The 130,318-nt window shown below is 53.2% G+C and overlaps 8 protein-coding genes across 10 annotated transcripts; 4 read left to right on the plus strand and 4 right to left on the minus strand.

The window, feature by feature from the left end:
* Positions 1-225: 225 nt before the first annotated feature.
* USP20 (ubiquitin specific peptidase 20) lies at positions 226-19,211 on the minus strand. The gene is made up of 24 exons (XM_030961411.1): positions 19,066-19,211; positions 15,998-16,108; positions 15,584-15,637; positions 14,881-14,943; positions 14,625-14,753; positions 13,894-13,990; positions 13,639-13,708; positions 12,942-13,055; positions 11,739-11,817; positions 9,996-10,437; positions 8,978-9,115; positions 7,690-7,802; positions 7,093-7,265; positions 6,535-6,629; positions 6,028-6,061; positions 5,772-5,817; positions 5,312-5,492; positions 4,750-4,876; positions 4,496-4,665; positions 3,816-3,897; positions 3,428-3,536; positions 2,991-3,093; positions 2,673-2,744; positions 226-2,021 (listed from the first exon to the last, which is right to left on the minus strand). The coding sequence occupies exons 2-24, from the start codon at positions 16,076-16,078 to the stop codon at positions 1,861-1,863; spliced, it is 2,733 nt and encodes a 910-aa protein (XP_030817271.1). The 5' UTR covers positions 16,079-16,108; positions 19,066-19,211; the 3' UTR covers positions 226-1,860.
* Positions 19,212-19,234: 23 nt separating this feature from the next.
* C17H9orf78 (chromosome 17 C9orf78 homolog) lies at positions 19,235-24,348 on the plus strand. Its single transcript, XM_030961412.1, has 9 exons — positions 19,235-19,877; positions 20,534-20,593; positions 20,854-20,905; positions 21,101-21,171; positions 21,412-21,489; positions 21,915-22,112; positions 22,510-22,646; positions 23,310-23,408; positions 23,801-24,348. The coding sequence occupies exons 1-9, from the start codon at positions 19,795-19,797 to the stop codon at positions 23,890-23,892; spliced, it is 870 nt and encodes a 289-aa protein (XP_030817272.1). The 5' UTR covers positions 19,235-19,794; the 3' UTR covers positions 23,893-24,348.
* Positions 24,349-25,037: 689 nt separating this feature from the next.
* LOC115910841 (torsin-1A-like) lies at positions 25,038-29,868 on the plus strand. The gene is made up of 5 exons (XM_030961325.1): positions 25,038-25,298; positions 25,502-25,767; positions 27,423-27,598; positions 27,709-27,836; positions 28,521-29,868. The coding sequence occupies exons 1-5, from the start codon at positions 25,088-25,090 to the stop codon at positions 28,769-28,771; spliced, it is 1,032 nt and encodes a 343-aa protein (XP_030817185.1). The 5' UTR covers positions 25,038-25,087; the 3' UTR covers positions 28,772-29,868.
* Positions 29,869-31,462: 1,594 nt separating this feature from the next.
* LOC115910998 (torsin-1B-like) lies at positions 31,463-36,455 on the minus strand. The gene is made up of 5 exons (XM_030961627.1): positions 36,257-36,455; positions 35,876-36,141; positions 34,752-34,927; positions 33,671-33,798; positions 31,463-33,518 (listed from the first exon to the last, which is right to left on the minus strand). Exons 1-5 carry the CDS (start codon positions 36,435-36,437, stop codon positions 33,241-33,243), a joined length of 1,029 nt encoding a protein of 342 aa, XP_030817487.1. The 5' UTR covers positions 36,438-36,455; the 3' UTR covers positions 31,463-33,240.
* A 3,983-nt stretch (positions 36,456-40,438) lies between these two features.
* PTGES (prostaglandin E synthase) lies at positions 40,439-61,299 on the plus strand. 2 transcript variants are annotated; one of them, XM_030961628.1, is made up of 5 exons: positions 40,439-40,558; positions 53,631-53,831; positions 55,185-55,267; positions 57,114-57,359; positions 61,164-61,299. In XM_030961628.1, the coding sequence occupies exons 2-5, from the start codon at positions 53,724-53,726 to the stop codon at positions 61,168-61,170; spliced, it is 444 nt and encodes a 147-aa protein (XP_030817488.1). In that variant the 5' UTR covers positions 40,439-40,558; positions 53,631-53,723; the 3' UTR covers positions 61,171-61,299. The 2 variants fall into 2 exon arrangements, with proteins under 2 accessions (XP_030817488.1, XP_030817489.1); XM_030961629.1 differs by lacking the exons at positions 40,439-40,558; positions 61,164-61,299 and adding an exon at positions 53,195-53,291 and having other exon boundaries at positions 57,114-59,985.
* A 3,135-nt stretch (positions 61,300-64,434) lies between these two features.
* Positions 64,435-87,149, minus strand: PRRX2 (paired related homeobox 2). The gene is made up of 4 exons (XM_030961452.1): positions 86,853-87,149; positions 67,953-68,137; positions 67,595-67,773; positions 64,435-67,034 (listed from the first exon to the last, which is right to left on the minus strand). Exons 1-4 carry the CDS (start codon positions 87,094-87,096, stop codon positions 66,899-66,901), a joined length of 744 nt encoding a protein of 247 aa, XP_030817312.1. The 5' UTR covers positions 87,097-87,149; the 3' UTR covers positions 64,435-66,898.
* Positions 87,150-93,427: 6,278 nt separating this feature from the next.
* ASB6 (ankyrin repeat and SOCS box containing 6) lies at positions 93,428-98,657 on the plus strand. Its single transcript, XM_030961349.1, has 7 exons — positions 93,428-93,542; positions 94,508-94,698; positions 95,106-95,287; positions 95,628-95,734; positions 96,037-96,145; positions 96,628-96,714; positions 96,874-98,657. The coding sequence occupies exons 2-7, from the start codon at positions 94,586-94,588 to the stop codon at positions 97,551-97,553; spliced, it is 1,278 nt and encodes a 425-aa protein (XP_030817209.1). The 5' UTR covers positions 93,428-93,542; positions 94,508-94,585; the 3' UTR covers positions 97,554-98,657.
* Positions 98,658-99,387: 730 nt separating this feature from the next.
* NTMT1 (N-terminal Xaa-Pro-Lys N-methyltransferase 1) lies at positions 99,388-102,627 on the minus strand. 2 transcript variants are annotated; one of them, XM_030961297.1, is made up of 5 exons: positions 102,539-102,627; positions 101,520-101,579; positions 100,547-100,753; positions 100,131-100,383; positions 99,388-99,784 (listed from the first exon to the last, which is right to left on the minus strand). In XM_030961297.1, exons 3-5 carry the CDS (start codon positions 100,706-100,708, stop codon positions 99,528-99,530), a joined length of 672 nt encoding a protein of 223 aa, XP_030817157.1. In that variant the 5' UTR covers positions 100,709-100,753; positions 101,520-101,579; positions 102,539-102,627; the 3' UTR covers positions 99,388-99,527. The 2 variants fall into 2 exon arrangements, with proteins under 2 accessions (XP_030817157.1, XP_030817158.1); XM_030961298.1 differs by lacking the exon at positions 102,539-102,627 and adding an exon at positions 102,390-102,517.
* Between the last annotated feature and the right edge of the window lie 27,691 nt (positions 102,628-130,318).

Here is a 130,318-nt window from a genome sequence, read left to right on the forward strand (position 1 = left end):
AGATGGGGTTAATGAAAGGTGAAGGGAGGTCTGAAGGGGCTCAGGATGGTTTAGTGGCCTCAGACTCCTCCTGCTGCTGCCCAGAAGGGCCTGTCTCCACACAGCCTCTGCTCAGCAGGAAGTTTGGATTTTATTTTACATTTAAGTTTGGTTTTTTTTCCTTCCTTCCCCACCCTGCTCCCTGGAGCTGTCAGCCCCTCTCACCAGGCAAGGCAGGCCTTGTTGGATGCACATGTATTTATTGTACCACTTTGAGCACAAGGTCTAACACTGAAGCACAGGAGTGTCATTACAGTCTGTACAGCACCCTCTGAACACAGACAACACAGACATGCAGCCCTGCAGGCTCTGCAGCACTTCCCAGGGCTGCTGCAGTGGGGAATAAAGACAGCTTGGAACAATATGAATCTCAACAGTGGCTCATTCTCTGACCTCCCCTAGGGTCTGGCTGGGTCTAAACAAGCATCCCATGAACAGAATTGTAAAATTAACAAGCTGAATCAATTATAGACAATTTTTAAAGAAGTTGCTTTATGCAACAAATACTTTACCTAAAACAAAATGAAAAAAAAAGAAAAAAAACCATGAAGGCCACATTTTTCTTCTCAAATTCTCCTGTCCTACCCTCTTCTACCTCTAAGTCAAGGAGCAGCCTTTCGCTCCCATTTTTTGTGAGGAGCTCAGGAGGTCCCAGCTCCATGCAGGCCAGACTTGGTGCTGTGGCATCATGAACAGAATTTGGCTCCTCAGGCCCAGCTCTGCCTCCATTAAACTGCACTCAAAGGCTTGCAAAGATTCGACTCCTGCCTTGCTGCAAGATGAACAAAACGCACGTTAAGAATTGCCCTGCTGAGGAAAGTGGAGTTTGGCCTTTTTTGCCCTCATTTCTGTCTCTGCTGCATTGGTGGCAGCAGATCTGGGAGCAAATGGATTCAATGAGCCACTGCACACACAAAGGACATCTGGAATGAGCTCAGCACACAGGTGGGGCTTGTTTGCACAAAGAGCTCATTCCTAAAAAGCTGCTTCACCAGCCTGGGCCCTGCTCAGCCAGGCCCCAGCCCCAGGTGCCCCCTCTGGAGTGAACACAGGGGCCCCTGCTCAGCTCCTTCACCCCCTCAGCTCCTCAGCAGCTGAGGGGAGACAGACACAGGCCCAGGGCAGGGTCAGCCTGAGGGAGGCTTTGGGAAGGAGGAGCCTTCCAGCTTTGTTGTCCAAAAATGTGCTGAACATAGGAGAGCAGACATAAGGAGAAAATAAAATTCTGCAGGACCATGAAGGTGTGGGTTTGTGACTGAAAGGAGAAGAGATGACTGCAACTGAATTTGCAAGAATTCAATAAAGAGCAAAACTAGGAAGTTGTGACAGCACCACCAGCACAAAACCACAGGAGACCCCGTGGCTTTACTCAGGCTCAAAACCAGGTTTCTCTGCTTGCACCACTGCCTGCTGGAAACATAAATAATGTCTCATTATCTTTACATGTTTGAATTAAAAAGAGAAGTGCCAAAAGCAAAACCTGCAAAGGAGCAGAGCTCAGTGCACTGGGGCCAAGCTGGGAGTGCTGGTTTGGTGTAAGCAAAGGGAAGGGAGAGGGCTCAGGTCAGGACAAGCCTGTGAGCGTGGCTGCAGCCAGAGGGGACGTGCAGCTCTGTGCCAGCCTCTCCCAGCACCACCCCGTGCTCAGAGCCACATGAGAGGAGGAGGAGGAGGAGGAAGCCTGCCTGCCCCGGGAGTGGTGGGGGAGCTGCACATACCTTGAGTCCCAGACCAGGGAGGATCTGGACCCCGCAGGATTCCCAGCCTCCCGTCCCCCACAGCGGTACCTGTGCCGTCCCTGCCCTGCCCCCTCTGCACAGATCACACAGCTCGTGTCTCTGCTTCAATCTTCTGCTCCCCGTGGAGGTTTTCCAGTTCCTGCACCTGGGCCACGTTCTGTCTGATGGCGATCTCGGGCCCTCCCCCGTACAGGGTGCTTAAATAAACCCAGGTCTCCTCGGAGATCTGCCCGTAGTCAGCACCTGGAAGGGAAACAGCAATCACCGGATGCAGCAGGACGGAAAGGTCAGGGCACCACAACGCCAGGATTTCCCCTCCAAACAGCTCCCCCCAAAGGCCCATCCCAGGAGGAGGAGGAGACACCGGGGGTCCCTCCACAAGGCCCCTGCAGTGCCACCTCCTGCTGGAAGCACCAGTGTGTTCTCCATCAATCCATGTCCACAAGCACCACATCTTCACATCTTTTACATCTCTCCTCTTCCAAACCCTGACAACGCTTCCCATATAGAATTTTTTCCTAATATCCAATCTAAACCTTGCCAGGCACAACCTGAGGCTGTTTTAACTTTGGGAGCTGGACCACAACAGATGCTGAGTGAAGATCACATCAAAAGCAACACAAGATCAAAGCTCCAGCACGAAGGGGAGTGGTGGAAGGGGCCTGGGGAGCAGCAAGGCAGGAGCTGGGGGTCTGCAGAACCAGTCACAGCAGCAATCTGGGCATGCAGGAGCTGCCACTGGAGAACTGGCTCACTCAGGGCAGGGGCAGGGTAGAGAACTGTCATCCTCTGCGACACCATCTTGCTCTGTGACTTCATTATGCACAGCCAGATCCAGTGGAACAGTCTCCTTTACCTTTTAGGAGCACCTCAGGCAGTAAGCACCAGCCTTACCCTGCTTCACTTGCACGTGGCCACCTGGTTTTGTGAGGGCAATCTTGGTGTTGTCAATTGGTCCAGGGGGCTCTGCAGGAGAACAAACATGTCAAAAACAATCTGATTTCCTTGCTGCCTCCAGATTCAGATGCTTTCCTAACTTTTCTTGATCATTTTTGTCCTGCCCTGGGGACCTGCAGGCAGCCCCAGTGGCTGGTGCCTGAACCCTGCCCAGCCTTGTCACCCCAGCCAGGGCAGTGCTCAGCCAAGACCCAGCAAATGGACTCATTTCCATTCCCCCTGCCCCCCGACAGACCCCCAGTGTCTGATCCTTACCATTGTCCTTGCCCTTGACAAAGGCCTCCCACTCCCGGAACCACTGCATGCTGATGCAGTAGATGACACTTGGAGACTCCTCTGCCTGGAAAGCCTTGTTCAGCTGGGACAGCAGCAACAGAGAAACAGAAAGGACTTAGCCACTCCTGAGATCTTGGGGGACCCTTGCATTAACTGTAAGGCCAGTTCTTCAGAAGATCCCCATGGAATTCCCTCCTCACCCCCTGTTCTGCTCACAGAGCAGGCACAAGACAAGGATGGTCTCACACTTTCTGTCTGCACAGCATTGCCATGCCCCAGCTGCCCCTCTGCACTGGGGAACCCCAGGCCAGTCTCCTGGCTGTGCTGCAGATGACATTCTGGAAAACAGGCACTTTTCCAGGCCTGCATTCCCCAGCCCTGCCCTTTGCCTTGCTCCAGGTGCTTCCCATGCCAACCTTGATGAAGGTGTCAATTTCGATCCTCCTGCGCTTGGCCAGGGCTTCGATCTCCACTTGGCAAATGGAGCACACGTACAGATGGTTCACAGCAGGGCCACCTCCAAACCTGGGCACAGGGAGAGGCAGGGCAATGGAGAACTGCAGCAGAGTGGAAACTCTTCCCAGCCCTGCATCCTACTGACAGGGATTTTTATACCACTCCAGACACTGGCGAGGGAGGTGCATCTGCAGCTGAGGGCACAGAGCTGCCTTTATTCAGCCACACTTTTGCTCTTCTGGCTTATCTCTTGTTATCTCTTTGGAACAGGCACTGATGCAGGTCATCCTGGCTTAGATCAGGACACTCTACAAAAACTGGGAGAAAGAATGGAATGGCCATATTCACCTGTTGTAGAGATATTCCCACACGTTTTGGGGCAGAATCACAACCAGGTCATCAATGTAATGGTATTTATTAGGAGGGATCCCTGTGGAGGAAAGGCAAGTGGAAGAGTTAATCAGGGATCTCATTACTGCTGTGTACAACAGACACAGATAAGAAGGCAGATTTTCCATTCTGAGAACTCTGATTCCAGAATCTGCATTCTTTGCTAATGGAAGACAGTCAGAAGTTCATTAACTGTGGAGGTTTCTCAATCCACGGCCCTAATTTCCAATCAGGTGCTTCATTTCCAATTTAGAAGAGAGATTTACAAACACTGAGTGCTCCCCAGCATGGCTGATGAAACAGCAGCAGAGTCAGATGTGCTATCAGCTCCCTTCCCCAAACAAACCCCCAGGGCCAGCCCTGCTGACAGGGTAACACAGATAAACCCTGCCCTATCTGCTTTCTACAGGTTTGTTTTTAAACACAGAGAACTGAAAACTGTTGTTTCCCAGCACTAAACATCCCTCCAGGCCTCCAACCAGCAGCACAATGGGTAATTGTCTCATCCCTCCCTGAGCAGGCTGGAGTTTCTGCCAAAGAGATTCCCACTGCAGCTTCCCCAGATCAGAATGGCAGCTGGAGCTTTTTCCTGCATTTGGAAGCATCAGAGGTGCTGCTCCCAGGTCCAGCAGCCTTACCTCCATGGGAGCACAGAAAGGTGTGGTTGGTGATGGGCCCAGGCTCAGCAAAGGTGTTGAATTTATTGAGCCACTCTCGAGAGATGTAGAACTGAAGCAAACTGTGCTCCTTCATGCTGGCCAGGGACACGACCTTCTGACGCTCTCTCACAGCCTCCTCACTGCTTTTCCTGGAGCAGGGAAAGGAGAACTCCATGTGGGAAATGCATTTGCAGGTGTTCTGTGCCCAGGAAGGGGCTGAGGGCTCAGCTCACCTGTAGAACAGCACGTAGGCTTCTGCATTCTGCACCACGGTCTCATGCACCTCGGTGACATACTGGTCATCGAACTCGTACCACTGGCCATTGATCACGTTCTGGCAGTAGGCAATGTAGTGGCCACCTGGAACAGAGAGCACAGCACTGCTGGGATCTGCAGTGCAGACAGAAGGCAGGCCTGGGATAATGGCAGCAGCACAAACAGGATTAGCTGCTGGCACAGAGCAGAGAGAGAAACAAAAAAAAAAAAAAAAAGGATAATTCCTGTTCAGACAAGCTTTGCTGGAGCAGCAGAGCCTGGCACTGTCACCCTGATTTGCCTTCCTTGGAAGAGCCTCTCAGCAAGACTGAACAGTGGGAAAGGGTTTGAGCCAAGCCTGTGGGAAGGCTGAAAGAGCTGCAGGGGATCTGTCAGAAGCTGCTCGGTTCACTTTCCAAAGGGCAGAGGCTGCTCAGGCTGAGAAAGGAGGGGGTCTCAGGAGGTGTTGGTTACCCCTGACCACCCTCCTGCCTCACTCACACTCCTCCCACCCTGCTCCTCTCCCAGACCAGGACTTACTGCCAGCAGTGCCGTGGTGACAGATGACAGACAAGAGGTCATAGGTGGTGATTTGGGACACACACTCCTTGGCCAGGAAGGGTCTCAGGTCCAGCCCCTCCAAGGGGAAGGAGACGTGGCTGTTGATCTTGAAGGAATACATCACCTCATGCCGGAACCGTTTCAGGTGGATGCAAAGGATCTAAAAGACCAAGGACAGAAGACATCACAGAGCAGTTTTGCCACGGCAGCTCTGGGAGCACAGCACATCTTTGTGTGTCTGATCTTTGCAGGAGTTCTTTGCCTGTTTCTCATGAATCCTGCTGGCTCATCAGCTTAGACTGAAAAAGTCTCTTCTGATCTAAATACAGATTAGATATTTTTGCCACCAAAAACCCTGCTGGTTTTATTCTATCTCTGGCCTCCTGACCTCCTCAGTGGCTGCTAGAAGAGAATTAGGAAACAAGGTGCTTTTACCCACCTCTGGGAGCCGCAGGACTTTGCAGTACTTTACTCCATTCCGCAGCCTGAGGGAGGAAAAGAAACGAGCTGTGAGGACTCTCTAGAGCAAAGGCATAGCTGGGTCTTGCTCACTTTAGAATCCAAGACAAATCCTGAATTCCAGCAGAATTGTCCAGGCAGAGGACACAGCAAAATATCTGACAGCAGTACAGAGAAATTAAATTCCAGAAATAAAACTCCAGACATGGAACACAGAACAGATAAGGCCAACTTACTTCTTGCACCGTTCACAGCTGTACATGTTGTCCCCTGCAGAGAGAAGAGAGCCATTATGCAGCTGCTCAGAGCATACAAGGCTGACACAGCTACCTTTCCACAGTGCAGAGAAAGCAGATTAAGAGCCTTTTGGGCAGGCCAGGGATGAGAAAAGATCAAAACAACTCCTCTCACTAAGTGTAGGCAAGAAAGGGATGCAGCCAATTAGCAGGAAGGATGAGAAAGTGAAGAAACTGAGGACCCACAGCACTCAACCAACCCACAGCTCTGTCTGCTCCTCACTGAGCACACTCTCACCCAGATTTCCCACCCCTGAGCAGGTAGAAAAGTTCCCTCCTGCTCAGAGATGCTGAGCTGCCAACTTTTGGCATTGCCAGTCTCTAATGAGAAATCCTAGAATCTCCTAGAAATCCTCACTAAAGCAGGATTTCTAGGAGATTTAATCTGCCTTCGAAATGCTTATGGAATGCTCCTCCATGCTGTCAGACCCCATGGAAAAAACTCACCCTTCAACTCATCTGCTGCAAAAAAGGCAGCAAGGCAATCCTCCAGTGTCACCACGGGACCCCAAAACCAGCTAGGGATACAGGACACCACAAATCTGCAGAGGAGAAGAGATTAAGAGTTATGAATAAAATAGCTGAATGCTTTGGTACACAAAACCCCAAGTGGATGATAAATTTTCTTCTAGCTGTAGGTCCTAAGCTCATCCCACATCCCAGAGGAGCAGGGAAAGCACAGCTGCTCTCAGCTGATGTTCCTACTCAAACTGGAAATGATTTGGAAAACTACACCAGGAATTAATTTGCTCTGGAGGACAAGTCTGAGGCAGCAGTGAGGGCTGATCAGCTGCACAAGAGCTCTCAAGTTGTGTGACAGATCTAGAGGAGCAGTAACAACTGGCCCCCATGAAAAGGCTCAGAGCCCTGTGAGGTACCACACACTGTCCTCCAAGGAAAGGCTCCAGCTGACATGCCAATGTTAACACCACTGGTTAGGGACAGCTGCCTTCCAGCACTGCAGGGCAAATCCCAGAGAACAGAGGTGCTGCAAGGGGAACACACCTCCGGATGTACTCCATGATGAAAGCAATCCAGCCCTGTGAGGCATAGTTGTCCCCACATGCTCCTGTCTTGGCTGGCACATTTTGGTAGATGGCAGAGTGCAGCTTGGCCAAGTCCTCCTTCCCTGGGATTGGGAGTGACAGGTCCTGGAACGTCTCCACTGTTGTAGAAACCTGGAAATATCCAAGAGGAACAGGTCAGGGTTTCCCATGTGTGTAATGGAGCTGACACCTGACCTTCATCACCTTTTATCACTGCTTGGATTTAGCCTAGGCTAGAAACCTGAGCTGGCAGCAGGAGCAACTCCCTGTGGCTAATTATTCTTCCCTGCTGTCAGCACTGACTTCTGTCATGGGCTTTGTAGCACTGGACTCAGTTTCCTAATGTGAATGTGATACTGCTGGGTCAGCTCAGTAACAGATCAGCAAACACAGAAACACATCTCCTTGGCATGGCAGATTCTCACACCTCCCCTGCCATCACCTATGGCCACATTAGCTGCATCCCACAGGGTTTGGAAAGAGCAGCACCATTCCCTAGGAAGAGATCTACAAGCACAAAGGCCATGCTGGTGACTGGGAGGCCCAGGACACTCACTCTGTCACAGGTGAGGCACTGCACCAGGCTGAGGATGGAGCCGTCAAAGATGTCGGAAATCACGCTGCGGTACCGGAGCTCCTTCTTCTTTTTCCCAGAAGCCTGCATCTGGGCTGGAGAACAGGGAATGACCCCCTCAGTCTCCACAGAGTCACACAACCACGTAAGAACACGGGACAAGCATTGTCCTGATGTTCAGACCCCATCCCAGGGACATGGTGAGGCAAGTTGTGAAGAGGACTCTGCTGCTGCGTGTGGTACAAGGGAGAGGAAGCCAAGTGAACCAACACCAGCTGGCTCTCAGGAGGCAGAAACTGTTGTACTGGAGCTGCTGTTTCCAGCCTTTTACATGTTTAGAAGCCCAGCCCTGCCACAGACAGTCCCTGGTTTTCTGAGATCTTGTGACACTTTGCTCCAAGCTTTGCATTTCACTTCCTCTCCCCCTCACCTGCCCCTGTACTTTGTCCAATTTTTTCCCCTCTGACATTTACCAGGTGTTCCCCAAGTGTCTCACACTGGAGAGGACTCTCCACAGCAGGGACTGGCCAAATGCAAGGCTTTGTTTAACAACAAACCCCATCCCCACACACACGTGCAGGCACACAGAGTGGTTTTCATGCAGCCAGAACATCTGCAGCTGTGCTGACCTCAGCCAAGGGGCTGAAGAAAGAATGTCCTAATGCAGCAGCTGGAGGGACAGTGGTACAAGCACAAGCCATTGTGTTTGCAGACTGTGCAGCACTGAGGGATTTTGATTTGCAGTTTGCTCTGGGATGAAGGGACCAGTTTGATAACAACACAAGCCAGGCTCTATTCTGCAGCCTGACAGGCTCCCAGCACTGCAGGGACATCTGCAGCCCTAATTCCATTCCTGTGAGCCCAAGATGTCCAAGAGGCAGGAAGCTCTGTCAGTAACAGCTCTCTGGCCCACACGCCATGAAATTCAAGTCTGGCAGACAAATGTTGGTGTATTTCCATACTCCCCTAAAGGGACAGAGCCTGTGCCTGGGACTTGAGAGCCATTTTATTAATGACAATCACAGCACACAGATGCAGACATGGATCATTTGAGGCTCCAGTATAAGAACACACTAGAACATCACTGTGCCCAGAGCTTGACTATATCTGCAGGTTTACTGTAGTCTTTGCCAAATACTATTTTAGAACACACTGTCCAGGGGAACCAGCACTTCTTACATCTGTTAATCAAGAATTCATGATGGATTCCTTCTCTCCCCTCCTCTACATGCTCTCCCCTTTGCCTCCCAGCAATCCCTCTTTGCCCTACCTTTCTTGAGTATGTAGGAAGGTCCAAGCCTGGCAGGACTGGAGCGGGGAGGAGAGCTGGAGAGCTTGGAGTGCATTTCATGATGGACTGGACTGCAGGGGCGCGAGGAGCAGCGCACATAGGCATCATTGTCAGGTTCTGTTTGGGAGAATGGGGAGGGAAAAGGGCACTGCTGAAAACCCCAGCTATGAAAGGCAACTCCATTGTAATCTGTGTCAGCCTAGCTCTGTGTTCCAGCACAGAATCTTTCTCAAAGGCACAGTTCAGTGTCCATTAACTGCACTGCTTGCACAGGCTGGCAGACACAGCTCCCTCAGTCACAGGAGAGAGTGCATACGGAGCTGTACCTAACAGCTAATAATTACATACTAAAAAACCCCAGAAAACAACCTGCCATTTTTTCACACTTATGACTAATTAGATTTTGCAGCTTGCTCTTGTAGCCCTAAACCACACAGACAGCATTGCTGCCTTCAGTGCCAGCTGGCAGAGTAAGACTCTTACATAAAGAAGCGTTGAAAGATCGGATATGTTCAGCTTGAGGTGACTCCACACTGCTGCTCTTTTCTTTTCCCTGAGACACAGAAATGCTCAAACTGCCTCTCCCTTTTTTCTCCCTAAAGTCCACAGTCCAACATTAGCAAATACCTTCTGCCATGCCTTTTCCACAACTAGTATTTCCCGAGGTCAGCATATCAAATAAAGAGATGTACACATACCAAACTTTTTTTCTTAAAAGGCATCAATACAGTGCAGGCTTGGCAGAGGCAGCTCTCACTGCTGTACCTTTACTCAGCTCACAGCCTAGCTAAGCAACTCTCTGGCTCACTAAGTACACTTCCTTACAGAAGCAACTGTGCACAAAGGCAGGGACTGAGGAAAACCTTGGATGCAAAATCTTTTGAAACACAGAGAAGGAACAATCACACTATGTGTTTGCCACTGCACTACACCACAATGACTGTGGAGGATGGTAACACATCTTCCTGAAAATATCCCAACTGAAAGAGGGGTATACCTGGTGTCCTACATGGGCTGGCAGGACAGGGAGCTGGCAGCATCTCAGGTGAGGCTCTGCCATCCACTGGCATCATTGTAGTATCAACATCTGCATCCTCATCCACCTGCTCTGAGTTGCTGCGCCGATGGCCGCACGAGAACTTTCTGTCCTTCATCCTCTCTTTCTCTGAGATCCCTCTCCCTGCTTCATCCTGGATCAGCAGCTCTGTCTCTGCCAGGGAGCTGCTGCCCATGCTTCCTGAGGTCCGACTCTGGCCCTCTCCTTCACCCCTGTCACTGCTGGAGTCACAGGAGAGGAACTCATCCTCTGAAGGGCTTCGGTCACCCTCCCGCTTGTCCTCCTGCTCGCTGGTGTCCAGGTCCCTCGTCTCTGCCACAATGGGTTCCTTCAGTTCCTCGTGGAGCTGATCCATCAGGCAGCGCAGGAACTCCTGTGTGTCCTGAAAACCAAGATTCCATGTCAGTATGCAGCCAGAAATGAGGCAAAAGAGGAGATGGGTCCATTCACAGCTGATTCCAAGAGTGCCCACAAAGGTGAGCCTGCTCTGCAGCACACAGACCCAGCTGAAGCAGGGCCATGCACCAAAGGGCCTGTCTGTTACAGAAATGCTTTAACTCCTACATAATTAAAGGCCCAATTTTTTATCTGAATACCTTCAGCTGAAAGACTTTGAAAAGACAGAGAGCAGCTGTAGAAGGCAAATCAGGAGCACATTTATCAGGGTTTGCCACAGATAATAAGGGAAAAGCAAGGAGAAACCTGATGAAAACAGCAGGCCCTGGAGAACAGATTCCTTCCCACAAACACATCTTAGGAACACTGACTTCTGCTCACGGCAACTACCTCTTAGAGAGGGCAGATTAAAATCTTTAATAAACAGGGAGAGGAACCAGAAACTCAAAGCTGTACAGTCTAGCTGCAGGCTCCTACATTCATTATACATGGTAAAAGAGCTGGTACATTGGCTTCAAAGGAGCTGCTGGAAAGCAAGCTGGTATTTTGACAACTGCAGAAAGTTAATTACGACCTTTCAGTTGTTTTATGAAGTTTGGCTTTTAGCCTGCCCTGCCTACCTTTCAAATTTATCTCTTCAGATCAGAGTTTTCCAATCCAACGTATTTCACATCAAAGACAAATATAGAAGTTCTTTCATTAATCATTATTTTTATTCTTTGTTTTGATTTCTTGTCACTATCACATTTTGATGCACTGTCACTTCTCTAGTAAATTTTCTAATCACAGTTTGTTGTTTACATTTTTTCATAAAGAACAAACAGAAGAGCTACACTGATAAAGACTTCAAAAGAAAAAAAAGCATACTACCTTTAAATAAGACCTAGTTTTGCTGTAATTCCCCAGAAAAAGAATATAGAACATTCATAGCTTTGAATTTTTAGTGCAGATTTATCCAGGTTCCTCAACTCTGACATGAATAAATAATACCAAACTCCATAGAGCAGATATCAGTAGATCTCAAAGCTATTTATAAAGGATTTGACCACCATCATTTCAGAGGTGAGCAAGATGACACAAGGAAATGAACTGATTTGGTTCCAACAAGCCAGAGGCAAGCCTGGAAAAGAATCCAGGTCTCCTAAATGCTCTATCAGATCACTGATATTGACACAGAAAGGCCATGACTGCCACGTTCAAGCTCTTCCTTCTAAACACCAGCACCAGCACTGCAAGAATGAAGTTCTCTGTCTTTTGAATAATGACATGGGTTTTTTCAGGCCCCACCTGCTGTGCATAGCCTCGGAACATGGGATTAACAAGCTTGATTCCATGGGAGAGACTGCTTGGAACAACATAACTCGGGCTGTTTAGACATGGAAAAAGAAAAAAGAAAAAAGAAAAAAGTCAGTTTGCTTACTGGGCTTGGAGCCAGTTTGTCTAACAGGCCATAACAGAGGGTGTGGTGTGTAATTAAAGAGGCCAAAAGATAATTATGCACCTGCAAAGCCTGAGCAGAGATTTCTGCATGAGCTGGGTGACAAACACACCAAGAGACAGAAACACCTTCCAGTCATTTCAGTCTGTCTTTCCAGAGAGACCCTTCCCCAAAACACATTTCACTTCCAGCTCTGTCACACCTTGAGTGTGGGAAGGGATTCTTTCCAGAGCAGAGTTTAGCAATTAGTGACTTTGTTTGATTTTCCAGCACCATGTTTGTCTCAAAATCTGGGCAGGCTGATCACCCAGTAAATGAGATCAAATAAATCAATGTTAAAATGACATGATATTGCTTCAAAGCCTGCAGCCTCCTCCTTCACAAAGACACAGTTCACCTTGCTCCATGTCTTACTTATTCCTTGTTAATAATGAACTTGAGGCAAACATGCAATGCCATTTAAATTCCTGTTTTGCTGGGGTTTAATTTATTGCACAGAGCAGACATCTTCAGATTTAAACAGAGCTACATAATTTTGCACTGTCCTTTGAACAGGTCCAGAATTTGAATCAATAGCAAACCAAAATGTCACCTGCATTTTCCACTCTATTCAGTAAAAATCTCTGAATCTCTTTTTTCATTCAAATCATCAATTCCTCTGCTAATCAAGAGCAGTGCAATTAAGTGCTGGCCACTGAAGTCCATATAAAATACTTGGAGATAGCCCCAAGTATTCCCTTACTCCATCATTTTTTCTTCATTGCCACCAGAGGAACTATATTTTTAAAAAAAAACACTTCCTTTTTAAAATTGTAATATTAAGAATTAATTCTTTTCACTGACATCAGTGTGCCTATTTCATCAGCAGCAGCAGGAGATGGGATCTCCTGGATGCCAGGGAATCCTCACATCCCCATCCATGCAGGGGGTTAAATCACTGCCTCACACAATGCCCTTGTCCCTGAGGATCAGATTTCCTCTCTGCCATGCCAGACCTCAGAAGCAGCACAGCTCTGAAACCTGGCCAGGTTAGATCAGGGGTCACCACTCACCGTTTCTTGTGCCAAACCTCGGACACCAACTTCTGGTAACTTTTGCACAGGGCAGGTTTCTTATCCGTACGGACCAGTCCACCACATTCCAGGAAAAACTGTGTCAGAGGTGGGCTACAAGAGAAGGAAAAAGAGAAGAATTCAGCCCACAGAAATTTTTCCTCTGCTTCTATTTATTTATCAAAACTTCATGCAGGTCTTATCAAAAGCATGCTCAAGGTACTGATTTTAAACCAAGGGAAGAAGTGATTCCAGATGCAGATGTGACTCCTCACTTGGATCAAATGAAAAAGGCTGATCTGAACCTGCTCTCAGTACAGAAAAAGGTCCTGGAATTGAGTTTCAGCAGGATAGCTAGAGAATATTTTAGGATATAGATTATTACAATGATATCAGTGGGGAGAATAAAGAGATGTGACATGCCTTTCTCTGGGATAAATAATTTCTGTTGCAACAGAAATTATGAAGTTTTACTTCAAGCATTTGTTTAAACATGAGTCTTGTACATAGTCACAAGCTGGCTGGTCCCTCAATTTCCTACTGTAACACTTCTGTTGCCCTAAAAAAACCACTATTTTTTCTGTCCCCAGCCTGGCTAATCTCTCTTTGCAAGACTCATGAAGGTTTCAGATCAGAGGTGACACTTTTGGTATTTAGTGAAGTCAGTTATGACAACACTGAAAGCCCTAGTGCCTACCAGTTTGAGAGAGCCTGAAGTGCTGCATTCATGTAGCAGGAGTTCCCAAGATTTTTCATTCCAGTAAGGCCTAAAGCACAAACAAGAGAGGGATGAATCACTTTCAAGATGTGCTGCTTTCTATATTCCTCCCCAAGGAGAGGGAATCCAGCCCTTTCTAGGCAGTCTCCACATTCTGCTGCCAGGAACCCTCTCAGTGCAGAGAGACTGCAGAGCTGCCCTGCCAGCCCTTTCATCAACCCAATGCAAAGTTACCTCTTGGTTTCAAATCATCATCCTCTGATTCAGATTCGCCTTCATCAGCCACTGCAATAGGAACAGCTTTCAGAGGGTGAGCAGGCAAAGGAGAATCCTAGATTAAAGACAGAGAAATAACTATCAGTCACAAGCCTGCTTTGAAAGATGAGCTGTGAGATATTATCTTACATATAAATCAAGCCAGCCTTCCAAAAAAGCAGAAGAAGAAGGAAGAACAGGTTGCACTGTCTAGCCTTCTCTCTGAGGCAGCAGGGAGTGGAAATAGTGCCATTACTGCTTCCAGTACACGTGATAAGAAACATCAGGAATGAATAGCAGTGTCAAAAGTACATTGTGTTTCTGGTCTGACAGATGAAATTTCCACGGGCCATGCATTGGAAATGAAAATGTGACAGACAGGTTCTTCTCACGTGCAGATACCCCATTGGAAAGGTTAAAAATAAAGTCAGAATGGATATTCAAGTCATAGAATCACAGCATCATAAATTATTTGGGTTGGAAGGGACCACAGAGCTCATCTAGTTCCCACCCTTAAATCATTTGTCTTTTTGCTGGGACACCCTGTATGTCAGGGCTAGTGGTGCCCTGGCTACAGGCAGCCACTGTCAGTGAAGGCATCCCCATCACAGCAAACACTGCACCATGGCAGGAGTCACTTGGCTAATTTTACACCAGGCAAACAAAACCTGGCCAGGCTCCCAGCCCTGCCCTGTGTGCCCCAGACCCACCGGCTCAGGGAACTTGCTGGGGGGTGAGGGGGGCTGAGCCAGGCGCTGCTCCAGGAACACTTCCTTCTCACAGGCATAGCACCACACACGGAACGTGGTCAGGTTCACTGTCAGGTTGTGCTTCTTGGCCTGGAAATCCAAAATGAAACAACAGATCTCCTCTGGCAGCTGGCCTGGGCTGGAGCACAGGACTACCAGGACATGGAATAGGGAAAATCTAATTCTATTTAAATGTAGGGAACAGAGAAAAGCTCACCTGTGCATGAAGTGTGCTGTGGTCAGCAAAGGACTCCCCACAACCAACATAAGGACAACCAATCTAGAGAGGGGAAAGAGCCAAAGCACAATGAGCATATCATGTTAGACTCTTTAGAAAACAGTCTGTAACTCCAGTCCCAGCAGCAGCAGCAACTTCAGAATGATCTTCCTGGTTTTCTAACCTGTTTTCTATTCAGGGCCCAAAACAAGATGGAAATTTAGAAGTGATGGAAATTCAGAAGGGATTTAAGAAAGAAAACCTGGAACTAGATTTGCACTCTTGCAAAGTCTCTGTTCCAAGGCTATTGCTCCAACAGGGATCTCATCTGAGCAGCCCAAGCCTGGGCATTCCAGTGTAAAAATAAACAGTCCCTGCCTGTCCCAATGTCCCATGGATTCCCTCCCTCCTCACTTCCAAGGTGTCACCCTGCAGCCCCTCCACAGGTGCCAGCAGAGGGAACACCCAGCCAAATACCATCACTGGGGAATTATTAGTTCCTACTGGGAATAGCAAGGACAGTCCCCTACAGGGAGTGAACTGTTACATCTTGTCAGATTGTGACAGTGTTACCCTTTCACCAGGAGAGTCTCCATGGAATCCATTAAAAAACAACGTATCGTTCTACTGTGAGCCCCTCCTTTGCTCCACTATTTTTTTCTGTATAAATGCTACATCATGCATACAAACAAACCATTTTTACCTGAAGACAAGCCCAGAGGTTTGGTCCCACAGCTCCACAAGACTGGCAAGTTCCCTGCATATTGATGATAAAAGAAGGCTTGTTGTTTGGTTTTTAAGTAACCAAGTCCTTAAAGAGTGAGAAACTTCTCTATAAAACAGCCAACCTTTAGCTCATACTATTTCATCCCTTTCACCACACTTCCAATCAAATACACAATTGCACCACTTTAGCTAAGTGACACATTCAAGCAGGATAAAATGACCATGAGAAATTTGTGGGGTCACAAAGGGTAATTTTATGGGACATGTGGGTACATCAGTGGGGGAAGGAGAGCTTCCCTCTGGAGACAGGCAGTGTTTTCTTCAAAAAGCAAACATGCAAATCCACGCACAACAGCTAAAAGGGAAAGAAATGAAAGCCACAACCCTGTACCTTGGATTTGAGCAGCAGATCATCCGTGGTGACCTCTCCTATGGAATCCAGGTGGGGACAGATGTCCCTTGTATCCCCCATTTTCACCAACACTCATGTGAGGAGGGTTTCCTAGGACAAAAAAGGATGGCTGCTTTCACTGCAGGTCAGACTGTAAGAAGATACCTGGGCATGTTTTGCATATTAGAGTTCCATATCTATCTTTAAGGTTCAGAGATTGAAACAAATCTGGCACAGTCTGGCCCGACTGCTGAGTGGCTGCATTGTGTTATTGTAGGGAAGGAACAAAGCCATGGGGATAGGAGAAAGAAGCAAATAAAGCTAATAATCCATATCATGGAATGTGCCTTCAGAAATGCTGGGAGGTGCTCAGCACACAGGCACAGCTTCAGCTGCAAAGATACAAATCTAATTAGCTCATTTGCATGAAACCCTGATGAAAAGTGAAAGGTGCTGCAGCCCATGACCAGTACTCAGCCTGTGGTGTCTGTGAATTTCATGCACCCAGCTGTGCTGATCTGAATCTAACATTTCCTTGTTACACTTCTTCATCAAACATTAAAAATATGATTAGTTCTAAATGAAGCTGGGCAAGAGGGAAATAGACTTAAATGAACTGTAACACCGATAAGCAGGCTCCAGTCTCTGAGGAATTTACCATTTCATGGGCAGATTTTTAACAGTATGAGCTACATAACTCAAAGCCAGTACAAAACATAACAACACACTGTTCCACCCAGCTCATACATCCAAGCACCACAAGAACAGATGATTTCATAGCTTATGAACACAATAAACACTTTTATGGTGGTCCATGGATATGTAAAAGACTTCAAATATGTCTCAGTAACACGCAGCTATAAAAAATGGAGAGAGTTTGTGTTTTCTAAGCATAGTTTAAACAACCTTGCTCATGACTGTTAAAAAAGTAGAAAAGAAGATAAGTGATATTAATAGCACAGACAAGGATCCAAAATATTACAGTTGGCTGGAAATGAAGCAGATGTGAAGAGCCCACATCATTGCAATAAAGAAGTGGAAAAATCTGATGAACTCGATGTTAATGACTCCAGCAGCCGCATGGCTGCTACACTCTGGTTTTTTTCACATTTTGAGGACATTTGAAACTATTCCCAGTGTTATCTGGTCTGAATCACTGACAGGAGGCAGAAAAGAAAAGAAAGATTATAAACGAGTAGGCCATATCAGTAACACTTATCTTGGGAGTGGAAAGCTTGCCTAGCACCTTGTCCTGGCAGAAGATAAACCTCGAGGCTAATTTTACACTGTTTTCCCAGCACTCTTTAGAACTCAGTAAACTGATGGGAGGAGCAAAGGGAGAAGAAATCACATGTGTATGGTAGAAAACACCACAGGGGTGCTGACCTGGATCTCAGTAACTTGTGAAGAAAAGCTTAACAAACAACAGAGCAATTTCATGCAGCTTCACAGAGAAGGAACATAGCACCGTGCAACAGATATTGATTTAAAATACAAATGACAAGAGCACAGCAGCTTTGACTAACACATAAAACTGGGACATTTCAGGCTCTGAGTTCTTTCACCAAAACAGACCCCTTTCCCCAAATGCATCAGCTGGTCCAATTAAAAAAAAAGTATCAATGCTGCATTTGCTATTTCATCATCCTTGATTTCTTATCTCTCTCCCAGATGTTCCCCAGAAAAATTAATGAACAAAATACCGTTTTAAAATTAATTACAGACCTCATATCTTTACCAGCTTAAACTAACTGGGAACTGGTTTTGAAGCACTTTGTTGAGTCTTCTGGATGTGGATGGTTTAAGTGCATTCCCTGGGACCACCCCTCTCCTCAAAATCAAAACCATGTCTTTAGACTCTCCAGCACTGGGGTACTGATCTTCCCACACAGCGCTTCCCTTTCTGAACAATGCAGGGAAAACCTCATTTTTACCTCTCAACCCTGACCACACAGACCAGAATAAAGTTTGTGACTGTTCAGAAGGAAATATTCAACTTCTGTCTTCCCACGACTCTGCCCTAAGAGCTATAGCTGGAACACACAGCTCTAATTCTGCTCAGGAACGCAGGAATTTCATAAAAGCACTGCCAGAGAGCTGAACTGTGCTTGTCAAAATGTACTGTGTATGAAGGGAAAAGAAGTTACCCTACAACAAGTCCTTCAGCCTGTCTTCCTCAAGCACCACTGAGGGAGGACAGTACACGAACATGTCAGAACAGCTCCTCCGTAACTGCAACCTACTTTCAGTCGCTTCAGCTGCTGCCAAACCCAGCCCCTCTGCCTTCCACAGGAACACATTTCTAGGCTTTTGGTGGTTGTTTTTTTTTTTTTTAAAACAACTGTGTGGTTTTGTACCAAAGCTAGAGCCAGCTGTCAAGAGTTTCAGATCCTTGTAGGCTGACATTCTTCAGAGCAACTGCACAAATAAATCTTTGCACTGCTCGTCTACAAAACAACTACCAGGTCTGGTCTTGCATAACCTACCAAGGAAAGAAGTATCTGCAGTTGTGCTCCGAGACATTTTATACTTGAGATACTGAAAAAAGAAATATTTACCGAACTGCCCTAGTGACAAGGCAGAAGCAGAAAGCAGGTGCTGCTGGCTCGCAGCTGCATCAGGTATGGGAAAACCAGGAGGTGTATGTGCAACACGCAAAGGAGAGCAGGTCTGAACACTGATTTATTGTGGGAGGTCACAACATGACTCACCTAGAGATTTAGCTCTCAGACAAAAACCACCTGCAGGAAATCCCCCCTTACGCGCTATGTCACTCCTCAAGCGCAGGAGACCCCCAGAATCCAAGTCCCCTCCTGACAGACGCTACAGCTGCCGGACACGAGCGAGGCTGAACAGAAACAGCCTAAAGGCGCGAGGTCCCGCTCCCGGGGTCGGCAGCAGCCCTGGCAGTGCAGGGCCGCCCCCAGGCCGGGGCACGGCAGGATCCGGGCCGGAGCCCCCGCGGCCGCGGCTGCTGCATCATCCCCGGCCCGGCCCGGCCCGGCCGCCCTCCCCCGCACAGCCCCGCGGGCACGGCCCCGCCGCCCCGGCCCGCGGCCCTCGCTCACCTGCGGGATGCCCGGGGCGTCACCGCCCCCGCCCCAGGCCGGGCTGCCGGGAAGGGCCGCGGGCCCCGAGCGGAGCGGGGAAGCGGCGGAGGAGCGGCGGGTGCCGCGCAGGCCGGGGGAGGAGCGGGGGCCGGGCCCGGCGGGGCGGGGCGGGGAGGGACCGAGCGGAGGAGGCGGTGGCGGCACCGACCCCGCGGGGCCCCGGGGTCGGGCCCGAGGGCTCCCCCAGCAGTCCGGGCTCAGCCCCCAGGGCTGGTGCTAGAGGGACGAACCGCGGCTCATTCGGCCGGGGACCCAACAGAGCGGCTCGGTGCCTCGGTCAGTGGGAGCAGCCGGCTGAAGGAGCCGCGTCCCGCCCCAAGGGCTGGGCTGCAAACCCGGGTGTGGGACCCGCTCTCCCCTCGGCGTCCCTGACAGGCACCGGCCACCGGCGGAGGCTGCGCTGCCGGGATTGCGAGAAACGGAACGAGCCTCGTGACTTACACGAGGTGTTCCCAGAAAAGACAGGGGGTGGCACGAGGTGAGGGGGGTGGCACGAGGGCTCCCGGCCCGGTCCGGGAGGGCACGCAGCGCTCCCGGCCCCACTCGCCGGCCCCGCGGCTCTTGCCCGGCCGAGGTGCGGGCACAGGGGCGGGGCGGCCCGGCCTCGTCGCGGGGCTGTGGCGTCATCGCGGCGCAGCAGCGGCAGGGACGCGGCCGTGTGGCGGCCGTGGCGCGGCAGCCGGAGCGATGCCGGGCCAGAAATCCTTCCGGCGGCGCAGGGAGGAGGAGGATGAGGAGGAGGAGGACGAGCAGCTCGCCGAGGAGGTCAGGTGGGTCGGGCGCCGGCGGGGAACCGGGCCGGGCCCAGCGAGAACCGCAACGGCGCCCGGCCCTGCGGCGGTCGAGGGGCGGGACGGGACCCGGGTCTGCTTTAGCCCAGCAGCGCGATGTCCGGGTGTCAGGACATCGTGTCGTGACATATCGTCACGTACGGCTGTGCTGTGGGCAGTGACGTCACCTCATAGTGCCGTGTTGAACTGCTGTGCTGTGGCGTGACGTCACAGCGCGCGTCACAGCCTTACGTGATCCAATAAAATCACAAATTCCTCTCAGTTTAGGGAGAAACTCTTGAGATTTCAATTCACCGGCAACTTTCTTCAGAGTCACTCATGCCTGGATGTATTTTGGCTCGTCCTTCCCAAACGGGCTTCTTCTTCAAGCCTTTCAGTGGTTGGTGCTGCATTCCTCAGCTGAGGGAAGGCAGCAGAAAGGAACAAATCCACCAAGGGTCTTGTTTTTAGTTTTTTTTCTGATTGCTTAAATAGATAGAAAATACCTATTTAACTTGAAACCCAAAAAGTGGATGCTGATATGCAGAGGTTTAGGGCAAAGTTGAATAGAAAATTCTGTGTTAACTGCAGAAAATAAAATGAACTAATTAAAACCAAGGCATCAGGTACTAAGTTAAATATATTTTTTTCTTTAGGTTAAAACTTGAGGAAGCCAAAGAAGTTCAGAGCCTCAGAAAGCGGCCCAATGGGGTGAGGTAAGGGATGTGGCACTGGGGAGGGGAAATTGAGTTTTGTGCAGGGGTGTGATGTGACAGCCAATTTCTGTCTTGTCATCTGCCTCCTTCCAGTACAAACCATTATGTCAGACACTGCCAAAATTATGTTCCTGACAGAGGAGTTTCTATGTTAAAGCCTGAGGATGAAAAAGACAGGGAGACTTAGAGAGGGATAAAGCAATGCAGCATTGTGTTTCCTTCTGCTGAATTTTATCTTCTTTCTTTATCTGCCTGACTAGTGCTGTAGCTCTGCTGGTGGGAGAGAAGCTGCAAGAAGAAGCCACGCTTGTGGTAAGTGCTGGACAGCTCCATCCCCTCGGGGCTCAGATGTGATGGTGTGAGAACACTGACTGTGTGAGTGCAGCCTGGGGCAGGACTGGTGTCACAGCCCAATTCCTAAATGTTTCCTGTGATTATCCAGATTTTGAAGACTAGTATTAAACTAGAGGGAAGCTTCAGGTGTTTTTGTTGTTTCTTGTTTTACAGGATGACCCATTTAAGATAAAATCTGGGGGAATGGTGGACATGAAGAAGCTGAAAGAAAGAGGCAAGGACAGGTAAGTGCATGTGAGCTCTGAAAATCTTTTCCTGGACGAGTATTTAATGACAACTGGTAATTAATTAACCAGAGGTTGTGTCACTTTGAAGAGTTTCATATTATGCAGTCTGACCAGCTACTTTTGCTCTAACTTGTTAAATTACTTTTTAAAAACCCAGCATACACACCTCCCCCAAAAAAACCAAACAGCCAAGAAAAAAATCCACCAAAACTTGTAAACATTGTGGTTTCTACTTAGGATTAATGAAGAGGAAGATCTGAACTTGGGAACTTCCTTCTCAGCAGAAACCAACAGGCGGGATGAAGATGCTGACATGTGAGTCGTGCTGTGTTGTGTCTCTGGTGTTGAATCTGGCTGGGTGGCAGCTCAACAGTTATTTTTTTATCTTGTGGATTCTGAGTAGTCCCAGGACATCTTCCCAGTTCTCACAGAAAGTTTCCCTTGCCCTTTCACTTCCCACCTCCTGGAGTTGAGAAGGCTTTTTCATGGGCAAAGCTAGGAGGTGCCAACCAGCCAGCTTGGCACTAAATCCCAGTGGGAGCCTTCCCTGCTGGCTGTTAAAGACCTTGGAGGATCTGATCAATTCTTGGACAGTTAATTCTTGCTGCTTATATTAGCTGAGAGCTTTTGGAGAGATGATTCTTTCCTCTCTCCCTGCTGTCAGGACAGGGATGCAGCAGTGCTGGAGCAGAGTACAGGAACAGAATTAAATGCCCTGTCCCTTGTGTGCTGCTGTTTAGGATGAAGTACATTGAGACTGAGCTGAAGAAGAGAAAGGGGATTGTGGAGAACGAGGAGCAGAAGGTGAAGCTTAAGAATGCTGAGGACTCCCTGTACGAGCTGCCAGAGAACATCCGTGTCTCCTCTGCCAAGAAGACTGAGGAGATGTTGTCCAACCAGATGCTGAGTGGCATTCCTGAAGTGGACCTGGGGATTGAGTATGTGTGTCACACATCTGTGGCTGCTGGCCAGGGCTGCTAGGATCAGCAGCTGTTGCTATGCCTGGATTGCACATCCCCACTTTGGGGTGGGATGGGATTGAGCCTTGTTCTGGATTGGTCCTGCACAGCCCCAGGGCTCCGCGCAGCTCCATCCTGGGACTTCTGGGAAAAGGCTCTTCTGTGACCTGATCCCAGCACTGCACTGAAGGATGCACCAAGATAGGAGCTTCCTATTGCCTTTGAAACAAAGTGTCTGTTTCTATGGCACCTCCTCTCTCAAAAACTGCATCAGATGCCACAGCAGTGCTATTACTGTCCTCCAATTCCATGCACTTAGCACTTCTGGGCCTGCTACACTTTCTAACTATGAGTTTGTTGGGTTTTTTTCTTCTAGTGCAAAAATAAAAAACATCATCTCAACTGAAGAGGCCAAGGCCAAGCTGCTGGCAGAGCAGCAGAACAAAAAGAAAGACAGTGAAACTTCCTTTGTTCCCACCAACATGGCTGTTAATTATGTCCAGCACAACAGATGTAAGTCTTGAGTGTCCCTCCTGACCCAGTTGGGACAGAGGAATTATGTATCTATGTATCTGTGTGTCAGGATTGCTTTTCCTGGGATGCTCAGATAGACCCTGTCTGGCCTGGTTTTTTCCTTCTGCCCATCAGCAAGGAGAGGGATGTATTTCTCATGGCTGGGCTTTCTGAACTCCCAGCTGACACTGCCTCATAAATTTCAAGATGTTTTCTTTAAGCTGTGCCTTGTGTGCTGGAAATGATGGTGTGTGATGGAGAGACTGCAGTTTGCAGCCTGCCAGAGCAGACAGGTGGCCAAGCAAGCACAGACCTTACTGGACAGGAGATGGGAATTAATTTATGTGTGATGCTCTGATGCTGCAGACATCTAAAGGAAAGGCAGCCTTCTGCTGTGTCCTTCCATGCTTACAGGGGTGAGAGGAATCAGGTTGTTGTGTTCTGATGGAAGCAAAGAGTGTTTGGGCCACTTGAAATAGTGCTGTTGAAATTTGCTGTGCCCCATCTTGCCTAGTTAACCATAGAAACCAAATCCAAGAAAGGTGGTTCTGAGTTTCTGTTCTTTCTGGTAAAGGTGACTTACAACACAGGCCATAGAAATATATCCATGTGGATAAGAGTGCTCCAGATAATATTCCTTACCTGATGTTTCCTTTCTTGCAGTTTATCACGAGGAGCTGAATGCACCAGTGCGAAGGAACAAGGAGGAGCCAAAGCCGCGCCCGCTGAGAGTGGGGGACACGGAGAGGCCGGAGCCTGAGCGTAAGTTCCACACCTGAATGGCTGTAAGGAGACACTTCTTCTAGATTGTTCTCTGCAGAGAACAATCTGGCTCTGCTTTCCTCTTCTTTGAGTGCCCTGAGGTAGTGTGAATGGAGCAATCCAAGTCCAAGAGCTGTTGCACCTCTAGATCGCACCTGAACTCTGGATGATGTCTGTAGAGACAGACATCCATCCTCCAGCTCAGGGGTGGAGTGGTGAAGGTCACAACTGAAGTGTTGCCAAAGCTACCTGACAAAGGTTTGATGGAATAGCAAAGGGTGTAAGGCAATAACCTCACATAGTGAGGGACTGTCTCAGGGAGGTAGCAGAGTTCAGGAAATGTCTCCTGTGAAAGGACAGGGATATGAAATTGTCTTCTCTTTCTTTTGAAGGGTCTCCTCCAAATCGCAAACGTCCCCTCAATGAAAAAGCCACGGATGATTATCACTATGAGAAGTTCAAGAAGATGAACCGGCGATATTGATGAATGTGGACTGAAGCCTCTGGAGTTGTTCCTATTTTCCACCAATAAAGGATTTTGTGTCAGTGACCTGCGATGGATGTTGGGAAGATATCTTCAGATGCTGATGTTACCCACGAAGCTCTTCCTGTGTGATCTTGTAGTGAATCAGTTTGCAGGTGATTGTGAACTCTTTGGTTGGTGTAACTTTGTATATAAATATGTTCGTATAAATGAATTTTTTAAATGGAAAATGAGCTTTCATGGTTGGCAATTTTTAGTCAGAAAACAAAGTGACTTTTACAGATTTTTCTTTTCACCATCTTAATACTAAAACAAAGAGATCCTTTAAAAGCAGCAATGTTGTTTGCTCTTGGGAGCTTGTCTTCTTATCCACATCTTCCCCAGAAGTGCAGTATGGGTATTTGTAGTTAAGATTTGTAATTTGAAAATAGTAAAAGTGGTTTTTAAGTTATTGTAGCATTTTTTCTTCTGGAATTCATGCTGATTGGTTTTTCCTGGTTTGTGGGTTTTGGTGGTGCTGATGGCCAGATTGTCCCATCGCTCAAAAGTGACAACTCCAAGGTGGGAAGGGACAACATCAGATTTCACTTTTTCTCAGAAAAGGGGAAGAATTTCCATGCCAGGCCAGAGGCGAGTTTGCCCCTGTGCACGTCAGTGGAAGATCCTTGAACAGGTAGCCTTAAGCTGAGATAGGGGAGATTTGATTTGTATTCGATATTAGAAACAAAATTTTTCACCGTTTGGGTGGTCAGGCTTTGGAACAGGCTACGCAGGGAGGCGGTGGAGCACCATTCCTGGGGGCATCAAGATGTGGCACTGGGTGGTGTGGGTTTTAGTGGTTTAGGGGTTACAGTGGCAGTGCTGTATGGGCGGTTGGACACGATGATGTTAAAGGTCTCTTCTAACCATGATGATTCTTGGATCTCTCTATTCTAACACCCGGCCACACGGCCACAGAATGTAATATTTAATAACTGCGCTGCGCTCCCGATCGCGGTGGGTGCCGCCCCTTCCCCCCCCAACATGGCGGCGGCACCACCACCTCAGCCCCTCAGCGCTGGCCGCGCCCGTTCCCGCCCCAACATGGCGGTCGCCCCTCAGCGCCGGCCCCGCCTCTCTCCGCACCCGCCATGGCGGCGGCGGAAGCGGCGCCGTGGGGCGGAAGCGGCCGCCGGGCGGCTGGGCCGGGCGGGCAATGAAGCTGCGGCGGGGCGCGCTGCGGGCGGCCCTGGCGTTGGTGCTGCTGCCGCTCCTCACGCCGGCCGGTGCCGTGGAGCCCATCAGCGTGGGACTCGCCATCGCGGGTGCCGCTGCCTCGGCCCTCACCGGTTTCATCTCCTACCCGCGGCTCTACTGCTACTTCAGGGAGTGCTGCCTACAGCGGCACGACCCGCGCGCCGCCGCCGGTGCGGGACCGGGATGGGCTGAGGGGAGGTGGCGGGAGGGCGCCGGGGCAGCGGCGGCGCCGGGAGCCGGGCAGAGCCCGCGGGGCCTTCCCGTGGGCCGCCGCTCCAGCCCGGCCCTTTGGCCCCTGCCCGGGGCTGGCGGCCGCTACCGCGGGCCGGGTGAGCCCGCTCCCCGCCGCTGACAGTGTGGTCTCTCCATGCAGCTCTGCAGCAGAATTTGGACAAGAAGCTGTTCGGGCAGCACTTGGTGAGCAAGGTGGTTGTAAAAGCCGTGAGGGGTTTCTTGAACAATACCAACGCCAAAAAGCCTCTGGCGCTTTCCTTGCACGGGTGGACTGGAACAGGCAAAAACTTTGTCAGTAAGATCGTCGCCGAAAGCATTTATAAAAGAGGTCTGCAGAGTAAATATGTCCATCAGTTCGTGGCAACTTTACACTTTCCTCACGCTCACAGCATCAATCTCTACAAGGTAAGAATGAGCTGTGCTGCAATGAGTTATAAATGCCATGGCATGATCAGTACATCAGACCTAGATGTGATTTTATATAGTAACATGTATGCTGTGCCAGTTTTGTGATCTTCTGCACAGAACTGTGTAGATCTTAACATCCATCAGGATGCAATCTTCTGTACAGAACTGTTCTAACATCCATCAGGATTGCTTTTCCTGTGGATGTGAAGTTTTTTGCATGTGTTTTGAGCCTTTCTTTAGGAAAGAGTGATATAGTTTAATTTTCATTCTGCACTTTGCTTAGAGATGGAACTGACTTAAGATTAAACATGATTCCTAGTTAGGTGATGTGTTGGTGGGCACTGCAAAAAAACCAAATAGTTCATGACTGGGAAACAACCCAGTGACCCCCAGATTTGTCAGGCAGCATGGCAAGCTCACACTGGCTCTCTGAGGTATCATTGTCTATTTTACTGCACACTGAGCAGGTTATTTAATTTTCTGTGGATCCATTTCCAAGGTGTAAAGCAAAATCACTACATTTTTTTTCTGCTATCAGAAAGGTACAGGTAAATGTATTTGGAATTATGGTAGTTCTGTAGGCAGGGAGATAGCATGGAGCAGTAGCTTGGATGTGTTTTATGGGTTTTTGTTCTGACTTTGTTCACTGCACAGTTTGAATGAGTACCACTGTCTTGTAGTATTGCATGTTGATATTCAGTTTGTATGTGTTAAAAATGGGAACAGGATGGTCTACAAACCTGATTTCCAAATGGAGGAAATAGACATTTTCTCTTTTACAGCTTATTTCCCCCCTTCTTTTAACTGAGCCATTTTGAAATATAATGATGTTTTTCTGCATTTGTTGTGAGGTGAATACACTGGGGAAATTTGCTGCCTGAGGCAGTAGGAGGAAATATTGCTGTTTATCCCCAATACACCTGCAGTTCAGGGACTGAGCAGAATAAATTAAAAAGTGATGAATCACTGAAAATAGTCAGAACAGTTATTTCTCATTCATCTGCCAGCACATCAACCCTTTTCCCCCCAGTTAATGCATTATTGATCTTGAATGTAGTACTCAAGGTGAAAATGCAATGCTTAAGTGAGAGACTCTTGCAATGCAATAAAGCATTAGCCTTTCTGGACAAGAGTGTTGCAAGAAGGACTTGTAATTGTCTTCATTTAACTTCTGATTGATTAAAACACAGTTTAATTTTGTTTCTCCTTCTGCTAGTGATGATAGGTGCAATTTCTCACTGCTGGTGCCAGGTAGCAAATTTAATGTTGTTTATATTAAGGTTGTTTAGACCACAGTGCTGCCAAAAGGCATCATCTGACTTGTCAGAGCTTGGCTTTGTGTGGCTGTTCCTTGGTGGGACCCATTTTTTGTCCTACAATGCACTTTCATTTTTGCTTATCATATGAATATCTAGGAGAATTTCTGCTTCTCCCATCCTGTGTCTTGGTGTCTTAAAATTTTTCAGAACCAGCATGAGATTTTGTTGAGGTTTCATTTACAGCTTGTAACCATGTTTTAGTCAAGAAGCCAAAGCTATTGAAATTACACCACCGAAACAACTCCTTCAGGACAAGGTTCCATAAACAGAAAGTGCTATTTTTTTCTGTCTTTTCAACACAAACTCAGCATCTTTCACTTTTATGGCACTCAGGACCAGCTGCAGTCGTGGATTCGGGGAAATGTGAGCGTCTGTCCCCGCTCACTCTTCATATTTGATGAAATGGATAAAATGCATGCAGGGCTCATTGACTCCATCAAGCCCTTCCTGGACTACTATGAGCTGCTGGATGGGGTGTCCTACAGACAAGCCATCTTCATCTTCCTCAGGTAAACAGTGGCTTCTCAGGGTTGCTGTTCTGTACACTCCATGCTTTTACTTCATAACTGCAACTTTTAAAACTACCCCCAGCTGCAATCTCTGTTTTCTCTTTACTTAGCAATGCAGGAGCTGAAAAGATAACAGAGGTAGCACTAGATTTCTGGAGAAATGGGAGGACAAGGGAAGACATCCAGCTCACAGATATCCAAAATGCACTCTCTGTGTCTGTCTTCAACAACAAAAATAGTGAGTAAAGCTGGGATTGCTTTTGAGGTGCTGAAAGTTACACAACAGGGATGGGCTGCATTTAGCTGCAGCTATAAGCTATGGTTTCTTCTTGATGTGGCCTCCAGTTTTTGGCTTGTGAGGAGCAAAATGCAGTTTTGGGGCCTGCAGTTGGCTCCCAGGATGGGTGAAGATTCAGGAGCTCATTGTGCACCTTGGCCACCAGCCCGTTTGCTGCACGTTTAGGGGGAAGTGCTTCACAGGTTTCCTCACACAGGACTTCTGGTGAAAAGGGGTTTTAACATAATTATGCTCTGAATTTAGCATTGAAAGCAAACTCACTGTACTTCTTAAAAATTTTAGATACAAGCTCCAAAAAAGGAGTAAGAAATCTGGTCTGGGAGAGCTGATAAGAGAGAGAAAATCTGTCCCTCTGTAGGTGAGAGAGGGAAAGGTATGAGACCACCACCTGGAGAGCAAGGCTCAAGCACAGTCAAAATTCATTCATTCAGCCTAAAGGATCACATTTATGTGTCTGTCCAAAATTTTATGCACAGAGTAACATGAGAGGGGTTTGTATTGTCTTGTGCATTATAGAGCCTAAAATCCTAGGAGAATTCTTAGCTGTGATCTGCCCCTTACTCCCATTCAACCCGTGGTAGTGTTTAACTAGAGAAATGCTAACAAACCTCTTTCCCTTTGCAGGTGGATTTTGGCACAGCACCTTGATTGACAGAAACCTCATTGACTACTTCATTCCTTTCCTGCCTCTGGAGTACAAACATGTGAAAATGTGTGTCAGGGTTGAGATTGAGTCTCGTGGCTACGCTGTGGATGAAGACATTGTGAGCAGGATAGCTGAAGAAATGACCTACTTCCCCAGAGAGGAGAGAATCTATTCAGATAAAGGATGTAAAACTGTGGATGCAAAGCTGGATTATTATTATGACTTCTAATGCTTTATTGCTACAACCTGCAAAGAAGCAAATTTAACTTAATCACAAAGTGGGGGACCTGAGACATTTCATTTTTAAGTACTTTTTAAAGAAAAGAACGCTATTTTTTAACTGGTGTGTAAATAAGCAGCAGTGCCTCTGCATTTTTGTCACCATCACAGCTCCTGAGTGCTTCAGCCCTGTGCTGTGAAGGTAAGAAGGAACTGCTTTGGGAATTCCTGGATCTGGCAGGGCTCAAGACTCTTGAATCATGTGGTGATCATCGGAACCCTTTGGCAGATTCTTGACAGGTATAGAAGGACTGAGACTATAACCTAATTTTAATTTGATTTTGCTCTGATGTGTATGATCTCTAGACAATATGGAGAATTTTAATCAAAGTTCCTGTGTCTCTGAAAGCCTTCATTGGTCCTGTGTGGGAATATGCATTAAAAATAGAACACGTGTCTTTTTGCCTTCAACAGCTTGGGCCCAGTAAAGATAAGGGGGGATTCTGTTATTTAAAAATCTGGGCATACAGTGCCATTGTCTTTTTCAAAACTGATATATAACTTAGTCTCCTGTGTGTCAAACCAAGAATATAAAACTCTTTGTTGTGTATAATGCTCAGAGAGTAGATTTAATATCACAGGGAAGTGAGTTAAAATCCATAAATGCCACAGTGGTGTACTTAGTTCCTATTTTAGGTCAGTCTTTATGTTGCCTACAGCAGGTTCTTCCAGGGGTGATCTCAGGAGGGAGAACTGTGCTCTGGGAGTGGTGAGTCAGCTTCATGGAAAAGCTGCAACGTCATGGGAAATGAGTACAGATTAAATTTTACACCATGGAAATTGAAAAGAGGTTTCTCTTCTTCACTTACACATTGAATTCAGGGGTCAGCTTGCAGGGATTTCTCTTTTTCATCTTCTCACCATACTGTGTGCCTTTGAGGCAGGGATGGAGGCAGATCTAAAGGCATTTGAAAAAATAATAACCCACAAAATGTGTCCACTGAAGTTACTGTGAAGGGTGTCAGACTCATTTCTGAATGTGAGCACTGCAGAGGCTTTTTACATTCCAGTTGCTGTTCAAAATAAACTTTTCTCATCAGAAATGTATTTCTTAGCTACCTTCTGGTATTCTTTGCATTCAATGATTTGATACTCATTTTACACAAATTTATTCCATGTTGAGGAAGAGCACCCTGCATTCCTGGCTGTTCCAGCTGTGCTTGAGTACAAGTTCTGCTTCTGCAGTTCAAAGGGCAGAGATAGGAGGAGATGTGACTGTGCTATCTGGTGAACAAATCAAGCTTGGAATGGAAACTGCACTTCTGGACTGTTTATACTAATTACAGCCAGGTGGTTTTTGTAGAGGCAGACTTCCTAGATGCATGTGTGCTCAATAAGGATGAACTTGTCTTGTAGAGACCAGTTAAAACCCTGCTGCTCACCTCCTCCTCCTCCTCCTCCCACTGTGGTACCACTGCCTGAACACTGCAGGCTCTGTTTGAAGCCACCCTCATTTTCAGTGGCAGCATCTTGGAGTTTTCTCTGCAAGGGGGAAGAAAAAAGGGCTAGTGAGGCTCCAACTGGGCTTGCTCTGAAGGTGTGTGATATGCAAATTATCAATCTACTATTTGTCAGCAAATGAGTGCTTTGAACTCAGGTATTTATCTGCTTCTTTGACTTTCTGATTGTAGCAAATAACTGGCTAATGGGAAAAAGCAGATGTGATGATGATAAACTTGTACTGTGGTCTGGTATCAAGAGAATCAGTACAACCAAGCTGCCCTGTGGCTCTTCCAGGACTATTTTAGTTCTGCTTTGTGTGCCAGTGCAGCATCAATACAAGTATTTGATAGGCATTGCTAGTCAGTACCCTGAATGGCCCAGGGTAGATGGAAGCTTCCTCTGGAGAGCAGGAATGATGTGGGAAGGGTGGAGACTGCCTCTGTTTAATCTCTCTCCTGTTCTGCAGACCTGGCCAGGAGCAGCTCCATTGGGTAAAAGACATAGCTGTGCCTGGAATCACTCCCAGATTTGATCCTCCTGATCCTGTTATTCCTTCCCTGTATGGTTTCAGAGCTAAGGTACTCACTCTTTCCTGCTATGACTGGGTAACTTTGGCCATTATTCTATTTAAGAGGCCATTATTCTATTTAATAGGCCATTTAAGGCTGGATCAGACAACTTAAAGGAAAGTGGCATGGAGGAGAGGTCTGCTGCCCAGAGGAACAGTCCATTGGCCAGGTGAGAGGAGTTGAGCAGTCCCAAGAGTGAATTCTGTTCTTGCCAGAGTCCAGGACAAGCAGCTGCTGCTTTAGTTCAGCTTTCTGCAGGGAGTATTCTGAGATCTCACACTGCTGATAGAATCAGAGGCCGTGGTTCAAATCCACTGAAAGAGGAAGTGCTGCTGTCCTGGCAGCCAGAGGCAGCCTGGCCCCAGAGCCTGGGGTGCCCAGGGAGGAAAAGCAGCTGAGCTGTCCCAGGAGGGTGAAGTCCAAGTGAACAGCAGAGCCTGGGCTTCCCAGGCAGCTCCCTGACATTCCCTGGTGCATCCTCACAGCACAACACATGGGTAACAACTGCCCCGTCAGTGAGGGGTGAGCTGCTGCCAACAGCTGCCCCACACTGAGAAAGGAAGTGGAACAGAAACGTGCAGTGCAGCTTTCTAGTACTTTCCTATATCTGAAAATGATTAACCAAGAGAGAAGAAGTAACTTAGGATTTATTCCAACTGCAGTACAGTAGTATTTAGTGTTTTGAAATAGCACAAATATTTTCTTTTTGGAGTAAGTGAAACTGGATGAAGCATATACAACTATGAATAAATCAGTTAGTAGGGAAAACATCACACTGAAAAGTGACAGTCCAATGTCCCAAGGTTAATGGCTTGCTAGTGTTTGGCTCTGGAGATTGCATCACTGTGAACAGTTTGCCAACATTTGACAAACTCCAGTGGGGCTGTAAAAGGCAATCAACACTTTAAATTTAGAGCTTAACATGAGCGCTAAACTCTCTGTTGTAATTTGAATTAACATAATTGTAATGAGACCAATAATTAGCATTACCTCTTAAAGGAAGTTTAAGAACAAGTGAGGGAATAGATGATGCAGCATAAAAACAGCCCCCTCCCTTGTACCAATTTAAAACCGCAGTACAACCAACAAAGTGAAAGGCACTTCTGTCTTGCATTACAACATTTGATACACAAGCGATGGGAGACTAAGAGTTAAAGCTTGCAACAGCATTTAAAACCCAGCCTCCCCACTGGGTGAAGGTTAAATTGATCTTTCCCAGCTTCTTAACTCATCACTCACCCTTTCACACAGGCATTCTTTTATAAAACTAACTAGTGAGGTATAGGCTTGTTGCTGTTGTTTACATTTCAGCATAAAAATACACTATTAAAAATAATTTCTTCCGTTCAAGTGTCTTCCAAGCAAGGTGAGAGCAGCATTATCCACACCTTGACCAGTAGGAGCAGCTGGGAGGGACTACTACTACAGACCTCACAGACTTCAGGCCTAGGAGCCCACACATTAATCTGACAAACTGCAACAGTTAAATTATCATGATTGATTTTTCTGCTTAAGTACAAAAGACTGGCCTAGTATGTTGTAACAGATCTATCAGATGGGGCCCTCAGTTTAGGAAGACCTGGAGTCACAAATTTACTTAGCCACTTTAAAGAATACTTTAACAATTTATTTTTCCCCAAAGAAACATGGGGCAAGCTCTTACTTCTTCCTCCCTGCCCCCTCTCTATTATTTGGTAACACATTTCTAGGAGCTCATAATGACTTCCCATATTACTGTACTAGGAGATGGAGGATGTGCCCAGCTGAGGCACAGGAAGATTTCTACCATATCATCTTCTTACTGCAATGCACCAAGGAGTTCACCCTTGCAGACATGATCACAGTTCAGAACACAGCACACATCCCTCCATTTCACTGGGAATGTGAACAGGACCATGTACATGGAACAGAGGTACAACCATCTGGAAAAATTCCTCTGTTTTCCTTTGTTCCAATCTAGTTTATGTGGAAAGACGAATTAAATACTTCATAATCCCAGCATTGGAAGAATAAAGCAGGAGAGGCTGTATCCAGTGCTGTGTGTCACACTAGAAATTCTCTATAGACTAAAAGAAAACTAAAGGGGGCAACACTGGGATACCAGCCAGTTCAGAGATGAACAGGCTGGATGGGACTATGAGTGACCTGATTCATGGAAGTGTCCCTGCCCATGGCAGAGGATGTCACTAGATGATCTCTAAGTCCCAATTCTATGTTAAGTTAAAAAAAAAACAAAAACCAAAAACAAAAACCAAAAAAAAAAAACCCAACCAAACACACAAGCTACAAAGCCCATACAGCTCACTCTGGTATTTTCACCATACTCCCTGCAACAGTAAAAAAGTGTAAGTGCAAATACACAGATTTCCAAAAGCTCTGAAAGTGCTGTGGAGACTGAAAGTGGAAATCAACCCCTGGTGTTCGTATCTCTCATCACAAAGTCTTCATGAATATCCAGCTTGGCCTGTACAGTCTTGCAGCCTTTATCAGAGTAGATCCTCTGCTCCTTGGGGAAGTAGGTCATCTCATCTGCCACCTCCTGAACAATCTTCTCATCCACAGCATAGCCACGGGCTGCCATTTCAGCCCTCACACACATCTTCACATGCCTTTGCTCCAGGGGCAGGAAAGGGACAAAGTAGTCAATCAGGTTCCTGTCAATGATGCTGCTGTGCCACAGCCCACCTGGATAAATTGGGGGGAAAAAATCATAAGAAGGAGTTTTTCTAAACTTGATCCTGCATATGACAGGATCCACAGGCCAGGCTGGATTCACAGAGCACTTTGTCTCAGCCACTGAGGAATGAATTTCCCATTTTTGGGGCAAAGTGACTTACTATTCTTGTTGTTGAAGACTCCTACAGAGAGCAAGGGCTCCAGGTCTTTCAGCTGAATATCTTCCCTGCGCTTTCCACTTGCCCAGAAGTCAAGAGCTGCTTTGTTAATTAAATCACCACCTGCATTGCTGATCAGAAAAGAAAAATGTACAGTGGTGAAAAACAGACACAAGTGAACCAGAATTTCTTCTGCAGCCTGTTACACATATTGCTGATCTCCTTGATATCAAACAAATCATCAAAAAGAATCCTGTAAGCCAAAATTCAGGGAAAATCTCCAGTTCTTTAAGTAGCCATCAGCATGTGGTGGGTTGCCCCCAGCCAGCAGCCAAGCACTGACACAGCCACTTGGCTTACTCCTTCCTGCCTCAGTGGGATGGAAGGAGAAAATAGGAAGAACAAAAGTCTGAAGACTTGTGGGTCAAGATAAAGGTAGTTTTATAGGAGGAGAAAAAAAAAAAAAAAAACAAACAAAGAGGACTAAGGAAATCACTCACCACCCCCACAGTCAGACCAATGCCCAAATGCTAAAGAACTCTCAGCCTTAAAGATGAAACCCCATTTTTTTTCTCCACCCCTGTTTTTATTACTGAGCATGGCATACCACAGTATTAAATATCCTCCTGGGCACTTCAGGTCAGCTGTCCCAGCTGTGTCCTCCTGCCCACCCCAGCCTACTGTGGGAAAAGCCTTGAAGCTTTGCAAACATCATCCAGAAACGGGCAAAACATTGGTGTGTCATCAACTCTCAGAGCCACAAATCCCAAACAGCACCAGACTAGCTGCTCTGAACATATTTAACTCCATGCCAGCAAGGTCCAGTACTTGGTACACCCATCCCAAAATGTGATCTCTGCTCTGGGCCAGCTTCATGAGCTGAGCATGCTGCAGTGGCCATGCACAGCATCAGACCTGCTCCACTACAGCCACAAGTTCAGACTGCTCCCCACTGTCTTTGCACAGAGAATCTTCCCTCCAGAGCATTTTTTTGCTCTTCTTTGAATGAGGTGCCCAAGAAGCATCATTATCATCATAAACAAACATTCAGTATCTCAAAATGACAGAAACTGGTGCCACAGACCTGAGGAAGATGAAGATGGCTTTCCTGTAAGACACCCCATCAACTTCCTCATAATAGTCTAAGAAGGGCTTGATGGCATCAATGACACCTGGATGCATTTTGTCCATCTCATCAAAAATGAAGACAGAGGAGGGACAGGCACTGACATTGCCTCGAATCCAGTTCTGCAGCTGTTCCTGGAACAAGAGGTTGAAAGCCACTGAAAAACAAGGTTTTTTACTGGATGTACTGCAAGATTCTTGTGTATGACAGATTCTGGGGACACACTATCAAATTTCAGTATCCCACACTCACTGGCTGGTGAATGAAAGAGGAAGAAACCAAGAAAATGTTATCACCCAACACATGCAGACCAATGTCCAGCCAGAGCTAGAGCAACAACCACCTTGGAAACCAATGCTGCCCCATTTTTTCCTTCTTCAACCCCCATTTCTATGGCTGAGCATGACAGCATGTGGTATGGAACATCCTTTTGGCCATCAGGGGTCAGCTGTCCAGGCTGTGCCCCCTCCCCATCTCTTGCACACCCTAGGCAGGTTGATATGAGTGGGAAAACCTAGCAAGCTTTGAAGTTGTGCAAGCACTACTGTAACAGCCAAAACACCACTGTGATCTCAACATTATCAACACTGTTTCAGTCATAAATGCAAAACACGGCCCTGCGGGGGCTGTGGAGAAGGTGCCTTCCATCCCAGACAGCCAGGATAATGCAGCTGGAAGGACAAACTCTCCTGCAGCAAGCACGGGAATCAGCAGCAGATGGCATCAGTGAGAGGGTAGCGCTAGGAAATGGAAATTATCTCGGATTTGATTTCTCGGCCTTTTACTTTATGCATGAACTTCCCCTTCTGTCCCTCCTAAGCATCAATTTTGGAATTCCCAGCTGCACACCTCATGCTGTCAGGAATATGAATCAGAATATTCTGAGTTAGAAGGGACCCACAAGGATCATCGAGTCCAACTTTTACTTGAATGGCCCGTACGGGGATCGAACTCACAACCTTGGCATTATGAGCATCATGCTGAGCTCATCCCAGAGGGAACCTGCGGGAGATGTGCAGGACACCCCCGGCAGGGGTTCAGGCACCCACTGCGGTAACCGGGCCACCTCCAGCCCTCCTCACCTTGTACAGCTTGACCTGGTCGTGGTGGGGGAAGTGCAGGGTGGCCAGGAAGAGATGCACGAACTTGCTGCGCAGGCCGGCGGGGTGGACCTGCTCCGCCAGGATCTGGCTCAGGAAGTTCTTGCCGGTGCCGGCCCAGCCGTGCAGCGATAGCATCAGCGGCTTCTTGGGGCTGGGGTTGTTGCTGAAGCCCAGCACCGCCTTCAGCACCACGTCCTTGGCCAGGTGCTGCCCGAAGAGCCTGTTGTCCAGCTGCGCCTTCAGCGCTGCGGGGAGAGGGACAGCTCAGCACCGCCAGTCACCGCGCACGCCCCGGGCCGCGCTGCCCAGTGACCGGCCCGAGCTCGGGGGCAGCCCGGCCGCCCCCCGCCCCCGCCGTACCAGTGGCGTTGAGGCGCTGCTCGGCTCGGGGGCAGCACTCCACGTAGCTGCAGTAGAACCTGGGGTGCGACAGGTAGCCGGTGAGCGCCGAGGCCACGCCGATGGCCAGGCCCACGCTGAGCGGCTCCAGCGCCGCCAGCCCTGGCAGCAGCACCCACAGCAGCGGCACCGAGCGCGCCATGGCGGCCCCGAGCGCGCGCGCCGCGCCCGCCGCGCCTGCGCGCCGCGCGTCCCCGCCCCGTGAGGGGCTGCCGCCATCTTTGTGCCGGGCAGAGGTGCCGGATCCCGGGACACAGCGCGTCACCAGGGAAATTAAACACCAATACTGGCTCTTTGCTAGCGAGCGAGCGCTGCTTTAGTCTGGCCAGGCCGGCCAAATTGCAGCCTCCACACAGACACAAAGTTTTTTTTACTTATTTATACCGTTTTAACAAGCAACAGAATTATTATTCATCGGTTCTAAATTACATCATTTTCTTCCATTAATTACTATTCTACTCTCTATTGCTTATTGATTTCTTGCTTCTTGTGTTAATTAGTCCATAATTTTAGGGGTTTTTTTGTATCTTTTTCCTCTGGTAGGCACTTAACAATGAGTCTTTGCTAGTCTCGGACAAAATGTCCTTGTGTTCCATAATGTCTACATTTCAGGTGTCCACTCTCAACAATACATATGGCTCTCTCAGGCTTTGTTCATTGAGGCATATCAGAGTTAGTTTACCACAATGTAAAGTTTCAATATTTTCCCAAGCTGCGTTCCCTGCCTGTCGATTCGTGTCATTGGCACCACCGGGAAGAGCCTGATCCACCTCCGTGGATATTTACATATTTATACACATTGATGAGGTCTATCAACGGCATTTGCCACCCTGATGGTGCCATAAACCAGCACAGCCCATTTCTGCCAATACAAACCAAGAAATTAGCAAGGAAAATGCTCCGGTACTGCTCAGAGAAGCAAAACACACAACTTCTTGTGGGATAAGGAATATTAGGTTAGTCTGCCCTGTAGAATATAGAGATATATTAGGTCTCTGCCTTGTAGAGCCGCTGTGGGTGGTGACCCTTCTCTTCCACAAGCCCACCAAAGGAAGCTCTCACCACCTTGCGAAGGAACACCAGCCTGGCCCCCGTGCCCTCCCCACTGCCTTACCTGTGAAATTCACAGTGCTGTTCCTTTTGCAGCACTCCTGGAAGCGGCACTTGAGCCAGGAGTCGGAGGACAAGAGATGCCAAGCCATGACAGCGCCTCCCGCAACCACCGCAGCGCTGAGAGGGTCAAAAGCCGGCGTCAGGGTGGGCACAAGAACAAAAATTACAGCAGCCTTCAGGAGCTTCATGGTGGGAGCTGCCAGCCAGCCTGGCTCAGCAGGAAAAGAAACCAAAACAGAAACTGCAGAAAAACTTCCTGGAACGTGGAACCTGGGGCTGGAAGCCAAGTCTCCTGTAGGCTGGAGGTGTTAATGAGTTAACAGACTTATCACGCTGCTCCAGGAGAACCGAAAGTGTTGTGAACAGAGCGCTGCATAGGCACACTGAGAGTTTCGCTAGGACAATCCCAGCTCTGATGGGAGGAGGACTGGAACCTCTCAGCATCTTAACCAAGGTGCTAATTGGGCTGGTGATTAACGGAGAACACAGAGGTGCTTGTTTTGGGCTTAATTGCGAGTGGTTGTGCCCACAACATTACACAGCCCGAGGATTTCCGTAGCAGTGCTTAGGGCTCTGCAATTCATAGCACTGAACGTGTCAGAAAGCTCTGTGTAAAACCAAGTCCTCAGAGCAGATTTTTTTTTGTCCTGACAACTTCACTATCTCCCCACCACAACAAAAAAAAAAAAACCCACCAAAAGAGAAAAGGGTTTCTCTTCTCAGCGCTTTTCTTCCATAAAAAAAAAAAAAAAATTGTCAAACGCACTTTTCAGCAATCCCCTTTTATTTTTAAAATCTCATTGGAGAAACACTGAGCAGCGTTATTTAGTATTCAAAATAACCTGCTCAGGATTTGATGACCGTCTTGACAAGGGCGCCCAGTGCTGCCGACTGCCGAGCAGCCGGGAAATGCCGATGTTCCTTGCTGGAGAATCCCGAGAATCCAGGCTGCCAGCCGCCACCGAGCCTTGAGAGGGACACAGCTCAGACCCTCGGTTCCCCATTCCAAGGCTGAAATGGGGTTTCATTCCTGGGTTTGCCCAGCTGCCCTCCAAGCCCCGGGGTGTGCTGGGTTTCCAGGGTTTTCCTGCTGCTACCTCCACTTGGACACCCAGAGAGTCCAGAGGCACGGGACTGGCAGTGGGATATGCAGGATTCCATGGCGCCTTGGCTCTCTTCGAGCTGTCTTGGAGACAAATAAGTTTTATAAAGGTGGTTTAATGCCGCTGAAAATGCTGGGAATTCTCCAGTCGCCGCTTTCCTCTGCATCTGTCCGTCCTGAACGCTAGATGGGGCGTCAGACACAGGGTTTGGTCCATTCGAGAGCAGTTTCTGCAGAGAACTGAGTCATGTCTGAGAAAAACAAAGTGTGGACGCCCATCTGCAGAGCTGACAGCTTGTGTTGTGAAACGTGATTTCTTGGGATACACAGTGACCCGGCCCGCGGCTGCTGAGGGATCACAGAGAGCCAGAGCTATGAGAGCCATTCCAGCAAAACAGCCAAAGTCATCCTACAAAGGAAGGTGGAGGGATTGGATAGAGAAATCAGGCTGTTCAGCTGGGATCTGCAGATTCTTGTCTATCTGATTACAGTGGACAGGTTGCCTTTTATTTCTTTTATTACAGTGTGAGCAGGTTGCCTTTTATTTATTTTATTACAGTGTGAGCTGGTTGCCTTGCTCACCTCTCAGGCTTCAGCGGGTATTTCACCATTCCCCTGTAGAATCAGCATGGTCTAAAAAACACAGACAGTGACTGTCTCCCCTGAATCTCTCCAGGACAAAGGGTAGTGCCATGTTATCTTGCAAAGGGTGAATCAGTTTCATAGCAGAGTCTTTTCTGACTGATGTATGAAGGGGGTGAGATGTCCTGAGCAAATTTTTCATGGCGCTCTCGTGTGTTTCACAAGGTCTCAACAGCTTGGAAGGGACTGCATCTCCCAAAACACAGTTGGGAAATGCAAAGTGATATGCTAGAAACAGCCCAGAGAAGGAGAATTACCTCATCTGCAAAAAGAAGGGGTAGCATGAAATACATCTATAGATCTCCTTTCCATGTGGGAGGGAGGTGGCATATATTTCCTATACAACAATGGGATGTATGCTGCATAACAGGTACCAGATGGGTGTTTAAATAATCTTCAGCTGCTGCATGTCATGCTGTTATCTCATTATCCATTACAAGTTAAATGGGTTCAAGCTGGGCCTGGACATGGATGAGATGTCTAATAGTGGTGGTGAGGCTGACATTGATGGCAATTTCCTTGAACAGCAGTCTGGAAGCTCCAAGTGGAGCACAGACCCTGCACCACACAGTCCACAGTGCAATGTTTTGTGCCTGTTGTGTTGAACACCTTATTCCTCAACACCCTCCTGTGCCCTGGGCACAGAACTGGCATCCTGTCATGCCTTGATGTTGCCCTCCTGACCAGCACAGGGGAGGGGTGGTTGGCCAGCAGTGGGTCATCTTGAACCAGCTGCCACAAGCTGAAAGTACTGAAAATCTGCAGCAGAGAAGAACTTTAGATAGGTGTTCAATGTGCAATAGGCTTGAGGGGTGTCTGTGATTTAGGGTGCCTGTGATTTGGGATGTTGATCAGCAGTGAAAGTGGTGTGGTGAAAAGGAGAGGGTGTGGAAAAGGGAAGGATGTTGCAGAGAGTACAGGAAGAAGAATGGTAGGAATTTGGGGATCGGTGGTATGAGGGTGTTTGCAGTGGGTAATTTGGGGTGCTAAAGCCATTGTGGTAGAGGAGGCAATGGAGATGGGGTATCTGTGTTGCAAAGCAAGAGATAAGGGATGCAGAGATGGGGTACTCAAGGCCAAGGGTGAGGAGAGAGAAAAGTCTCAGATGACATTTTTGCCTGGCCTGACCCTGCTTCCGCTGTGTTGGAATTTCCTGCCACCTGCAATTTGATTGGTTTGAAGTCAGCATTTTCAGGACTTTGGGCTGGCTCACGTTGAGCTCTGTGGCAGAGAGCTCAGAGAATCTGGGATCTGGCTGGTGAGCAGGGCTCTCAGGGCAGCATCACAAGGCAGCAGACCTCCCAGTTGGCTGGTGAGCCAAGGAACATGTCTCCAGCCAGGGGACAGGGTGCTAGGAATCAGGCTGCAGCCTCATCTTCAGTTCATGGAGTGCAAGAGTTTTCTAGGTAAGAATTTCAAGATCTATGAATCAATGCTTTTCCCAGAAAAAAGTCTGTATTTTTGTTGGAGGATGTATAATGTCCTCAATATTTCCAAATGCTTTGTTTGTGAAAGAGGTTTGGAAATGTGCTGTTTTACATGAGTCGCTGGGCTGGCAGGAGATTCCTGTGGAAGGTTTCTGACTGAAGAAGGAGAGCTAGGAGACTCATTTTTCCCTTACATTCATTTTTATATAATCTCTCCCTGACTTCTCACTCTGGCTAGATGCTCTCTAACAGCCTGAGTTTTTCTGAGAGGATTTTCCTTTATTTTTATCCTTTTTCTACCACACCACACACCCCCCTACGCCCTGCATGTGTGGTTTTGCTTTGTTTTCTTTCTCTGCTTTAATTCCAGTATCATCTTCCAAGTGCTGCTTATCCTAAACACAGAGATGAGACAGTGACAGGAAAGGGCTGCCACTCTGACGTACATTGGGATCTTTAAAGAGTGGGATTGTGGTGGGCTTTATCCAAATACAGAGCCTGGCTAAGCTCTGAGGACTACACTAATGCTGTGGAAAGGCTCTGAGTCATGGAATATGTTCCCTGACCTTTCTGTAATGTGACAGGAGCAATAACACAAAATACCAACATCTACATTAACGTTGAGCAGACATTGTCTAATCCTAGAAACACCCAGGGAGTCAAGAGCCTGTCATCCTTCTCTTGCAGGTAGGAAAATTGAGGTTTGCAGATGATGAAAGTTGTTTTTTTTTTTTCAACACGGTAGTTCATAGCAAAGGGTTTAACAATTCTGTTTTGTCACTGAAATATTTACTCAAGAGATTGAGCCATGATTCAACTTGGACAAGCTTCAAAATCCTTATCTGGGGTACAAAATCACAGAGTCCCTTGGGTCAGTGGGTGGTGCTGTGCTGTGTGAAGAGGGACAGTCCAACAGGGAAAGATGTGGATGAGTTTGGCATCTGAGTGAAACAGAACATATATACTTGTCCAGTAAATCTGACCTTGGGAAATAATTCATTTGATCACATCTGAACACTTGTGAAATTCTGAGGTACCAGGAGGGTTGGATTTTGTCCTGGTTGCTGTCTCTGAAAAATTCCATTGAGAGATTCTTCCCTACAACAACAGAAAACTGTTTTCTGTCTGGATGCCCAATGTCAAAGCCCTTTTCCCTGAGCCTAGGCTGCAGTCAGAGAGCAGAATGTCCCCGTGCTGTCCCAGCAGGGTGAACAAGCAGAGCTGGGATGCTGAGGTGCTTCAGGCCAGAGCTGTCCCTGGTCTGCACCAGCACAGCTCCTCCCCAGAGCAGCTGGGACCGAGCAGGGCTTGGCAGTGCTGCCGGTGCCCTCTGGCCGTGGTGAACGCTGACAGCTCTGCAGAGGGAGAAAAATGGGATTTTTAATCTGATCCCCAGTGGTTTGCAGCAGGTGGAGCCACACAGGTCGTGTTACCTGGCAGGGATGGGAGTGAGAGACAGGGGAGGGAAGGTGTTTGTGTTTAAGCTGTGCTCCATTGTGGGTGAGGGAAGCTGCTGTCTCAGGTTTCTTGCCTACCGTGGGAACTTGCTGGAAGTTGAATGTTTTATAGATAAGCACAAGGTGACAATGCTGGCAGGACACTTCTCTGCTCTTTATGGAGTGAGTCCTGGTGCTGGAACCTGCTTGATCTTTCGCGCATATCAACTCCACCAAGCAAGGATGGATGGAGATGGTCTTTCTCAGAACAAGCACATGGAATTATTAAAGTGCCTGGCAGCCAAAATAGCTCTGGGCACTGTGTGTTCCAGAGGCAGAAGGGATGGAGAGAGGCAGCCACTGGGCTTTGGATAGAACCAGAAATTTATGTTCATATGAAAAGGAGTTGCCAGGACTGCCACAGGTTTTGAAGAGTTTTTAAATCTGTATTTGAGCAATCCTAAGTGTCCATTTCTCAAATGGACTTCTACATCATGGACACACTCCAGTCTCACATTTTGGCGCTAGGAATAAAGAAGTTAAGGAATAGCTTGGAGAAAATTGCTGTTAAGAATTAACTACTGGTTAACTACTGTTAACTACCAGAGCTGTGAGACACTGGGGCTCAGGTGGGTGTTTTATGGGCTGCTTTGGGTCTCTGCTGTTGCAGGGCAAGAGGACTCAGCAGCTCAGGGCCTGGTTCACCCTCCCTGGAAAAGTCATGTGGATGTGGCACTTCAGGAGGTGGTTTAGTGGTGAACACTAAGGAGGTTAGGGATTGGATTTGATGATCCTAGAGGTTTTTACCAACCTGAATGGTTCTGTGATTCCACGATAAAGGCACCACCCAAAGCCAGGTGCAGATAAGCAGCAGTCTCCACTGGACCATGCAAATCCACCTGGGCTGGCAGCTGAGAGAGGCACCCTCAGGGCAGGAACTCAGGAAAGCAAAGCAGGGTGTGGAGGTGCTTTACCATTTAGCAGCCTTGCCTTTTCACCCCTTCTGGCCTCGGGGCTCTGATTTCGTGCAAGGTCCAGATGAATAATGTATGAAATGGTAGAGATAGACCCAGTGGATGGGCTATCGATGCGGGCAGTTAGGCTCTGTTTTGACTTGTAAAGTAAACATTCCTGGTGTAGACATCCTCTGTGGTTTAGTGATTAGATCTGGGAACTGCATTTGGGGTCAAGTCAAGGTGCTCTCACCCAGCTCCAGCAACATTGGCTTAGCCACATCATCTGTTCCTAATGCTCTGCTTGTCTCCCCACGACATGAACAAGAGGGGAAGGAGATCCCATAAAAAGATGATGATAATAATCATCATTATCACCATCATAATCTCAATTCAGATTTTGTTTCATTTTGGAACTTATTGTCCAAGGATGTGGTTTAGTTTGAATGGTGTGCACAGTGAACTTGGCATGTAAATATAGAACATTCCCGTTATTTATGACAACACATCCACAAGAAAGAGAATTAAACCTTGTGCTGTAGGTGCTCACTGGTAAGATGAGGACTCTGTGAGAGCTAAACGTCACCTACCTTGATCCTGCCTTTGGTTTTTAACCTTGTTTTTAAAATTGAGCCCAGAATTTGAAATTGGAGAGTGTTCCTGTTTGGCTTGGCTCCAGGCATTTCTGGTTTTGTTCTCCAGGCTGGCTTGGAGCAGAGTAGGTCTCATGTGAGCCTGTTTGCCTGTGTAGCAATAGTTCTCACTGAAAGAACAAGAAATAATAAGGAAACTTTAGCCAATATTCTATCTTAAATAGAATTATGTGGTAAATAATAATTTAGGGATAAAAACGGTGTGAAAGACATGAAACTTCAACTGCATGAAATAAGAAAACACTAAGTTCATATGGTGTGGGAGGATTCCTCAGGAAGAGTAGGGCATGAGTAATGCTGTGCCCTCACTCCAGTCATGGGCTCTGATGTGGTGAGTGGCTTGTACCTCATCCAAAGCACAAAGGTGGTGGTGTTATTATGCAGACAGCCCCATCCAATGGTTTTGGACCCTTAGGTGAAAGAGGATTTAAAAGGTTTTGGGTTGGACCCGATTCTGGTTGGACCAGAATCAGAGGCTGTGTTTGGTTTAGGGTTTAGCCTAAGGTAACACCCTGCTCCTACACCCATCTCCTGTGAAAAGCCATAAACACAGGTCACTAAAATTAGTCTTGCAAGGCAGCTGCTCTGGTGCCTCTGCTTTCCCTGCTCTGTCTTCAGCTCATGCCCAAGTAAAGACCTCTGCCTGGTTTTAATCAGCTCAATGAGCAGTTGACACTGAGGACCAAGTAGGTTCACCAGGAGAAAGTGACTATTTGTTGCTGTAATGGCTTCCCCATTTGTTCAGAGAGGCTGGGTCTGGGCCCCTTGAAGTGCTGGGGAGGTTATGGAGCAAGGTCTCCTGAGCAAGAAGGGGTTTGGTGATTTCTGTGGAGACTAGTGAGGCTTCCTGGAAATTCCACCAGGTCTGTCCTCCTCTGTGGTTTGGACTCAGAATGTTATTGCAGGGAAGCCTGAGGACCTGTAATTTATGCCTCAAATCTTACTCTGAATGACCTGTAAAATATCATCTCCATACAGATTCCTCAATGTTAAATAAAGGTCGAATCTGAAACGGTTAGGTTCTTTTTCCAGGAGATATTTTATCTAACAGGAAGAAAAATGGACTCTGCTAAAATAAAATGTTCCCTGCAGGACTCCAGTTTCCAGCTATTGTTAAAATGTGTGGTTGAGAGCTGGGAACCCTGTGGCCAACAGGGAGCTGGAATGAGTTGAAAAGAGGAGAAGGATGTGCTCTGCAAAGAACAATGTTAGGTCCACACTAACAGCACAGAAAAACAAGAGATTGGCTGCAGGATACACAGAGGCCCCAAGGAGCAGGGATGAGCAGCCAGATCTAATGCTGATAGCTGTGAAGTGTCCCAGGGCTGTCTTCTATATCACATTGCTGGAATTCCTACAGTTTGGGAGTAGCCCCTCCAGAGTACTAAATAACTTGGTGTGGAGTCATCCTAGACCCCTCAGTGAGGACTTGTGGCATTTAAAAGAAAAATGAGTTTTTAGGAGGTTGAAGGACGTTTGAAGTGCAGGGGGTAAAGGAGTTGGCAGTCATGTGCTGGTCATCTGCTTGCTTCAGCATAGAGGGAAATATGAAAGTATGACTGGGATAATCAAAAGCATGGAGAAATCTCCTTTGAAGAGAGATGAAAGCAAATGGGACTGAAGTAAAGCTGAGTAAGAGGTGCTTTCACAGAGATGTTTCAAAGGTGGAGAATGCTGGGCAAAGCTGAGCAAGAACTGCTGTTCTTCTTAATTCCCCTGTGCGGCTGTGACATGAACAAGAGGGGAAGGAGATCCCATAAAAAATATTTATATTTTTATTATCATCATCATCTTAATTTAAATCATGTTTCATTATGGAACTTCATTGTCTCGAGAAGTAATTAAATTTTAACAGTTTGGATGGTGACTTGACACATGTAATTACCAAACATTAACTTCATGTATGACAATAAATTTACAAGAAAGAGAATTAAACTTTGTGATTCAGAGCTTAAGTTAATCTCTGACTTCTGAAAATTGGATGAATCAGGGTGAACGGGACCAGAGAGCCTCAATCCACTGCTGTCTTCCACAGGGACAAGTCCTACCTTGAAACCACAGCGTGTCCCACAGCTGAAACAGCCCTGCAAGGGCCTCACTCATGGTGAAAAGCAGCAGCTCCTTCCACCACTGAACATTCACACAACTTCCCCCACCGCAATAACAGCGCAGCACAAGTGCAGTACAGCTCCTTGCCCGTTCCTGATGTCCTCCTCTCCTTGTGGGACAGCTCCAGCCCCACTAAAGTAGCATCCCAAAGCCTCCTGTCCCTACAGCCTTTCCACAGCTGGGATCCATCTTCTCTCCTGCTGATGGGGGAACTTCTTGTTCCTTCTTGCCTGAGTCAGTGGTGCTATTGACAGAAATGTGCTGTGCTAGAGAGATGCATTCTGCTGCTTTGTAAAACACTGCAAAAAGCACATATTCCCCCATGGAGGGCTTCAGGGTTGCATAAACACAGGGTGGGGCAGATTTCTGGGAACATCGTAGACGTGAGGGTGTGGGCTGTAAATCAGGAGAGCAATCAGCACATGGGAGCTGGGCAGGCTCTCAGAGTCCTGCCAATGGATCATTCAGGCAGAGAAGAAAACTTAGGATGGTTAGTCCAAGCATCAGTGCCTGCAGAGTAGAGTGGAGAGGTTTTTCTACTTCTTTGCATTATTTAATCCAAATTCTACTCTGGATAAAGTCAGGGTCATGCAGCCTGGGTCATGTTGTGTCAGTGCTGCCACTGCTGTGAGCAAGAGGCCAGCTGAGACAACAGCCCTTCCAGCAAGGGGGCTGTAAATAACACAGCTAAATTGCTCCCTGCTTTCCAGGCTGATTGTGGGGAGGGTGTTTTCAGCATTGCTAGTGATGGGTGTTTATTAACAACATCAGAATTGAAACCAAACCACCTGGTTTCACCAGGTGAAAGACCACCTTTTGGCCTAAAAGCAAACCCAAAAGATATGTTGTTCATTACTCCATGCAGGAAAAAGGGAAAGTTTTAGGATGTGTCTGGACCAATGACACAATGACTTGACTCATAAAACCTCAAATTACTGAGCAGCTCTGACTTCTGCCTGAGTCAGGCCTTGTGGGAAGGATGTCCTGATCTGCTCTAGGAAGCTCAGTTGTCCCCCAGGATGTTACAAAGTGCCACTTAAAAGATTGGCATGTGTGCTAAAGAGATCGAGACAACGTGACCTACACAGGAGGGTGGCAGGAAATGCTGCTGTTTAATTTGGGGGTGATGAAGGGGACCCAGAGAACTCAGGGGTTTGAAAATAAGCTCTGTGTTTTGGAAAGCTTTGTGGTGGGTGAAGCTCTATGGCAAAGGCTCTCCTTGGAGCTGGTTTCACCAGGATGGTGTAACCATTCAGCTTGGTTCAGGGACAGGCAGTGATATGCTGACCTTTCCATTCCCTCTTGTCCTGTGAGAACTTGAAAATGCCTGTCTGGTGAAAACAGGGCTTAAAAGACTTTAAAATTAACAAGCTCAGCAACCTGTTCATGCTGGGTTGCAAGGCAGGGTTAACAGCCCAGGAAATAGAAGGTTTGTTTTCTACTTTCCACCTTGAAGCTGCTCATTGCTGTTGAATGTCAGGTCTGGAAATAAGGCTGGAATCAGGGATCACAGTTGCTTCCTCTCCCAGCCCTGTTAGTGAGCCAGGGCTCTGAATGCTGTGATTGCCATGCCCTGATTCCCATCTCCCCATAACACAGCATGTGGAGGCTGGATTATGCAGCTTCCTTTACCTTTGCTCTTGTTTCAGAGCACCCCAGCAGGGAATCTGCATCTACATTGTAGTTTTGCAAATTCTTGAAGTCTAGGAAATGTTCCCAAATTCTGACATTTTTGGCAGTAATTTGTTCCTCTACTCTCCCAGTCTGGCAGGGAAACTCCCTGTTTTTGGGCAGTAACACAAGTGTTTTTTGCCTGTTGTTTACAGCTGATGGGATCTGGTTCTCGGGAAGCAAAACATCACGAGATGCTGAGGTGTGGCTGAGTGAGAGAGAGACACAGCTCCCCCACACCCCAAGCCCTGAGCCCATCTCCCATCTTTACCTGGTCTCAGCAGTGGCAGGTGCAGCTCTGCCTAAAGCCAGCAGCTAAACCAGCTGGGACAGAGGGAGAGAGCAGGAGAGAGGAGGAATAACTTCCCTCAGCCCCTCTCCCAGCAGGGTTTCATCCCTGAAGGCACAGAGCAGCATAGCCAAGGAATTCTTTCCTAAGAGAAAGCCCAGGCATGAGTCCACGTGAGGCTCAGAACATGAGAAAATAATCTACTCGCACACACCCACAGCCTGATGGCCTCTCTTCAGCACCTCTAATGTCACAGCAGCAGAGGGGACAGTGACTCCTCTGCAGCCAGCGTGGGTGTGACAATTTAGGGCAGGAGCAGCTGGGAGCAGGGCAGCAGCCCAGGAAAGGATGGTGGATGGAGCTGGAGGAAAAGGCAGGAGGACATGGCACTGCCTCTGACTTGGCCCTGGGCCTGTTCCCTGGGACTGGCTGAGGAGCAGCAGCTTCCTCTGCTCTGCCTGGGACTCAGAGCCACCACACGCCTGCCCCTTCCCTGGGCCTCTCCTGACGGCTTTCTCCTGCTGCAGGCATCTGCTCTTCTGAGTGTGAAGGACAATTTGGGAGAGTCTGATATTACATTCCTCATGCCTGAGGCCTCTCAGATAGCTGCAGCCAGTACTGTCAACTTCAAAATGCAAACCAGACAAAATCTGCCTGACTTTGTTGAAGGCTGAATCATCCCAGTTCTTTCCTGAGAAGTTGGTTTTCCCCTGCCTGGTTTTTGGTAGCAGGAGGTCACAGAGGTGGCTTCTGTGAGAAGGTGCAAGAAGCTTCCTCTGATGGCTCTGACCCAATCCCTAATGGCTCTGAAGATGGACATGCTGCTGGGCCAATTAGAGATGATGGTAACGCCTCTGTGATAACATATTTGAGAAGAAAATCAAAGCAAAGTGAAGAACACAGTTTTTTCTAGCCAGAGAAGAGGAGGAGGTGAGAACATGTGAGGGAAACAACATGGAGACACCAAGGTCAATGGAGAAGGAGGGGGAGGAGATGCTCCAGGTTCCAGAGCTGAGATTCCTCTGCAGGCCAAGGTGATCACCGTGGTGAGGCAAATATGCCCTTGCAGCCCATGGGGATCCATGGAGGATGCAGAGATCCACCCACAGCCCATGGGGATGCATGGGGAATGCAGAGATCCACCCACAGCCCATTCTGGAGCAGTTGGATGCCTGGAGGAGGCTGTGACCCAGTGGGAGATCCAGTGGAGAGAGGACCCCTGTTTCCAGGCTGCAGCAGCCTCTCCTTGGAGGACTGCACCCTGTGGAAAAGTGACCCACGCCACAGCAGTTTTGGGAGGACTGTGTGCTCATAGGAGGGACTCACATTGCAGCAGTTTGGGAAGGAGTGCTGCTCATGAGATTGGACCCACACTGGAGAAGTTAATTTGGAACTGTTTCCTGTGGGAAGGACCCCACAGTCTCACAGGAGAACAGCTTCTCTCCCCGAGCAGCAGAAGAAAATCTCAGTGATGAAATGACCAAAACTCCCATGTCCTTTCTCCCTGCACTGTTGGTGGGAAGAAGGGAGGGGCTGGGGGAAGAAAAGGTATTTTTAAGGGCTTATTTCACTTCTCATTATCCTCCTCTGGTTTTGCTAAGAATAAATTCACTTTGCACCTCTAAGCCAGACCTATTTTGCCCTTGGAGTTTTTCTCCCAGTCTTTATTTCAACTCATTAACCCTTTGTTAATTTTCTGTCTCCTCTGCCCAGCTTGGCAGGGGAGGGCGAGCGAGCGACTTTCATGGGCGGCTGGAGTTTGGCCAGTGTCAAACCACAGCAGATGCTAATGCTGGGGGCCAGAGGTGCTGGTGGTTCCACTGCTTACTGACTTTGCAGTGTCTTCTGTGTCCTGCTTGCTGAAACAAGCATGAGGAGCCCAGGAGTCTGGGGATAGGGAGCTGCAGGTGAAGCAAGAGGATTTCACAGATCCACGGAAGGTGCGTCATGGTGGTGGGAGCTTTCGTGCAGACTGAGGAGGGAAGGCAGGTGGAGCACCCTTCTCACTAATAAACAGCTAAAGCACTCATGCCTTTACTTGAAAAGTCGTGTTTGATGAGCCAGCACAGCACAGCCTCCCTTGGCAGCTGGGTTTCCCAGGATGGGTGCAGGTGATCACTGGAGTGTGCAGGCTCCAAGGGTTTGTGCTGGGAGCAGCAGGAAGAAAAGGCAGGGCAGGAGGGCACCAGGGTAGCATTGGAGCAAGCTGGGAATGGAGCTCAGCTCCTGGGCTGAGCCATGTGCTCAGGACAAGCAAAATCCCAGCTGGGCTCTGCACCTTCTCCCCCAGCATGTTGGAGAAGTGCCACCCACTTCCCCATCTCCTCCAGCCTGGAGCAGCCCCCTCGGGCTCTTTGCTGTGGGATGTAATTGCTCATTAGGGAAAATTCTGGGGCTGCAATTGCTCAAAGTACCTCTGGGATCAGGGTGGAGCCCAGGCTGTGCCACCCCAGCAGACGTGCCAGTGCTCCACTGAACCAACCCTCTCCTTTTGCTGCCACTGGGAAATTCCCCAGAGGAGCAAGAGTGGAAAAATGTAGTCACAATACTCCAGTGTAATTCAGTTGGTCAAATAAATAACCTGTGTGGGAATTGAGAGTGATTTTTATTCCATAATCTTGCCAAAGCAGAATCACTTTTACAGGCTTCTATTTTTAAGTACTTTTCCTGAGCATTTCCCATTAATTTTTCATTCCTTCTGCTTCCTACAGTTCAGTTCCTCCTCCAGCAAAATGCTGCATTTTTTCCCTACAGCTCCTGGGGTCAGTCTAACCTGACAACCTGATCTTTCAAAGCCTCACAAGGATTTTTATTAATAATTTTTCAGAAAAAAAAGCAGTGTTTTTGGCTAGTGGTGTTGGGTTTAGGTAGATCTTGTCCTGGGTTGAGACCTCTCATGCTCAAGGCTTTAAGGCATGACTTGCAGTTTAAAGACATACTGCTGTTAGGACCTGGCCCTCTTGAGGCAAGGGCTCTGTCCTGGCAGGATGTGATCTGTGGAGGAGGATCAAACCATGAATATTAACAGCCTGCTTCCGCATGGATTAATGGGATGGTTGAACACGCTTCTGGCAGCTGCGTTGCCTTGGGTCTCAAAAGCCAGGGAGGTGCAAGTGTGGATGTGTTCCACCCAGCATGAGAGCCCTGAACCTGGTAAACTGAAAAGGAGCTGGGATCCCAGGAGCATTACAGCTGCCTTTGCAGTCATCTGCTGCTCCTCTTCCCCATCCATAACCCTCCCCTCTGGGGTTCCACTCTGTGTAACACTGAAAGGGGTTTGAAATCCATAAACACACAGAAAAAAAACCTTTTTTTAAATTAACACATCCACACCTGAGTTTGCCCCAAGGGATTATCCCTAAACAAGGTGTGCTTCCTGATCTCTCTGTTCAATGTAAATTTGTGCCAGTTGCTGGTGCAAATTGTCCAGGGCTCCCTGCCAGTGTTTGAACAATGCCAAGGAGGAGAAGTCTGGCTGGCTGGCAGGAGGAGTCCTGGCTTGTCTGCAGGTGCATATTCCTGCTGCTCAGCGAGGTGTTGGCTGCCTTGGGAGGGGAAGAAGGTGCATGAAGGAAAAAGGTCCCACTGGTGAAGACCCCGTGGACTGGATCATCAGCTGGTAAAAACTGGAGCTGCTGGATGGAGGGTGTGATGTGCTGGTGAAGGGTCTGGCTGCCTGCCCCCTCCCAGGCTCCTGGGAGAAGGGGCTGCTGGAGAATATCTCATCCATGCTGTGGGGCTGGTCTGGCCCTGCATAACCCCAGTCCTTGGGCACTGAGGTGTTGAGGTCTTCTCTGCTGTGGGTTGATCCCTATCAGCTGTGGAGAAGAGGGATGGGAGGAGCAGTGTTTGGGATGTGGCTTTGCCACTGCCTACTTACACTTGGCATTATGGTGTTTATAGTGCCCTGCTGAGCTCCGGGGGTGCATGGGTGGGTTTGGATGTAGTTTGCTGGTGAACACCCCAGCTCTTAGCACAGAGCCTGGGTCCACATGGCTGCTGCACGTCCTGGTGTCCCCACTCCCACCCCAGGGGAGCAGCCTGCCAGAGGCTGCAGAGCTCCACACTGGGCTGTGCCAGGACTTGTCCTGCAGCCTCCCCAATGGCAGGGTGGTGGTGACCAACTGCAAGTGCCTCCTCCTTAAAACCAAGTGCTTGTGGTTTTCAAAGGCTTCCTGCACTGCTAAAAACATAACTCTAAGGCCCTGGTGCACCAGTAGTCTGTGAATTATAGGTCTGGTCACATTCAGAAGAGCCAGCTGGGTTCAGGAGTAGCACAATTTATTGAATGTCACATATATGGTTCTTTTGGATTGCCCATGACAAATGCCTGAACTGCAGAGTGGCTTTATAGAGCACTAACAATACAATGGCAATCACAATCTTAATCTCCCAGGTTAACACTCAGCATATCTGAGGACACAAGAATTACCAAAAGACGACCCTTGTGGGGTGGGAGAGGACAAATCTGTCAAACTATTCCTGGAATTTCAAGTAAAATTCTTGTCTGCCAGCTAGATATTAAACTGGCCAGCTTTTACATCTTGTTAACCACTATAGTGCAAAGTGCTGCCAATAGTGATCAAATCTTCTGTTGTTTGTGGGTTTATTGTACAGAATATTTATTGGTAGGAGGTTTTGGTTTGTCAAAACTTTTCTGGGTATCGGGTAGAAAAACTAGACCACGTGGCCTCCACTGCACATTCACCTCCATGCCATGGCAATACAAATCACAGGAGCTACATCCAGTCCCTGTGCTTGTGCTGCAGCTCCCATAGCATGTCCAGCTTTGCCTTTTCTTCACTGCTTTGTGCTTCCATGCACACACTCAGATGTCATGAGGCTGAGCCAGAGCATTGCGTGGAGCAGTGGAGTCTTTGGGTTTGCAGCACCAGGGCAGAATGGCCATGAGGAACATTCAGAGGCAAATGCAGAGTAATTTCTATTTTCCTGTTTTGTTTTATTTTTTTCTCCTGCGTTAAGGAAATGAATACCAAATCCAGCCCTTCCACTCTAATAAACTTGGAGAGCTCTTGTCAGCCCCCACGCCTCTGTCTCCCTGAGGTTTGCTGCTGCTAGCACTGGGGGAAAAGGAGTTTACTTTGCATTAAATAGCAGCCCAGCTGCCTGCAGAGGCTCCAATCCCACTCTTTATTCCACAATGTTTGATGGCTGATGAAAAGCCAGCTCCAAATTCACATGGCACTTTCTAAACCAAGGACAAAATTCCATTTGGCTGCTTTGGTTCAGAACGAGCTGCTTTGGGTCGGGCAGGCATAGCTTTTCACTTCTGGCAGTTTCAGGGCTTTGCAGACCAGGACATTCCTGGCTGGGTTCCAGGCTGGTCATTCCCGGGGCTCTCCTCCCAGGGCCCTCCTGCGAGGGACAGCCAGCTCTGTCCCCTGTCCATCCCTCGCAGGTGGGTCTGTGGGCAAGGCTTGGCTGCCTCTGCCATGGGAGTGAGCGCTCAGGCGGCGCTGGGCGGGACGGGAAGCGCTCGGAGCAGTGGGCTCCAGTGCAGGGCTGCAGGCGGCTGGGGCGGCCACTGACCTCGTTCCTAATCCTCCTGCCACGGAGGGATCTGCAGAGCTTCGCTCCGGGGTGAGCAGCGCCCGCCTGGGACAGGGATGCTCCGGCGGCTCCGTCCCTGGGGCACCGCGGGGAGCTGGGGCGGGGAGCTGGGCTGGACTGGGGAGGTGGAGCTGGGGCTGCTTTGGGGAGGTCGGAGCTGGGGCTGGTTCGGAGAGGTCGCAGCTCGGTGCCAGGTCCCCCTCCAGGGCGCTGTCTCGTGGCTCTGGCAGCTCAGGGAGCTGCTGGTGGCAGGGCGTGAGGAGCAGAGAATCCTGCTCCATATGCTGGCTGGGGGTTCCTCGCTGTCCCGGCAGCCTGGCTGGGGGGTTTCGCTGGAAAATGAAGGATTTGTGTTGTGTTTAAACGCAGCTGTTCCTGCCTCTCTCCTGCGGGGCTCTCTCGCTGCCCAAGATCTCCCCTGGCTTTGGGTGCTGAAGCAATCCAGCAGCAAGTTCTCCCAAAATGATGGAAAACAAAGTGTTCCTGTCATTCGCGTTCTACAGCACGATTCTGATTTTAAAAATGTATGTCGTTGCCATCATTACGGGGCAAGTGAGACTCAGAAAGAAGGTAAGACCCAGTTTCGTTTTCCTTCTCCCTTTCTGGCTCTTTGCTTGGGTTTCTGTGATTTTGCTTTCTTCTTTTATTCCTCTAAAGTTCAGCAAAATTTTCCTGAAGCAAGCTGAGTTTTCTTTGACTTCAGTTGAAAGCAAAACTTGTTTCATAGCTGCAGCAGATAAATATCTCATATCTCTTTGACCCTTTCTGTTTGTTTCTACCATCTGTAGCTTGATGTTTATGATTTTGGAAACCTAATCTAAATAATAATCAGATCTAAAATGCCAAGCAGGTGAGATGCTTCTAGAAAGAGTCTGTTTACAGTTAATTTGCAGGGTCTGGAAAAAAAGGAGAAAGGGAAAAAAAGTTTAAGAAGAAATCCTTGCAATGGTCTTTTTTTCTTGCAACGTAGCATAAAGTTTTTGGGCTTTTGGAGGCTGACTGGCGAAGGGAATGCTCCAGGAGAGCAGCAAGTCATGGGCAATAAAAAAACAGCTGGAGGAGATGATTCTTGGTCAGGGAGGAAAATACAGGGAGGACCAGCTGCTGTCAGGATTTGGGGCCAACTGGACCTTTACTACCCTCTATCCCAACTCCTGATAAAACCCAGCTTTCTGTAAAATCTGTTTTAAAGTACTTGAGGAGTTTCTGACTGCGTCAGTGGAGAGGGAGGGAGACATTTCTGGTCTCAGATAGAACACAAACACCCTGTCCTGTGGCATCATTGTAACTGATGGATTGTCTTCTCCCTTTGTGATTCTAAATGATGCTCCAGCCCTGGGACAGTTTGGGCTTCTAACATAATTTTAAAAAGCACCAGGGCCCTTTCCAGGCTGTAAAATGAAGCTGTCAGACGTAGCCGGGTCCCTGAGGAACAGCTTCTGAGCATAGGTGAGGAGCTCACACAAATCATTTTCATTTTTAACTTTATTAGTGTAGGATCCCGTTTCCCTGTGGGAAAACCACACAGTGTCTCTGCCAAAAAGTCAGGCAGGGAATATTCTCTAATCTGTCAGTCCTGGTTATCTTTTGGAGGCTGCATTGTGTCTGCAAGCAGCAGTGACTGGAAAGTCTCCTCTAAATGGGTTTCATGGGAAGAAGAGGATGGGGATGAAGTGGGAGCTCCCTTGAAACCCTCATTTGGGACTTGCTCAGCAGGCAGCACTGGGAATTTGAAGGAAAACTCCTGGGGAGGTGCAGGACAATGTGCATGGAAGTGCAGTGACCCTCATTTTTATGAAGAGTGGTAACAAATTTGGGCAGGTTAAATCCCCTCAGGACTTCAAGATTAGGGGCAAAGCTTCTACCTGTGAGGTTCCTGAAGGCTGTAAGCAGGTGGGGACTCTCTCTGACTGTCTCTTCCAGGCATTTGCAAACCCAGAGGACGCCCTGCGCAATGGGGGGCTGCAGTTCTACCGCCAGGACCCTGACGTGGAGCGGTGCCGCAGGTGAGTGGGGCCAGTGTTCCCTCTGGTGCCACCATTCCCAGTGCCACCATTCCCTCTGCACCAGCTGCTGGCAAACAAGAAGTGGGAAGTTAAAGGACTCACTAACTGAGTAATATTCTAGATGCTCAGACTGCCTCGAGCTCTGCTGTGGGACCCTGCTCAGGAGAGCAGTTTAATCTTTAGCATGGTGTGCACTGGAGCAAGGGCAAGAGAAAGTATCTGGGTTTGCATTCAGCATCCAGCTCTGACTAACCCTTTTCTAGGTGCTCAAAGTCCCATAGATTCCCAGTGTTTCATCCCATACCCACACTCAAAGGCTCTTTGTGTCCTGCTCTGACAGGACCCCAGATCCCTGCACAGCCTGGACAGCCAGCAGAGTGACTGGTCCCTGTCCCTTTTTGGGGATTTGGGAAAAGGCTGAACAGGATTGCCATAACTTTTGCCTCTCTGATTGGGCAAACTCTGAATGTTACCCCTCTTCTGCGAGAATCACAGTTTCTTGGAAGTAAAGCACAGGGTTATTCAGCCCTGGGCTTGATTTGCTGTCCCCCTAACCAAAGGAGGTGCCCCAAGTGCTGGATTGCTGATAATGTGCAGGAAAGGGGCTGGAGTTGTGCCCTGCTGTCCTTAAGCCCTGGGCTGTGCATGGGGATCTCACTGCTAATGTCCCCCTGCCTCCAGCATTTGCTTTAGAAAACATCCAGTGCCACCCCCAATTGCTGGGCTGCCAGGGGGAGGAGGAGGATGGAAAATGAGCCGTTTCCTTCCTAGCAAAAATAAAATAATAGCAGAAATAATAATCATAATCTTCTTTTGATTATTCAGGATAAACAAACTTCCATAAAAATAAATAACTGGAGCTGCAGCAAAAACCTGGGGCAGCCTGGGATCTGACTTGGGCAGCTGAAGCTCTCAGAGCCCGTCCTTGCTGATGTATTTGCAGCCCTGGAGAAGACACATTCAATCCAAGGTGTTTCCCCACAGCAAGGGCCATGTCAGCTTCTCATCTCAGACTGTACCTGGAGGGGAGCAAAGCCAGGGGTCTGTGCAGGGCAGGGATAGAGCAGGGCAGGACATTTACCCTGTGCCTCTGAAAGAGACCCTGGCTGCCTCACAGCTCTCTCCTTTCTCCTCCTCCTTCTTCCATTTGTCCTCCCAGCCCTGCTGAACCCCCAGGTCCTTGGGGTTTGTTCAGAGGATGGTGCCTGGGGGAGGAGGGGCACAACCCTCACTCATGGCCTGAGCAGATCCTGTTTCATCAGTGCTGTGGGTGGTGGCAGAGATGCTGTGGCACCCAGGCAGGTGCTTGTTCAGCTGGAGCACAGGGCTTGGCTCCATCAGTGCTGATGTGTCACCACACGGCCACAGCATCCCCTCCAGCCCCTTGGGCCACTCCTCCCCAGTCCCCTTTGGATGCATTTATGGAGAGAGGTGAAACCACAGCCCCTCTCATCCTGTGAGTTTCTCCACTGCAGAAGCTGTGGTCTGGAGCTGCCTTTTGTTGTGTAGCGTGGCCACATCTGGGGCCATGCCGTGCTGGCACCACACCAGTTTTGAGCTTTCTGCAGCTTCACAGGGTCTGTGTTTTGCTCTGTTTATTTGAAAGCTCCAGCCCTGGAGCTGTCATCTGCTGTGCCAAAGGCGTCCCAGTCACAGAGAGAAAGTTTCAGGAGCTCAGCATCCCAAGGGAGAGACACAGGGTGTGAAATTCTCCTGTGTGTAGGGATGAACTGACACTTTTGGGGGCTGTGTCTGCCCCATTCCATGGGGAAGAGGCCCAGCAGCACCTAAAGATGGGTAGAAGGAATGAGAGAAAACAGGGAAACAACCTTATCTTGCTTTTCAGAGCCCACCGCAACGACATGGAGAACATCTTTCCCTTCCTCTTCCTCGGAGCCGTCTACTCCCTGCTGGATCCCAGTCCCACAGTGGCCAGGATCCACTTCCTCATCTTCTGTGTGGGACGGATCGTGCACACCATTGCCTACCTGCTGCAGCTGAGGGCACCCACCCGCTCCGTGGCCTACAGCGTGGCCCAGCTGCCCTGCTTCTCCATGGCCCTGCAGATCCTGCTGGCCACCACCCCGTACTGGTAACAGCCAGAGAGACCCAGCACCCAAACCCCCTCATCCTGACTCTGCTGGGCCCCCTGGAGCAGGAGAGAATGAGAGAGTGTGTGTGTGAGATGTCAGCAGGGAGGTCACCTGCACCCTGAGGATGTTCAGTGCAGCCTTGATGCCATCAGAATTTGTCAGAGGAGGCACCAGAGAGCAGGGACATGCAGGAAGGGAGGTTTCTCTCTCTCCTGCTGAGGATGAGAGGTGGAAAGCACATGGACTACCCCTCAAGGAAAGGGTCATTGAAGGAAAGGTTTTCTGAGTTTCGAACTGTGACTGTGACCTTTTCCTCCTGGTCATGAATATCCCACGAATCAGGCAGGGAGAACCATGAGGGTCCCACAAAGTCTCTTAGTCAGCAGATGTGGTTGGTAGCAGAGGTTATAAAGCCTTCTCCTGCCCAGCCATGTGCATCTTGGGGAATGTGAGTCCCTTAGCATTTAGTCCCTTAGGTTCCCTCTCCACCAAGGAGGACAGGAGGCAGGTGCCTTCCAGGCAGGCTGACAGGGAAGTCCAAATCTCAGGGGTGATGTTGTGAAGCCACTGGAGCATTCAGTGCTCCCAGTGCCGCCTCATCTCACGCCACAGCACACAGCTCCCTGCCAGGAGCCCCACTGCAGGCAGGACCTGGGGCTCCTGGCAGCTCCCAGCCAGCAGCAGCTGAGGCTTTTCCATCTCAGCCTCACCACAGCAAGATGCAGAGTGACATGCCTGGAGAAGCCAGCAGGAATCCTTTACCCTGGACACACAGCCTGAACACATTTGCTGGACACAAAGTTCTGGGACTTCTGGAATGTCTGAAATGCTGGCACAAAACAGGGGCTTTGCAGACAGAGTTTTCTCCCAAAGGGCAGTCCAGTCCACATGCCACTAATACCTGAAAATGCCCCAGAGCATCAGACTGAGTTTCTCCCCCTCTGTTTGCAGCCTTTCTCTGGCCCGTTGCTGTTTGGGAAATGTGCCCTGATTGCCTTGGGGGAGTTTTCTTTTAGCTGTTTCCTGCTGTCCACTGCTGCCACGCCATTCACAGCCTGGAGCAGCTGGTGTTTGCAGAAAGCTCTAGAAATGAGCAGAGGGGCTTTGCAGGGAGCATTTGCATTGCTGCTCTGCAGGGTCACCCAGAAGTGTTGTGTTGGACAGGAGAGGCTGGGACCAGGGTACTGCATGGTGACAAGGGCCCATGGGCTCCTCTGCCACACAGCTGTCCCCAGCTGCCAGGGGCTGCTCCCAGCAGCAGCAGCAATGGAGCATCCCTCTGGAGGAGAAGGAGGAGGAAACCTCTCCTCTTCAGTGCCTCCTCCCTCCTCTGAGGGCAGCACAGAATTTTAGTAACATCCCAGGGGCAAGCCAGAATGAGTAGCAAATAAATTCCCCTCCCACCTGTCCTGTGCACTAGGGCTGTTCCCTTGACTCTGCTCTGCTCAGAGATCTCTTGCTGAGCCCTCACTGAGCGCTGGGGACACACCTGCTCAGACTGGGGACACACCTGCTCAGACTGGGGACACACCTGCTCAGACTGAAGCTCAGCCTTTGCTCAGCTCAGTTTTTGTACCAGTAACTCCATCCCAGAGCAGTTGTGGCCTCAGGCTGAGCTGTGTGGTGAAGGTTGGAGTGGAATTCTTTGCTCTCCCACCAAGGTGGGCAGGATTGCAGGTTCAGCACCTCACTCTTGGCCACTTCTCCTTCCCACAGATGTCTGGGTAACACAGACCCCTCTTAACAAATCTTTTGTGCCTCACATGGTGCACAAGGTCTTGCACTCCTGTATGTTTCTCTGCTGCTGCACATGCATCCTGGTGGCAGGAAGCAGATATTCCCAATAAAAACAAATCATTGTGCTCTGATACATCCTTCCTTGGGGAGCAGCAGATGCAGCTGGGCAGCAGCTGGGTCCAGCCCCAGCAGGATGGATCCTCAGCAGGATGTTAAACCCCACTGCAGAGCCTGGAGTGTCCTGGGACTCCTAAAGAGACAGCCCTTCCCTCTGCACTCACCTGCCCTGCAGAGGAACCTCTTTTCCAGGTGTGCATTATTTGTGCTGATCCTTTAAATCCAGCAGAGCTGGGAATTATCAGCAGCTCTGCTCACTTTTCCTTCCCTGAGTAGCAAATTGTTACAAAGCTTGTTCGCCCAAAAACCCTGGAGGGCTGGAGAAACTCAGGTAAGAGGTAGTTGCTCTTCTTTCTGCTCTTAGGACTCATAAAGGAGCAGCTTGTGTTTTCCAAGATAAGTAGCCCCTTTTTTTTGCACAGGGTTGCTGGGAAACAAATGCTTCATTTCTCTGGTTTTCCCCTATTTTCTTAAGTTGTTGATGGTTGGGAGGTGCTGCCCTGTTAGCATCTGTGTTTGTTTCATAAAATGGCTCCACTTGGTTATTTTCTTACCCTGTTTGTTTTCAAATGGGAAAGGCAGTGGTTTTATGAAATGGATTCTCTCCAGTACATGTTGCTGAGGTTGGAGATGTGGCTGGGATGGAGATTTTGGCGTAGGAAGGAAGAAGGGAGGCTCCAGAACCCCCTTCCAACCCCCAGATCTGCCAGCTGCTTCAGCCTCCTCTCAGCTGCCTGTCCAGAGCCTGAGGCTGATGCCCTGCTCAGGGAAAATGAGGTTACATGCAAAGCTCTGCTTTCTCCTTTTTTATTAAAAAAAAAAATAAACTCTGCTTACTGGCTGCAGGGAAAAGCTTGGGAATGTGAACTCTCCTGGCTCAAAAAAAAAACAAACACAAAAAGCCTGCAAGGCAAACTTAAGAGAGGCCCAAGCATTGCACTTATTTTGAAGTGTTGTGGAAGTTTGGGGGGAAGCAAAACCAAGCTGGGCTCGGTTCCTTGGGCAGCCCCAGTCCTATCAGGGCTCTCCTGGGACCAGGTGGTCAGAGCCACTGGCTCTCCCCTGGACACTGCCAGTGGTTGCTGCATGTGAGAGGCATCCCTGCCTTTTCCCAATTAATATCTAGAGCCCAGAGCTCCCAAATTCCTGCTCTGGCATCAGTGTAGGCAAAGGATGTGCCCAGTGTGTCCTGCTGCTCCAGGAGAGCAAGGACAGTGGTTGCACCCACCCGTCTCTGGGGTTTGGGGTGTGCTTTGTATGTGCAACTTGTTTTTCACACCTGGCTCAAACAGGAAACAGCAACGCTGTGAAACCCAGCTGGGAGTGCAGAACAACAATCTGGTGCTTAAATGGGTACAAACTGAAAGAGGAGACATTTCAGACATTAGGAAGAATTCTTTTACTGTGAGGGTGGTGGGACACTGGTACAGACTGCCCGTGGAGGCTGTGGGTGCCCCAGCCCTGGCAGAGTCCAAAGCCAGGTTGGATGAGACATTGAGCAACTTTGGTCTAATTCCATCTGTGGGTTGGGAGTAGGTGACCTTTAGGGTCCATTCAGGTGATCTTTAAGGTCCATTCCGCCCCCTTCCGTGGTTAAATGTGTGAATGTGATTCACACCCAGTACGTGTCTTCCCTCACGGTGTCTGGAGCTGCGAGAAGAGCAAGCGGAGACCCGGCACAGGCTGCTTTCCCTCCCACACTCTTTCAGGTGCTTCAAGCCCCAGGATCCGTCCCACCCCGAGCACAGGACACGCCTCTCCCTTACCTGCCTGCACCGCTCCCCGGGTCTCTCGTCATCCAGACCGTGCCCTGGTGGGATCTGGCCCAAGATTCCTTTTCGGACAGCTTACCTTTAACACAGATCACTCCTCCTTTTCTGCCCTTCCAACATCCCCATTCCCTCTAACAGGTGGGATTTTGACACACAAATCCCCTTATTCCTTTTGAGGAACTGAGATTCCTGTGACTTGTAGAGAGAACGAGAGGAGCCAGCTCTACAAGCATGAGCATTCAGAAGTCTCCTGGAGAAGAGAGCAGCAGGGAAGGGCCGCACTCTGACACACGCGGATGAAGTTGGCAGCGGGAAAACTTTTTCCAGCGGGCGTTTTCTAACAGGGCTGTGGGGCTGAGCCCTGCTTGAGACGTGGGGCTCGGGATGCGGCTGGGTGCGGAGCGGAGCGGAGCAGCGCGGGGGGCTCGGGATGCGGTCGAGAGCGGTGCGGAGCGGGGCAGAGCTGCGGGGCTCGGGATCCGCCGGGTGCGGAGCAGCGCAGGGCACTCGGGATCCGCCGGGTGCGGAGCAGCGCGGGGCACTCGGGATGCGGTCGGGTGCGCTGCGGGGCTCGCCCCGGGCTCCGCGGGCCGCGCTGCGCGGGGCTGCAGCACCCTCGTGTGGCTGCGGGACCCTGCGGGGGACACGGGGACCCTGCCCGGGCACCGCACCCGCGGATCCTCCGCCCTTCCCCGTCTGCTGGGGGTGCGCATGGAGGTGTTTGGGATGGATGGAGGGTGTCATTCCTTGGGGAATGGGTTGAGGAGGCTGATATCTGCTCCAGTGCCCATCAGCCTCTCCAAAACAAGCGGATGCGATGCCAAGCTCCAGGGAGATCCTCCCATCGCTGCACACTTGCTCTTTGGGAGTCACCTGGTTGAAAACAGTGGTTTGAGGAAGGAAACAGTTTGTAAATATCCTTGCAAACTTTCCCTGCTTCTGAAGTTGTGGTGTATGGATGCAACGCTGTGCATCTCCATGCAATAGTTCTTCCTTAACACGTGATAACTCTTCCTGGGCTTTGTGACACCAGCTACCAAAGGAACCTTTGCTTCCTCCCTTTTTTCCAGGTAATTATAAAGCGTTACATCCCTGTGCACAGCTACCTTCCAGCTTCTCTGCTGCCTTAGGGTGTTTCCCTGTGGGGTTGGAAAGAAGGAGCAGCGAGCAAAATATCTGCTGCAGGGAGGAGGAGATGCTCCTTCCGTATGGAATGTAGAGTCTGGGGTGAGCATCACAGCCCCCAGGACAGGAGCACTGCCCCAAAGGGCAGGAGGGGCTCTGCTGCTGGGAGATGACACGTTGCTGTCACAGGAACACGTGTTCCTGCAGTTTGAGGATGGTGCCACAACCATCTTCAGACCTTCCCGTTGCCACCAGAGGGAGAAGGGCTCAGCAGCACAAGGATGAAGGGAAAGGAGGATTCTGTAACCACGGCATGTCTGTAATTCATTCTGGACGGGGATAACCAGGCGGGTGTCCCCGTGAGCTGGAAAATGTGAGCTCTGTTTTGTCTTGCTGCTGCAGCAGCCGATGCTGATGACAACACAAAATTGTTCTCATTAAAATATTCTAGGGGCAAACTTCAACTTTTCATCAGTCAGCAAGTCATGCACAAGTGTCAGGCTGGGGGGTCAGAAACAAGGAAAGGAGGTCCAGAAAGATCCTCCCATCTCCTGAGACCCACCCTTTTGGAATCACCTGGTTGAAAACCAACTGCTTTGAGGAAGGAAACCATTTGCAAATGTCTTTGCAACCTTCCCCCACTCCTGAAGGTGTAGTGCATGGAGGGAGAGCAGCTCTCCTGCCAAAATTAGTGCTGGTGATGGATGTGCCCTTCCTGGGAGGAAAAATTCCCCTGTCCTGGAAGAGGAGAGGTTGCACAATGCCTTTGAGCTCCTCACTGACAGCCTTCCCCCAGTATCTCCCTCCCCCGTGGAGTGCAGACCCTGCCAGGTGAGCTGCAGCTCTCCATGCTTGTCTGCCTCCTGGTTTGAGATCCCTCAGATGCCCATCAGCTCCTGGGAGCTGGCTGACCATGGGTTGAGACCTTCTGCTCTGGTGGCAGATGACTGAGGTTGGGACAGTCCAGGCAGGAAATAAGTGACATATTTCCAGCAGTCAACAGTGATGAGTCACTGGAGGAATCTGCCCTGGGATCTGTAAGTTCATCACTTCCAAGGGTCTCTTGACTCAGGGCTGGATGCTTTCCAAAGGGATGCTCTGCACTGGCCATGTGCTGAGGACATGAGGGTGCTGCTTGGGTGATGTTCTTTATGCAGGAGGTTGGACAATTGGCCTTAATGATCTACAAGCCACTTACTGAATGGATAAATAAGTGGTTGCAAAGCAGCAGCAGAGCGTTTGGCAGGGATGGTCAAGTGTGTGGGACCATGGTGGGCCTGGAGTGATGCCCAGTGTGGGGACTTGCTCCTGCTGGGTGCTGCAGGGATGATGTGGGATGAGCCTTGTTCCCCTCTAGGGAAAGCTGGAACGCATTGTTTAGGGGTCCTCCCTTCCTCAACCTTGGATCCACGTGCCCCAACAGCCACTGGTGATGGGAGGGACAAAAGGGACAAAAGTTGCTGCTGGGATGGGGCTGAGCCTCTCTGGGTGCAGGGGACGGAGCTGTGGTCCCCTGGCTGTGTGGGGGGATTGAGGATGGCCTGGGGGGGGAGGAGGTGACAGAGACATCCTGTAAGTGGCACCATGTGAGCTGGCCTGCATGGAGGCTGCTGCAATTCAGCAGGTGAAGAAGGCAAGAAACAAGGGGAACCCAGGCGTCCCTTCTCCTCCCAGCTCTCCTGAAAGTCGGCAGGGCAGCACATTTCTGCACAGGCAGTTGAGTCCCTGCCACGTTGCACCAGCACACACCCAACCACCATCAACTTTCTCTCCCTCTCTGAACTCACCATAGCATTGATCTCCACCATATCCTGGGGCAATGGATTTCAGGCTTTATTTGTGCAGTGAGGACACTTTCTGCCTTGCTCTCTGATCCTCTCCTATCAATTCCTGCCACTTAGCTCACTGCCTTTCAGTCTGAGCATGTGCTGGGCAGTTTCCCCTGGGCACATCTTCACACCTCTCCACATTGCATTAAATCTGCTGCTTGAGAGCTCAGCACTGTGAGCTTCTGGAGCCCTGTTTAACTTTGGCTGCCTCAACTATTTGGTATCACCTTTGTCTGACCACTGATTCCTCTTGTTTTGGGTGCTTGGTGCCTGCTCTGCACCTGTGGGCCTTTGCTCCCTGGAAAGTGCTCTACAATCTGAAGGTTTATTTCTACCCTTTAGTTTCTTTCAGCTCAATTTCTGTGCAGAATGTGACCCTCCTTGCTGCCTCTTAATTCAATTTCTGCCCAGGGTGCTTGTCCAGGCCAGGTGGGGAAACCACAGAGGCTGGTGATGGAAGACTCAGGTCCCTATCACATGCACTGACACGTCTCTACTCAGTAAAATATTTATTCCTCCATTATTTCACAAGAGTTGTTTTTACAAAAACCTTACAAAAATTTCCAAAACACAGACATGCAGAAGAAAAAAAACAAATCCACCATGGATCTTGTTACAAGTAATTGAAATGTACAAATAGAAAGGGCGAGAGAGAGCTTAGATTACAATAATCCCTCGGTCCTGCTACCCCTCCATGGGTGCAATTTGTATCTCTTCTTGGTGAGTTCAGCATTGACTGACAAGCTGTGATAAGCTGCCAAAAGCACAGCAAAGGAGGGGCCCTAAGATTAGGAGCAAATGTTTTCAAATATATATATACATATAGATATTTAGTGAAGAAATATTTATTCCCTGCTTTTTTTAGGTTTACAGAAACAGCATCTGCAAACTATTAAATGGGTTTATTTTCATTAATGTTCTCAAAGAGGCAGCGACATTTATATCCCTGTGGTTTCATCTTGTATAACTGAAAAAAGAGCCCTGTGCTTTCCATGGGAATAGGACCGCCCTGGCCCCCTCCTCCTGCCCCAGTGGTGTTTCTCTGCGTGGATGATTTCATCCACAGTGGATCCCTTTTCCCCCTGGCTTGGCAGGTCCCTGTGCGGTGTGGGGAGCTTGCATGACACATGGGATGGATACCAGCCCTGGAAATACAGATGGGGGCAGAGGGTGGGTATTTAGGGTGGCACTGGAGGAGGTGGACAGGGTCAGTCAGGTTGTGCCCTCTCCCTGCCTGCCAGGCTTGAGGAGGAGAATGTAGCTGTTCCCAACTGGAGAGCAGAGAAGGCAGGGGCTGGAGGATGGAGGGGCTGGTTCACCCCTAGGCACAGGAGATGGTTCTCCCATCAGGTCTCCAGCTCTGGGTGCTGGGTGAGTCCCCCCATGCTGGCATTGCCTGGGGTGCAGCTGAAAACCCCACTGTAACAGCCATGGGTCCCACATGCAGCTGCAGTGAGAGCCCCAGTGGGAATGGGAGAGGATGCTCCTGGGAGCTCTGGGGACTCAGGTGGGCACTGTGTAGCTGTGGCACTTTCAGCCTCAGTGTCACCAACCAGAGGATGTTTACCTGGAGGAGGCACCTCAGCAGTTGCTCTGTTTGTGCTCAGATCCATTGCTGCAGCCCCCAAACCAACCCCTTCTAGGGAAGCAGGGCTGTGTCTTCTCTGCCCAGGCCACCCCTCTGAGCTGGTGGTGTCCCCATGCTTGGCTGGTGGCTCTTTCCAGTGGGTGAGGAAAGGGTGATGTGGTTTCCAGTGGGCTTTGTCCACAGGGACACCACACCTCCACCACCCCAGCTGTGGAATGGGGAAGGTGGAGGCTGCATCTCTCCTCAGCTCAGCCCCATGGCTTGGGGCCAGGCTGCCCACCCCGTGTCCATCCCCTGCACGTCCCACCTTGGAACCTCATTAGGCTGCACAGCAGGGTGGGATGAGGGGGGAAACCATTTCCTTTCTGCAAAACCAAGAAAGCCTCCCCCCATGGAGCTGCCGGCCCCAGAGCCCCGAGCACATCTGCGGAGCTGCCGACGGGGAGGCTGTGCCTCCGGAAGGCGAAGCCTTCGTTGGCACGGAGCGCTGGGAGCCGCCTACTCAGCTGAAACCCAACAGCTTTTTCCAATTTTCTCATTCCCTGGGACTGTTCAATGACCTGGGGCTCTGCAGAATCGCTGGCAAATCCACCGAGGCAGGGCAGCGGTGCCTGCTTGGGGATTGGCGATGCATCCCCAGCTCACGGGAGAGCTCACAAGCTCCAGGAGGGTTTGTTGAGGTGCTGCAGCTCTGCTTGCCCCTCTGGGAAGGGACAAAGCCCGATGCCATCAGCATAGGCAGCTCATAAATGCAGAAGACAGTGCAGAAGGCTGGCTGAGACTGGCCATGGCATGGGCGAGCCATCAGCTTCCCAAAGTCCCAAGCTTTGGGAAGTCCCAAACCCCACACTGTGGCCAGGGTTGCACAAAGAAACGAACACATGGATCAGCTTTGGCACACACAGTTGAGCGCCACAAGTCACAGCCTGGTGGAAAGGGGGGCCCGTGATCCTCCCACAGTGTCCCTGCGGGAGGAGAAGACCCAATAACTCTTTGGCTCTCTGGGCAAGATACCCAAATTGGTCAAATCCAATAGTCCAAGATCCTTCCATGTTTGGAAGCAAATTCTTGTTCCCTTGGCAAGTCTGTTTGTCCTCGAAGAGCGTGTGGGGGGTATGTGTGTATATATAGCCGTTATTATAAGGGTGTGCGGAAAAGCAAGTTTCTAACCAAGTTCGCTCCATATGTGGCTATAATTATGTGCCACTTCGGCCTGGGACTGATTCTACCTTCAGAAGGGAAGGGAAGAGGAGAGAAGATGCTGAGACATTGGATGAGCGGCACGTGTGTTGGGCAGGATTTGTCCTGGGCCTGGCACGGGAGCTCCACGCTGTGTCCTGGAGGAGGCCACGGGATGGGCTTTGCCCTGCTCAGTTCACGGTCGGCACCTGGTTCTGATGGAGGCTGAACTCCTTGGCCTTGAGGCGCAGGCTGGCGATGCTGTTGGCCATGTTCACCCCCTGGGTGGGAGTTGCGGTCCCGCTGGAGCTGTAGGAGGGCACAGTGCTGCGGGGAGGGAGCAGGGAGCAATGAGGAATGGCCCATGGAGAAGACCCCACGCCCTTTGTGGTCCTGCTGGCTTCCCAGGCCAGGCTGGCTGTTCCCTGTTGGAGATCTCTCACAACAACAGCCAAGGCTTCAGCATTTTTATGGGCTTGGATGGATGTGGGAACCCCTCAAACTATGCACCAGGAGGCCCTGCTTTGTGCTTTTGGATGTGATGGCTGAACATGAGCAGCTGGGAACCAGAAGGGACCCATGCCACCTCCTGTGCCGAGATGTGGGAAGGGTCAGCATGAGGCCAAGCAAATCCCTTGCGAGGACCAGGGTGCCTGCTCCGGCCCCAAAATGCAAGGAGGCAGAGAAGCCTGCTCAGAGTTGGGCAATGGATGCTCAGACAGTTTAAATTATTCCAAAGCCAAGTCAGACGAGCTCCTTTTGGCCTCATAAAACCCCAAATCCCCAGCAGTGGCACAGGGCTGCATTCCTGGGGCAGTGGAGCAGATCTCTAGGCAGCCCTGCCCTGTGGCCACCTCCTCCCCAGCTCCTCCAGAGCCTCCACCTACCTGTACGGGGAGGTGCTGGTCCACGAGAGATACTCAGGGGTCAGTGCAGTGGGTCGTGGTGCCATGGGCTGCTCAATGGCTGCCTCCTGGCTGTAGGATTTGAGCAGAGATGCCGATCTGTTGGCCAGCATCGCCCTCTCGTTACGGCGGAACTTGGCCCTCCGGTTCTGAAACCACACCTGTGATGGGGGAAAGGTGGAAAGGTGGTCACAGGGGACCCAGTGTGAACAGGGGTGTCCCAACCATCTGTCCTGTGGGTCATGGTGATGTGCAGGATGAAACAAGGGAAGGGACAGTCCCTGCTCCTGCCTGGGGCAAGCCAGAGGTGTTGTTTTCTCCCACACAAACCTGTGCTCACCTGGACTCTGGCCTCGCTGAGGTTGACCCTTCTGGCCAGCTCCTCCCGCACGAAGGCGTCGGGGTAGTGCGTCCTCTCAAAGACCCTCTCCAGAGCCTGCAGCTGGCTGCTGTTGAAGGTGGTGCGGTTCCTCCTCTGCTTCTTCTTCCTCTTGGCTGCCCCACAGCTTGGGCTCAGGCTCTCTCCTGTGGGAAGGAACAGAAGGCACATGAGAGCCAAACCCGTGCGCAACCCCATGACCCAGCCAAGCCCAAGCCCTGCTGGGGTCTGCAGTGTCCTGCTCTGTGCCAGCCATGCTCCCTGCAGGCACTGGGACTCTGTAGGAATATGTGCAACCCTGTGATGTCCATGAGAATCAAAACATGTTTAGGGACCTGCTGGAGCTTAGGATTAACCCCAAAATTCACAAGGCCTGCAGTGGTTTCATACCTGGCTAAACCATGCTGACCTGATTTTGAATACCAGTCTCAGTGTATTCTGGGGCTGCACTTGATCCAAGCTGGAGCTCAGCTCTCGCTAAGACTTTAAGCCAAGCTTTCATGAATGGTGATGAAAATCCAGCACCAAAACACCCCCAAGATGTGGGTCTCAGCTGCCCAAGGTGACACAGGACAGCAGCCAAGCATCTGCTCTTCCACCCCTGCTCCTCAGAGCTCGGAGTGAGCGGCACCGCGTCTCGCAGGGCTCAGCCTCCGCAGTGTTTATTTCTGGCTTTGCTGGCTCATGGAAACATGAAGCTGAGGGTGTAGTCTGGTTTCTCAGTATTGATCCTGGGCTGTCAGCCAGGCTGAGATTAATCTCCTCTTTGTCACTAATATCATAAGGTTTGGGCAATTTCGTGAAGCCTTTTTCCGAGACACCCAGTGAGCTCCTGCAAAGGGTTCGTGGGGAGCACGACTTGCTGTCGTTCTCCCTTGTGGAGGTACTGGTTAATGGCTCTTTCTGTTCATGAAGCATCTGGATCCAATCTGTACCTACTGGTGGGAAAGCATTCTGGAATTATTTGAAATGTTAATAATTTTATGACATTCTGATTCATGGCAGGGGTATGTTGGGGCTTTCTGCTCTGTATCATTGCAGAGGCCAGGGTGGCAGAACTCCCTGAGTATGCTCACAAATTAAATACTTGCTAATAATATTAATTGTAATACTTTTTTAGTAAGTCCAGCATTTTCAGATAATGCTTGAGCAACAAACAAAATCTACTGGAAGAGGTATTAACTCTGCTGTTTCAAGACCCATTAAGCTGTTGAGGGGAAGGAAACTTCCAAGATCTTTAAGGCCAGAAAAATCTTCTTGCACCTTAACTCTGAATAATTCAAGCCATGAAACATCCAACAATAAGTTTTTCATCAAGTCCCTAGGACTCCTATGTTCCCAACTACATCATTCTCCCAAGGCCTCTCTGCAGCCACTGGCATTTCTCTGGGTCTTTAATTGTGCTGTAGGTGCAGCTTGGCCTTGGCTGACCATCAACAATCTTTGATCTTGTATTTTGGACATGGCCTTGTTGGTTGGGTGAAGACACAATGGACAGTGCCTGAAATGTGTGTGGGTTTGAGACCCTTTCCCCAGCCAGGAAACCACGGGCTGCCCTTCACCACCAATCGTGTCTACAGGCTCACAAATAAAATTCTCAGAATTCTCTCCAGCACTTCCTCCTGCAGCTTCAAATGTTCTGCCAGTCTTCTGCTTTCCAGTTGCCCCTTTTAGTTAAACTCCTTTTTTGGTCCTGTTTTCCTCCAGCAAGCTAACGAGCCGCTGGATTAAAATACATGAAGTCCAGCCATGGTTGTCCCTGAGTTTTTTGGGAGCTTGGGACTGAAATGGGAACCATCAGGCTGGGAAAGAGCTACAGGATGTAACAGGGTGAGAGGTTTCCTTGTGGGTTTATGACCATGCCACAGGGCTTCTGGGGAAATGGTACATCAGGGTTTGGTTCAAAAGGTTTAGTCACAAGGGCACCCACGGCCCCTCACCAAACTGGCAATGATTTCAACAGAACCCTGGGAAATGTAAAAATAAAATTTATAAACCCCCTTTGGCTTCATCCTCAATTTAAACCTGACTATAGGGCTTTTGCACAGTGTTGATTTCCCTTGCCCACTCTAATTGGGCTGAAAGAAAGGAGGAGGAGGAAAGTTTTTTGAAATTAACTCTCAATCCAGTTCTGTAGGATCTGGCCACATTTCTGGCTGGTCTTTATCTCCCCAAACCCACAGAAGGAAGAGCTAAACAGCCACAGGAGACAAGTGGTGCTGAGTGCTTCCCATATGGGGCTGGCAGTCATGCTGGGATTGAGGTTTAGGACTGGAGCTGGATCAGGATGTGTCCGAGCACCAGCTGTTCCTGGGTTTTTGGAGACCTGCAAACCCTGGGACATGCGAGCTTTGGGGCATTTTGTTCAGCCCCTATTTCTGCTTTTAATGGAGAGACCTTCCACACCTTTTCCAGGCCATCTCTCCATGGCAGGGAGGCAGCTCCGCACATGGAGTTCCTGCCTGGATCCTCTGCTCTGCCCGGGGATGAGCCTTGGTAATGCATCAGCATCTTTTCCTCATTAGCTCAGGCACTGCAGGCCTGTGGGACCAGGCAGATGCCACCCTAATTGCTGGTGGTGAGTGTCTGACAGGTTTACAGTTAGGCTGGATCTCCTCTATCAGAGATGCTTTAATAATCCCAAATCAGCTTCCCGAAAATGAGCATGGCTCAATTCTTTGTGGCATCAGAGAAAGAATGGGAAGGGGGATGAGTTGGATCCCCTGAAGACACCCTGTGCTCTCACTGCCATCAGGGGCGCTTGGATTTAACCAGACCTGCTGACACCTTGATGGAGGAATTGGAAACCAGTTCCCAGCCTGATGGGCTCCCAGGAATAAGAGTTTGTAATTGCACAAAGTTAAAACCAGCTTCCCACCATCACTGTTCTGTCCCAAAGCAGTGCTCGGGGAGGCTATGGAGAAAGCCAAACCCTTCGTCAGGCATAATTTGGGGGTTCATTTGGGCTGAAGGGACCAGTTTGGTTGGCCAGCCCTGAGGTCAGAGGGGCTCGTGAGCCTTCCCCCCAGCCACCTTCCCTGTATTTATCTTCCAGTGATTACAATTTCCGCTGAAAGGAAAAGAAATGCAGGGAAAGGGGGAAAACAGGGGGGATAACGTTACTGAGTAACGAAAGATGACATGAGGGGGAGGATGGGGAGAGGGAGGCACAGGGGCTTTGCACAGAGCAGGATGGGCCCAATGTGCATCACAAAAAAAAACCCTTAAATTGCCCCAGACTGTTAGGCAAGACAGAAGACTTTTCACCCATGATGTGGATGAGTTTTGGGGTGCTGGATGTGGCCTGGGTCACCTCCAGCCTCCTCTCTGGGCTGTCCTGCCTCAGGCAGTGCTGCCTGAGAGCTGCAGAGAGCCTGGGGACAGCTCTGTGCCCTACAGATGCCATGGGTGCTGGGAGCCACCCCAAAACCCTTCTCCCTGTGGGAGCACCAATGCTGGCAAGCCTGGACTGTGCCACAGGAAGAATTTGGGAGCAAAGGCAGCACCAGCCCCAGGTCAGAGCTGTGCTGGTTCAGCTGGGCACCAACCACCCCCTTCTCCCTCTCTTGCCTTTGCCCTCTGTGCTTCCATCAGTTTCCCACAGGAAGGACACAGCAGTCTCAGCCTTGGTGCTGGGCTTGCCCCTACACTGGCAGGGCCCCCAGCCTCCCACAGCTGCTGTTGAGCACTGAGAAGAGGTGATTTTCACTGGATTTCCCCCAGGGCTTTGGGTTTGACTAAGAGCTCCATTAGTGCACAGTAAATGGCCCCAGAGCAGCTGTGATCCAGACCAACCAGCACAATCCCAGCAGCTCACCTGGCTGACCCTGGAAACACAGGGATCCTCCCTTGGGATGTCTCTCAGGGATGGGCTGTACTGCCGGCCGTGCTCAGTCTCCCCTCTGGACACCCAGTTTTGGGGGGTTTATTTGCAAAATACTCATGCAGAGTGAGGTGTTTGCCCAGCACCACCCCTGCTACCCCCGCCAGCTGCCAGCCTGTCTCCTCCCCAGGGGATGCTGCAAACTCCACTCCCCATCAGTACCACCACATCTGGGACAAGTTTTCCTGACTCCAACTCCACCACTTGGCTTTGGGGTGCAAACACCCCCATTTTTCAGGTCAGAAGGCAGCAAGTTCAACCCTCTCCTGCAAAAATGCCCAGGCTACATCTCCTCCAAAGTGTTTCATTTTGCACTGCACCGCAGCCCCCATGGCCCTGAAACGTTTTCTGTCATTAAATTATTTCACACGTTCCATTTATTTGCGAGCAGTTTGCCAAAGACCCTTTAAGCTTTAAATTTTTCACACCCCCCCCAGCCAAAATGATCAAATCTGCTGTACCATTTACTTCCCTACTACGCCTGGAATGGCATTTTTTTCCTCCTTTTTTTCTTCTTGGGTATAATTTAAGGGTTGAAATAGCCTGGAGGGAATTAGCTGTAAATTCTTCCTAAGACAAATAAATTCAGCCCTCTAAGTTTCTACGTTTTTCAAACTGTTGAGAGACATTTTGGGTTTGTTTTACTTGAAATAATGATCGTGGCATATCTGACCCTCAGGCTGCGGCCGGCTCTAGCCAAATAAATAGCTTTTATTAATTAAGGTTTATCCTTAACAAATAAAACCCCAATTTGATCTCGGCCGGCTGAATTAGCAAAAATAAACAACGGGTTCTCTGGGCACTTGATGTGGATTTAACAAATTAACGCTGGGCCTTCATCAGGGAAGCCGCAGGGTGGTGGAGGTCTTTTACAGCCAAGAAATCCTTTGGAAAAACAATGTCTTTCGTTTCTCCCATGGTCTCTCTCGGTAAACATGTGCACTCCCTTCATCCCCTCATACTCGGGGGAGCGAGGAGAGCTCCGGCCATGACGTCTGCCAGAGCTTCATGTGCAATTGTTTAACTTCTCCTCTAAATCATGGGGAGGGAGCGTTTCCCCTCGGACTGCAGAGAGCTGGAGCGGAGCTCTGGGGTTTGGGAATTGCCCCTCCATGGTGTGTGCCCTCTCCAGCTCTGTTCTGTTCCACAGCCTTCAGCTGAGACACCCGAAGCCAAGGTGGGATTTGGGGCTAACAAGTGCAGGGGACCCCTCTTTCCAGCAGCCACTTCCAACACTGCCCTGCCTTGGGATGCAGCTGGGAGCAGCCTGGGAGCCCAGGGCGGGGGTTACCAGGGCTTTGCAGGGAGGAGGGACAGCAGGAGGGATGCTCCAGAGGCCAAAGGGAAGCTGGGCACTTGTCCCTGCTCATGGGCACAGGAAGGACAGGGTTTGTGGCAGAATGGATGGTGGGAGATGCCTACACCACAACGGGTCTTTAATCTCCCCAAATCACCTTGGAAAGCCTGGGGGGCTGAGGAGCAGCCAGGAACCTGCCCCTCCACATGTGCTGGGTCACCCAGCTACGGCTCCTTTCCTGCACCCACCCATGAGCCCAGCCTGGCGCACAGGAGCAGCCCAGCACCAGCCTGGGGGCAAAACCACATTGGTGAAACTCCCGTTTTCTGCACAGTTTCACCCCAGTACCCAGGGGAGAAGCTTTTGGGGCCACCAAGCCCTGCCCTCAGGATGCCAGCCCCAGCTTTACTTGGCACGATGCTGTGAGGTCCAAACCCATCCTGGGGACAGCCATGGATAAGGGGGACAGGGCATCCCTGGGGAACAAGGGCTGTCAGTCCTTCCCCAGGCTCCCACCTCCTCATCCTCACCCACTGCCCCTCCCTGTCCCCCTCCAGCCCAGCCCAGCCTCGCAAAGACCCCGGGAATGCTGAAGGCTCTGGGGGGAGGTTGGAGCTGGGGGGGTCCAAATGTGCTGAGTCCGAAGGAAACTTTCCCAGCTCAAGTGGCGAACATGAAAAATTTAAGAGAGGGGCAAGTCCCAGCTACTGGAGAAACATTACAGCGAAATGTTTCCGAGGATGTTTCACCTCATTAATTGTGAAAAAACTGAAACGCTGACACGTTTTTACAGGCTGCCAGTTTTGCTGGGGGAAAAGTGTCTCTGTTAAAAAGGAGCAGCAAAAGCCTGGACCAAGAAAGAGGCCAAGGCTGTCCCGGGGGGGCCTTAGCCTGTGCTCACTGACAGGCAGCAGCAGCCTGTTTTATGGTTATAGAGCTGCCTCTGCACCAGCCAGAAACCACCCAGCACCACAGCGTGCTACCCCCAGCCACACAGACGCACAATTTTTGGGAAGATCCTGGCCAGCAGTGCTGCAGCCCCAGGGATGCTCCATGCACAGCCTGCACCCTCAGAGCCCAGGAGGTTTTCCCCTTGCACCCCTGAATGGTGTGTGGTGTCTGAGCACCCATCACAGCAAGGTCCTGGCTGAGCCAGCAGCATCCCTGCATCCCAGTGGAGATGTGTCCAGCCCGTGCTGGTAACCCAGTGGTGGCACTGAATCCTTTTTCCAGCTCATTATTAGTGCAGCAAAAGCACTGGGAACACGATGCTTAGATGGATTCTGAGAAAATAAAGATTATGAAAAGGAAGATCCCCATGTCATGAGACACTGCTTCCCTTAGGGATGGCTCCAGCCCAGAGTGAGCCACCAAATTCACTGCTGGGAGCTGTGAGTGGACTCAGAGCTGGCTCTGGAGCCAGGGCAGCCCTGCTGCAAAACCCAGGTGCACAAGAGGGGGAAGATCAGGAAGCCACAGGGAGCAAGGAGTAAGACAATGAAAAGAATGAAGAAGGGAAGCAGAAGCTGGAGACACCAGGTGAGGAGCCAACCAGCCAGGTCTTGTGCTGTGATTTAAAGAGGATGCCCTGGAATTTGAAAACTGGTGAAATCCACAGGGCTGCAGGCAAAGCCTGAGTGCTCAGGAGTCCCTGAACATTCCCAGCACTTCCCACCATGCCAGAGGCTCCTGCACAGCCCAGCACGGGCTCACCCAGCTGAGGCCAGGCCCCAGGAATGGTGTTTTGGCACAGCCAGCTCCTGCGTCAGCGGAAGCATTTAATGAATTAATTGCAGCCACATTCCCTGAAGGAGGAGGCAGGGTTGGTGGGAAGGGGCTGGGGAACATCTTTGGCCACAAAGCTCTGGTGGGAGTAAGAGGAGCAGGCTGAGCAGCACAAGAAATTCCTGGACTAAGGAATAGTCCAGGATCTGGGCGAGTCGGTGCCACCACCCACCCTTTACCTGGGCTGGGAACTGCCTGTGACAGACCTTTGGGGAAGGTGACAGGGACACATCACTGGCTCAGGATGCAGCCCAGCCGCCCACAGAGCCTGGCACCCCCAGCAGCCCCTGACAGCTCCGGGAACAGCTCCAGGAGCAGTCCCGAGAGCTGCGACAGCCCCGGCGCCCAGCGCGGCTCTGGCTGCGCTTCCCCACCCGCCCGGCTCCTGCACCCCGGGAGCTGGAGCAGGGCCATTGTGGGGCCGTTGTGGGGCCATTGTGGGGCCGTTTTGGGGCCGTTGTGGGGCCATTGAGGGCCCGCAGGGCTCAGACTGCCTGGCTGTGCCCTGGTGGTGGCACCGGCCCAGGGCAGCCAGCCCGGCCCCGAGCGCCAGCGCATCCCCGGGCTCGGTGCTCTGCAAGAGAAACGCTCCCTCCCAGGGCTCTGCCAGCGTGGGGGGACCCAGCCTGGCTCGGGGCTTTCGGGAGCTGCCAGGAGCATCCCGTGGGTTCGCAGGAGCCCGACACAATGGGCTGTCCCCGCTCCAGAGCCACCACTGCCTCCATTGTGTCAGCGCTCCAAGGCGAGGGAGCTGCGGGGGAGCTGAGCTGGGGCAAAGCTGCTCCACAACGAGAACCCAAATTGCCCCTCGAGGAATGGCACGGTGAGGAGGAAAGGCTCCTGGAATGTCCACTGTGTGCACGGATTTGCTGGGTACAGTGGCTTTGAGAGGGCAGGGTCTGGCATCGTCCCTGCTCGTGGCAGGGGAACGTGCAACTCAAGGGGGTTTGCACCCCTCTAGGGTCCCTCTTTTCTTAATTGGGGCTGGGGTCACACAGAGCCTCCAAAAACTCATCCACAGTGGTGCCAGTCTGGGTGTCCCCTGGAAATGCCGGAGAGGGAGAGGGGGAAGCAGGACAGGAATCGGGATGGGCGCTCCTGCCTTCATGCAGGGATGCTCCGAGAGGCTGTGTCAGACCAAAGGGCTCCTCGGGAGGATGTTTGTGGCTGCAGGGCCGGGGGGAGCAGGAGCCAAAGCCCTCCCAGCACAGCCAAGAGCCTCAGGAGGAGACAGCGTGGTGGGTTTGACTGATCCAAGCCAAGTTCCGAGCAGCACTGACCAACGGGGGAGCAGGAATTTCCATTTTGTTCTCCTGTGAATTTGCCAACCCCCACGGTGGAGGCCCAGGGACCAACAAAAGGCGCTGGCTCTCCCCCAGGCAGCACCAGCCAGGAGCCTTCCCGGCAAGGAGACATTCATTGCTTTCATCTCCCAGCCAGGAGCCCTTCCTGGGGTGGGATGAGAGCAGTGCTGGGGCTCTCTGCTCCTCACACCACTGCAGCAGCCCGGGCTGCTCCTGGGGACGCTGCCCCTCGGCCTGCAGCCTCCCCACTTTGCCAGCTCCTTAAAACAGCCGTGGTGGCTCACTGACGTGTGAATCTGCGGCTCAGGGAAACAGCCAGCCCAGAGCCTGCGGCCAAAATGCTGAGATTTGGGTCAGCCCCAGGCACCACAGCGAGGGGTCTGGGCAGAGGGAAGAGCCACGGTGGCTCCCCACAGGCACTGGAGAGAGGGATGGTGGCGCAGAGGCTGGAGCCTGCTGCCCTTCATCAGGGCTGGGCATGGCAGATGCTGCTTCCCTTCCCATCCTGCAGACCTTCCAGGTGCCATTTGGTGCATCCATGATGCAGCCACAGAGGTGCCAACATGTGATATAACAGGTTACCTGGTTTCCCAGCAGGGCACAGACGTGTAATTAATTAACACTAATGAGACTTGTGCAAGCACTGGCCCAGGATAGCAACCGCCTTGCAAAGCACCACCAAAATCCTGGATTTAACAGCAAAGTGAGTTTTCCTGGGGGCTGGGAAGGGGATGGATGGTGCCTCAGGCCATCACAGTGTTGAGAGCTCCCTGGGACTTTTGCTCAGTGTTTGAGGAATAAAACTAAATCAGCCGGGGCTGCATAGCAGGAACGTTGTGTGCAGGGCTGGCTCCCAGCCAGGGACCCCTGGCATGGTGATCCCAGCCTTCCTCTCCTCCACAGCCCCCCCCAGAAGGCGATTTTTTGAAATTTAATAGGCAGAAAGCCCAAGCAAGCCAGCCCCAGTGGCATCTGGCACTGAAACCCAACACCAGCCCCACGAGGTTAAAGCAGAGACCCCCTCGCATCAGGGTCACTGCCAAGGGGGGGAAGGAGGCAGGCAGGGACAGGGGGAATGATGAGAATTCCCATGCTGTCCCCTCCTGCTGCCCACTGCCACTGCCCCAAACCCTTTTCTGTTCTGAGGCCAAAAGGGTGTTTGTCACACCCAGGCCAGGAAACCACTGAGCATCCATTTGATCAGTGAGCACCTGCTGAGAGCCCCCGTGCCACCAGCTGTGGAACCAGAGTGTCTGGCTGGGTGTGGGGCAGGTGTGAGCCCCCCTGGGAGCCCATCCCAGCCCTGGGAGCCCATCCCAGCCCTGCTCCAGGGGTCCCTGCACGCACAGACATCTCTGCAGCCCCTGCCAGCAGCAGCACCGCTGTCCTCAGGTCTGGTTTGCATTTGAGGTCGGTGGCCTCTCGCCAAATTTATTGTAAAACATTCATTTTAATAAGTGGCTCGTATCTTTTTTTTTTTTTTTAACTCAGCCTGGTTAACTGTTTCCAGGTTACAGCAGAACCTTGCACGGTGAGGATGGCAGGGACACTGGGGACAGTGGGGACAGGATCACAGTCAGGACACTGGGGGCAGGTGCCAGCCATGGGGATGACAGGATGGAGACAGGAACATCAGGCTCCTGCTCCTACAAAGGTCAGCAGAGCTGAGATCTCACCCTCATCCCTCCAAGCCTTCATCCCCTCCAGGTCCCCAGGGAGACCCTCCTGCCTCACTGGGCACCCTGACACTCTCATACAGAATTAAAACTTACTGCCCCAGGGGTAACTGGGTCATGTCAAACATGCAGAGGGCTTCCTGAAGTGAACATTGCCTGGTAGTTTAGTTTCAACATTTGTTTTAAGTTTCATAAACCTCTAATACTAATAGAAATGCTTGAGCGTCTTTTAATTTAAATGAAAACAGTTTTTTTTTAAATTTAAAAATTCCCCTGAGGTATTTACAACCCCCAAATTACAGCCATGTGGCCAGCCCAGATGAGAAAGTGAAATTGGTGAGGAAGGAGCATGGCAGCTGCCCCAGCCCAGCCCTGTAGTGTCTGTCCCCATGTCACCTGTGTCCCCTGCACAGACTCTGCTTCACACCAGGGACATGGGATCCATGGGTCCAGCAGCCCCATGAGCTGCCAGCCACAGCTGTCCCCAGCAGGATGGCATCTGTCTGTCTTTCCTGCCTTCTTTCTGTCCTTCCATTTATGTCTTCTCTCTGGAGCACAGTGGCTTTGGGCACAGGAGCTGCCCATGACCATCCTGAGCTCTCCTCAGCTGTGCTGCTGCAGGCCCTTTGCACCCCAGTGCTGTGCCTGGGGTCCCCTAAGTGCTCCCCTGCCCCATCACTGCTACTGCCACCCCCAGGTCACCCCCGACAGCCCTGGCAGTGTCCTGTGGGCATCCTGGGGTGCAACACAACCCGCCCGCTTGCAATCTCCCTGCAGGACCTGGGGCACAGCGTGGTTCCCCTGAATGGCTCAGTGCCTCATGCCATTCCCTGCAATGGCCTGCACAGTTTGGGGTGCTGTGTAACCCCAGCACACACACCTGGGAATGCCCTGCACAGTTTGGGGTGCTGTGTAACCCCACCACACACACCTGGGAATGCCCTGTACAGTTTGGGGTGCTGTGTAACCCCACCACACACACCTGGGAATGCCCTGTACAGTTTGGGGTGCAGCACAATCCCCACCCCAGCCATGCCCTGCATGACCTGGCACAATGCCGACCCCCTGCCCATCTTGGGGTGCAGAGCAGCCCCTCCAAACACCCACTGCAGTGCCCTGAGCAGCCCCAGGCTCAGCTCAGCTCAGCTCCCCCTCGATGCCGTTCCTAGCCGGGGGTGCCGTTCCCATCCCGGGGTGCCCTGCTCAGCTCAGGGTGCCATTCTCATTCCAGGGTACCGTTCCCATCCCGGGGGTGCCGTTCCCATTCCGGGGGTGCCGTTCCCATCCCGGGCTGGCCCAGGCCCCCCCGAGCCCCCCGGTTCCGGTGCCAGCGCTGCCCCGGGCGGGCTGCGGAGCCTGCGGGAGCCCCGGGCTGTGCCCCCTCCCCACATGTGCCCCGCTGCCATGTGCTCCCCGCCGCTCCCCCGGCTCCCCTGCCATGTGCACTCCAGTTTCCTTGCGTGTGAAGCCTGCAGCCTCTCGGATTCAGTGGCTGGAAAGGATGGCGCCTCTCCACATCTGGTTCAATGCGCGAGCCTGGCGCCTGGCTTAGCCACAGTCTCCATTCAGAGACACACAGACTTTAATAGACTCATACAATTCTTCCTGATCTATCACTGCAGCCGCAGCTGAAAAGCTGCTTTATTATATGCGCTCAAAGGGGGATGAGGAGGGAAGGGGAGGGGGCCGGCGGCTGGCGCTGCCGCTCTCTGAAGGCTCCCAGCCCGCCCGGCATCCCCCGGGACCTGAACGGTCCCCCCAGCCCTGCCCAGCCTCCCAGGGGCTGCTTTTCCCCCAAACCCTGCAGGAAAGAGCGGCACCGCAGCCTCATTATCCCTCCTGCTCAATTAACACCCTCCGAGCCGCCGCTCGCTCACCCGCGCCGCGCACGGCTGGGGCTGCGGGGACGAGGTGACAAAGGGGACCCCTAATGTCCCCAGGATGTCCCCGAGATGGCTTCACAACCCCACAAGCTGCAGCGATCCCCCCCAATTCCTGCAGCATCAGCATCGCGTTTATCCCGCAATTTATCCCACCGGGTGCTGCCCGGGGTCGGGGCTGCCCCGCGGAGCCCCCGCGGGTCCCGGTAGCGGGGCTGGCTCTGCCGGGACACCACAGGCCAGGGAGGGTCTGCCGGGGGATGCTGGGCACGGACAGCGCCTTTGTCAGCCGTGGGAAGGCTGGAAAACCTCGCCCGCGGTCATGTGTCCCTCGGGCAAAGGCAAACATCGGGAATGCCTCGAGGGCGAGGGCAGGAATTTCTGTGTTAGTTCTCGGAAATTTAGGGTTGTGCAGTGAAAAACAAGCAGTTTGGTAGTTCTGGGGCAGTCCTGGTCAACAGGCATCGGAAAACTGCCTTGAAACATCAAATCAGGCCTTTCTCCCCAAAACTTTGCTGTTCCCACCCTCCCTGACCCTTCTGGGCATCACCGAGGCCAGGCAGGGGGTGCTGCCTCTGCCCACCACACTTCCACTCTGCTCCCAGCTGCTTTTTCCAGCCAGGAAAAGCCTGATCTGCATTGAGCCTGGTCTAAATCCTTGCTCAGCCCAGCCATAACCCTCTGCCCCAGCATTTTAAAGGATGCTCTGACCCAGCTCCCTGGCTCAGGCATTCCATCCTGGAACGACAACTCCCTCCAGCTTCTGCTCGTGCTGCAGGGAGGGAATGAGGTGCCAGCGTGGGGACACCGATCCCAAAGCACCCGGGTCCCATCCTGCTTCAAACTCACCCCCTCAGCTGAAGGATTTGACAGCTCTGGGGAGAGAATTCGCCCAGGCTGGAGGAAACCAGCCCTGGGTGAGGGGGGGATCAGCCCCACTCCCTGGAGGGAGGAGGGTTTCTAACACACAGCCTCAAAGCCCCAAATCATTTCATCAGCCTCCCAGCTACAGACACACGCCCAGGCTCTCTTAAAATGCTGATTCGTTGAAATTCACCCATCTTGGCTGCACAGAGTCGAAATTTCATATTTTTCCTGTGAATCAGCCCCATTCCCTGAAATAACAACCCAAAAGAGAAGGGAAATAGTCTTGCACTGAGCTGTTCCTGCTCGAGTGAGACATGACAGCCCAGGGGGGGACAGGCAAGGTGTCCCTGCACCCCAGCACCCTCCTGGGCTGGCCATGGCTGTGTCAGGGGTGTCTGAGCTGCTGCTGGGGACTAAAGCACATCAGTGGGTGCTGCCAGGGCTGCCAGGGGAGTGGGGCCAAGCTTTGTGTCCCCACAACATGCAGGACCCCCCAGTGTCCCCTCTGGGCACTGCCAGGCCGTGATTCTCCCTGCTGGAAAGGGTTTCAGAAGGAGCATCCCCTTTTGACAGCAATGCCTGCCAAAACCCCGCTCACTGGGGGTGCTGAGCACAGAAAAATCCCAGCAATGAGAAGTCGGGGAGAAAAGTGATTTTCCTGGCCCAGCCAAGGCTGCTCCAGCTCTTGGGCTTCCCCAGGCAGAGGGTTCCCATCTCCCCAGGTCCTGAGTTTGGGATTTTTCCCCTTTACCCTGTGGCAGCAGCTGTCCCAGCACAGCAGTGAGCACGTGTGGGGACCCCCAGAGCCCTGCAGGGCTGCAGGAACGTGCTGGGATGTGTTTGCTGTGCCCTGGGGAGGGCTCAGCGTGGGCAGGGAAACTGCCTGGGGCCCCTCTCCAGCCCAGAGCCCCCCGAGCTGGGGCAGGGGGAGCCTGGAGCACAGGTGGGGGTGCTCAGCTCATCTCGGAGCAAATTTCCCCAAAATCAGAACCCTGGTGTCACCAAGAGCCTGAGAGCAGCCCCATCCATCCATCCATCCATCCATCCATCCATCCATCCATCCATCCATCATCCATCCATCCATCCATCCATCCATCCATCCATCCATCCATCCATCCATCATCCATCCATCCATCCATCCATCCATCCATCCATCCATCCATCCATCCATCCCTCCATCCATCATCCATCCATCCATCCATCCATCATCCATCCATCATCCATCCATCCATCCATCCATCCATCATCCATCCATCATCCATCCATCCATCCATCCATCCATCCATCCATCCATCCATCATCCATCCATCATCCATCCATCCATCCATCCATCCATCCATCCATCCATCCATCCCTCCATCCATCCATCCATCCATCCATCCATCATCCATCCATCCATCATCCATCCCTCCATCCCTCCATCCATCATCCATCCATCATCCATCCATCCATCCATCCATCATCAATCCCTCCATCCCTCCATCCCTCCATCCATCATCCATCCATCCATCATCCATCCATCCATCCTCACAGTAAGCAAAAACAAATGTGGAGGGCTGGTGGGGAGCTCCCACATGGATTAATTGGTGCTCACTCACGAACTGCTGCTGGATGCTGCACTGGGGACCTGCCAGCACCACACACTGGACAAGCCCTGTCCCCTCCCCTGGGGCCATCCTGCTCCAGCAGCCTCAAGGGCGCTTGGGGGAAAAAAACCCTGTCCTGAGGTCTGCAGCCCTCAGAGCTCCCAGGCAGGGGTGTCCCCAGGGTGTCCCCAGGCAGGCACTGGGGACAGGGATGGTGACATTTGTCACTGAGACCAAGGATGGCTCCTGTCCTGGTGCCACCCACCCGGCTGGGCTGGCCTTACAAGGACAGAGAGGATTCACCTCCCCCTCTGCTTCAGATGCCAACAGGGACTGTCCCCAGCCTGGGCCCTGCAGGAAATCTGCCAGGCCCCCCCAGCTGGGGCTGTTTTGGGGAGCAGTGAGGGGTGATGGGTGCTGTAAACGCTGCACCCCAGCCCTGCTGCTCCCTCCAGTATCCCAACCCCATCCCATGGGCCATGGCCAGCACGGTGGTGCCACCCTGAGCAGCAGGGACCTCTCTTGGAGAGCTGGGCCACATCCATCAGACAATCCCCAAAGCCTCCTCCCATCCACAGGGGCTGTGTCAGGGTCCCTACACACTGCCTGTCCCTGGTCAGGCATCCAGAAACCAGGGAAAGCCTCCCAGCACAGCAGCCTGGAGGGTGCCCAGCAGTTTTGGGCCTGTGGAAAGCAGGTGGTGCTGGAGAGAGAGGTCTGGTGGCTCTGGGGTTACAGGGCAGGGGGGCCTCAGCTGTGTCCCTGTGCCCATGGCCCAGTCTCACTGAGCACAGGGGATCAGCCAGGACTTAATGACACTGGGTTTAGCTGGGCCTGAGCCATCTCTGTGCACAGATGTCCCCAAAGGCACATCCCAAAGGCACATCCCAAAGGCACACCCCAAAGGCACATCCCAAAGGCACATCCTGGCCCTGGGGTTACAGAGCTGCCTCCTGCCAGCACAGCCACAGAGGCCAAGGTGTCCCCGAGCTGTGCCCACAGCTGATGGGGACAAGTGGTGTTTGGGAGGGCAGCACAGCCAAACCTTGTCCTGTGAGCCAGGGCCAGCACAGTCCCTGCTGGATTGGGGACACCACAGGGACATTAGCTGGGATGGCTCTGCCTCAAGAAAGGTACCCGAGCTACCTGGGGCATCAGCCACCACTTTAACTCCAGCACCAAGGCCCCTTTCCCCTCTGACACCCTGTCCCTCCCTGCCCCTCCTCTCCCATTTCAGCTGCTCTGGTTTACATAATTAAAGCCAATTTGTTGTAACAACATCTTAATGCCCTCTGCCCTTTTGGGTGCTGCTTCTCCTCTCCTCTCCTGCATCACTGCTCTGCTCAGCATCCTCACAGCCCCAGAACAGCCAGAGGGTCCCAGGGGATGAGGAAGGGGCTCCAGGCACTGTTCTGAAAATGGGATGTCCAGGGGCCACCACACCTCCCCGTCCCACTGCCAGGTCCCAGTGGCTGTAGCCAAATAAATGGTCAATGCATGCCGAAAAATCCCCTCGGAGGGGCCGCAGCTCAGCTGTGACAAAAGTGACTCTTTCTGAGCGTTCAGCCCCAAAGCGGTGCCGGAGCCAGTGCACGACTCCCTCTCCCATCCCCAGGCGGCACCAAAAGTAAGTTCATTGTTTGAAAAGCCATCAGTCAAGGCTTGCTGGCTAAAATTACCCTCCTGCTTTATCATCTTGAGAACATTAAGGGCTGTTGTTAACAGATGTTTCGCGTTACACATTATTTGTTAGTCTAATGAAAGGAGGTGAACAAGCTTTCAAGACCTCAGAAGTTGTGCCGAAGGTTTTCCATGGGAGGCTGTTGCACCACTCCAGGGGAGAATGAAGATGAAGATGAGGGTGTGAATGAGCTCTCACCACCCTGTTGACTTTTCCTTACTCTTGCCTGGCTTGTGGGATTTCTGATTTTTGGGTGCCATGGGAGCAACGTGTTGCACAGATATTTGTATTCACCATCCCAGGAGGATGCTCAGGGCACACTCAGGGCCAGTTTGGGGCTGTGGCCAAGGCAGGGGTTGAGCAGCCCAGAGGGAGCTGGGCCTGGCTTTGGTCCTCAAAAGCCTCCAAAGTGCCGTGGGAAGGGATGCCAGCCCTGCAAGGGGCTCCTGGAGGGGAGGTGTGCCAAAGGCCCTGGACACGGGGCTGCCTCCCGGGCTGAATCCCCTTCTGCAGAGAATAAATCCCTGCCCTGAGCTTGTCGGGCTGTGCCAGCCTCGGGAATGGAAACCTCTCACTGCAGCTTCCCTAGGGAAGGGGAGGGGGATCTGTTGAGGTCTCAGCCTGCTGGGCAAAGCCTGGGGCTGCCTGAAGCATCCTTGTGCCAGCTCTGCCAGCGCAGCCCGCGGTGAGCCCTGCCTGGTGCAGGGTCCCACAGCTTCAGGGCTGCTCTTCCTCCAACCCAGCAGCACAAAGCCCCCGAGGGCTCCTGGCTGGAGCTCAGAGCCACATCCTGCAGAGCGATGCAGGGGCACTTGCGTTCATAACAAACCCACTGCCAGCAGCTGTGGGGCTCCAAACCTGCCTCTGGCAGGAAAACCCCACCATGGTGAGGAGGAAGAGGAGAGCAAATGCCAAGAGGCTGATTTATTTCAGGATGCCAATAGAAGATAAGGTTACCAGCAGAAGTTTCTTTGCTGTCATCGCTGATCTGGAGCAGAAGGCTGATGCTCACAAAGGCAGGACTTTTGCCTGGTATTTCAGGTCTCCCCATCTCAATTTAGGAAATTGCATCCCAGTTAAGGCAGTGGCAGCAGGTAAGGGTCTCAAAGGTCCAGCTTTGCGTGCACACAGCTTCTTGTCTCCGTTTCCTTGTTCTCTTCTTGCCCACTGCTCTCAACTCCTGGGTATTTTTCAAGATCAGAAATGCTTCAGCTGCTGGTCAGCCTGACAGAGCCTCCCAGATGCTGATGGTGCCTCCATCCATGCCAGCTTGCCAGAACAGGTGCTAATGGGAAATGTCTCACATGGGCCAGCACTGCTGGGATCTGCAGAGCAAACCCCAGGGCCCCTGCCGAGGAGAAATGGGTTTCAGGGTGCAGAACAGGCTTGTGGTGATCGTGCAGCCTCTCACTCTGTTCTTTGCATCACGCTGGGTCCACGCTGGGTTCTCTGGGTGCAACAGGAGCCCAGCAGGGCAGTTGTTTCTCTGCTGCTTTGCAAACAGCCCCGTGAGACTGCTGAGGGCTGGGTTTCCCAAAGCTGTGCTGATCCCACATGGAATACTGTCCCCCTCCAGACCCACAGGCAGGAGAGAGCCTCCCCACAGCCCCACAGCCACTGCCGAAAGTACAAACAAAACCCAGGGGAAAGGGAGGGAGGAAAATATCACTGAAAATACCAGATACCACCCCAAAAAGCAGCGCCCAGCCCTCAGCAAGGCAGAGGCAGGCTGGGGGCTCAGTGGGGCTGCTCCATGAAGGGAGGAGGTTGTGCAGGGAATGAGCTGCAGGCTGGAGAAAGATGCTCCAGACCTGCACACAGTGTAGGAGCCACGGGAGGGACAGAGAGAGCGCCGGGGGGATTGAAGGGACCGAGCCCCCTTCAGCAGCACAGATTCCCGGTGGGCTGAGCACCTCGGCGGGGCTGTCAGCACCCCAGGGCTGTAAAAATAAACCTGGGGTAGCACAGCCCAGCCGGGACAGTTCTGGGGAATGCCACCCCTCGGGAAGGGCACCCGGCCCGGGCTCTGGGCATGGGGGCTCTGCCTCCCTTCTGTCACCTCTGTGTCCCGAGGGGACACCCGGCTCCGGGGGGCTCCAGGGCCGCCGGCTGCCCCGGCACTGAGGCTTTGCCACAGGAATGGGGCGAACCCTCTCACCCCCGCCCCAGGACCGGAGCGGGGATGCGGAGGAGAGATGCGAGCGGGATTGTCCCGTTAACAACGCGCCTCCCGCCAGCACCGAGCGCCATGAAGCCGCGTCCCGGCTCGGTCCCGCTCTCCTGTCCCAGCCCCGGCTCTGTCCCCGCTGATGCCGGAGTCGCGCAGCTGCCGGGACGGGACCCGCTGTGTCCCCGTCCCCGCTGTGTCCCCGTCCCCGCTGTGTCCCCGTCCCCGCGGCCCGGAAACCGAGACCGGGAGCCCCGGGGGACGTGGGGACCCCGCAGGCCGCGCAGCCCCGGCACGGAGCGACTTCCCGGGAGCGTCCCGGACCCGACACCTCCGGTGCCGGCGAGGAGGGAGCCGGTGCGGGGTCCCTGTGCCTCAGCGGGGTCCCTGCGCCCCCTGTCCAGGGTGCGGGGTCCCTGCGCTCTCTATCCCGGGTGCGGGGTCCCTGTGCCCTTGTGGGGTCCCTGTGCCCCTGTCCCGGGTGCGGGGTCCCTGCGCTCTCTCTCACGGTGAGGGGTGCCCTCCCCAGCCTGTCGGGGGCAGGGTCCCAGCCTCTGCCCGGGTCCTCCTCACGTGGGTTACGGTGATGCCCCCCGCCGTCGTCCCACCCCGCTGCAGGGGGACACCGACCCCCTTTGTCCGGGGTGCCCTCCCCGCGCGGGGGGACACGGCGGGGACACCCCATCCCCAGGCTGCCCCATGGCGGGGAGCCCCTCCCGGCCCGGCGGCACTCACCGTCCTGGGGCGCTGCCTCGCTGCCGCTGCTGCCTCCCGACGGCTCCGGGATGGCCTTGGCGCCACCGGCGGGCGGGGGACCGGCCGCGGGGGTCCCGTTCATACCGGCCGCCACCTCCTCCAGGTCCAGGAGGTGGCTCACGCTGAAGTTTTTCCGGCTTTGAGCGTTTTCGGGCGGCTCCGGGCCGCGCACGGCGCCGGGGGCGAACGCCTTGTCCATGGCAAAGGCTGGCGCCGAGTCCATGGCTCCCACCCCCCAGCCCGCAGCCCAGCCCGAGGTGCCGGGCCGCTCCCCGGCCCCCTTCCCCTTCCCCCACCCACCCTCCCCACCAAAAAAAAAAAAAAAAAAAGGAGAAAAAATTAAAATAATTATAATTTTTTTTTAAATAAGGGGAAAAAATCACGGCTGCCCTGAGTCCGGCTCCCTCCCCAGCCCCTGTTCCGCCTTGTGCTGACGTCTGGGGAAAAAACCACGCTCCCAGCCCAAACTTTCTTCCCCCGCTCTTTGCTCTGGAGCTGTTCAAACAAACGCCCCTGCTCTGAGCCGAGCGGGGCGGCCCCTCAGCCCCCCCGGCCCTGCGACCTGCCCCCCTGCCAGGGACCGAGCCCCGCCGGCAGCCGAGCCGCGGGAAGGGGGGCAGAGAGGGGGGCAGAGAGGGGGGCAGAGCCGCTTCCCCCCCTCCTCCTTCTCTCCCCCCCTTATCCCATCCGCATCACCCCCCAGCCCTGCTTTAAGTGCTTCTATCAACAAGTGTAAGTGGCTGCGCTCCGTGGGGAGGGATGGGGTGGGCTGGGAGAGGGGCTGGAGGGAGAGGTGACCCGCAGGTTAGCGGGGGACACGGCCCCCCTCCACCTCCAACCGCCCCCCTCCTCCGGTCCCCATCAACCCCGCAGCAAGGTCACCTCCCCTGGGAAAAGCCTGGCTCTCTCGCCTTAATGAGATAATTACGTCCTGCACCACAGTTAAAAACTCATAGGCTGCTTCCCTTGGGGTTAGAAAGAAACCTCCCTAATGAAAACCAGCCACCGGGAAAAAAAGGAGTTTTTCCTCTTTAAAATTATATATATGTATGTATATGTGTGTACACAGATATGCAGGGAGGAGGCAGCGCGAGGGAGGGAGGAGAGGGGCAGACCCCGGGGCTGGCTGCTGGTGTCCGGAGAGCGCGATGAGCAGAAATCGAAGAGGTTAAACAATTTTTCCTTCCCCTCGATTCCAGCCGCTCTCCTGCCCCGCCGCTGCGGGGACATTTGGACAGGGCTGCGCTGGGTTCCACGCGAAACCTGCGAGCGAGATGGGCCGGCTCTGAGCTCGTAAACATCCCTGCTCCAGCACGGCCGAGGGAGACAAACCCCGGGCTGAGTTATTTTAACGTTTGTCGAAAGCTTTTCTTGCGCTCCCTTGCCCTGCAGTCGGAGGCGTGCGGATTTTTAAGGCAGCCAGCGCTGCCAAATCTGATCTTCCTGACGGGGAAGCGCCTTCCCAGAGCTCTCCAGCTTGGAAGGGGCGCAGCTGAAGGCAGATTTTGGCTCTCTCCAGCTCTGCGGGGGGCTCCTCCAGTGTGCAAACAAGCCAGCCCAACCTCCCTTCCCCCCCTTTTCTTTTTTTGAGGGGGGGTGTCCGTTTGTTGGTTCTGTCGGTCCGGTTTGTGGCCCGGTGTCGCGTTCTGTCCCCTCCTGGGCTGTGTAAATCTCGGGCTGCTGTCACGCTGTCACACTGTCACACTGCCCCTGCTGCCGCTTCCCCGCGGGATGCTCCCAAAGATGGGAGTTTTGGCTCTGCCAGCGCCCAGCTGGACGTGTCCCCTGTCCCCCCGTGCCCACTGCACTTCTGCACTCCGTGTGCATTTTAGAACACAAATAAATTGCCAGCGGCCCTCCTGGCTGCTCCCTGCGCTCAGGGAGGGCATGGCTGCATCACCCCTGGCACCGCCAGGCTCTGGGGGACCCAGCACAGCCTTCCCTCACTCAATCCTGCTTTTTTCCACATGGCTGCAGGCACAGAGCCTCCCCAGGATGGGGATGACCCCACGTCCCGGAAAAACTGCCCCAGGATCAGCTCTGGCAGTGACCCTTCAGCAGTGGGCACTGGCTGTCCCCAGGGCAGTGGGGACCCCATCCCTGGGGTGCCCCAGTCCCCCCTCTTGGCTCCAGGGCTGGGAACATCTTGCTGTGATTATTTTGGGGGTGGCAGCTCTTGGCCCATGGAGGGGCAGGAGGGGGGGATGGAGCAGCCCCATGCCCAATTTATAACCCTCTTCCTCCTCCTTCTTGTTTAGGGCCAGACCTTATTCTTGAACTGTCTGGCTTTTCCAGGGGAGACAGCTTTCCCTCAGTCCGTGGCATTAAATAATTAAATGGAGGGAATAATCGTCGGTGAAACCCCCTTGGGTTCGCACTTCCTCGGGCCCTGTGATTGCTGATATTTTTTTGGTTGAAATATGACCTTTTTTATGATCAAAGGGGATCAGAGTTCCAAAGGAAAGTTTAAAAAAAAAAAAAAAAAAAAAAGAAATAAAGGAGGGCAAGCATTTTCTTTTTTTCCCAGTCCTAGCGGTCTGGTAAAGTTTCTTTAGACATGCAAAGATTTACACACCTTTCTGCAGGGTGCCTTAAATTACCCTCCAACTCTTTACACATTTCCATGAGCAGAGCAAGAACAGTAAGTCATTGAGAAATTAACTGGCCTTTCAGTAATATCCTCTGTCGGCCTTTCAGAAGGAGAATGTCTAATGACTTTTTTGAAGTAGAGGTCAGGGTTTGCTTTTTTTAAATAAAACAATCTGTATTAATGCAATTTCCTTTTTAGCTGTAGGATTTGCCCTTTTTTTTCCCCCTCAGCATCGTTTTTTTAACACCACCAGCCACACGAGGCATCCCAAGCAAGACCTGGTTGTTTGGAACACCCACTCCTGGTGTTTCCTAACCCGCTTGTGCAAGCTCTTCTCATTTATTTCTTTTGGTAAAAATTGTGTTTTAAAGTGGCCTTCGAAGCTGGCAAGGTGACTCTTGGCTTTGGGCAAAACATGGGTGGTGCAGGGACAAAGCTGAGCAGGTTTGCTTTACCTGGCACCAGCAGGTTTGGTTTTTGCTTTACCTGGCACCAGCAGCTGGGTTTTGCTGAGCTGGGTGTGAGCTCTGAGTCCAGCTTTGCTGGGCCAGAGCTGCTGGGCTGATGAACCAGAGGCACTGACCTGGCAGGGCTGTGCTGGGCTCCTCAGGGGTTTGCAGCCCTTGGGATGGACGAGTTTCTGTTTGCCAGTCCTTCATCTTCCTCTCAAAAGAAAAAGGCTTAAAATACTGTATTTTTTGGTAATCTCACTTTGTGTTTTCCTAGGGGTTCCCTGATATTTCTCTCACGCTGTGCCAACACCTTGTGCTTCCATGGTGCTCAGCACGGCCTGGAGCTGGATGTGCTCTGCCAGCCCCAGCCCCTCCTCACCCCAAAACCATGGGCTGGGGCAGGGCAGCCTCCTTGGAGCCCTGCTGGGATGGAATGGTGCTGCTCCTTGTGGCACCCAGCTGTTCCCTCCTAACACTCCCAAAATCTTGCCCTGGGGATGTTCTGGTGCAGAGAGGCTGGGCTGGCTCATCCCCAGCTGAAGGATTTTCTGGCTGTGGAGTTGCACCTCAGCTGCACTGGAGGATGCTCCGAGGGGAGTGTGGGGGATGGTGGGGGCTTGGCAGTGCCTGGCCAGGACCAGAAAGCGGCTCTGGGGGTGGGTGAGTGCCCAGGCTGGGGATCAGAGCACCCCCTCCACCCCCCAGGGGCCAGGGCAGTGCCACCCACAGGGGTGACAGCCTGGGGCAGTTGCTGGAGGAGTGCCCCGTGCCCAGCCCTGCCCTTCCCAGCAGGAATGGTATTTCTGGATTTACTGAGCAGCTCCTCTTTCTCCCTCCATCCCTGCCAGACCCCAGAAGTACAGCATGGCCTGCTCTGGCTCCTCTCCTCCTCTCCCCTGCAGCCCTCACAACTCCCCCCACTGCCTCCCAGCTCCCTGTCTCTGTGGTGGCATTATAAAACACCCCAGCCAGCCCCTTGGTGAAGATTTTCTCCCAGCTTTCTCATTCCTTCTCTTTCTGCCTCTCTTCTGCTCTTTCTTTCTCTCCCTCTCTTTCTTTCCCTGCCAGGAATCCCAGTCAGTCCCAGATGAACCAATACTCCGTGGCTCTGCTATTTCCCTTTTATTCCCCCCCTCCTTCAACAGCGAGATGGGAAAAGAGTGAACTAAAAAAAAAAAAAAAAAAAAAAAAAAAAAAAAAAAGAGAAAGAAAGAAAGAAAAAAATCAAAGCGGCACATATTGGATCCAGATGTGCTTACAGCCCTTTCCAGCAATTTAATTAAATTCCCCCAGACAGCCAGGAGGATTTCTTAATGATCAAATTTCCCTGGCTTTCCTCCTAAAATGCCCCTCTTTCTTCGGCTGGCTGTTGCTGTGTCTCCCTGATGGATGGATGGCCAGCCCGCATTCTTCCGAGCCCGCCCCGCCAGGGCCACGGGGAGGAAGGGGCAGAGCCCGGGGCTGTTACCCCAGCCAGGCACCCAAATACCCCAGCCTGGTGCTCTTATTGCAGCCAGACAGCCAAACACCCCAGCCAGGCACCCAAATACCCCAGCCAGGCACCCAAATACCCCAGCCTGGTGCTGTTACCCAGACAGCCAAACACCCCAGCCAGGCACCCAAATACCCCAGCCAGGCACCCAAATACCCCAGCCTGGTGCTGTTACCCCAGCCAGGCACTCAAACACCCGCTCCAGCCATGGCCTTGCTTGCAAAACCTCTGCTCCCAGGAAATGTGGGGCTGGGGACCCCCTCCCTGGGGTCTGTGTCCTGTGCTGTGCTCGTGGCAGGGGAGGAATCCCGCCTGCATGGACTCGCTGGTGGCAAGGGAAGGGCTCAGCCTGGTTCGTCACCTCCCAGGGCTGGTTTGGAGCCAGGTTTGGTCCCACACTGTGTCCCCAAAGCCTCCTTTCAAGCTGGGGGTGGCCAGGGTGGGGGCAAAGCCTCTGTGGGGTTCCTAAAAAGCACATTTGGGCTGGCACAACACTTTGGGGCAGCCCAGTGTCCCCTCTCATCCTCATGGCTGGGGTCAGAGGTGGCACTGGGGTGACCCTGCCTGGGCAGCCCTCCTTTCCCAGCCAAGAGCAGGAGAGGAGCAGTGATTTCCCCCCAAAACGGTGTCTGTGGTGGGCCGGACCTGCAGGGTCCCCCCCAGTGCCACACAGACAGGGATGGGGTTTGTGTCTGCTGCTGCCACTGGAATTCTGGAGGCTCCAGGGTTTTCTTAGACTGTGGAGGGTTTGGGCTTTACTGGGAACGCAGAGGGCCCAGGGCCTGGCTTTACCTGGGGCTGGAATGAGGGTCTCAGCTGCCCAGCCCACCCAGAGGGGGGTCCCTGCAGCCCCACTGCTCAGGTTTGAAGCCAGCTGAGCCCTCTATGCAGAGGGACAAATCTCCACTGTCCCTCACTCTTCCTTGCTGCTCACCCCCTCTGCTCCCTGCCCAGGCTTGGGTGGGGTTATTTCCACCCCTACTCAGGCAAACACGGGGATGGCACCCCCAAACCCACCCAGGGGGGCTGCAGGGGGGTTCAGACCAGCTGCCCATCGAGGTGGCTCTGCACAGCACCAAGTCCCGGTGGCACCGGGGCCACCAGCCACCCTGCAGAGCCCTGCCCTGCCCTGAAGGTGGGCTCGGGGTCCAGGGGCTGCAAGCACCGGGATCCCCCACGCTGGCACCCCGATGTGAGTGGGGAAGGGAAGGGTGGGAAACAGGGGAGACCGTGACAGAATGTCAGAAAAATGCCCAGCCGGCGCGGCCTCCTCGCCCCCTCTGCCCCGGGGCCACGGCTGCCTGCTGGAATCTGGAAGCGCTCCACCGGAATAAAATAAATACGTAAATAGGAAACCCAAGGCGGCTTCAGTTATTGCCGCTCTCCAGAGCTCCCCGCGCTGGCGGATTCCGCCAGAATAATAATAAAAATAATGATGATTATGATAATAGCACCAATAAATCCCGGGCTAATGTTTCCCCTGGTAGCGCTTCCAGCAGGGGAGGGTCCGGGCAGCGGCACCAGAGTCACCCCGCGCCCCGGGGAGGCGGCAGCCACTGGGTGCCAGCTGCCGGCAAAGCCAGCCCGGCCTGGGCGGGTCCTCCAGAGGGACGGGGGACATCGGGGAAAAGGGGGACACCCGGGGGAGGGGACACCCGGGGATGGGGGACACATGGGGGGGACACATGGTGGGGGGGGACAGTCAGGGCAGGGAGGGGCACCTGGGAGGGGGGAGGACAGCGGGGCAGGGGATACTCGGGGTGTCACACCCGTGAGGAGGGGACACCCCGGGGGGACAGAGGGGGGGACACCGGGGGTTGGGGGCGGTGGGGGCGGTCCCCCCTCCCGCGCGCGGCCGCGTGCTGCCCCCTGCTGGCCGCGCCCGCCAAGGCCACGCCCATCGAGGCCACGCCCACACACAGTGCCGCTTTGTGAGGCCGTGCCTTCCAGTGAAGCCACGCCCCCCCTTTAGGCCACGCCTCAATTGGGGCCACACCCTCATGCCGAGACCACACCCTCCGAATGGGCCACGCCCCGTTTGACCACGCCCCCATGATGAGACCACACCCATCGATGAGGCCCCGCCCCGGCGGTTCGCGGTTCCCGTTCCGGTTCCGGTGGCGGTGCCCGGGCAGGTGAGGGGCGGCGGGGCCGGGGCTGGGCCGTGAGGGGAGGGTGGTGCCGGGGTCTCCCTTCCCTGCCCGCGCTGCTCGGGGGGCTCGGCGCCCGCGGGGCTTGCGCTGGAATTTGTGAGCGTGTATTTGTGAAAATGAACCGAGGTTTATGGGCTCGTTTGGGGTTTTTTTCCCCCCCGCTAGAGCCTGATCTACCCCTCAGAGAAAGGTGTGATGAGCGTGTTTAATGCCTCTAAAAATACGCGGATGCAGCCCACTCAAACTGCCAGGAGTGGTGCATACTCTTATTTATTTATTTATTTATTTACACCTACATGCTCATAATAACAAAAATATTCCGACTTTAAAGCATCGTAAAACGAACAGAAAAACCAAATTAGTTTTATTTTTTATTTGCTTGTTTTAATTGGACTATTTAACTTCAGTAAAGAACGATAAGGAAAGGAAGATGTATGTTTTAGAGATATTTTGTACAGCAATCTTTAGGAGGTCTCGTTATTTTATTCCCCTGCTGGGGTCTGGGGGCTCCTGGCCTTTCCTCCCCATGGGTGCAGGGAGATTTAGGGGCTTCCTGGGGTTGCATCCCAGCAGGGATCTGTGGGCTCGGTGTCCCTGGGGTGGCTCCAGCCCCCTGTCCCATAGAAGCCAGGCAGGGCTTTGCTGGTGCCAGACCCCCGGGAGCATCCCCAGCCTGCGGGGGCTCCTGGCACTGTCCAGGCAGGCAGGGCTTGAGACACACAAAAAGGGGGCTCCTGGCACCGGGGCTTTGTGCCCATCCTGGCCGTGCCCAGATAACTGCAGTGTGCAGCTCTGCGTGCTGGAGATAATTTGGAGACACCAGATCGGTGTGTGGGAGGAGATCCCTGCGCTGCGCTGTGCTGGGTTGGGCTGCTTTTATATAAGGAGGGGGAGGCTGTGTTTTTCTCTACGTTCAGAGCTGCTGAAAGCCTTGTTTGTTTTGAAAGGAGGGAGAAGCCCCTCGGAGAGGGAGGACAGCGGTGCCGTGCTGGAGGCCCCCGGGAGGGGTGCACGGGCAGAGCGCGATGCCTTTCCTGCACGGCTTCCGCAGGATCGTCCTGGAGTACCAGCCCCTGGTGGATGAGCTCCTGGGGCTGCTGGCCACGCCTGACACGGAAGGGCAGAGCTCCCTGGAGAGGTAACAGCAGGGGGCTGAACACCCCGGCGTGTTTTGGGGGGTGGTTGGAGCTCAGGGAGGTGACTGGGGTTGGACGACATTGGCTTGGACAGCCCCCAGACCTGGGGAGCAGCTCATCCCACAGATCCTCCTTTTGCTGCTGTTCTTTGGGAACCTGGAGGTGGAGCAGGGTAAACACAGGAGCTGTGAGGGCTCTCCAGGAAAGGCCCTTTCTCCCTGAACCCTGAACCTGGCTCAGCTGAGGCCCTGGGGCTGCTGTGTAACCCCACAGCCAGCGGGTCAGAGACACACTGGGTACAGGACCAGAGGGAAGACCAGGGATTTTCCTTCTTCCCTGGTGCCATTTTGACCCTTGCACACCTGAGCTATGTTCACTGAGTAACTGCTGGGTTTTTGTGTGTCTCAAGCCCTGCCTGCCTGGACAGTGACAAGAGCCAGCTCTCAGCTGTGAGAAGAGTCCTGGAGAGGGAGACCCACTCCCCATTTTATCAAGAAGGTGTGAGCTATGCCCTGCTGAAGGTCACCGAGCTGGGGCTCGTCCCAGCTGCAGAAATCCTCTTGGAATTTGGTGCTGACCTCAGCTTTGAAGGTGAGGCTGGTGGGAAGGAGGCTGGGCCAGGAGGAACCCTGCTGCCCTGGGAGGTGGGGATAGCTGGGGCAGAAAGAGGGGGTGCTACCAGCTCAGACACTCCTGCTCCTTGCTGGAGCAATATGGATGTACCTTGTGGAGACCCAGCCACAGGGATGGACTGAGGGACACCAGGGACTTGGGGGCTTTTGGCAGGATGGAGCCATTGGAGCAGCAGGACCCAGGGTGCCTGTGACAGCCTTGTTTTCACAGACAGTGCTCCCAGGGCCCTCTGCAGCTGTCCCCTTCCACTGGCAGGTGCTGGGGCCATTTTGTTCTCTCTGACTGTTTTTCTCCTCAGACCCAGTCACGTACTACACGCCCCTGCACATGGCGGTGCTGCGCAACCAGCCGGACGTGGTGGAGCTCCTGGTGCAGCACGGCGCCGACATCAACCGCAGGGACCGGGTACGGCCTCACTCCTGGCTGAGCCCCCCGGCCTGAGCTGCTCTGCTGTGAGGGACAGCCCTCTTGCTTCCCTCCTCCCGGGCCTCACCCCGTGCTGCTCCCCTTGGCACATCCCTGTGCCTGCTGTCCAGTGTTCTGCTGCTGTGGCAGGTCAGGTTGAGCTGAGCCCCTGGCTTGGAGCAGTGTGGGAGGAGGCTGGAGAGACTCTTGGCCAAGATGAAACCCCAGCAGCGACTCCCTGCAGACACTCACAGACTTCATTATCTGCCAGTGTTTATAAATTGTATTTAACTGTTGTGCAGATCCATGAGAGCAGTCCCCTGGACCTGGCCAGCGAGGAGCCCGAGCGGTTGCCGTGCCTGCAGCGGCTGCTGCAGCTGGGGGCCAACGTCAACGCTGCTGACAAGAACGGTCTGTGCACCCCACCCAGCTGCCCCAGCTGAGGGTGGGCTGGGCAGGGCACAGGGCTGGGGACGTTGGCTGCTGCCCCTCCTCTCAGTCGGGTTTGGGAGTTGGGAGGAAGCTGGCAGAACCTCCCTGCACTCGGTATTTCCTCCTGGTGTGCTGGCTGTGTGAAAAGGGCTGAACCCAGCTCTGTGCAGTCCAGGGGAGGTGGGTGGGGCTGTGCCTCTGTCGTCCTGTGCTGCCCACTTGCTCTAAAACTCACTCTGCCGTGGCACATGTACCCACTGAGACCACCACTAGCCCTGCACGTGTGGCCTGTGACTGTGCCCACAGCTGGGCACCATCACAGGGACAGTGGAAGCCTCTGCCAGGAGAAGGGTTGTCACTCCCTGCGTTTGGCTGTCTGGTGGGTGGGGTGGATTGTTTTCCTTCCTGCCTTTTGGGGTGTCACCCTGTTGTCCTGTGACTGACTGATTGCTCCATTGCAGGGAAGACAGCACTGCTGCATGCCCTGGCCAGCAGTGACAGTGGCCAGATCCACAACACCGACAGTATCCGCCTCCTGCTGGAAGGAGGTAAAGAAAACCTTCTCCCCTTTCTGGGCTGGCTGATTCTTTGTGCAGCACCAGGCACTGCCCTCCTGACTCCTTTATGGAGCCCAGGGGTGCTGGAGCTGGTGCTGGCCTGGCCTCACACTCTGCAGTGTCAGTTACATTCTCTGTCCCTTCCTGCAGGCGCAGATGTCAGGGCTGCCACCAAAGATGGTGACACTGTCTTCACCTATGTCATCTACCTGCTGGAAGAGATGGCGTACAGCTACACCGAGGAGGAGGCCGAGGACATCGAGCGCTTCTGCTTCCGTGTCACGCAGCTGCTGCTGGCCCATGGTGCCAACCCCAGCCAGTGCCCAGCCTCAGAGTCCCTCACACACTTCTGCTTGAAAAGCTTCAAGGACTACTTCCCACTGCTGCGCTTCTTGCTGGAGTCAGGTGCTGCCTACAACTGCTCCCTGCACGGTCCCTCCTGCTGGTCTGGCTTCCACATCGCCTTTGAGCACCTCTGCTGCCACCTCAGTCGCTTCAACGATGAAACCTATTCCTCAGATCTCATCCAGAAGGGTCAGACTCTGCTGGAGCTCATGATGGCCAGTTCACAAGCCATCCAGCTGCCCAGCAATTTTGAGGTCAACACCAGCAGCTGTAGGTTCCACGGGGAGAAGGTCCAGACTCTGTTCTGCTCTCTGAAGCAGCTGGAGCGCTCGCCACAGGCACTGAAACACCTCTGCAGGGTGTTCATCCGGCAGTGCCTCAAACCGTGGCCAGTGGGTGACAAAATCAAAGCTCTGCCTCTCCCAGACCGGCTGAAGTGGTACCTGCTCATCGACCACACTGCTGCTGGCCACGAGGACCTGTGAGCCTGGCAGTGCCTCTGTCTGCTCCCTCCACAGCCCTGCTGTGCTACAGCCACCAGAGCTCTGCTCTGAGACAGTTTTCTCTGCAGCAAGAGGTGCTGCCCATGGAGTCCCTCTCTGTGGCATTCTGGGGGTGTTTTTCTGGGCACAACATCACAGCTGTGTTTGTGAAGGTCTCGTTGCTCTGGGGCACATCATGGGGAGGCAGGCAGAGCTCCTGGGCATGGGGGAGTTGCATACTGGGGCTGGGTTGGAGGGAGATTAGGCAAAGGCTTGGGACTGTGACTGGACAGGCAGCCTGTCCCCCCTCTCCCAGCCCTGCCATGGGTGGGTGATGCAGTGCCTTAGGTGTCCAGTGGAGCTGAGAGATGCCTCAGGGTGCTGGGAGAAGGAAGAGGTGTTCTGGCTTTCCTGCCTCTGGTTCTGGTGGTGGAAGCAGGTCTGGCATCATCCTGTGGGTGTGGATCCTTGCTCAGTGTGGGCTTCTGACACTGGGGATGGGAGTGAAATGGGGCTGACTGCTCTACGCCGTCTGAGCTTCTGCACCCCATCCTGGCACAGAGGAACATCCACCAAGGACATCTCAGAGTTACTGGGCTGCAAAACACACAGAGGGATGTTTCTTAACATCCCTGTGCAAGGATGAGGAACGGGCAGTCAGCAGATGAGTGCCTTGTGCCTCCCTCCCCATTCCTTCGCTCTTTCCCTTGGTGACCACTCCCAGGATCTTATTCTCCAGTGCCTCCTTCCTAGAAGGAATTGCTGCACCTGGAGGGCTCATGTTCCAGCCCTGCCACAGCTTCCTGGCTCCCCTTTCCAGGCATCTGCTTCCTTGTGACATGCCAAAGGCTGGCCACAGAGCTGAGCCCCACAGTTTTGTTGGTTTGTACTGTTTTTCATGGGGGATGGATGCAGTAGATGAAGAGGAAAAATCTGTTCTGGTTAAAGACAGTTTGTATCGGGTGGATCTGGGATTCACTAGCATTTGGAACTGGAACTATGTGTCCTGAAGAACTGGTGCTTAAAAAAACCCAGTAATGTGATCAAATTCTGCCCTGCTGTCTGGAATGGGAACTGAACTATTAAACGAGGCCTTCTATAATAACAGCAGGGGCTTGTTTTTCCTTAGGAGAGGTGGGGTGAAGGACAGGAATGGGGGGATGGCTGGAGGGTCGAGCTGCAGCCAGCTCTGCACCTGGGCTCACCCCTGGCACGCTGCTGTGCCAGTGCTGGCCACCTTGGGCCAGAGGCCAGACTTGGTAAATGAAGGGAATATGGCCAAAGAGGAGATGGGGATGTTCAAAGCCAAGTGATGGTGTGGGATGCTGGGGGAGCACAGTGTCACACCGATGGAGCTGCAGGTGACAGGCTGGATGGGTCTGGTAGCACCCCAGTGCACTCCCAGGGTTGCAGGGCTTTGTCTGGGATACCCCTATCCCTGCAGGAGGATGCAGGGACTCAGGGTCACACACACCTCCCTTTTTGCTGCCCATGTAGGAGACCTGCTCAGGGGTTTAAAGGTGAGGCCTCCTCAAAGCCCCAGAACCTGGTGTTGTCTCCCCACACCACCACAGGGAAACAGTTGAGGCTTTTCCCCTTTGCCTTACCCAGCTCACTGCTGAGCAGCAGCAAAGGGTCAAACACCCAAGCAAGGAATGGAGCCCAGTCCATGCCAAAGGTGCCCCAAGCTCCAGTTCATGAGCAGGAGCCCTGGGCACTGCAGTCAGCAACCTGCAGCTGCCCATGGATCACCTCGTGCATGGGAGACCCTCCTGCTCCTGTCCAGAGCCCCTGAGGTGGCACAGAGCCAACATGCACCCGACAGACCTCACGTGCAGAAGTGCAACAGCAGGAAAATGTATTTGGCAAACACCTCTTTTCACAAACAGCAGCAACTTGGAAGACAAAAGTCCCATCCTTGTCACCGGCCCCTGGAAAGGGGAGTCACGACACGGGAGAGACCTTCTCCCGCTGCCCTCATCTCATGGCAAAGGTGTAGACGTGGTAGATCTCATCAGGAAAGTTCTCCTGGCGCTCCTCAGCCAGGAGGTGCAGCCCAGCTCTGCGGATGATCTTATGGACCACGTCCAGGTCCCGGCAGACGCTGCTGTCCACATCGTCCATGATCACACCCTCCTGGGCCATGTTGTCCTTGATGACCACGATGCCGTTGGGCCGCAGGCCGGCACGGCAGCGCTTCAGGAAGTCGGAGAGGTGGTTGTCAGTGAGATGTCCTGGAGGGGCAGAGCAGGGGTTAGAGGGCAGAGCGTGACCAAGGGGAGGAAACACAAAGCTGCACTTGGGATCCCTCTGGAACCAAATACTTGAGACATCTGCAGGGAAAGCTTTAGCTTGGGGGTGTCCAGCCTGTGTCTCACTACTCGACTCCATCCAACCCACACCTCTGCTCTGAGGGCTTGGGGGAAAAAGTACAGGGCCCCTCCATGGGCTGGGGGACAGCTACCCACCCCAGGCCACCACCCATCCAGGCAGACCTCAGGCTGCATGAAGGTGCACTGGACACCTGCCCCTCAAGGAAATGGGACAGGCTGGAAAGACCCCACAAGCAGTGACCCTCACCGATGACCCACTGGATCCAGATGACATCATAGGAGTTTGGCTCAGGGCTGAAGTCCTGGAGGCCACAGCAGAAGTAGTTGCGCACCCGCCTGCCCTCCTCGCCCAGGTAGCTCTTGGCCTTGGTGAGGAAGTCCTCTGTCACATCCACCATGTCCACTGTCTTGAAGAGGGGCAGCAGCAGCCGCTTGGTGATCCGGCCAATGCCAGCCCCGCAGTCCAGAGCACGGGTTGTCCCCGTCCGGTTGGGGCCATCCTGCAACAGCCACCATGAGGGGTGAGCCCCACTGCGAGGCACCCACCGAGGAGAAACGGGACAGGCACACAGAGGATCCCGTGGAGCAATTCAGGGGGAAGAGCCCAGCTCCACGCTGGGAGAAGGGTGGGGTTTTAGGAACACGACAAACTGTGCCACCTACCCGCAGAAACCTCTGCAGGAACTTCCTGGAGCTGTTGATGTCGATGCTGGAGATGTGGCCGTAGCCCCCCAGCATGCCATCCACCGTGGCGGGCACATCCTTCCAGTACTTCTCTGCCTTGGAGTAAAACTCAAACTCGTTCTCCACCACCTCGCTGGTCATGCTGGCCGAGGGCACACACGGGCCCACACGGGACTCACTGCTCCCCTGGGATGGGAGAACCCAAACCAGCAAGGAGTGAATCAGCTCTGCCAGCACCCCACACCTGTTCATCATCCCTTCCCCCTCCCCAGAGCTACTGCAAACTATAAAAATCTTCAGCTGGGAACAAGAAGGAACAAAGATCTAAATTCTGGTATTTTCTGGAGACCAACAAGCCCAAAACCATTCCCTGAGCAGATGCCTCAGCCAGAACAGGCATGGCAGAGCTTTGCTCAGCAATATATGCAATTATACAATTATATTTTAAGGCTGACCCACCCCTTTCACCTATTCTGCCTCTCCTTTCCTCATCTTAACATTTTACAGATTCCATGTTTATGTGTGGCGACAACCCCATCAGTCACCTCCAATTACACCTCGAGTTGCTAAAAGTTATCCTGAGCACCTACCTGAGGATTGTAAATCTCAGCCGTGACCATAAGTTAGATATTTGCAATATAATAAAGTCAAGGTATAATCAGCAATACAAGCTATAAATCCCCCCCAGGCATCTCATAATTCAAACCACTATGGATTTGATTAACTGCGCTGGGGATTAGAAACTAGATTTAAGGTGGCCAAAGGGTAAATTCAAGGACTTCAAACACCTTTACAAAATAAAAGAAATATATAGAGTTCATGGCTTGAATTTGCCAGCAAATACCCCATTAGACACAAAACCTTTTCTATGGCAGCTTAGACAGGTTTGGTGGCCCCACGTGGCCTCGAACAGCCTAGGGACAGGAAAGGGGGACATGGCATCCCAACTTACAGGTCACTGGTGGAAATCCAGTTTGGCTCAGTGGTGCCAGGAGCTGGTCTACGCTGTGATCTAGGAGCAGAGAAGATGGGATTTAACCAAATCACCCCTCTAGTCCTGTAAGTGTGACCATGGCCCCAGGAAACCACAGGTAAGAGACACCCCAGCCCCACAGACACACTCCCGGGGAGGGGGGGACAGGAGCTGCTGCTGCCCCTTAGCTCAGAGGCTGAGCCACGAGTCTAGCCAGCGCACGGAGGGCTCTCTTTCAGTGCTCCTGTCTGTGCTCCAATTTGGGCAGTGCTCCTGTCTGATCTCACGTGCTGGGACTCAGGCTCACCCTCCCGGCAGTGACCCCATTCCTTGGCCCGGGTTTGGCTTGGTGAGGCTCTGGTGACTCATTTTTCAGGGTGTCACAGCCTACCAGCAGAAGCAGAGAGCACCCAGCCCCCCTAACCCGAACCTAAACCTGAACCCGAACCCTTCCTGCTGCCCAAGGAGCCCCTGAAACGCGGCCGGGGCCCGCGGGAGCGCGGGCAGGTGAAGGCCGGGACTCGCCCCATGGACGCCGCAGCCGTGGGAGGAAGGTCACACGGCGTGGAGGGGTCACGTCGGCGTGGGGCCCGAGCCCGGGGCCGGGCAGCGGCAGGGCCGGGGGTGCGCGGCCGGGAGTCCCCGGGCCGAGGGGTTGTGGCTGTGCCGCCAGGGGGGTCCCATCCCGGCTCCGGGAGGTTACAGCAGCCCCGTGCGGTGCGAGGGGGCGGTTCCCCGGTGCAAGGCCCGGCCCGGCCCTTTCGCCTCTCGCCCACCGGGGCCGGGCCCCCCCCCGCGCTCCAGGCCCGCGGCGCTGCGGACCCCGCGGGCCGCCGGCTGCAGCCCTACCCCGGCTCCGGCCCGGGCAGCTCCGCCGGCCCCTCCCGGCCCAACCCCGCGGCCGCGGCCCGTGGAGAGGCGTGCCGGGGATGCCGGGGGTGCCGGTGCCGCCGCTCCCGCCGCTCCCTCGGGCCGCGACCCCCGGGCCCCCCCGTTACCTCCGGCGGCGGCCGCGCGCTGCCCCCCCACGGCACGGGCGGCCGCGGGGACCAACCAGGCGGCGGCGTGGCGGTGACGTCACCAAACGTCACGGACGGGACCTGCCCTGCTTTCCCTCTGCTGCCCGCGCAGGGGCGCTCCGGGCCGGGGGTGGTCAGTGGTGGGACGGACTGGGGCGGACTGGGATGGACTGGGAGGCAGTAGGACGGACTGGAACAGGCGGGGGAGGACTGGGGCGGACCGGGCAGCCCCAGGGCAGCCCGCAGGTACCGCGCGGTTCTTGAGGGGCAGGCTACCACGGGAGCCCGGCCGGCTGGCACTGGGGTGACGGGACCCAGGGTCGCTAGAACAAGAAGCCGCGGGGGTGTCCTGGCCGGGCTACCTGCGTGTTCCCGTCCCAGCTCCTGCTCCTGCCCCGGTCCTGTCCCGCCGTTGTCCTTGTCCCGGTCCTTGTCCCGGTCCCGTCCCGTCCCCTCCCGCCGTGTACCGTTCTTCCCGCCAGGGGCGCTGTTGTCCCGCCGTTGCGCCGCGGGAACTTCGGAGCGTCCTGAGGGGAGCGGGACCCGCTCGGGCCCCGGCACCGAACACCCGGCACCGACAGAGCCCGGCACCGAACACCGGTACCGACAGGGCCCAGTACCGAACACCCGGTACCGACAGAGCCCGGCACCGAACAGCCGGTACTGAGACCGGCACCAACACACCCGGTACCAACAGAACCTGGCACCGACACACCCGGTACCGACACACCCGGTATCGACAGAGCCTGGCACCCACAGAGCCCGGCACCAACAAAACCCGGTACCGACACTGCCCGGCACCGACTGACACCCCCAGCACTGGCCCCTCACGCCCCGTCCCGTACCGGTGCCCACCCCGTGCCCAGTTCGGGCCCTGACCCCTCCGCTCCGGGTGTCCCCAGCTCTCGGTGCCCTCCCCTGCCCGCTCCCGCCGGGCCAGCACGGGGCGCTGAGGGCTCAGCACAGCTCTGTCCCCTCCTCAGCGCAGCTCACACCATCCCCTTTGGGGCCTCACCCCACCCCAGCAGGACAGGGTTAACGGGGCCTGGGGGTGCCCAAGGAAGAGGATTGCTGTGGGGACAGTGACAGTGACAAGGCTGGGCTGGCTGCAGTTGTGTCTGTGGGGAATGGAGGCTGGTGTGGATTCTCTGCTGTCTAGTATGACCTAAGTCTTTCCCTCATCTTCCCCAGAAAGTGAGTTTCACAAAACCTGTAGGGACAAAATCTGCTTGAAGGCGCCCAAAGCTGTCAGAGGACAGTGGCCAGAGGGGCAGAGCTGGATGGGCACAGGGGGAGCAGGGCCATCCCCAGCACCTGCCTCTCCCAAAACGTCCTAATGGCCCCAACAAGGTCTTGCTGTCCCCAAAACAGAGCTGCTCAGCCCACGGCCATCCAGGAATCCATGGCACAACCAGAATGTGGCCTCAGGGATAGAGCCCCTTGCCATGGGACATATGCAGAAATGAAGTCCCCACCTTTGGGCAAGCAAACATCAGGCTGGGACAGTTTTGGGGCTCCCAGGTCCCCTGAGTCCCTGTGAAAGGACCTGAGTGCTGGGGACAGCAGTGACCTGAGCTGGGGGCTCAGTGCTGACACCAGGAGTGTGTGTTTAGTCAACAGCAGAGCAGGGGACACAGTAAGAGCATCTCTGTGCGCAAAAAGCACTGCTTTTTGCAGTTTGTTTTTCACGTTTTAAAGAAACAAGGCTGTTTGTCACCAGGGAGGGGACACTGAGCACAGGGTGGTGGCACCTTGCTGCTCACAGGCAGGAGGGGTGTTTGGGAGGTGTATGGGGGTGAGTGTCCCCATGCACAGGCACCTGAATGACCCCAACCCACCAGTTTGCCCCTCACCAAAGCTGCCAGCAGCTGTTGCATCGCTCCAGTTGTCACCTGTGTTCTCAAGCAGGCAGTGGGCACCTGCATCCCATCCATGCCACGTGTCTTCCATGGTGCCTGCAGTAGTTGCTGCCTCTGGTTCCCCAACAAAAGGCACTCTTATCCTTTATTTCACTGAGCTGCACTGGGGCTCCTGAAGACTCTTTCCATTAAGCCCCAGCCACCTCCTTCCTCCTTCCCTATTGCCAAAACCCTTCATGACGGCAGGAAGGGAATGGTGCTGCCATCCCCTCCAGGGGCTGGGGTTCTGCTTTGGCCCCTCAGGTTACAATGAAACCTGCAGCAGTTGCCTTAGCTCAGGGGCAGGTCTTGTTTGCGAATGTTTGTTTTGATTTTATATTATTATTGTTATTAATTTCGTTAAGGTAACAGAGCATGGCTGAAAATTTAAAGGAAAACTAAACTGAGTGTCTCTGAGCTTGCCATGTTTCTGAGCCCAGCTGGGGATGAGGGTCCCAGCATTGAGTCCCACTCTCTGCTGGAGACAGCCCCAACCTTGGGGCCAGTTTGTGCAAAGCCAAATCTGCAAAAAAGAGTGGCAGCAGCAGCCCCAGCTCCAGCCACGCCGCAGAGCCGCCCGTGCCTTCCTGGGCGCAGCTGCCTCCCCGTGGTCACTGCTGCTGGGAAATGCTTTTCCTCTGACGGGTTTCAATCTTGTCACTCAGTAATTCCTTGTGTGAGGAGACAGAAAACACCCCCAGACCCCTCTCTCCAGCCTGCACACTCTCCCTCCTGCTCCCACTCACTCGCCACCTTCCAAGGCAATCATGGTGCTGCGATTGCTCTTCAGGAATATTTTTTTTTTCTTTTCCCCAGGTGCCTAATCACCCTTATTACCCTTTTCTGATTAATTAATTCTAATTAATTTTGCACTATCATTTTTGAGAAGAGGTGACCAGGACGGCACATGTTGTTGCAGGTGATTTGCAAGGCAGGTCCTGCAGTGCCAGCACGGCCCTTCCCTCGGTGCCGTTTAACCCAGGTCCAGGTGGGCACCTCCTGCCCCGTTTGCTGCCATTAATGGCAATTAACAGAGCACTGAAACCTCCAGGCCATGGGAAGAGCCCTGAGGTACTTTCCTGAGAACCACAGGGGATGTTCCATCTCCTCTGCTCAGCCTCAGCTGCAGGGTTCAACCCTGGCCAAACATGGTTCAAACCATGTCCATGTTTGCCCAGCTACTTCAGCCGGCTCTGTTGTGCCATGGCCAAGCCTTGGGAAGTCAGAATAAATTAGGTCAGAGCTTCTCCATGCTCTGCCAAGAGCCACCAAGGCTCTCAGATGCACAGCAGAGACACAGGTCCCTTGTCACCTCTCATCTTCCAGCACTGGTGCCAGTCCTTCTCCGGGTACCAGCAGGGAGTTCACCTGGCTTGCCCAAGGGCCTTTGTAGCCAAAAACTGACATGGTTTGGGTGATTCTGCCCTTAAACACAGATGCCTTGGGAACAGAGGTCATTGTCCCTTTACTGTTTGTTCCAGAAGCAGCCCCTGGTCTGTGCCTCATCCCAAGTGCCCAGCGAAGAGAGGGGATGTGGGCTGGGGGGCTGCAGCCACACTGCCCTTGTCAGGGCTTCCAATGTCCCTGTCACCAGCCACTGGTCACTGTCCCCAAACAGTCTGGAGCTCATCAGGCACTTCTGCTGGCCAGGTGTCCACCCAGCAGAGCTCAGAGCTGGGACTGTCCATCCCACCTGACTCCCTTGGCTGCTGGCTCCTGTCAGGAGGCTGCAGCACCACCACCAACACTGCTGAATCCCCCAGCAGCCCAAAATATAAACCCCATATTTATTATATGTGGTATAATAGGTGTGATAGACTATAAACTGCAGCTAGTAGATAATGTGTATAGTGAATATATATAAATACCATATATATATATAAATACAATGTGTGCATAATATTGTGAATATATCTGTGTACATATGTGTATATATACATATATAAGTGTAAATGGACCATTTATTCCTACATATATTATATATACAGTGTAGCATATACATAATTCATATATACACATGTATTTGTATACCAGATAGGCAGATTGATGTAGGTATAAACATATATATAGATACATAGATGTACAGATACACATACAAACATACATAATATGAAAAACATTTTAATGTGTTTGTGTGGTGTACAGGTTTTGGTGAGGGGAAAGAGAGAGAGAGAGAGGGAATATGTATGTCCTGGCTCCCTGGGCAGGGCAGGGCAGTGAAGAGGAAGAGGAAGAGGAGGGAGACACAGAGCAAAGGTACAGCAGGGAGGAAAAGAGAGAGAATACAAACTGCTCCAAGTTACAAACGCTCCCCTCTTTGATTAATTGTACTTTCTGTTTGATAAATGTTACTCATGAGTATAAAATATGCAAAGCACTTAGCAAGTTCACACTGTTTAAAGAACTCAACTAACTAAATTAAAATTCGATGATAGAACAGAGCTGCTGAAGAGCAGCGTGGCAGCGCTGTCTGGGGAGCCAGCCCTGGGCCACGGCCACGCCATCCTGCCCATGCATCCCTCCCTGGAAAACTCAACCACAGCCTCATCCAGCCCAGGGGAGATGGGAGAGTTTGGTGAGGCCATGGGTGGGGATTGCTTGTGTGGTCCCCAGGGCCCTGGTTGGGTCTCTGTGGGGTGGTGAGGGGCTGTGAGGGGCCATTCCAGAGCATCCTCAGCCCCAGCCCGGTGTGGGGCTGTTTGCTGGCTTGGGTGAGGCAGGGCTAAATTGCTGTAATTTCTAAGATCTAACCATTGCATCCAAGAAACCTGCTCCAGTGACACAGTGGCTCCAAACCCCAGACCAGGGGCTTTCTGGCACTGCTGAGCCCCAGTGCAGCCCCCCACAGTCCCACCCTCACCCTGAACCACCCTGGTGAGTGACACCTCCCTGCCCACTCTCAGTGCTGTATCCTTCCAGCCCATTGAAAAAAAAACAACTCAGCCCCTCTTGGCTTTCCCAAAATGGCAGCTGAGCCCTCTCAGGTGACAGGGAGACCCCTGGTTTGGGAAGGCTGAGGGATCCAGTCCCCCTATGGGAGTCTTGCCAGGTTCTATCTCTGCTGGGGGATGCAGCAAGCACTCTGGGGAGGATGAGGTGTCCCCTGGGAGGATGCAGAGGGGAGGATGCAGCGTGGACACCGAGCAGTGTCCCTGGCTCCCAGTGCATGGCACGTGCCCAGTTTGCACTGGCCACGCTGCCCAGCTCTCTGCCATGCCATCCTGGGTGAGCAGGGCTCGCTGGAGGCAGCTGGGCTTCCAAAGCAGCAGCAGCAGCAGCAGCTGTGTCAGGCAGGTAGCAGCTCCCTCCTGCCTGCAGTTGAGAGGAGAAAGAAAGAGGAAAACCTGGCCTGGATCTGGCCTGACTGAGCTCTTCCCTCTCTGATTCAAAAGCCCCACTGGAGAGGTGTAAGTTGCTGGACAACCCACAGGACCCCAAGCCACCATCACTGTCTCACAGCACCTCACTGGACACCTAAAAACATCCTAAAAGTGATGGAGCTTCACAGTTCATAATTTCTGTGATGCCAACAAAACCAGACAGAAGGCTGGTGCTGGTGGGGAAAACTCTTTAAGTCTTAGTGCCATGGGGTATTTCTTCACCTCCTCATTCTCCTGAGCCTCCTGCCAACCCTCCAGCCAAGCCCAGCTCTCAGGGCAAGAAGATGCAGGCAGGGAATGAGCAGGACAGAGAGATTTGACCAGGGGAAAGAGAATCTTTCTCTCCAAAGATTGAAGTCTTCACTAGGTGAAAGAATCCTTCTGCAAGGCATGACCCTGCACCTCCGACGGGCAGAGCCTAAAATAATCCGCGCTTTGCAAAACTTCCCGGGAGATCCGGCAGGCAGGGATGAGCTGGTGTGGCACCGCAAGACGCTGCTGCGGAGCCAGCCCCGAGCCCAGCCCCGAGCCCAGCCCCGAGCCCCGGCGCGGCCCCGGAGCCCCCGGCACATCCCATTGCAGCACGGCCGATGCCGCTCTCGGTGGGAAGGAGCCGGCTCAGCTTATCCTTGCAGTTTGAGCAATGATTTCGCCCCTGCGAACCCACCCGGCTGTAAATCCTGGCACAGACAAGCCCCAAACATTCATTTCAGGCAACGCAGTTTGTGTCATCTCGGCATTAGCATTTGCACTCTTATTAATTAATACTTGTTAAACCAGGACTAAAAATAAAGCTCTCGGCTCCCCGTCTCAGCTAACGCCTCTTTGCCCTCGCCCGGCAGCACGGCTGGGCTGCGGCGGGCTCGGCACCCAGCTGCTCCCTTCTCCAGAGCCGGAGCTGGAAGAAAAGGACTGTGGTGAAGCAGGAATCCTGCTAAAGGAAAAATCACCCCTTTCTGCACCACCTTGGTGGGACAAGCCAGCCTTCCCGACAGTGGCTGTGGGTGTGGGAGGAGTGACAGGGACAGCAGCGCACACAGCATTTAACTTTTTTTTTTTTCCCCCAGCTTCTGAATTTGTTTTTCTTTTGCTGCCCTTTTTCTTCCTGGGCTGGGCCAGCTTGGTTGCACTTCCCATTCAGAGCTGATTTCATTTCCCAGGCAGGACATCCTGGGAGGGCTCTGTTCAGGAAGGAAACGGTTCATCGTGTTGGGCACAGGTGAGCTCAGTGCCTCACACAGGCAGGTGCTGCCCCTGCTGCCTTCACAGCATCCAACAGGCAGCAGATGCTGCAAAAGTCCCTTTTTCCTGCCTGGGACTGGTACTGCCCATCAGCATCCCTTTGGATGCAGAGCAAGTGGCTGCACATGTGGGTTAGTGCTGCTGCTGGGGCACCTGTGGAGGAAAAAAGGGCCTGAAATGGGGGTTGGAAAAGCTTTTGGGAAACTCCAGCTGGGTTTGGGCACAGGTCATGGTGCTCCCCACCACAATCCAGCCAACCATCAAACCCACCAGGCTCCAGTTTCCTCTGTTCCCAATTTCCCAAGCTCTTGAGTCCCTGTCAGAGCTCATCTGAGCAAAGGAAGCAAACTCAGATCAAACACTTTCCTGTATAGATTCTATAGATTGCACATGGATCTACAGCACACAGACCTATGGAGCACTCAGAGCCAAGGCTGGATGGATGAGGCTGTGCCAACCACAGGGAAGGCAGCCTGGCCTGCAATATTTAATAACATTAATGATAATAACAGTAATAATAGTAATAATAACAACAGTCATTTTTTAGTTAACCGTTATTAATGACAAGCAAGCCTGCAAATTGTCACTCTAGGAAAGCCCCAGGTCACCAGTCTGCTTGACTTAAATCACCAAACCCTGTAACTCTGGCCATCCCTCTGCCTTGGGTGCTATTCCCAGAGCCCCTTGGCTTTAATCTGCAGAGCAAAGCTGGAGTTCAGGATGCCATCCTCCTTTGCTGTGCTGTGACAGCAGCCAGCTGTGGATTTGGGGGATCCCAGGTGTGGATTTGGGAGATTCCAGGTGTGGATTTGAGGGATTCCAGGAGTGGATTTAGGGGGTGGAGGGGCTCTCCCAGCCCAGGCTGTTGGAAGGAGAAGCTGATGACCAGGCTGGGTACCAGGGCTGGCAGCAGGAGCAGCACTTGGGGATGCAGCACAGCTCACACGCGTTGGGAGTGAATGTTAATGGTGCCGAGCTCCTGGGAGAAATGATCAAATTCTTTGAATAAAGCGGGTAGGGGGAGGAAGGAAAAATAACTCCACCGATTAATCCTGCTGATGAAAATTAAAATTGGGCATTGCTGAGCCAACCCCAAAATGAGCAGCTTTGGAGCCACAGCTCAACCTCAGCCTGGGTGGGGTGTGCCTGAGCCCCTGCCTGTGCCCCCAGACCCCCAGTGGGTTCAGCCAGGGGCTCCCTGTGTGGCCTTGGGACAGGATGAAGTCCCAAGGCTGTGAAGGGATGTGCTAATCCTGCTGTGAGCATCCCCCCTCCAACAGTGTTCATCCCTGGTGCCTTCACTTCACCCAGTTTTACTTACCCAGAGGGCAAGTGAGCACCCAGAATTGTGAGATTCATTTCAATAGCAATTTTTTTTAATAAAATGTTGTGAGCTTTTAATTAATTTGCATTAACTACCTTGAGCCTTTAAACTCTTGGTTTTGTCCACTGTGGTTTCTGGTGAAGGTGGCTCCAAAGGTTCTCCTGCCCAAAAAGAAGGCAGAGACCCAGCAGTGATCACAGGACTTGGGAGCTGCTGCTTTAAAAGAAAATAAGGTAAAAGTTTGGGAGTGGACCATGCCATGAGCTGCAGGATACAACCCTCCCAGCCAGCAGCTTCCTCCTGCTCTGCTCCTCTTGGAGCTGGAAAACCTCCTGTGGAGCCCGGGAAGTCCTGTGGGAGGGAAGTGACTCCAGCATTCCCAGGGTGGCTCCCGGGGGCACAAAGGGACTTTCCTTGGCTTGAATCACCACAGGCACATTGGCTGGAGCTGCAGAGGGCACAGGGCTCTGAGCTGGGGGCACAGAGAAGCTTCAGAGCTCTGTGCTGGGGTTGGGGCTGCAGCAATCCTGGGGGGACACCCATGGGTGGGACTCCCCTCATGTCCTGCTCAGCTGCTCCCCCCTTTCCCTCCTGCCTGCTCAGTGCTGCCAGCCAGCCCCTCTCCCTGGCTGTGATTTCATTTTGATCTCGGGCTGCTTCCCTCCCTCCCTCCCTCCCTCCTCCCTTGCTGGCTGCTGCCAAGTCCGCAGGTTCCCGCTGTGACCTTGAGCTGCTTTCTGGAGCCGCTCGTGGGTTTCTTAAAGGAGCCAGGGGGTCTCCCACCACCTCCCTCCTGCTGTCCCAAACTCCAGCCCAGCCACGCACTGGTCCCCCTGGGCTTGGGGGGAAACAGGGAGTGAGAGCAGGGACCCCCAAGGACACAAAAATTGGGAGAGGGTGGAAGTAGCCAATTCTGTGGCTGCAGAGTCACAGGTTGGCCACACTCACCACCAACTCCTGTGCATTCTCTGAGGTCAAACTGCCACTGGGAAGGGGGCTCCTGGCCACCAGTCCCAGCTCTGCGCATGGGGTGGAGTGGGCAAAGGCCCAGATGAGTGTGGTACCCATAGAAACTGGTGGCATGGGGGGGTGCTTGGGCTGGGGGTGCACCCACCCCCCTCTCAGCACCAAGGAGGGTCCATGGCCCTCCCTGGCTGTGCCGTGGCCCTTGAAGCCTCACAGGCTCCAGCTGTAGCAGGGAGAGCTTGAAAGTGAAGGTGATGCCAGCTCCTCTGCAAGCCACAGGGCAGATGGAGCTGTGGAGAGATGCTCCTGGATTCCTCACTGCCCCACGTGTGTCTGTGCCAGCACAGTGTGACCCAGGGGAAGCTGCTGCACAGAAACCCCAAATCCCACGAGCATCCCTCTGCCCCAGTGAGCAGTGAGCAGCGCCTGGAGCCCCAGCAGGACAGAAACCCCTCAAGATGCCCTCACTCCAACTCCTAAAGCCACATCAAACCCATCCAGGAAAATAATTCTCCAGGTTAAACCCCATGTGGGATGTGGCATGGCCCCATGGGGAGTCTCAGCTCTTGGGCTGAAACTGAGAAGCCAAAAAGCACCTCAAAGTGCAAACAGACCTGGTGAGGACGTGCACATGGAGACTCCCAGGACCAGCTCATGCCACAGAGGTTTTAAGCTGTGATTTAGCTAAGCTGGACAGGCTGAGATTTCAGCCTTTCTTGCCCAGTCCAGGCCGTACTAAAAGCTCCATCAGCCAGAGAGGACCCCAATCAATAGGAGCCTTCAAGGCAAGTCATAAAACTTTGAAATTATGCAGGCACCTCTCGGTGCTCCACAGCAAAGGCAGTCTTTAATTCATGGGGATGCTCCTGGGGAACCAGTGAGAGGGCTCTTAAGTAAGGGGAAGAACAAGGGGCTGCACTGCTGCCGCCCTCATGGCGTGTACAGGGCTTGGATGGGCTTGGGAGGTGCTGCAGTGACAAACCCACAGCTGAGCCTTCCTCCCTGCCCTGCCCAAGCACCTCACGCACAACCCATTGGAGGTGCTGCAGAAATCCAGAGGTGCCTCCAGGCCCCACCTTGGAGCATCTCTCGGTCCCAGGGAGATACTGAGCACACAGCACTTCACAGGCACAGGGATTGTGGGACTCCATGGTCCTGGAAACCCCAAAACCACAGAGTGCCCTGTGAGCTGGGAACCAGCAACACCTTCTGCCTTGGACATGGAGCTCGTGGTGGCTCATAGCAGCATGGGAAGGAGCAGGAAGGGATGTTCTCAGTCCCCTCTATCATAGATATAGAGGGAAACTGAGGCACTGCAGGTTGCAGAAGCAGAAGGGATAAAGGATAGTTACAGGAGAAACTCAGTAGGATCCTTGACCTGGAGCAGACCAATCACTCAGGGAATGAAAACCCAGGGGAAAAAAGGCCATAAAATGTAAGAGTCACATTTGGACCACACAAAGGCACCAACAGGCCACCAAAAGTCACAACACAGCAGCCAAAGCATCCCTGGGAGCCCCTTATCCCACAAGGAGAGGAGAAATCTCACCTCTGCCACCCTCACCCAAGCTGTTGGGGCCGGTGCTCTGCACAAGGAGCCGGGTCCGGCCCGTGGGTGGCAGGGACCAAAGCGCTCCGGGCTGCTGAGGCGGCACAGGAGGCTCAGCCCTTGTCCCCAGCGCCGTGGGGCCAGCTCGGGAAAGCCCAAGCTCACATCCCACCCAGCGAGGGGACACAGCCCGAGCTCAGGCAGCGCCACAGCAGGAGGAGGAGGGAACGGAGTGGGATCAGGAAGGAGAGAAGGGAGGAGAGGGAAGAAAAGGAGAAAAATGAGTTTTCCTGCTGCCCCAGCGGTGTGGCGATTGATCGGGTGCAGGCTGGTGTGGAGCGGTGCTGAGAGCCTCATTCCCCACCGCCGGCTCACAATTATTGGAAAAAACCCGGCGCTGCTGCTGCAGTGAAATTAGTTATTGATCTCTTGTCTGGGTGACAAGCGCGGAGCTGGGGCTGCTCTCCCAGCGTCCGGCCCACCCCGCCGGGGCTCAGCCCCCGCGCCGGCCCCGGCTGGTCCGGGAGGCACCGGAGCTCCCAGCGCTCACCCGGCTCCAAAGCCGCTCCCCAAAGAGGTTTTGCTCACCCCGCCGCACGCAAGGAAGGTGTCAGTGGGAGAAAAAGGAGGGGACCCCCAGTGCTGACAGCCCCCGCCCATGCAAAGCTTCGCTCCCGCACCCGCCACCATCTCCTGTCCCCCAGGGATTGGGGTCAGGCTGTCCTGAGCCCTTTTCCATTTCCCGATAACCTGGCTATCGCGGAGGGAGATAAGGCAGAGGGAAATCAGGCAGCCAGAGCGCTTTTGTTGTCTGGGAAGGCTCAGCACATCTCTGGCTGCCGCTGGCCGGGGAGGCTGGAGCGGCCCCGGCTGCCCGGCCCCGCAGGGACAGGGGCACCGAGGGACTGGGCTGGGGCAGACCCTGTCTGCTCTTCCCAGGGGAACTTTCAACGTTTCAATAACAAAAATCGGGCATTTATTTTATTTTTTTGTAATTCCTGGCGGGAGGCAGGAACAACAGGGGACATTTCAAACAATCCTGTTTTCTTCCAAACTTAGTCACCGGAGAAACACTGCCTCGGGGCGAAGAAGGGGTTTGGTTTCCAGAGGGTTTGGTTGCAGAGGGTTTGTTTGGAGTCTCACCTTTGCTCAGAGTTCATCAAGGTGTTTCTTGTCACTGGCAGGGACAGGCTTGAGGCTGGCTCTCGAGTCTCCCCGATCCCTTCAGGGTTGTTTGACTGTTCATAGGATTTTTTCCCATCAACATTTTGCCCCAAAAAGCAGCTCCCTGAAGTGATCCCTCCCTGAGGTGTAATTAAAGTGGCTTTTGGGTTGTAAATGAAAAGCCAGGTGATGGGTTCCTGAGGGCCAGAGGTCACTGTAAAACCCACCTAATTTTTGCTTGGGCTTCTGTCGGGTCGCTGTGATGGGGATGCAGCTGGTGACCTTCTGCTGGAAGGTGCCACGGGTGGTGGCGCTGAGCTGGCATCTGGGGGTGGCCACAGGGACCTGGTGGCACTGGCCATGCACAGAGCCTGCAGCGTGTGCTGGTGGCAGGATGACAAGAGGGGACACAGTGGGGACAGGATGAACCAGGACCTGTCCCATGAGTAGCTCCCAGGGACGGGCAGACAGTGCCAGTGTTGTGACAGGCAACGGGGACAATGCCTGGAGGCCACTAAAGGACACCAGGATGGCTCATGGGCTGTCCCCAAGCCCTGTGGCAGCGGGCACAGGCAGCTCTCACCTCCCTCCTGCCTCTCAGCATCCCAAGCAGGCAAGACCCCGTCTGCATGTGTGTCCCTGGGGAGGCTGAGGGATCCTGGCCCCTTTCCCAGCCCCAGACAAAAGCCTGGGAACAAAAGCCTGCGGGATGCGGGAGGCATCTCCCGGCCGGGGGGTATTTGTTTAGCCCGGGGGGAGGTGAAGAGGGGAGAGGAAACTGCATTTCAAAGTGTTTCACCCTTTGAAAACCCTTCACAGCCCCCCCAGTGCCCTCTGCATGGCCCTGGTATCCCTGTGAGAGGACACCGAGTCCCCTCCGGCCACCTCCGCGTCTCTGCTGGGAAGGGAATAAGAAAGATGTGGAAAGTTAAAAAAAAAAAAAAAAGGAAATGCAGCCAGGAGGAGGGAGCCATGCTGCGGGAGCATTTCTCTGTTTCTCTGGCTCAGCCCCTCTCTGGGTGGGGAAGTTGGGAGCCCCAGCTCCAGGGACTGACTGCTGGGCTGAGAGTGAGCTTGAGAATTCATGTGTTTCTCCCCAGTTGTCTTCATTTTGACAATTACACTGTTGGGTTTTTGGGGTGGGGATTATCCTGGGGATGGATCAAAGGCTGCACCTGGCCCCTTCCCAATCTACCAACACCCAGAGCAGAGCCCCTGGCACACAGATCTCCGGGGGGGTTGGCAGAAGCCACCAGCCCAAGCCCATCCCTGCCTAGGCTTCTCCAAGAGGGTGCCACCAACACAGGGAGGGCTCTGGCCACTTACAGTCATCCTCAGGCTGCTTCTGCAGGTCCCCTCTCCATATCCATCACCCAAAGCTGGGCACATCCCTGCACACACAAACCCTCAGCACCTCCAGCCCTGGCTGTGACACCAGCCTGTGCCACAGGGACACCACACCAGGTCTCAGGTTTCCTGGGGCTGTTTCGGTGTTTCACCCCCCAAAAACACCCATTTCCTCCGGGGCCAGGAAGGGAGGTGCAGCAGAAACAGCCTCTGGCATCTTCTCCTGAGAAGCAGCTTCCCAGTTTGCAGCTGGGCGCTGTCCCAGCGAGCTCTCCTCACCCTGTCACTGCACAGGAAGGTACTGTGTGAGGCCCCAAACCTCCCAAACCGCAGCAAAGGTGGGATGTGGATCCCAGGCACTCCTGCCACCCTCCAGAGCTCAGCATTCCGCAGAGATGAAGTGGAGAGAGGTGCAGACAGCGGGGCTGACCACATCCAGGGCTCTCCGGGCTCCTGCTCCCCTCCGGCGCGCGGGCGGACGCCGAGCCCACGCCGACAGCGGCGGCTGGGCAGATGGAAAGACCAAATGATGGCTTTGCAGGGGGCCTGGGATTTGTTTGAGCCATCGCTGTCTCGGTGAGTGACTTCGAATAACGGATACACTTGAGAAAATCGCCATCTGCTCCCGGACAATTCGCAACCAGAGGAAAAGGTGAAATAAATTCAGCGACTGTATTATCCGCCCGTCCGCAGCTCCGACAGCAGGGTCAGGCTTTGTGCAGCGTCCTGAAAGTGATTTGGGAATGAGAGGATGGTTTGGGATGAGCAAAGAGCAGACAACCAGAAAAGGATAGAAGAGTTGAGGCCTTGGGGTGTTGTGCCCACAGCAGGGCTCTCCTGGCATCCTGGGTTTGGTGAATTTGGCAGGAAGACAAAATCTCACCAGATCCTTTTTTTTTTTTCCATCTCTGAATTTTGAGTGCCTCCTGCATCCAGCTGGGCTGGAAATACCACAAAAACAGATGCTACAATGCAGCACATTTTGTGTTTCAAACACTGGAAGAAATCAGACATGAAAAATAAATGCAGGGGGTTGCAGTGGCTGGGCTGGTGATGAGGCTGAGGGCACTTGGAAGAGCCCTTGAACCACAGCTCAGCCCATGCCAGCTCAATTGCTCCAAAAATCAAACCTTTCATCCTCAGCAAAGCAAACCCACTTCCAGGAGGAGATAAAAATGCCCCCTGCATCTTTGCTCAGCCATGCCTGTGAGCCTAGAACTCACACAATGCTTAGACTGGTGGTTTTTATGCAATTAGGAGGGGATGAATCTTTGCCCCAAAGTCACAGCACTGTGCAGCAGTCACTGTCTGAAGGGATCCCTGGTGCTTCTAACAGAACCTCACTGGGGGAGAAAAACACTCAGTGTTTGATCTTGCAGGGGCAGGAGGAACTGGGCAAGAACACAGTTAGATGTGACCATTTTTGGTGCCCTTTTATTCCTGCCAAGCCCAAAGTGAGGGTGCACAAGTGCCCAGCACTAACACTGCCCTGCATTCTGCCTGCACCAAAGGGAGCCTGTTGCACAGATGGTGATGGGATTTCTTCTGCCTTTTCCTCCTCACTGGACTTTACCTGGGCATGAAGGTGTGTTTGGCACCAGGGGAACACCACCCAAACTGGCCCCACCAGCCACTGCCTTGGCCAGTGCAACGACCTCAGCCCAGCCCTGCCCTCCCCGGTGGGGACGCAGCCACGGGGGTTGGGTGGGACAGCCTGGCTCCCCCCAGCCAGCCCCTCTTCCCAGGGAGGGGATCCTGCCCTGCACATCCCAGACACCGCACTGGGCCCATGGGGCTGCCACAGTCCAGGGGCAATGAGCCAGGGATAACATGGGATAACACACACACAGGTGTGCTGGTGCATGGGTGCAGACAGAGCCCCCCTGACGGGTTTGCTGCCAGCACAAGAGATAAAACTCTCATTTATTTGGAGAGGCAGGAGGTGGGTGCCTCCAAGAGAGAGAAAAATGACTGTGACCCACCCCAGACACCTGACCTGGGTGTCACAGGGAGCCCCTGTGCAAGGTCCTGGGGGGCACTGCAGCCACACAGGGTCCCACCCTCTGGCACAGCACCCCTGGTGCTCCGGTGTGTGCTTCACCTCAGCCTGGCTGTGCCTGTCACTGCGGTCCCCTCCTCACGGTGGCGACTGGGACAGGTCCCCACCTGCATCCCTAAAGGTTTCCTGCCAAGAGCCACGGACAGCTCTTGCTCGGCACCGGGAGGGAAAGTGAGTGCCTGGGAGCAGGAGCCCTGCTGGCACCCTGAGAGGGTGAGGATGGAGAGGAAGCAGAGAATGAGGATGGAGAGGAAGCAGAGGATGAGGATGGAGAGGAAGCAGAGGATGAGGAAAGGGAGGAAGCGGAGGATGAGGATGCAGAGGAAGTGAAGGATGAGGAAAGGGAGGAAGCGGAGGATGAGGATGCAGAGGAAGCGGAGGATGAGGATGATGGGGAGGCAGGCGGGATGGCAGGGCAGACCGTGTAGCCGAGCGGCAGCGAGCGGGAGCGGGAAGGCGAGGCAGCGCGAACGAGGGAGAGGGAGCAGAAATCTGTTGCCCAGGCTGTGCGCTCCGCTGTCAGCCGGCTCTGATTAACGGGCTGCCTTCCAGCTCCGCGCCGGCTGCGTTCCTGGCAGCAGCGGAGCCCCCCGGCTTCCTGCCGTAGGAGTGGCTCGCTGAAAGGTTACATTTGCACAATGTGCCGCTGGAAAAGCGGTGCCAGAGGTTGCAGGCGGGGGAGCCGAGCGAGCGGGCGAGCAGGCAGCTCCGCTCTGCCTGTGTAATGGAAAAAACCCTCTGGGGACGAGCAGGAAAATATCAACTTACGCTCCCCCAGCACAGCAAAGCTGGGCCCGGCCGGCCGGGGCTGGGGGAAGGAGAGCAGGGCGATGGTGGGGAGCACCCCCGGGGGCTCGGAGCTGCTCCGGATCAGCCCCAAGGAGGGGCAGAACAGGGCTCTGCCCATGGCCCTGGGCCGTGGGGCAGAGAACCCTTCCCTCGGGATGCTCCCAGAAACCCTTTGCACTCGCCATCATCAGGATCTCTCATCTCTGCTGCTCGGTGGGGAAAGCTGAGGCTGTTGAGGGGAAATGTTCAGATCTGGCAAGGAAGGATTTCCTCCGGTGGAGGCTCAGGCCGCACTGCTGTGATTTATGGGGCTTGGCACAGCCACGGCCGCATCCACACACACGCACACGTCTCATCCCCAGCTTTCCCAGCGCTTCTACCTCATAACTTTTGGTCTGGGAATATTATTTTGGTGTCTGGGAAGTCCAGCTCAGATTGCTGAGCCCACCATAGCTGCTGTCTGCTCTAGAGCAAACCCTAAAAAACTCTGCTCACCTCCTCCATCATCCCTCTTGCACCAAAACAAATTCTCCTGAGCAGCTCAGCGCCCTCCAGGGCAAAGCCCTTCATCCCTCCTTGCACAAGACCTCCTTTCACCTTCTCATTTCTCCATTGCATCTCAACTTGGTCACCTTTTTGCACCACAGCCACGGAGGAGCGGTCAGGGCAGCAGGGGCAGCACCCAGCCTCACCCCAGGGTGCTGGAGCCAGCTCACTCCGTCTTACAGGAGCCGACATTTCCCGTTCTGTCTCCCTTGTTTGCTTGGTTTCAAGCTTTTTCTTCCTCATTGAACCCCTAATTAAAAAAAAACAACTCTGGAGGAATCCCAGATTCAGGGCACTCAGAGCGGGGCTGCAGCTGCCCCTGCAGGCTCTCCCTGCTGGGGTGTGGGACCCACGGCCGTGCCCTGGCTCCTTGGGTTTTGTCCCAAACCTTTTAAAGCCCCAAACTCCCACCCCCACCAGGTGGCCGTGCTCAGCCTGGCCCAGCTGGGTCCCCACCACGCCGGGGTGTGAGCCCTCCCCCTCCGCTGTCCCCGGCTTCCCTCTGTGTTTTCATTAGGATTTGGAGATAAGCTTCCAAATAAAGGCAGTGTTTTTAACCACTCTGCCTTATCAGCCAGCATCCAACAGCATTCCCCATCCACACAGCCAGGCTTGGAAGACCCTCTAGGGGAAAAGGGACCCCAAACATGCAGACCTCTCCTTCTCCCAGCCCCACAGCCTGCACTGTGGCTCTCTGGAGGGCACCAGGGGCTTTGGGAAACTATTTCTAGTACTGGCCCCTGCTCAGGGACAGCAGTGTTAATGCAACCACACACACGAATACAACCTAAGAAACAATTCAGCACACCTGGATTTTATTCCTGGTTGTGCCACTGGCCCAGGGATGACCTTCAGCAAGTTGTTTCCCTTCCCTGTGCTTGTGTTTCTGCTTCTCTCCCTCTCTCAGTCCTTCCTAAGCCCAGCATTGCTCTGCCCCAGCCCAAGGAGGCTCCATCCAAGTTCACAACTTCCCCCACAAGAAGGTGAGCAAATGGCAGCAGCTTCGAGCACCCCTGGGTTCTACATCCTTCAAGGGCTCAGCAGAGACCCCCCTCACTGAGCCTCCTCCCTGCTGGGCCGTCCCATTGCTCATTTTTCAGTGTGTGTGCAAAGGCCTGGATATGGGAACCAGCTGCCAGCAGCTTCCAGCCCCCAAACACTGCCCTGGGAAAAATCAGAGCCTCACAGGAGCCTTGCCCTGGGGTGTCCCCTGGGATGAGGCTGAAGATGGGTCTCACTCTCTTCCTCTCAATGTTGGGGGCTGTTGTGGGGGAGAAGTCCTCCAAGGAGAAGCACAGGGGAGTAACACCAGTGATGGCAACAAACTCACTCCCTTTTAGCACCCAGCTTCTTGGAGGCAGCAAACCAGCCCCAACACCCCAGATAAACCCTACTGTGGTTGCCCAAAGAGCCACCACACTGTAGAGGATCCCCATTAGAGCTCAGCCCCATTAGGAACCCATTAGTGGCAGCAGGAGCACTTCCACTTGGCTGGCATGGAGGAACACAAATATGGACCATCCTACCCCTCACTGGCAGGGTCTCAGTGCACTGGAGGCAGAGGCTGCTGTGGGATGTGGGCAGGAGATGCATCAGATCCTGGGCACAGCATCCTGCTCACAGCACAGCCCTGCTGGGCTCCCTCCCTGCACAGCAGAAGGTGTTGGGGTTGGCTGGGAGAGCAGCAAGAGGGGCCCACACCCCTCCCATCCTGGGGGAGCAGGGTGATGGTGCAGTCTGGCAGCACCAACCTCCACAGCACATCCAGCCCTGGGAGCAGGGCAGGAACCTGGGACTGGGAATGCCAGGGGAAAATAAATGCTGTGGTGAATGCCTCCAGTGCAGAGGGATCCCAGAACCCTCCCCTGCAGGCCCCGTTGCCAGAGCATGCAAAGAATCCCAAAGCCAAAGCTCTGCCCAGAGACTGAGCTCTCTGGGGAATTGAGCCTGGCCCCAGCACTCAGCATGGTGGCTTCTGGGGACAGGCGTGTCACCCTGGCAGTGCTGAGTGCTCTCACCTCCGTCCTGCACACGCTGCCTTTCATGAGTCACAGCCCATCTCGAGGATGAGGCTGTTTCCTGCCCTTTTCCCAAACAAGGTCTCCAACCATTCCAAAAACCCTTCAGTCCACAGAGCCCTCGCTTGCAGACAGCAGAGATCTGTTGGATTGCATGGGGCTGGCGTTCTTCCTCCTTTCCAGCTGTTCAATTGCATTATAGACAGTTAAAAATACATCACATACTTTCCTAATGTGACTTTTCCGTGGTAAGCAGCAGCACGGCTGGAGGTGAGAGGCTGGAGGTCACAGGAGAGCTGCTCACTTGTGTGCATGGATGGACAAATTTGGGTCCCACAGAAGGGGATTGTGTGGCCCTGTGGCAGATTTGACCCAATTTGTTCAGTGTCTCTTGCCTCAGTTTCCCCACTTATGGTCCGTTCTCTGCAATAAGGTCTCACATGAACTAAAGATTTGACAGGGTTTTTTGGGCTTTATAGAAAATGGATCTTCTGCAGAGGATCAGAGATTAATAGAAATTATCTGTTTTGAGCTGGAAATGACCTGTTAATACATTGTAGCAGAAAAGCCCAATTCCTGAGCATGACTGGGACTGACCCCATGGGATCCATGGAAATGCCAGAGGGATGTGACCCGACCAGAGCCTGCAGTGGGCACAGGGCAGTGCCAGGGCAGCTGAGCTCAGCCTGAGGCACAGCATTGCTGTGAGCCCTGTGTGAGCTGGGATCAATCTCCAGCAGCACAGCAAGCTCTGCTGAGGTCTGGAGTGGGTGGGAAAAAACCCTTTTGCTTTCTAGAGCACTTGAAGGAACAACCCGTGTCCCCAAGGATGGGCTCCCTCGCAGCCAGAGACACCTGTGGTGTGGGGAAGGCAAAAAGAGAGCAAATGTGATCCCCTTGGATCCAGGTCCAGCCCCCTGTGCCCTGACCAGGCCTCATCTGACCCAGACCAGCCCTGACAGCACCTCCTCAACCCCCCCCAGGACCAATGGCACAGCCCCAGAGAGGAGCCCAGCACCCCAAAACAGCAGGGACACCCTGGACCCCAGCAAGGGGCTGGGATGGGGAGGAGAACCTGTGAGAGGGTGAGGAAAGAGTTAAACCCCGGCACTGCCAGCCCTCCCTCCTGCTTCTCTGCTAACTTTGGGAGGAAGGGAATAGCATAAAGGTAAGAGTGGAGGAAGGAGAGAGGAGACAGATGAGAGAAGGAGAGAGGGAGAGGGGGAGCGGGAGAGAGGAACAGACGGCAGAGAGGGAGAGCGTGGGGGGGAAGATGCTGACGCTTCTCCTCCATCTCGGCGAGAGGCAGATAGAGGGGAACAAGGGGGGGAAAAAAAAGGAAGGCAAAGACCAAGGGAACATGGGAGAGGGAGAAGGAAGGAGCCGGAGCGAGGGAGCATGTGTGAAAGTCGCAGTGAGAGAAGGGGCCTCTTTGATTCCCCGTGCCTCATACCAGACAGTGTCTAGACTGCAGCAATTATTGTCAGCTCAGAACACCCAGGCATTGCCATTTCAGCTGAAAGGGAGCTTAACAAAGAGCGAGGGAGAAAAAAAACTACCCTGCCGGCGGTTAGCTGGGCTCCCTCCAGCACAAGGGGCTCTCGGAGGCTCCTCCATCGCCCCCCGCCAGCCCCAGCCCCAGGTGCCCTCTCAGCAGCGGCTCCGGAGGAGGCCACGGCTGCAAACAATTCCTGAGCCAGCCCTGGCTCTTTGGCTGCTCTTGGGGAGCAGCTGTTGGGTCCAGCTCTCCCAGGGTACAGGGCTGAGGGCACGGCAGTGGTGGGGAGGGTCCCCCTGGGATGGTGTCCTGTGGAGGGGCAGCTCCCCAGCTGGCAGCATTTGGCACTGAGTGCCCATGGAGCTGCTCCCCAGACCGACAGCTGATGGTCAGATGGACACCTCGGCTCACCCCAGAGTCCAGGGGATGCACACACCTTCTCCAAGCAGTGGGGATGTGAATCCTAGAGCTGGGCTCCCCAATGTGCACTGCTCCTGCAGCTCCTCAGCTCCTTTGGGTCTCAGGAAATCATGGGAGGTTCAATCCTGCAAATCCACAGGAATAAAAATCATCCCTCCTGTCCTCCCCTCCATCCTGCCTCCCCACCCACTGCTAGAGGAGTTACCCTTTCCCCTCTGGAGCCCTTTGCCATCTGAGGGGTTTTTGTGCTGTCTGCAGGTCTGGGATGTGGCTGAGGCTCCCAGGAGGGAATTAACACCCAGAACTGGCTGTGAGTCAGGAATTCCTGCCTCCCCGGGAAACACCCCCCACATGCCCCCCAGCCCTGTGGTGACAGCCAGCTCCAAATACCTCAGAGGGGAAGAGATGAGAAGGAGAATTTGAGCGCCCTGTCTCAATCACTTCCATGGGTTTGGGGGTGGTGATGATCCCACTTAGCTGTCCATGGGGCTGCCCTGCAGATGAGCCCCTTTGGAAGCATCCCCAGCTCCAGGGCTGTGCCACCCATCTCCTAAATCTGGGTGCACCAAGCAGCATGGCCAAGTGACCTTCTCCACTGCTGGATGGCACTGGGCACTGTCCCTGCAGAGGCTCTTGGCCCATCTGCTGGGAAAGGCAGCTGATCCCTCCAGATACTGGAGCAGCTCTGGTTTAATTAGCACTTTTAATGCTTGGAAAGGAGGCTCGAGGGAATACCCAGCAGGTTGGACACGATTTCCTCACTAGCAATCCAGCCTGGCAATAGGGAATCTCCCCAGCTTCAGCTTGCTCAGCTGGGATGGGGTGACTTTGCCCTGGGGTCTAAACCATGGCAAATATCCTTGGTGAGCTCCACTTGGGCCCCTCAGTGCGGGGACACCTTTGTCACAAGGCATTTTTGTAGCAAACCCCAGCAGTCAGCATGCTCTGCCAGCGTGGGTTGTACTGTGAGCAATGCCTGACCCCAAACCGGCTCAACTCAGCTGTTTGTCCTTGTCCCTCTCTGCCTTTGAGGAACAATATCCATTTTCTGGCCAGGTCTGGTCATGTCTGCTAAATCAAGGACTTTTTCTCCCCTGGGTACATGGCACTGATGTTGCTGTGTGGAGAAAATCAGCCTTGTTCGGGGTCTGGCTGCTGTGGCAGATCAGAGGAGGTGACAGCACAGGTCCCACAAAGGGCCAGGGTGGCAAAACCTGCCTGGGGAGAGACTTGTCCCCTTGTTCCCTTGGCTGGCCATGGTGTGTGTGTGGAGATGATGCCATTTCCCACTGCAGGGCTCCCAGGGTCAGAGGAGGGGAGTGCCAGATCTGCCCATTGCTCATGTCCCATCTCAGTGGTGCCCTCACCTCCCAGTGCTGTGGTGCTCAGCTCCCTAACAGGCTTCTGCATCTCAAGATGGAGTGTCCAGCTCCAGCAAAGCCCCACAGCCAGGTCTGGTAATGCTCCAGCCATGGAGGACACTGAGCTTCCAACACGTGTGGGGGCTGCAGTGAAACAAATATGTGATATGAGCAGTGGCAGGTCTTCCCCTTGTGAGCCTGGGCTTTGTTTGACTTTCACAAGGAGATTTTGGCCAGCCCATCCTTACCTAGGCCTGTGACTGACTTGTGGGCTTGGGGGAGTGTTTTCCCAAAGAGCTGAGTAGGCACAGCCATGAAAAGCACCGGGGCTGCCCTGGTGCCACTGAGGCCTCTGTGCCCATCTCTGATGCCAGATTTCCACTGAAGCCTAGGAAGGACATGCACTAAGGAAAGGCCTTGCCTTCTCCTCCATGCCACTTCCAGCGTTCCTCCCTCGGGCAGACTGAGCCTTTGGAGCAAGGGGAGCCCCAGCTCCCCACAGACCCCTGCAAGGTTCAGCCCTGCAGGGTCCCACAGCAGCCCACGAAGCACCAACATGTGCCCATGGTCAGGGCCCCACAGGGTCCCCCTGCATGTCCTGTGTGTCCCCTGTGTGTCCCCTGTGTGTCCCCAGTGTCCCCTGCGTGTCCCCTGCGTGTCCCCAGCTCTCTGAAACAGCCACAGTTCCCGGCAGCAGGGAGAGGAGGGATCTGGGAAGCCACAACTGCCGGTGTACGTGCTGGGCTGTGCTGTTCTGAGCTGTGCTGTGCTATGCCATGCTGTGCAGTGCCATTCTGTGCAGTGCTGTGATGTGCCATGCCGTGCTGTGCCGTGCCATGCCGTGCTGTGCTGTCCTGTGCCGTGCTGTGCAATGCCGTGCCATGCTGTGCAGTGCTGTGCAGTGCCATTCTGTGCTGTGCTGTGCCGTGCCATGCCGTGCTGTGCTGTGTACTGCCAAGCTGTGCCGTGCCGTGCTGTGTGTGTGTGTGTGTGTGTGAGCGGTGGTGGGAGGGCAGCCGGCCCCATCCTGCTCCCGGGGCAGCGCCGAGTGCCGGCAGAGCCCGGAGGAGAAGGCCCGGGGGAGCAGCCGGAGCTCTCTGGCCGCAGCAGGGACAGCACCAGCCGGACCTGGCACGGCTCTGCACCCTGTCCTGTCCTGCCCTGAGCATCGCGCCGTGCGGGAGGGTCATGGGCAGCCCTGGCAGCCCGTGCCACACCACGACCCTCGCTCACCTTCCCGCTCTCCGTCCCTCCCCTCTGCAAAGCTGGCTGCAAATGCCAACTGCCTGTTTTCCAGTTCCTCCAGATTTACCCCTCCTCCTCCTCTCCCCCCCCCTTCCTTCCTTTCTTCTTCCTGGGTTAAAAATAATCAAGTTTCTGGGAAGCAGCAGCCCTGCTGCGCCTGCCTCCCTGCACTCGCGCCCCGGAGAATAGCTCGGCTCGGCTCGCTCCGGCCCCTCCTCGCTGCTCTCTCCTTCCTCCTCCCCACCCCCTACAGGGATCTGACTAATATGCTTGGGCTCTGCTTGCCAGCTCAGCTGGAAAGGAATTTAACCATTGCGTGCCCTGGAGGGGAGGAGTGGAGAGCCCAGACCTCTCCCCATCACCCGGGACCCCTGGTCTGGGTCCCTGCCCGGCCGTGTCCCTTGAGGGCCGCCCAGAGGACGATGGAGGGGAAGGGATGCGCGGTGAGTGGTGCCCTCAGACCCAAACTTACACGGATGCAATAACCCTCCTGGGCTCCCTCGGAGGGATCCTGCCTTCCTGTAGGCAAAATGTGGCACCACGGTCCCTGTGGTTTGGCCCGTGGGAGCTCCTGATGCAGCCACAGGCGCTCCCTGGGCACCCACACCCCTGCCTGCAACCTGCCAGGGGCCTCAGAGCTGGGTGAGGGTGGCAGCGATGCTCACAGGCCACAGAGGGACCAGCAGCTCCATCCCCACAGCTGCGAGGTCTGCAGGGACTGATCCCCGGGCTCAGGGATCCACGGCTCAGCCCTGCTGCAGTGCAGCTCTGGCAGGAGCTGGCAGCCCTTTGCCGACTGCTGGGACTCAGCTTCTCCTTCAGCACAGGGAGTAGGAAGCAGGAGAAAAGGCAGGGTCACACCTGGGTGAAAACCACGCAGGGGGAAAGCTCCTCCGAGGCTAAATCCCCTCCACTCTCCCCCCTTGCCAGCGAGGCTCTGAGCACAAGCAGATTTCGCAGCACAGCTGTGGGACACAAAGCACTGCTCTACAGCAGGGCAAGCACAGCAGAAAGCCTTGACCAAGGTTATCCCAGTGAGTTTGTGGCAGAGCTCAGAACTGACCCCCCCTCCGCCTCCTCGAGGCTCCAGCTTGCTGGTGTATTGCAGCATCTCCCTGCTCGGCCAAAAACTCCCCTTGAAATCTCCTGGCCAATGCAGAAGGACTCCAAGGCCAGAAATCCCAAGCTCAGCAGCCCCGCGCCGAGCGGAGCCAGGAGGCAGCGGCTGGGCCGGCGCTCACCCCCCGCCCGGGCTGGCTCGGCCCCGCCGCTCCCGTGCCAGGGCACAGAGCGTCCCCCAGGAGGACACGGCCTTTCCCTTCCCTTCCCGGAGCCGCTCCGGGAGAGCTGGAAGTGCAGCCCCGCAGGAGATGGGGCTGGGAAGGAGAGAGGGCACTGGGCACAAGGCAGGGACCCAGTGAGCACGGGAAAGCTGCTGCCAGAGCATCACCCCTGAGCTGCCGGGATGCTCTCTAGAGCAGGTCCAGCGTTGCAAAAGGGATCTGAAAGAAGAAGATGTCTTCTCTCCAAATCCTCCCTTAAATGGCAGTTCTGCTGTAAAACGGGGTAGGATGGAGCTCAGTGTTTGTTTTCTCTGCAGGACCCAAGCACGGCTCAGCTGGGACTGTGAGCCAGGCTGGCTCAGCCCTGCAGGAGCACGATCTGCAGCCCCAGCTCTGCTCTCCCAAACGGCCCTGCAGAGCCAGAGCTCGGTGCAGGGCTCAGGGCAGGACACAGGCGGGGAAGAAGCCTCCAGTTCATTCCTGACTCAGCTGCCTGCCCTGGCAGCTGGGGCTGGAGGCAGCAGGATGGGTGTGTGGGGGACCTGTGAGCCCTCCCTCTGCCCCAGGAGATGTGTGGCCAGAGCCCCTGTGGGCTCCCCACACAGCCAACAGCCAGGGCATGGAAGACGTGATACAGGACACAGCCAGGAGCCAGAGCATGGCCAGGCTCTGACCATCCCTAGGTGACCAAAAACACTCCCATTCCAAATCCTCTGGTGCCTTGGGAGCTCCCTCCAGCACTGCCTGTCCCACAAGCCCTGCAGCAACCTCAGCAGCCAGGAAACGCTGGCAGGAGTGAAAGGGATTGAGAAATTGCAGGCAGCAGGATGAGACATGAGCCAGCACAAGCAGGATGTGACTCGGGGGTGACTGGGATTGCCGGGGGTGTCACCAGGAATCAGTACCTGGGACCCATCCTGTGCCCTCCCTCCCATGCTCCTCGCAGCTGAGCCCAAGCCCAACCTCTGTTCCCCACACAAGTCACCAGGTCCCATTTGTGTTTCACCACCTAAATCCTCTGGTAACAGCACAGTTGTATCTTCTCCCTCTCTCCACCCCAGGTTTTGCACTCCCAGCCTGCCCAAGGCTGTTGCCCAGGGCTGTCCCTGTCCCCACAGTGCCCCAGCCCCCTCACCCCATCTGCAGGGCACACCTGATTCCCGAGGTTTTTCAGCACAGCCTGGATGGCAGCAGTGGGAGGTTTGGGGGGTGAAGGGGAGCTCAGACACTGGCTAGACATTCCCCTTGTCCTGCCTCAAACCAGCTGTTGTAGCACTGCAGGAAAGAAGAGAGGAGACGATGAAGGAGGAGAAGCAGAAAAGAAAAAAACAACACAGGAAAAATATTTTTTTCCCTACTAAACACCCAAAGCTTTGTTTATCCACCATCCCCTCAGGCTGAGGCTGGCTGATCCAAGGTGGCCCCTTCCATGGGTGCTGTCTTCCCTGTGGCTCCCATCTCCTACTCCCTCACCTGCCTGTGTGTGCCATGATCCCTGATGGGCTCATCCTCACATTTCATAGCTCCAGCATGGCTGAGGAAAGCCAACTTAGCTGGCATTCCTGCAAAATTACCTGTTCTTCCAGCCAAGGAGTTCAGCTCAATTCCCAGCCCCTACCTGCATCCAGGCTCACCAGCCTTCCCTTCGTGTGGGAGATTATTTACCTTGGGTGAGGAAAAACAGAGCAAAAGGGGAGAGATCCAGCTGTTAAATCCAGCAAAGCCCAAAGCTGCTTCTGCTTCAGCTGCTTCCTTGCTATGGGGGAGGACAGCAGGGAGATGTCAGCCTGCCATGGGCAGAGCAAGGACACCCAGGCCACCCAAGGACACCCAGGACATCCAAGGACACCCAGGGCACCCAGGCCCCTGGTAGATAAGGTCATCCCACATTCTTACAGAAAAACCCCATGGAAAAGACCCCAATGGCACCAACAGCTCCAAGACTGGACAACAAAATCTCAAGGGGTCCAAGATGCTGCAGTTCTTCTTTTGCATCTCTCCCACAGGTAGGGCACAAGGAAATGTTGCCAGGGGAGAGAAAATTCCAAAGCTTGGGATGGAGAAACAGCACTGCAGGAGTGCAGTAAAGTCTGGAGGCCAGGATATCCTCCTGGGACACACCTCTGGACTCAGGAGGATGCAGGAGCAAACCAACACATCACAGCAATGCCCTGACACTCAGTGGCTCTCTGGGTAGCACAGTGTCTCCGAGGTGGGGCAAAACCTTTATCCTCCATCCATGATCCAGGAGTGTCCCCATTGTCCTTCCATGGCAGAGAGGCACCAGCTGGGAGGCTGTGATGAGGACTTGCATTGTGCTCTACTCTCCTGGTCACTCTCATCTTTCTAGGAGCTGAGGGGGATTTTCTTTGTTTGGTTTTGAGGGAATAGTAAACTCACAAACAATTGGAAGATTCAAAAAGGCTGAATCATCCTGAAACTCAGGGTGAAATTGAAAAATTCTTTGGAATGAAAAAAAGAAATACCAGGGCCAGGCAGAGGAAATGGCTTTGAAGATGTAAACCACCTTCTTCCATGTCACCTGATGATCTGTTGTATTCAGAAGATTCAAGAATCTTCTTGATTTCTTCATTAAAAAAAAAAAACAAACTATTTTTTTTCAATTCAAAAAATTGTCTCAATGTAAAAGAAGAGATCTAAGTAAATCAGGCAAATCCCAAACAAAACAGAACAAAACAAAAACATTTCAGGCTAAACCAAACATTCTGGCTTTACCTAAAACAATTGCTTGCACAGGGATGGGGTATTTTGTGGTTTGTTTCCTTTTTCATTTTACCAGACATTGCCTACTAAATCCTTGTTTTGGGTTGCTATGGTCCTATTCCCACACCCAACCCATTCTATTTGGGCACCAAGCAACACTTTCCATTCATTTTCCCAGAACACGGTTCTCCACCAATGGACCAGACCCACTGCAGTAACTCCCTTCTCCAAGAAAGATGAACTCCTTGGCTCTCCTTCCTCACAGACCTTGGAGCCTGCCCCGTGCACCCTTCCCAGGATCCTCAAGGAAACCCCTCTGGAGCAGGGAACAGAGTCTCTTCTCAGAAGATCTGATTTCCAACCCAGCCCAACCCAATTTAACCCAACCCAACCCAACCCTACCCATCCTTCTCGTTGCCACCACCCATGTCCCCAATCCTCCAACACCATCACCCAGACTAGGTGGCATCATATCCGACTTAAGCTCACCACACAGCCCCAGGAAGAGGGATTTACTACCGAAAAAAAAAAAAAAAAAAACAAAACCAAAAACAAACCACACACAAAATAAAAAGCAGGTTTCCCTAAGGATGCAGTGGAGCAGGTTGGGAGGGGGGTGTTAGGCAGAGTGCAGGGCTGCATTTCCACCCTCACACCTGGCTGCAGAGGCAAGCGGCAGCAGGGCTGTACATTCCAACCCCAGGCAGAGAGGTGAAACCCCAAGAAAGTAGCAAACAAGTCGAGGCGTAAATACAGCACGAATCCACGGCACTTCAGCGTGGTTCGTTATCTCCGCTTAGACTGGAGTCGGTGGAGCCGGGTTTGAGAAGAGCAGAAATATCAGCAATTAAAGATATGTCGTGTCAAAAAAACTCTAAACTGATTAAAGTTGAAGGCTCCGTTTTCTTCTTTTCATCAGAGAACGGAATCAAAACCTGCCTGGAAA

This window comes from Camarhynchus parvulus, chromosome 17, assembly GCF_901933205.1.
Source record: "Camarhynchus parvulus chromosome 17, STF_HiC, whole genome shotgun sequence".
Classification (NCBI taxonomy): Eukaryota; Metazoa; Chordata; class Aves; order Passeriformes; family Thraupidae; genus Camarhynchus; species Camarhynchus parvulus.

Bases quoted from the DNA above. Each gene is read 5' to 3' on its own strand.
- USP20 (XM_030961411.1), bottom strand. From the start codon at position 16,078: ATGGGGGATACAAGGGACATCTGTCCCCACCTGGATTCCATAGGAGAG. The intron at 13,709-13,893 runs GTAACTTTGCAT...TTTGTGCTTTAG, and splicing joins TGATGATTTGAAACCAAGAG to GCCTTACTGGAATGAAAAAT. The intron at 13,056-13,638 runs GTAGGCACTAGG...CTTCTCTTGTAG, and splicing joins CTTCAGGCTCTCTCAAACTG to CCCACCTCTGACACAGTTTT.
- PRRX2 (XM_030961452.1), bottom strand. From the start codon at position 87,096: ATGGACTCGGCGCCAGCCTTTGCCATGGACAAGGCGTTCGCCCCCGGC. The intron at 68,138-86,852 runs GTGAGTGCCGCC...TCCTTCCCACAG, and splicing joins CGAGGCAGCGCCCCAGGACG to GAGAGAGCCTGAGCCCAAGC. The intron at 67,774-67,952 runs GTGAGCACAGGT...CCCCCATCACAG, and splicing joins TCAGCGAGGCCAGAGTCCAG to GTGTGGTTTCAGAACCGGAG.
- NTMT1 (XM_030961297.1), bottom strand. From the start codon at position 100,708: ATGACCAGCGAGGTGGTGGAGAACGAGTTTGAGTTTTACTCCAAGGCA. The intron at 100,384-100,546 runs GTAGGTGGCACA...TGGCTGTTGCAG, and splicing joins TCCTGCAGAGGTTTCTGCGG to GATGGCCCCAACCGGACGGG. The intron at 99,785-100,130 runs GTGAGGGTCACT...CTGCCCCTCCAG, and splicing joins CTGGATCCAGTGGGTCATCG to GACATCTCACTGACAACCAC.
- LOC115910841 (XM_030961325.1), top strand. From the start codon at position 25,088: ATGAAGCTGCGGCGGGGCGCGCTGCGGGCGGCCCTGGCGTTGGTGCTG. The intron at 27,599-27,708 runs GTAAACAGTGGC...CTCTTTACTTAG, and splicing joins GCCATCTTCATCTTCCTCAG to CAATGCAGGAGCTGAAAAGA. The intron at 27,837-28,520 runs GTGAGTAAAGCT...TTCCCTTTGCAG, and splicing joins TGTCTTCAACAACAAAAATA to GTGGATTTTGGCACAGCACC.
- PTGES (XM_030961628.1), top strand. From the start codon at position 53,724: ATGATGGAAAACAAAGTGTTCCTGTCATTCGCGTTCTACAGCACGATT. The intron at 53,832-55,184 runs GTAAGACCCAGT...TGTCTCTTCCAG, and splicing joins AAGTGAGACTCAGAAAGAAG to GCATTTGCAAACCCAGAGGA. The intron at 55,268-57,113 runs GTGAGTGGGGCC...CTTGCTTTTCAG, and splicing joins GACGTGGAGCGGTGCCGCAG to AGCCCACCGCAACGACATGG.
- C17H9orf78 (XM_030961412.1), top strand. From the start codon at position 19,795: ATGCCGGGCCAGAAATCCTTCCGGCGGCGCAGGGAGGAGGAGGATGAG. The intron at 21,490-21,914 runs GTGAGTCGTGCT...GCTGCTGTTTAG, and splicing joins CGGGATGAAGATGCTGACAT to GATGAAGTACATTGAGACTG. The intron at 23,409-23,800 runs GTAAGTTCCACA...TTTCTTTTGAAG, and splicing joins GGAGAGGCCGGAGCCTGAGC to GGTCTCCTCCAAATCGCAAA.
- ASB6 (XM_030961349.1), top strand. From the start codon at position 94,586: ATGCCTTTCCTGCACGGCTTCCGCAGGATCGTCCTGGAGTACCAGCCC. The intron at 95,288-95,627 runs GTGAGGCTGGTG...TTTTCTCCTCAG, and splicing joins TGCTGACCTCAGCTTTGAAG to ACCCAGTCACGTACTACACG. The intron at 96,715-96,873 runs GTAAAGAAAACC...CCCTTCCTGCAG, and splicing joins CCGCCTCCTGCTGGAAGGAG to GCGCAGATGTCAGGGCTGCC.
- LOC115910998 (XM_030961627.1), bottom strand. From the start codon at position 36,437: ATGGCGCGCTCGGTGCCGCTGCTGTGGGTGCTGCTGCCAGGGCTGGCG. The intron at 34,928-35,875 runs GTGAGGAGGGCT...CTCTTGTTCCAG, and splicing joins ACCAGGTCAAGCTGTACAAG to GAACAGCTGCAGAACTGGAT. The intron at 33,799-34,751 runs GTCTGTGGCACC...TTTTCTGATCAG, and splicing joins GCCATCTTCATCTTCCTCAG to CAATGCAGGTGGTGATTTAA.